Genomic DNA, 101,471 nt, shown 5'->3' with positions numbered 1-101,471 from the left:
ATTTGTGTCACTAATTGACCACAACCACAGATTTATCACAGGCAAACCATTTGTGTCTCCCACTCAACGACAACTCAAACTCAGTATTTTTCAATCCAGATACTTCACACATTCCACCGTGATTCATCAAGTGCTGAATTGTCAAGTGACGCGGGGTCAGACGATGTACATGCAAGTGAGAACCAGGCCAACGATTTTGCTGCAAGCACTTATATGATAAGCATTAACACCAGCTACACCAGCACAATGTTCAGCAAACTGAAACGCAGAGTTAGCATTACAGGGGCATTGAGTTAATGTAAGCAGCGGATCAAGGGGGCCAAGAATTTAGGATCAGGGTGTCTGTTGTAGGCAGTTTAATGGAGCTGTGGAATGGGCAGAGGTTTGTTTTCCTTACTTGCTTATCTTAAATGTGGCATGTCCTTGGCACACGTTTCAAAGGATGTGAATGAAACCGACTTGCTTGTATTCTTAGATGTTGAAAATTGAACTCTGGCACTACTCGAGAGTAGGGTACCTGTTTGTTTAGGCTGGAGTCTGCCCTAATTACATATAAAGTGGCGGAAAGTGGCTTGATTTTTTTATTTATAAAAAAAGCAAAAAGGTTTCAGGAGTGGAGGTGCTAAACCTTTGCTCCCAACAACTATTTCTCCAGTGTCACTTCTTTCCCTTAAATGGGCTCTTAATACCAGTCAAGAAAAAAACACCTTTGGCAAAAGAGGTTAACTATAGGTGCATCCCCAATAATATACCTGTTGGCTTTAAAATTTGGACACGCGCAAGCCACGCTTTATGCATGTTTGGGACAGACCCGAGTTGAAACAATTGGGTCTGCCACTATCACTTCTGTTTTGAGTCTTAGTGACCAAATTTCCAGGAAACAAGTACCTAAACTAGGGAATAACTACAGTGTGTGACTATTCTATGTAAAAGCCAATCTAGTATATATATATATATATATCTCAAGTGACTTGAATGATTTTCCTAACTTGTTTGCAACCAATAGATCATATTGAATGTTTTTATGTAAACTTTGTATCGTTGGGGAAGAACTACCCAATCAGAGATTTATATTTTCATAAATGTTAAATTTAGTTAAATTTTGTTACAGAGTTGTTTAAATTAGAAATCTATTGCTGTCTTCAAACAATATACAGTCTTGTGTATGCATTGTTTGTATGAATAAATATAAACTACATAATGAAACTAGGGCGGGATTTCTAACTTGTTTATTTCGAAAAAGCAAATTTCCTCCTGGTGTCGTTCCAGATGAGTAGCACCGTGCAAGTGGAATTTCAAAGTTCTCTGCCGGTGTCCCACAGCTTTGCTGACCAGTGGCAACGAGCAATAATCATCACTTAGTCTGGATAAAATCCCATTCCCAAAGCTTTGTAACTTGCTAAAATCATGGTAAGGCGTGAAATCAAATGGAAGGATTTTCAGACGGCTGAGGAGCACAGTTCCCAATGATACTCATTGAGTTCTGTAAGACAGAGAGCTATAAGACAGAGAGCTACAGCTGGTTAGATTGTAGATGGAGGGGGGACACTTGCTCCCCTTAAAAACCTGGAACACTGGTTCAAGGTTAAGGTGAAGCTAAGCCCCTGCCTCAATGAACTATAAAACTTCTATTCTTCCTGATCTAGCTACATTACTTTTCCGAGATAAATTAATGGCCGCCAGTTCCTCCTATGGAAAGAAAGTACTTCACTTAAGGATTGCAGTGGAAGGGTGAATCTGCCCACTGTGTATTACACTACAGTGGTACCTCTGGATGCGAACGGGATCTGTTCCAGAGCCCCATTTGCATCCAGAAGCGAACGCAACCTGTGCCTGCGCGTGCACAGGTCATGATTCTCCGCGCATGCGCATGACGTCATTTTGATTGTGTGTGCATGCACGAGCGGTAAAACCCAGAAGTAATGCTTGAGAGCAGTACATGTGAAAAGGATCTAGGAGTCTTGGTTGACCACAAACTTGACATGAGCCAACAGTGTGACGCGGCAGCTAAAAAAGCCAATGCAATTCTGGGCTGCATCAATAGGAGTATAGCATCTAGATCAAGGGAAGTAATAGTGCCACTGTATTCTGCTCTGGTCAGACCTCACCTGGAGTACTGTGTCCAGTTCTGGGCACCACAGTTCAAGAAGGACACTGACAAACTGGAACGTGTCCAGAGGAGGGCAGCCAAAATGGTCAAAGGCCTGGAAACGATGCCTTATGAGGAACGGCTAAGGGAGCTGGGCATGTTTAGCCTGGAGAAGAGGAGGTTAAGGGGTGATATGATAGCCATGTTCAAATATATAAAAGGATGTCATATAGAGGAGGGAGAAAGGTTGTTTTCTGCTGCTCCAGAGAAGCGGACACGGAGCAATGGATCCAAACTACAAGAAAGAAGATTCCACCTAAACATTAGGAAGAACTTCCTGACAGTAAGAGCTGTTCGACAGTGGAATTTGCTGCCAAGGAGTGTGGTGGAGTCTCCGTCTTTGGAGGTCTTTAAGCAGAGGCTTGACAACCATATGTCAGGAGTACTCTGATGGTGTTTCCTGCTTGGCAGGGGGTTGGACTCAATGGCCCTTGTGGTCTCTTCCAACTCTATGATTCTATGAATGCGCTCTGTTACTTCGGGGTCGCCGCAGCACACAACCCAAAAATACTTATCCCGAAGCTACTTCAACCCAAGGTATGATTGTAAAATGATCAGCTGTTCCCTGATAAAGATCTCTCTGGAAATCATATATACCTGGCTGGACATGTTGCAAATATAATAGCAATACATGGTTTTTGTACAGCGAGCCTTTTCCTTAACTTTTCAAACCATTTCACATTTGCGGTCACGAAAATACCCTGTAAGAAAGCCTTGTTCTGTTGTGCCCATATTAGCAAGAGCTAGTTGTGACTTGGGGGTGTTAGGGGAGAGTTAGTACTTCCGGTGGGGGACACATCGTGGTTCTTCTGGGGTAGTTAGTCCACCTTTGGTCTGCACCTTGCAGTCAGACCTCACCTGTGGCTCCTAGAAACTGTTGGTGTACAACAGTGGCCACACCACAGAAACAGTTTCAACTGGTTGGCTAAACCAGGTGAGGGTAGCTGATGGGTCTCAAACCCTCAATGAGTTATAGGCTTCCTCTGCATGCAAAGACAGGCTCCGACAGATTGAACAGACATGGCCGATAGTGGGTCCAACAGTCAAGAAGGTGGTTTCTGCACAAGGTGTAGAGGGAAATGAGGGGCAGATGGGGCTCATCAACTTGGGAAGGTAGCCCGTCTTGGAAAACGCTGGTCCTAAACTTCTGCTACCTTGTGGTATAACTTCAGGAGAAGGAAAGACTTCTTGTTGTTTAGTCGTGTCCAACTCTTCATGACCCCATGGACCAGAGCACGCCAAGCATGCCTGTCTTCCATTGCCTCCTGTAATTTGGTCAAACTCATGCTGGTAGCTTCGAGAACATTGTCCAACCATCTTGTCCTCTGTCGTCCCCTTCTCCTTGTGCCCTCCATCTTTCCCAACATCAGGGTCTTTTCCAGGGAGTCTTCTCTACTCATGAGGTGGCCAAAGTATTGGAGCCTCAGCTTCACGATCTGTCCTTCCAGTGAGCACTCAGGGCTGATTTCCTTCAGAATGGATCGGTTTGATCTTCTTGCAGTCCATGGGACTCTCAAAAGTCTCCTCCAGCACCATAATTCAAAAGCATCCATTCTTCGGCGATCAGCCTTCTTTATGGTCCAGCTCTCACTTCCATACATCACTACTGGGAAAACCATAGCTTTAACTATACGGACCTTTGTTGGCAAGGTGATGTCTCTGCTTTTTAAGATGCTGTCTAGGTTTGTCATTGCTGAAGGAAAGACTACACAGATCCAGAGTGGAGTCCCTAAGATGGTTGGATAGTGTCTTGTTTGTATGCCTCCTTGTAGGCCAAGAGGTCTTGTCATCTGGGCAGCCCAGGACCTCCATAGACACTGCCCAGGCTTGCACCCTGGAGAGATCACTTCAGTGCTGCTAATGCAGAGGTTTGACTTCACCCCTGGAGGCGCACTCCATTGTCTTTTGAGACAGATGGATGCCAACAACACGTGGTAGCTTGGCTAAGGCCACCAGAGAATTGATGTGAACTTCCCACTTCGCAACTCACAAATGAAACCACTGCAAACGTTCCTGGACTACAGATTGCAAAACGGTGGGTTGTGGTAGAGAAATGGGTCTTGGTAGACTTAAGACCAGGCTGATAGCAATGCTTAGCAGGAGGGAAAGCAGAAGAAATTGTGGGGAAGTCACATGTCAAGAGTTCTACTGCCATGAGATATAGTGAAGATGTGGGTCACACCAAGCAGAGGCAAGAAGCTTGCCCTCCACCTTTGGAATGCATTTGCTATTGTGGCCACAATTATAATTTCGTTCTCCAATTCGTATGGAGGGTTTAATAATTTTGGAGGAAAGGGAAACAGCTGTATATTGCAGCTAGATGGCGCAGTTGACTTGTTTTCCCCTCTCTGAACACCTGTCAGGTCATATTCACTGAAGACACAAGTAAAAGGGCACTGCTTACCTGCCATTCAAGTCAGTGTCCAAACTCACAATCACTGTAGCAAGTTGGGTCTGCGCTTGAAATATTCTATGCAGCCATACCTTGGTTTTCAAACAGCTTAGTTCTCAAACATTTTGGCTCCCGAACACCACAAACCTGGAAGTGATTGTTCCAGTTTTTGAACGGTTTTCGGAAGCCAAACATCTGACGCGGCTTCCGATTGGTTGCAGGAGCTTCCTGCAGCCAATCAGAACTGCGCTTTGGTTTCCGAACGTTTTGGAAGTCAAACGGACTTACAGAACAGATTCCAAGGTACGACTGTATATCCATATGGAGATGGGGAGAACCAGTTGTCAAATCCTACTCAACCTTTATCACTGCCAACAAAAACAGCCAAGTGCAAGAGTAAATTTTAATAGCTTTTTTATTTTCCACAGTTTGGCATGATAGCCATTCCCTTAATTCATCAAGGATGTAGTCAGTGGAGTTTGGACAACTAGAAACATTAATTCTCATAGCCAGGGCCAGCCAACCCATGAAATAACTGCCTCAGGTGGCAGGATCCACAGAGGCAGCAGATCCCAATGTAGATCCCCTTGTTTCTGATGTTAGTCTTCACTCACTCCTTTGGCGGAGAGAGGGGCACCATTTTGTGGTACTCCTCAAGTGCCAAAATGTCTTGGGTCAGCCCTGCCCATAGCTAAATTACTTACAGTGTATTCCCTATTATCCTAAAGGCTGTATGCAGATAACACTCCTTTATTCATCCTCATTGGTTGCTGCTATTCCTACTTTACAGCAAGAAGCTCAGTGAATGAGCCAGCTTTCCAATAGCAACTTCTGGTGCCATTTACCAGAACCATACCTTGTAATGCCAGAGATTTCCAAACTTCCTTACTATGAATATTATTTCCATTTTTTCCTACAAAGGAACATTTATGGAGGATTCTGGAGTATATTCTAGGGCACGGGTCAGCAAACTTTTTCAGCAGGGGGCCAGTCCACTGTCCCTCAGACCTTGTGGGGGGCCGGACTATATTTTGAGGGGGGAGGAGAAAAAAGAACGAATTCCTATGCCCCACAAATAATCCTGAGATGCATTTTAAATAAAAGCACACATTCTACTCATGTAAAAACACCAGGCAGGCACCACAAATAACCCAGAGATGTGTTTTAAATAAAAGGACACATTCTACTCATGTAAAAACACCAGGCAGACCCCACAAATAACCCAGAGATGCATTTTAAATAAAAGGACACATTCTACTCATGTAAAAACACCAGGCAGGCACCACAAATAACCCAGAGATGTGTTTTAAATAAAAGGACACATTCTACTCATGTAAAAACACCAGGCAGGCACCACAAATAACCCAGAGATGTGTTTTAAATAAAAGGACACATTCTACTCATGTAAAAACACCAGGCAGACCCCACAAATAACCCAGAGATGCATTTTAAATAAAAGGACACATTCTACTCATGTAAAAACACGCTGATTCCCAGACCGTCTATGGGCTGGATTTAGAAGGCGATTGGGCCGCATCCGGCCCTCGGACCTTAGGTTGCCTGCCCCTGTTCTAGGGCATCCTATCAGTTTGGTTTCTGACCACAAATTTTGGGTGTGCCCTAGATGCTCCTCTGCACCTTTGCCCTACAAGACAAAACAGGTAATGGCAATCTCTTGGGTAGCACTTTTTTGTGCCATTTGCAGCCTTCTCGGGGCCAAATTAAATGTTTGGATTCTGTAAATTTCCTCCGCATCCTTCCGTCTATAGTACAATGCTTTTTTAGTGTCTTTAGAAACCCAGTGGTTCCACTGAGAAGAATTTCTCAGTGATGGCCAAACTATGTTAAAATTTCTCAAGCATTTCTTTAAAAGTATACTTAACATGTCACTTTTATTTTGAATGCGACCCTGTGTCGCCTTAACCCACAATGTGTTCTCAGATTGGGACTCCATGCCAGCTGTTTTCTTCTTAAAATAATCTCATCCGTCTGATATTTATTCCTAAAGGTGTTTGCAGTAACAGTAACTTCAAGGGCAAATACTATCCTGTGGGGATTTTATTTTATTTTATTTTATTTATTTCGTTCGTTTCTGTACCGCTTTACATTTTTAAGAGAAATCTCAAAGCAGTTTACAGAATATTAAAACATCAATAAAACAATCTGAAGGAAGTCAAATACAGAGTTTACAGTCAAAGCAAAGGTTTATTTGCAGCAGGAAATTTGCACGGGGGCCCAGGGTGAATTTAGAGGCCATGACGTCTTCAAAATAAAAGTGGCCAATTTAAAGCACACTTTTTAGAGCATGGGAAATGTAATGTGCAGTTTGACCCTCACAAGCTAAGGAATCATTTAATTTCTCCATATACTGTTTGAAAAACACTATAAAAATACTATATTGCCATAGAAAAAAACTATATTAAAACACCATAACATAACAATATAACATAAAAACACTATAGTCTGCATTGCAGGGGTTGGACTAGATGGTTCACTTCCAAATCTACTATTCTATGATTCTATGAGAGAAAAGAACCTGGGGGAAATATATAAAACCAATGCTAATTGCACCAACATCTGCTTTCATGGAAGAAAAACCAGAGACAGGGCGTTGGTTATGGCAGGGGTCAGCAAACTTTTTCAGCAGGGGGCCGGCCCACTGTCCCTCAGACCTTGTGGGGGGCCAGACTATATTTTGAGGAGAAAAAATGAATGAATTCCTATGCCACACAAATAACCCAGAGATGCATTTTAAATAAAAGCACACATTCTACTCAAGTAAAAAGAAGCTGATTCCCGGACCGTCCGCAGGCCGGATTTAGAAGGCGATTGGGCCAGATCTGCCCCCCCCCTGGGGCCTTAGTTTGCCTACCCATGGCTTATGCAAAGGAGCATTCTGCTCAATGTAGGCTTAACATTTGCATTATTACCTAAATTAAAACAACAGCTGCTTTTTTTAAACCCATGAGGGTAGAAGTTCCTTAGCCTACAGCAATGGAAAGAAAGAATGTCTCTGTGATTTGCAATTCTGTATCCCAGCAGCCCTTTCTTACTCCACACTCGCAGTCTTCATTTTCCTTTCTCTCTCTCTCTAAATAATATTTTTATTGGTTTTTATTATAACAAACATAATAAACATTAAGAAATAAACAAATTGAACAACTGTATCATTTTGCATGATGTTTGTACATTCAATACAGTACCGAAATACGGGATTTATTCAATCCCCCGACTTCCCTCTACCCCCTCCATTATTTCATTGTTAAATCGTGCATGTCTAAATCATATTTCCATCCATTCATATCTATTTTTATCTATTATGATAGTATTGCAAGTGTTTTTTAGAATCCTGCTGATGTATTTACTTATATACTATGCTTTGTCATATATGCAATAAAAGTTCATCATTCATTTTTAAATTTGTTACCGATCCTGATTTCTAAGTCTTCCAGTTAGTTTGGCCATCTCTCTGCATATTCCATTATCTAAATTCACCAAAAAAAATGTGGGAATTTTTTCCTCTTTCCAGCATTGGGCTTTCAATATTTTTGCAGCTGTAGTCACATACATGACGCAGGTGGCGCTGTGGGTTAAACCACAGAGACTAGGACTTGCCGATCAGAAGGTCGGCAGTTCGAATCCCCGCGACTGGGTGAGCTCCTGTTGCTCGGTCCCTGCTCCTGCCAACCTAGCAGTTCGAAAGGACATCAAAGTGCAAGTAGATAAATAGGTACCGCTCTGGCGGGAAGGTAAACGGCGTTTCCGTGCACTGCTCTGGTTCGCTAGAAGCAGCTTAGTCATGCTGGCCACATGACTCGGAAGCTGTATGCCGGCTCCTTCGGCCAGTAAAGCGAAATGAGCGCCGCAACCCCAGAGTCAGGCACGACTGGACCTAATGTTCAGGGGTCCCTTTACCTTTACCTAGTCACATAACATGAAAAGATTTTTATTTATTTATTTGTATTTCTCTTCCTATAATTCCTAATAGGAAGGCTTCTGGGTTTTTTAAGGAGGGTTATTTTAAACATTTTCTTCAGTTCATTATATATCATTTCCCACAAAATTTTTATACCTTAACACTGCCACCACATATGATAGAATGTACCTTCTACTTCTTTACATTTCCAACATTTCTTATCTTCTGATTTATACATTTGTGATAGCTTGACTGGTGTTAAGTACCACCTATACATCATTTTCCGTCTTCATTTTCTTCCCTCCGTACAGTGAAGGAGCTCTCATGCCTTTCCGCCAAAACCGGCACCCAAATTTTGGCAACTAGTCGTGCAGAACTCTTGCGTGCCAAAAGGGTGCACAGGAACACCTCAGTCAGCCTAGTTCCTTGTGTGGCGTGTGCACCTTGCTTCCTTCAAGTGTATCTCTTGGAAGCTACAGTCCTTACCTGGAAGGAGGTATGTGACTGAAACCAATGGCACATCATTAGCAGTTCAATCATTGCTAGGCTCAAGGCTGTGAAAGCCAGCCTTTGCTTCTCATAGGCTTGCCAGCTCTTCAATCACCTCTGTAGCTATGTCTTTAATAGCAATTTGATGTGCAGATCATAGAGTTGGAAGGGACCCCAAGGGCCATCCAGTCCAACCCTGTGCAATGGAGGAATCTCAACTGAAGCATCCATGACAGGTGGCCATCCAACCTCTGTTTAAAAACCTCCAAGGAAGGAGAGCCCACCACCTCCCGAGAGAGACCCTTGCACCGTCAAACAACCCTTATTGTCAGAAAGTTTTTCCTGACGTTGAGTCGGAATCTCCTTTCTGGTAACTTGAAGCCATTGGTTCGAGTCCTACCCTGCAGAGCAGAAGAAAACAAACTGGCTCTGTCTTCCATGTGACAACCCTTGAGTTATTCGCATGTGGTTACGTGTATACAGTGGTACCTCGGGTTACATACGCTTCAGGTTACATACACTTCAGGTTACATACGCTTCAGGTTACAGACTCCACTAACCCAGAAATAGTACCTCGGATTAAGAACTTTGCTTCAGGATGAGAATAGAAATCGTGCTCTGGCAGTGCGGCGGCAGCAGGAGGCCCCACTAGCTAAAGTGGTGCTTCAGGTTAAGAACAGTTGCAGGTTAAGAACGGACCTCCGGAACGAATTAAGTACAGTGGTACCTCGCAAGACGAATGCCTCGCAAGACGGAAAACCCGCAAGACGAAAGGGTTTTTGGTTTTTTGAGTTGCTTGGCAAGACGATTTTCCCTATGGGCTTGCTTCGCAAGATGGAAACGTCTTGCAAGTTTGTTTCCTTTTTCTTAAAACCGTTAATACAGTTGCGACTTGACTTCGAGGAGCAACTCATAGCACGCGGTGTGGTAGCCTTTTTTGAGGTTTTTGAAGTCTTTGGTGATTTTTGAAGCTTTTCCAAAACTTTTCCGAAACCGTGCTTCGCAAGACGAAAAAATCGCAAGACGGAAAAACTCGCAGAACGAATTAATTTCGTCTTGCGAGGCACCACTGTACTTAACCCGAGGTACCACTGTACAGTGGTACCTCGGGTTACAGACACTTCAGGTTAGAGACTAGCCCAGAAATAGTACCTCGGGTTAAGAACTTTGCTTCAGAATGAGAACAGAAATCGCGCGGCGGTGGCACAGCAGCAGCGGGAGGCCCCGTTAGCTAAAGTGGTGCTTCAGGTTAAGAACACTTGCAGGTTAAGAACGGATCTCTGGAACGAATTAAGTTCTTAACCCGAGGTACCACTGTATTATGATTTTCTGCCCCTCCAGTTGCTGATAACAGTCACAAGTCCAGACTCGTGTTTTGTTTTGGTCACCTCACGACCCTACTTACTGCTGGTAGAAATAACACACTCCAGAGGCACTTCTTGTCTCAGGGTCTCCTCATGTAAACAATGAGATTTCTGACAGTGCTCTCCAATGCTACACCTGTCTGCTCAGGTGTCCCCTTGGGTGGAAAGGAGATCATGGGGAGCTTTTATTTCCATAGAGCACTGCCAAGAATAGTGGTGTTTCCAGTTCCTGAGCTCAATCCGCCCAGCAGGAAGAGAGCTGTCGATTTTGTGACTTCCAGAAGGGGGAAAGTACCGAAAACACACAAAAGCACGGTCACAAGAACCTTGCTCGGATTGCTACAGAAATAGCCATTGTGTAGTAAAGCCATCACGTGGGCTGCTGGAGGTTTGTTTGCCCTCCCCCACCCCCCACCCCGTCCTGCAGGAGCAATGAAGTTTGGCAGGTTTCCTAGCTTGCAGGTAAAGGGTTACAGAGTCTAGGAAGTATTAAATGCAAACTTTAAAGGCTTTTATTTTCATCTTCCGTCACATGACTCCTGGGTGCCCAATGACACTCGCGACAGTGTCTCTCATTAGGAGGTCATGCAAACTCCCGCCTGCTAAAGGAGGCATTTGTTACATACTTAGCATTCAAATGCAGAAGCCGGGCTTAAGCTATGGGAGATCCTAATCAGCGGCCAGCTTCGTTTCCCCAACAGCGCAGAAGCTGCAGGTAAGAGAAGCTCTTCTTCTCCCTTTCAAAACTTTTGCCACTTTCCCTGCGAGGCTTTTGAAACCGAGACACCTGGCATAATGTCCTGTGTCGTAGCAGAAGGACTGTGATGCTACCTTCGGATAGAAACCTATTAAGAGTTTCACCTGTTGCTGCAAGAAGCACTGTTGGGTTCTACTTTAAAACGAGCAAGTACATTCCTCTAGCCATCAGTGGCTCCAGACTTCCGAAAACTTCTCATTTGCGCATTTCTTCAACAGATGGGTTGAGGTTGAATGGTGCTGCTGACAGGTGTTTATCGTGGGAACAGGGCTACTCGTGCATGAAAGGCTTTTTGAAGCACCCACACAATGTTGAAAGCATCAGGTGCCAGCCTATATTTCCTCTCCCCAATTCCCTGGCCATTTAATCCAGATTTACCCTTGGGGTGGGATCTCGTAAAGTGGGGAGACCGTCTGTTGTCAGAGACCTCTTTGTGATACTACCGGTTTGCAAATTAAGCCCCAGATCTGGAGCTGAATATCAGGTTAATAGACTCCTGACTTTAAATTGTAACATGCATGGGGGATGGGTAGCAATTGGTGGAAATTCCTTGGGGGGGGAATAATATATATTTGGCACATGTCTCTCAAAAGTGAATGCATTAAATGCACATTTGCAAACTTGTGTGTGATAACAGATACACACTCTCTGATGAGTGAATGTTTGGCAGGGAACATGGGCGAAAACATCTCGCATAAGAAGCTGGTGGCTGGGGTGTAAATGGGACTGGAAGGAAGAAAAGTGAATAATGATAGAGTCTGAAAAAATAGCATGCTTCTGATTCTAAATCAGGTGGATGTACAAATGTGAACTTAGGCAATGATTGTCTTGAGTTGCTACTGTCAAGTTCTACATGTCCGATGAAAGAAGGACAATGGTGGGAGAAAGGGAGATTCTCCCACCTCCTCCACGGGAGCTTTCCATTTGATGTAACTTGATGTCTTTTAGGAGATTGTGTTTGTTACGACCACTTTGGGAATGGAAAAAATGACACCTAACAACATACAACCCATAGCCAAGATCTGCTGGGATGATAAACCCTGGAACAGACAGAGATTGTGGGCTGTGCCAGCAGAGCTCAGCTGGGGCCACATTGGCAGAACTCGCTCAACCCAGCTGAACCAGGTCTATACTGGCTCAGCCAGCTTAAGCCAGTGAAACTTACGCTGGAGTAAGTCCCCCAAAAGTGTGGTTTGGGGTATAGCAGGGGCAGGATGGGCAAGGAGAGACTTACAACTACAATCATACCTTGGTTTTTGAACAGCTTAGTTCTCGAACGTTTTGGCTCCCAAACGCCGCAAACCCAGAAGTGACTGTTCTGGTTTGCAAACTATTTTTGGAAGCCGAACGTCCAATGGGGCTTACGCAGCTTCTGATTGGGTGCAGGAGCTTCCTGCAGCCAATCAGAAGCCGTGCTTCGGTTTCTGAACGTTTTGGAAGTCAGGCGGATTTCTGGAACAGATTCCGTTCGACTTCCAAGGTACGACTATATTTCAAACCTCTTTTAGCTCAGTCATGTGACATGGCAACCAAGAGTAGACTTTGGTAATATTTCATGATATGGTGCCCTATGTGAGGCAAAAATTTGGTGCCCCCAAATGGATCTTCTTAATTATGGATCTTCTCAATTTGGCACCCTCTTGGCTCTGTGCAATTTAGGGGCGAATCACCCACAGCGCCTGCCCTAAATCAGACACGACTGGTAAATTAGCCGAACTTACACTGGCAAACAGAGTGCTGTAAGTCAAGTTCTGTTGTAACGGCTTGTTTTCTTTCTGCCAGACTTGGGCCACCTCAGCCATCAGTTGTCTCAATCCTGAATAGAGTTTGGAATAGGATGAATTTATGTTAGCATAAATTTCACTGGCTTCCTATACAGTGGTACCTCGGGTTACAGATGCTTCAGGTTACAGACACTACAGGTTACAGACTCCGCTAACCCAGAAATAGTACCTCGGGTTAAGAACTTTGCTTCAGGATGAGAACAGAAATCGTGCTCCAGTGGCCCGGCGGCAGCGGGAGGCCCCATTAGCTAAAGTGGTACCTCAGGTTAAGAACAGTTTCAGCTTAAGAACGGACCTCCAGAACGAATTAAGTTCTTAACCTGAGGTACCACTGTACTTAGGATTGCTCTGAAGCACACTTATTATGGCATAAGCTTTCACGAACTAGCATTGTCCTTTAGACATAAGCCAATGAAAACATGTGGTATATAATAAAAGTATTAGTATTTAAGATGTTGCCAGACTCTTAGTTCTGTTGCAGGAAAAACAACAGTTGCCTCTCCCCTTTGGGACAGTTCTGCTTTGGGAGTGAGCGGCCTATAAATCTAATGCTATGATTGTTCTAGAACACAATGGTGTTTTGCTGTTCCACTCACTGATCTTGTTAGTTGCTGCGTCTGACAATCCTGGTACAGTGGTATCTCGGGTTACATACACTTCAGGTTACATACGCTTCAGGTTACAGACTCCGCTAACCCAGAAATAGTGCTTCAGGTTAAGAACTTTGCTTCAGGATGAGAACAGAAATCGTGCTCTGGCGGCGCGGCAACAGCAGGAGGCCCCATTAGCTAAAGTGGTGCTTCAGGTCAAGAACAGTTTCAGGTTAAGAACGGACCTCCGGAACAAATTAAGTACTTAAATCGAGGTGCCACTGTATCTATTTTTCTATCAGTTATTTCCATTGTGGATTTAAAGACACTTTGTGCACATACTGTACAGCCTTGTAGATGTTTGCATAAAACATTTGAGGTGTCCCCTCGAAAAATTAGCTACAGTGTGTTACATACTGTAGCTGATGCATTTGTAGTGGCTCTGGTGTGCAACTTAGAGAACTTCGCAAAACTCTAAAAAGAAAGTGTTGCTGTCTGAGCATGCTGACTGCAGACCAATCAGTTAATGTCCTGGATCATTGATCTGAATCAGAAACCCTAGTCTTACTGATTATTTTTATTTTTAAAGGGAGGGGTATCCAGTCATGAGGGACGTGGGTGGCGCTGTGGGTTAAACCACAGAGCCTAGGGCTTGCCGATCAGAAGGTCAGCAGTTCGATTCCCCGCGACGGGGTGAGCTCCCATTGCTCGGTCCCTGCTCCTGCCAACCTAGCAGTTTGAAAGCACGTCAAAGTACAAGTAGATAAATAGGTACCACCCCGGCGGGAAGGTAAACGGTGTTTCCATGCGCTGCTCTGGTTGGCCAGAAGCGGCTTAGTCATGCTGGCCACATGACCTGGAAGCTGTACGCCGGCTCCCTCGGCCAATAAAGCGAGATGAGCGCCGCAACCCCAGAGTCGGCCACAACTGGACCTAATGGTCAGGGGTCCCTTTACCTTTACCTTATGCAGTCATGAACCTCCTGCCATTTTTTCTAGTTATGCCCAAGATTATGGTGATCGGTGGCTTCTGATTGAGGAGTAGAGAGCTTGACCATTCTAGATGAAGTCATTCTTCTTCCAAAGGTGAGGTAACTGCATCCTGAAATGAGTTTCAGGATCCATCTTGGTGTTCAATGGTCCCCTTGTGGAGGCCAAGTGAAAGGAGTGTTTTATATCTTGTTAACTACATTAGAAGGGACGTGGGTGGCACTGTGGGTTAAATCACAGAGCCTAGGACTCAGAAGGTTGGCGGTTTGAAACCCCGTGACTGGGTGAGCTCCCGTTGCTCAGTCCCTGCTCCTGCCAACCTAGCAGTTCAAAAGCACATCAAAATGCAAGTAGATAAATAGGTACCGCTCCGGTGGGAAGGTAAAAGGCGTTTCCGTGCGCTGCTGTGGTTCGCCAGAAGCGGCTTAGTCATGCTGGCCACATGACCCGGAAGCTGTACGCCAGCTCCCTCGGCCAATAAAGCGAGACAAGTGCCGCAACCCCAGAATCGGCCACGACTCGATCTAATGGTCACTTTACCTAACTACATTAGAAATTTGTTTGGAACTTGCAGCTGTTTCAGAGTCATTAATTAATGCCAATATTAGTGATCTTATTTCACCAATGCTGAAGGAACTGAGTTTCAAAGTGCTAGTCTTGTCCGTCAAAGCCCTATATTGCTTGGGCTCTGCATATCTTGTGAGATGTCTACTCCAACCTTCTGAGGTCTACAGGGGAAGGCCCTGATGTAGGGCAGAGCCTTCACGATGGTGGCACCACTTTTTGGTACTAAGGAAAGAAAACAGGAGAGGAAGCTGGCAATCTACTCAAATCTAGGGCATGCCATGGATGAAGCCTTGACTTTGGAGTGATCTTGACTCTGCAGTTGTTGCCAGAACTGATGGTGTATTTGTGGAATCATTTTCAGCTTCGACTGGAACTATTAACCAGTATCAAATACAGTCATACCTCAAGTTACAGGTTGCGTTTTTCGGGTTACGGACGCACCGAAACCCGGAAGTACCGGAACGGGTAACCTCCGGGTTTCGGCAGTCGTGAATGCGCAGAAGCGCTCAATCGCAACCTGCACATGCACAGACGCGGCGCTGCGGGTTGCAAACTCTGCGGGTTGCCAACGTGCCTCCCGCATGGATCACGTTCGCAACCCAAGCGTCCACTGAACTCACTTTGAGGGAAGGTGGTGGTGCGGGTTGTGACAGAAGAATAGATCTATCAAAATCTGTTTTGCATGATACTGAAGTGGTATCTCTGTTTTCCTAGTCTCTGAACACCAGATACAGGGAATAAATATCAGAAATGGGTTGTTGTCTTTTCTATGGCCTATTTGTAAGGTATTTGGAACCATGTGGCTAGCCAGTGAATGCCAGGCTAAATGAACTCTCAGTCAGTTCTTATGTTCTTGAAACTTATAAATGTTTCCCACTGAAAAGTAAGGGACAAGAAGTGCTTAGCTGAATGGCCCCTATACGTATATATATCTATTTAAGGAAATACAGACGATTGCTGCTACTGTTTGCTCGCTACGTCGCCAGTATGGGGAGGGAGTGGCCACGAAGCTCTTTTATTGTGCCTTCACTTTTATTTTAAATAACGACTGTACATAGTGGCTGGGTGGGTCCTGGACATCCAGCATTGTAAGATACTCAAAGGTAAATGTGAGAGAGATGTTTAGTGACGTCATATGTTCCTGGAACACTTTAAAAGAGAATAGCAAATATTTGATCAGGGAGGTAAATACAACTGTTCAATGTCTTTGGCAAAACACCGATAAACCATTTCTAAATGAATCTTGTCTTAGTCTGGATTTCATACCCACATTATACAGAAGTGGCAAACAGGGCTTAGTATAAACTGGCTTTTTATAAACTGTCTCCAACATATATTGGAATACAGTGGTACCTCGGGTTATAGACGCTTCAGGTTACAGACTCTGCTAACCCAGAAATAGTACCTCAGGTTAAGAACTTTGCTTCAAGATGAGAACAGATATCGTGCTCTGGCGGCTAAAGTAGTACCTCAGGTTAAGAACAGTTTCAGGTTAAGAACGGGCCTCCAGAACGAATTAAGTTCTTAACCCGAGGTACCACTGTAGTCCTTTTGGGCACTATCTCTAAAGCGTTATGAAAATATTAAATGCATATTATCCAGCAGTGCTCTTCCTGTAGTTGTAACTCTCCTTTTCTCCCTGCCTGAGGGCTTCCTTGCACATTGCAGAAATCGCTTTTCTACTTCTTATGCATTTACAGTCAGGGACGCGGACTTATAAAAAATATTGGGGGGGGCCCGGGAAAGCTCATGAATAATAAATAAGCTCATGAATATGCAAATAAAGTGGCGCCGCCTCCTCGTGAGCGAATAGGGGAGAGCGTGCTGCGCCTATTAATCAGCTCCAAAGGAAATTGGGTGGAGCTTTTGCTCGGGAGGGAGGGCAGGAGGCATGCAGCCCGCCCCTCCCTGTGCATTTTGGGCTGGGGGAGGGGCGGCGATGGCGCTTGCCGGAGATTATTGGGGGGGCGGAGCCCCCCCAAACGAATTTTTGAGGGGGCTCGGGCCCCCTCAAGCCCCATGGAGTCGGCGCCTATGTTTACAGTCATTTTCTCTGCACCAGCGAAACTTTTTTGAGTCCCTGCTGAAGGCATTCTTCTTTGAACATGCCTACCCAGATGTTTAGAAAGTTTGTAGGAGTTTTAATTTGTTTTAGTCTATTTTATTGCCACATTAACCTTCTGTATGTTATCAATTATGGTTGTCAATTTTTTAGCGGTTATTTTTATTTTGTAAACTGCTCTGAGGTTTTTCTAAAAGCAAGCGGTACATAAATTTTGTGAAATAAATGAATAGCATCTCCTGCTCTGGCTTTCGGAGCAAAGTGTGTTGGTAAACTGACCATAATGGTGTGTGGGTGCTGCTTTTAACTTACCAACATTTAATAAAATGCCTAATCCCACAATGAAATTGCTTGTGCTTATTATAGCACAGGGGTGGCCAACTCCCAAGAGACTATGAGTTAAGAGCCAGTGATCTACCTGTGATCTACCACAGACGTCCAGTGATCTACCAGTAGATCACGATCTACTTGTTGTACGTGCCTGTTATGGCACAATTGCAATTCAAACATGTTTTACTGTCTGTTGTAGAAAGTAGCCAGAGTGCTGTCTTTCTGTGGCCATTGAATGTTGTTCATTGCATTATTTATTGTGGTTCACCTGCCCTTAGGATTTTATCCTTAGAAATAAAAGGTGTGTACCCCTCCAAACCTCAGAGTGACCCTGAGTCTGCTAATACCTTCGTCCTAGACAAAGGTGATACTGGTGACTTGGTTACACTTGCATGAGTGAAGGAATGCTTAGAACTGGAACTACAGCGAATTACAGTGATAAATTTGGCACTTTGGCGCCAGCAAATGCTGGTCCAAAATCTCTTCCCTGAGGCAGCCACTTCACACTGCCTATTTACACAGGAATTTCCTTGATCTCTCAACCTGAGCCTCCTGGACCACTCGCTGTGTTGTTCCAAGTGGCTTGCCTTTTGATCTGTTTCACTGATGGATGTTTTTATTTTGATGTTCGCATAACTGGTTTATACTACATAGACTACTTAACAAGGCTATTTTGGCATTCAAGTGGTAAAGGGTTAAAGTAAAGGGGACCCCTGACCATTAGGTCCAGTCGTGACCGACTCTGGGGTTGCGGCACTCATCTCGCTTTATTGGCCGAGGGAGCCGGCGTACAGCTTCCGGGTCATGTGGCCAGCATGACTAAGCCGCTTCTGGCGAACCAGAGCAGTGCACGGAAACGCCGTTTACCTTCCCACCGGAGCGGTACCTGTTTATCTACTTGCACTTTGACGTGCTTTCGAACTGCTAGGTTGGCAGGAGCAAGGACCGAGCAACGGAAGCTCACCCCATCGTGGAGATTCGAACTGCCAACCTTCTGATCGGCAAGCCCTAGGCTCTGTGGCTTAACCCACAGCGATACCTGCATCCCTATTCAAGTGGTACATATGTACAAAAAGGGTTCCTTGGAGTTGGCTGTGCTATGAATATTTTGCAGATTGTCTAATTCAGGGGTCAGCAAACTTTTTCAGCAGGGGGCCGGTCCACTGTCCCTCAGACCTTGTGGGGGGCCGAACTACCGGTATATTTTGAAGAAGAAAGAACGAATTCCTATGCCCTACAAATAACCCAGAGATGCATTTTAAATAAAAGGACACATTCTACTCATGTAAAAACACACTGATTCCCAGACCGTCCGCAGGCCAGATTTAGAAGGCGATTGGGCTGGATCCAGCCCCCGGGCCTTAGTTTGCCTACCCATGGTCTAATTTCCCACTTTCATCACAACTGTGATTTTCACATTAGTCTGAGTATCTTTGATTGTTATTCTCCTACAGACTGTGGTGAGCCAAGAAGCAGCCTTTTCACAGAATCATAGAGTTGGAAGGTACCATGAGGGTGATCTAGTCCAACCCCCTGCAATGCGGGTATCTTTTGGCGAGTGTCAGCCTCGAACCCACTACCCTGAGATTAAAAGGCTCATGCTCTACCGACTGAGCTCTCTCTTCTAACGAGTTAATTTTCCCACTACCATAATATATGGCAGGAGGGAAATCTAAATGATCTCTTGCTGTCGTCGCTAACAATTGTTTCCATTGTGACTCACGCATCACCCGTTCCATTTCACACGGTCATAAATTCCAGAAGCGTTCATCTGTGTGCAAAATCAAAGAAGGGTTTAAAAAGTTCTATATAGGCCAAGTAGGTGCTACAGAAAAATTAGCGTTCGATCTTAAATACAGGCAAGGGGCAATTCTCTCTTGCCCCAGAGCGCGGGACTGGATCTAATGGGCTTAAGTTACAGGAGGGTCTGTTCAGGTTGAATATGCAGAGAAAAATGCTGTTAGCAATAAAAAATTGTGTGATAGGAACCTGCTACCCAGAGGTCACACAGGTACGTGTACACAAGCAATCTTCCTTTCCCGGCTTTCTACTTTATATACAAAAGGTAGAGCTCAATGATGTCACCTGTATGAGGAAAGGAGGAACTTGTCACATGCTATCTTCAGTTAATTATTTCTATAAATATGAATCTACTGCCCAAATTCATTGGACTCTGGTTGACTTTTAAACAAGTTTTAATCGATTAGCCTAGCCCTTTAAACATTGCAATCTTAATGTTTCTAAGTTTGAATCATCCGACGGTGCCTTTCGTCTGCCACTGTTTTTTTTCTGGGCGAAGGCTCCGTACATTTAGCACTCCTGGCAGATGTACAACAGGGGCAGCATTTTCCTATTGCTGTGTGCTGAGGGAACCCTACACCCACTGATGGTGGAAGTTATTGTTAAAGGCACGAGGCTTGGAGGAAGAATTGCATGGCCATACCCTCCAGCATTTCTCTGATGAAAATTTTGTTGTCGTTTAGTCATGTCCGACTCTTCGTGACCCCATGGACCAGAGCACACCAGGCACTCCTGTCTTCCACTGCCTCCCGCAGTTTGGTCAAACTCATGCTGGTAGCTTCGAGAACACTGTCCAACCATCTCGTCCTCTATCGTCCCCTTCTCCTTGTGCCCTCCATCTTTCCCAACATCAGGGTCTTTTCATGGAGTCTTCTCTTCTCATGAGGTGGCCAAAGTATTGGAGCCTCAGCTTCAGGATCTGTCCTTCCAGTGAGCACTCAGGGCTGATTTCCTTCAGAATGGATAGGGTTGATCTTCTTGCAGTCCATGGGACTCTCAAGAGTCTCCTCCAGCACCATAATTCAAAATCATCAATTCTTTGGCGATCGGCCTTCTTTATGGTCCAGCTCTCACTTCCATACATCACTACTGGGAAAACCATAGCTTTAACTATTCGGACCTTTGTGGGCAAGATGATGTCTCTGCTTTTTAAGATGCTGTCTAGGTTTGTCATTGCTTTTCTCCCAAGAAGCAGGCGTCTTTTAATTTCATGGCTGCTGTCACCATCTGCAGTGATCATGGAGCCCAAGAAAGTAAAATCTCTCACTGCCTCCATTTCTTCCCCTTCAATTTGCCAGGAGGTGATGGGCCCAGTGGCCATGATCTTAGTTTTTTTGATGTTGAGCTTCAGACCATATTTTGCACTCTCCTACAACAACAACAACTTTATTATTTATACCCCATCCATCTGACTGGGTTATCTCAGCCACTCTGGGCAGCTTCCAACATAATAAAAACATAATAAAACATTAAACTTTTTTAAAATTAAAAACCTTCCCTATACAGAGCTGCCTTCAGATGTCTTCTAAAGGTGGTATAGTTACTTATCTCCTTGGCTCAGGGGGTCACATAACTCTATTCCCTCCAACATTTTTTTGATGAAAATAGGAACGCCCTAAGGAAAAACGAGACATTCTGGAATCAAATCAGAAACTGGGATGGCTTCTGTAAGTCCGGGGCTGTCCTGGGAAAATAGGGACACTAAGAGAGTCTCCATGACAGGCTGGCTAATGGTTTAACTGGTGTTAAATGGTTGAAGCAAGTTAATAAAGGGAATAAATAAAATAAAAGGAATTAATTAAAATGAGGCAGACTCTACACACTGAGTGACTGCAGTCGTAAGCAATTAAATGGATTAGGAATGTCTGCCAAAGCCCGAAATCCCTTTGCTTAAAGAGATGTTTGTGGTACCTGTGGTTGGTAAGAAGGATTTTGTGTTCTTTTCTTGACCTGCTATATGCCCTTAGCGGTTCTCATTTCCTCCCTGCTCAGTGACATCAGCTTAATGCCCACCTAGCAATGGTTTTCTCCCGTTACACCACACACCTGTCAAATTTTAAAAGCCAAACAACAAATGTAACACCGTACACCCCTGCAAGTGAACTGCATGGTCGCAGACAATGTGATAATTAACAAAGAATAGCTTCTTACTGCCGGAATACCAAAGCAGAAAACAAAAGCTGAGCAGATTACCCAGCCGTACTTTTTCCTGGTTGCAAGTTGATGATTAAGAGCAAAGCAAGCACTTTGTTTTCGTTCTGGCAGAGTTCCTTTAACAGTTGCCTGACAGGTAGAAATTCAGTAAGGCGATTCTTTACCTGTCATTGTATTCCCACGCCAGGTAAGACTGCACCTGTAGTGTGTGTCTTTTGTGTTTTGCTTGCCATTCAGCTATTAAAGGCACAGGAGTCCGGCAGGAGAAAAAGCTGGCAACCATTCAGAGCTAGCAGCGGTCGAAACTCCAATTATTCAACACAGGTTTTGTGACAGGGAATTTGATGAATGCAAGCAGTTTCTGAGCTCTGGGAGCAGTACTGCGCACCTAAGATTTCAGATTAAAACTGCCACTGCTGGAACGAAAGGAAGACCTTTTTCTGCCTCCCCACTTCCAGCCTCTGTGAGGACTGGAGAAGAGACCCTCATAAGAATATTAGGGGGACGGGCAGGGGAACTATAGCTTTGTTTTTTGCAGTCTTCAGATGAGGACTAGACCATGCGAAAAATGAATATAAGCCTTTAGCTGCAGTTCATTCATTTTCAGCTTTGTATTCTTGTTACTAAAAAGCGCGCCTAGACATTCTGTTGTTGCGCCCATAACCTAGGTTTAAGGTGCCATTTAGCTCCTAGCTTTCATATCTCAGTTTCTAACACTGAGGGCTCGTATATTTAGAGTGGTTTTACTTCCTTTTTTCCTCACCGGCTTTCGGCATTACATCTCCTATTTTAATATTAATATTTAATATTAAATTAAGGAAGTATTTCCATACTACTATTTTAGCACTGTTATATGACTGTGAATCACGTTCCTGCGAATTACAGCTCAGTTTTAGTTCCATAGGGACGCGGGTGGCGCTGTGGGTAAAAGCCTCAGCGCCTAGGGCTTGCTGATCGAAAGGTTGGCGGTTCGAATCCCCGCGGCGGGGTGCGCTCCTGTTGTTCGGTCCCAGCGCCTGCCAACCTAGCAGTTCGAAAGCACCCTCGGGTGCAAGTAGATAAATAGGGACCGCTTACCAGCGGGAAGGTAAACGGCGTTCCGTGTGCTGCGCTGGTGCTGGCTCGCCAGATGCAGCTTGTCACGCTGGCCACGTGACCCGGAAGTGTCTTCGGACAGTGCTGGCCCCCGGCCTATAGAGTGAGATGGGTGCACAAACCCAGAGTCTGTCAAGACTGGCCCGTACGGGCAGGGGTACCTTTACCTTTTACCTTTTTAATCTCCATATCCAAAAGGTCAGCCACTGCACTGACAGGATGCTGAACCAGATGGGATGTTCCAACAGGCTCCTCTTACGTAATTCTACAAAAGAGTACAGTGGTACCTCTAGTTACGAACTTAATTCGAGAAGGCTACCATATTTAATCGCCCAGAAAGCCATTTCCAGTTGTTGTTGTTGTTTAGTCATTTAGTTGTGTCCGACTCTTCGTGACCTCATGGACCAGAGCACGCCAGGCACTCCTGTATTCCACTGCCTCCCGCAGTTTGGTCAGACTCATGTTTGTAGCTTCGAGAACACTGTCCAACCATCTTGTCCTCTGCCGTCCCCTTCTCCTTGTGCCCTCCATCTTTCCCAACATCAGGGTCTTTTCCAGGGAGTCTTCTCTTCTCATGAGGTGGCCAAAGTATTGGAGCCTCAGCTTCACGATCTGTCCTTCCAGTGAGCATTCAGGGCTGTTTTCCTTAAGAATGGATAGGTTTGATCTTCTTGCAGTCCATGGGACTCTCAAGAGTCTCCTCCAGCACCATAATTCAAAAGCATCAATTCTTCGGCAATCAGCCTTCTTGATGGTCCAGCTCTCACTTCCATACATCACTACATTTCCAGTTAAGGTAAAGGTACCCCTGACCATTAGGTCCAGTCGTGACCGACTCTGGGGTTGCGGTGCTCATCTCACTCTATGGGCCGAGGGAGCTGGCATTTGTCCGCAGACAGCTTCCAAGTCATGTGGCCAGCATGACTAAGCCACTTCTGGAAAACCAGAGCAGCGTACAGAAACGCCATTTACCTTCCTGCTGCAGCGGTACCTATTTATCTACTTGCACTTTGACGTGCTTTTGAACTGCTAGGTTGGCAGGAGCTGGGACCGAGCAACGGGAGCTCACCCCGTCGCAGGGATTCAAACTGCCAACCTTCCTAGGCTCTGTGGTTTAACCCACAGCGCCACCTGTGTCCCCTACATTTCCAGTTACCACCTGCCTAATGTCAGGTGGTGGGAGAACCTCAGTGAGAGCATCCTTCATCCTTCTCTGGGTTTGGGCAGACGGTCACGTTTTTCTACAAGGCCCCTGTGCCTTTTTAGCAAGTGCGTAACAAGCTGAAATTGAACAGGCAAAGCTGTTGCATCCTGGGGAAGCCCTTTCCTACATGAGACGTAGGTCATCATGCCATCTTTTTGCCCCTTGGTCTGCTGTACTTTTTAGTTCCTAAGAAAAACCAAAGAAGCTGTGAAGTCAATGCTGTTTCCATTTGTAGAGCTCCACTCAGCAGAGTTCTTTTCTGGAAAACTGGATTTGGGCCTAATCGTCCTTCATGATTATAGCACTGATTATAGAATTCAGTGCTACAATACATCTATAAAGGAGAAGCCAAATAAGGTGCCCTGGATTTCAAAGTTTTGCTGGATAAATAAACTTCACTTCTACTGTCTGAAAGAGGTTATTGTCTCTTCAAAACTTAAAAAAAGGTCCGTGTTATCAGCATGTATTTTTGGTTTGCCTCCTCTGGGTGGGGAATGGAAAAGACAATGTTTGTCTGCCTTGTGGTTCTATTCTTTTCACGCTTGTATGTTGTATTCTCTTGCCCCACACCCCCAAATTGACCAGATGGATTTATGTTTGTTTCAGTTGTCAGAATACAGTGGTACCTCGGGTTACATACGCTTCAGGTTACAGACTCCGCTAACCCAGAAATAGTACCTTGGGTTAAGAACTTTGCTTCAGGATGAGAACAGAAATCGTGCAGCAGCAGCGCAAGGCCCCATTAGCTAAAATTGTGCTTCAGGTTAAGAACAGTTTTAGGTTAAGAATGGACCTCCGGAACGAATTAATTACTTAACCCGAAGTAACACTGTACATGGAACTCTCTCTCTCTCTCTCTCTCTCTCTCTCTCTATATATATATATATGCATTGTAAAGTTTTGTAATTATTAATAAATTTACGTCTATCCAAATAAATTAGCATATGCAAATTTTATGCAAAACTGGGTTCCCTCCCCCCCCCCCTTTTATGTTGCATTTCCTCTCTTTTTCAGTAACGCAGAATTGGGTACCACTTATTTTTTTCAGGCTTATCCACACAGGAGTTTGGTGTGGGTTTGAAACTGCAGGTGCCTTGTTAAGGTGGAACATTCTCCACCTGGGCATTCATCCCCGTCCACAGTGGGAAATTTAAAAATATGTGCCCTTTTTCTTTTTCTCTCTCTGGGTTGCAACCCTGTTTCAACACAGGAATTATCTGAGTGAATGACCATTCAACAAAATAATCATTTTTAAAAACAGAATCTATCGCCTCTTTGCGCTTGTGTCACACATTTCGGAGCAAGAAATGGCAGGCTTGGAAACCTGTAATGCATCGTGTTGTGACAAGGAAGAAACATCACAGTGAAGACTGGGTTTATTACCTCCCAATTTCCTATAAAATGAGCTTCCAACAAAGAAACATAAAACAATATAATCCTGAGACTAAAGTTACTGTCACTTTGCTTCAAAAATGAAACCTCTTCCCAACCTTTGGCCTAGCACAGCATACCATAGATCATTTGTTTGCATGTCCTGGAAAATGTCATTAAGGCACATAATTATCATATGCACCCTAAAGTGAAATACTGCAGTATCTATATAAGTAAGTGAAGCTATTACAGGCAGTGATGGAAGTGCAGAGGAGCTTCCATACCTTGGAAGTCGAATGGAATCCGTTCCGGAAGTCCATTCGACTTCCAAAACGTTCGGAAACCAAAGCATGGCTTCTGATTGGCCGCAGGAAGCTCCTGCAGCCAATCAGAAGCTGCGGAAGCCGCATCAGACTTCCAAAAATAGTTCACAAGCTGGAACAGTCACTTCCAGGTTTGCGGGGTTCGGAAACCAAAACGTTTGAGAACCAAACTGTTCGCAAACCAAGGTATGACTGTATAGCTGAATGTCTTGAAAGGGTAGCGAATTCTTTGTTGCTTACTAACTGTGGTTGCCTTCTTAACAGCAGGTAGTGGGGAGAAGTATTTGAGTTATTTTTCTGCCTCAGAAGCCAGAATAACCCTGTTGACCTTGGGTAATATGTGCCTTGACTTGGCACCATTTTGTCCTTTGCCTCAGGCAGCAAAATGTCTTGAGCCAACCCTCCTCATTGTTTTGAGGCAACCTGCTGTTAAAGACTCAGCTGGGAGAAAAACAAGAGGAGTGGAATAAAGAATAAGGGAGAGTATTTCCCTGTGTATACAAGCCACTCCTGTTCATTGGCACCGTGAAGTTAAAAAACAAGACCTCATTGGAAAAGTTTACATACTACTTCTGAGCATGTGGCATCACAAGCTGCCCTCGCTAGGCTGGAGCCTCATTTTTTGTTGGTAACTTTAGGTGAACAGAGAACCTATTCTTCTTGAGAGGGAAAAATGGATTAAATGGCTAGTTGGCCGGACTCCAGACAATGCTAAATCTCTTAAAGGAACAAATGTTTTCTTCAGCTTTTAAGCATTGTTCCACTGCAGGACTGCAAAAGACTGTAAATAACATTAAGATAAAGAAATCAAACACCTTTCCATTCAATAGCAGGATGGAAATAGAAACTGTGCTTCACATTATAGTCTTTCCCCTGTATATATGGATTGCAACCGACCCCTTGGGTCAATTAATTGGCTTTGCAATTCACTAAGACACAATTGCTTGGATTTGAACATTTTACTCCAAATGGTTGTGGCTTTATAAGAATGCAAGTCCTCCTGTCACATCTCTCAGAAATGTGTCAAGGAAATTCTTTTTGAGAGAGAAATCAATTGGGGGAAAGTATCTTAGGTCTGAGATACAGATTAAATTATATGTTCTACACAGTTGTTGAACCCTGTCTTTTTTATATAAAAAAGAGACAAAATTGAACGTGATGTTGGACTGGGAATAGACCGATTCGAAACAATTTTCATGAAAAGTATTGAGAGACCATAATCTCATACCTTCCAACATTTATCCAATGAAAATTACCTCACAGGATTGTTGTAAATAAAAAATGTACATGGAAAGGGATTGTGTGCAACACCTTCCACAGATAAATGGAATGAAATAAAGTTTTTACCTGTAAGCTGACTTGAGTCCCTGTCATGGAAAATGGCAGGAAATAATAATAATAATAATAATAATAATAATAATAATAATAATAATAATAATAATAATAATGGAAACTGTGAGAATGATCAGGAATATACCAGAAAGTAAATCCTATTGAACTCAGTGGGACTTAGTTCTGAGGGGGGAAATGCTTAGGATTGCAATGTAAGACTGCACAGTCTTTACCCAGTTACCTGGGAGTAAGCTCCATTGAATACAGTGGGACTTACTTCTCAGTAGACAGTGTAAGCCTCCATTTACAATAAAGGAATAACACTCCACATGTTTCCTTAAAAATGGCTGGCAGCTGAAGCATTGCAGTGACATTTTCCTTCAAAATTATAGGAAGGGCTTCGTACGCCTTCATTTGGTGCAAGAATTTTATTTTCAGTATAAACAGAACTCAGTTTCTTGCACCTACACACACACACACCACTTTTAATTGTTCTCCAAGATTTGGAGGGGTGGAAAAAGGGTAGCTGGGAAGTTCCAGGATCAGATCAGAAACTGGGGTGGCTTCTGTAATTCCGGGACTGTCCCTGGAAAATAGGGACATATGGAGGGTATGCAATCTTTCTTTGCATGCTGAACAGTTGCTGGTGTGTAGCCGGACTGGATGCATAGAGATTGTGCCAAATGGAGAAGGAAATGGAAAGTTTTGTGTGTATCCCAAAGCACCAGTCTGTAACGTCCCCTAGGCCAGAGTGATCCTTTGTGAGCTCTTCTTGGCCTTTGTGTTAGATGGTAAGGTAAAAAGGTAAAGGACCCTGGACGGTTAAGTCCAGTCAAAGGTGACTATGGGGTTGCGGCGCTCCTCTGGCTTTCAGTCCAAGGGAGTTAGCGTTTGTCCACAGACAGCTTTCCAGGTCATATAGCCAGCAGGACTAAACCGCTTATGGCACAATGGGGCACCATGACGGAAACCAGAGCACATAGAAATGTTGTTTACCTTCCCGCCGCAGCAGTACCTATTTATCTACTCGTACAGGTGTGCTTTTGAACTGCTAGGTTGGCAGGAGCTGGGACAGAGCAATGGGAGCTCACTTCGTTGCAGGGATTCGAACCACCAACCTTCCTATTGGCAAGCCCAAGAGGCTCAGTTTAGATCACAGCACCACCCGCATCCCTAGATGGTAGGCTCAATGGATCATGGACTCATCTTGGATATTCACATTGCAAAGTGAATGTAAAAAGAATTTAATTGCAGAGTGTGAGCAAGAACCAGGCTTTGTTAACAATGCAACACTTGGACATGTCTTCAGTGCTTGTCTTTATCTTACCTGATAGCCAATAGCTCTGTCACTATTTTCCTGCTCTGCAGAGGAATGGCCTAAAGCAGCAATTTGCCTAAGGCCCTCCAACAGGAAAATAGCTAAGTCATGGATCTGAACCCAAGTTGAGGGTGAATGTTGTGTCCTCGGGGCCATTATTGGTTCCATGCCTTGTGCCCTTTAGTGGAAAGATACAGCTGAAGTTATCCTGCTGTTGTTGCCATTGTTTTAAACTATCCTGCCCATTTTTTCCTTAGCATAAGAAGCGATAAGTTTAGTGCAGGTGGAACAAAGTGTTTGCAGTGCGTTCCAATGAACCCCAGAAATATTTTCATTTCTGTTTACCTTCCAGCTTTGAGAGTTGATAGTAAATGACAGTACTCTCTAAGGTTTTGCAATCTGTCACACTGAAAATGCAATCTCAGCTGTTATCTCTGTCTCCTTAGGAAACAACAACAAAAAGTACTGTTTTCTTCTCTAACACTCACTGCCTCCATCTATATATCCTATTTAGTTTTTAGGGAGTTGGGATTATTTTTCCCCTTTCAAAATCCTGTTTAAGTCTCTTAAAGCATGTCTCATGATGTTTGGGTCTGCAAATCATTAGTTCTGCAAACTTCATGGCAAATCCCTTCCCCCCAATTTTGTTCCAGTCAGATGTGGAGAAGATGCTGAAAAATTGAAAATACTCATTTCATGTTCCTAACACAAGTTAAAACAGAATTATTCCAAACCTTCAATTTGTGATAGGTGCAGATAATCTCCTAGCAGTTCAGAGCTAAACCAAGGACAGTGGTACCTCTGGTTACGAACTTAATTCGTTCCGGAGGTGCATTCTTAACCTGAAACCGTTCTTAACCTTAGGTACCACTTTGGCTAATGGGGCCTCCTGGCCGTGTGATTTCTGTTCTCATCCTGAGGTAAAGTTCTTAACCCGAGGTACTACTTCCGAGTTAGTGGAGTCTGTAACCCGAAGTGTTTGTAACCCGAGGTACCACTGTAAAGAGCTAGTATGGTTGCATTCTGTTCTATAAAGACCCTAGACGCATGAATCTTTGCTCTCAAAGTACAATGACGTTCATCACAGAGATTTCTTTGACTAAAGCAGTTTTATTTAGTCTCTCTTTCTGTTAAGTTAAGCTTTCATGGCATACCGCTTTGCTATAAGAGCAAAAGAGGGAATAAATAAAATTAAATGTCAATTTAACAAATTATCTCACTGAATTGAGTTGTTATGTATTCAGTGGTCTGTGTTTGCCTGAGCTTGAGTCTGGAGCCTCTGGACTAAGGAATCTGAGCCCCTGTGTTCAGATTTATGATATCCAATCACAGAACATTTCAGGATTTGGGCCTCTGCCATTGGCCCTTAAACTCTGACTTATGATTCGCAGCTTGGAAGTTTGGACAGCCAATCACGTTGGGAGTGGGAGTGGCCCAGGCCTTCAGAAATCTATATAAGCAGTTGCTTTGCCCCTGTTTTCCAGTTCTGTTTGTTCAATAAAGATTCTTGCTGTTATCACTGTGACTTGCCTTGTGGGAACACTTCATAAATAATCAACAAAACCAGGCCTTATTTACTCCGCTGCTGAGGGTATAAAAAAGGCCCAGTTCACTATCCTGCTGAGCAAGGAACTCTGTTGAACACTGGCCCATTTTTATTCTAACAACCTGATGAGATAGGATAGACTGAGATGGATTTGATGATGTACAGCTGAATGTGTGGAACCAGCTCCACTGAAAAGCATTACTTCGGAGATGATGTGAGATGCAGGCTCTGTTCCGTGACCTTTCACCATTCGCACATGCAATCCATCGCATTAAGTCGCAGTGATCAAATAATGTATACGCACATGCGAATAAGACCTTGGTCTTATGAAGAGGTCTTTTGGTTGACTGACCCATTGAGGATCATGAGTAGTTTTGTAATATCGGAAGAATCAGGAAACATACAATATCTGTTAACTAAATGCACCCTCTGATAGGCCTGAGGCACAGTGTGTGTTAATCAGTGTTTTACTCAAGAGCCACAGCCAAAGCAGTAATAATTATGCAGTGAAATGTGTGATTACTGTCACAAATGCTTTCATTCCTAATTATTGCTATTATATTCATGAGTCGGAAACTGAGGCAACTTTTAGGGAAGCAGCACACACACGGTTACATGGGAATCTATGCAGAGAATTAAGCTACACACTGCCACCTCTCCCACAATGCACTATGTGTGCTATACTTTTCCAACTACAGTGGAACCTTAGTTCCCAAACAGCTTAGATGCCGAACAAATCGGCTCCCGAACGCCGCAAACCTGGAAGCAATTGTTCCGGTTTGTGAACGTTTTTCGTAAGCCGAACGTTCGGCACAGCTTCCGTGGCTTCTGATTGGCTGCAGGAGTTTCCTGCAGCCAATCAGAAGCTGCGCCTTGGTTCTCGAACCGTTTTGGGAGTCAAACGGACTCCCGGAACAGATAAAGTTCGGGAACCAATGTTCATCTGTAGTGGTAAATGAAGCTTGCGTTCTGCAGGCATAGATATGTTTCTTGCTGTCTTTAGAAGGTTCTGTTCTCCCAAAGCCAAGTCTGAAGAGGCAGCTGTATTCCCAAAGTCCAACATTCTCTTCCACTTGCAACAGATTGACTTGCTCTATATTCAAAAGACCACTTGCTGTTAGCATCAGTCTGTCTCAGAACGTGTCTTCAGAGGTAAAGTCAAACCATTGTGGGGTTGCAGCGCCTGCTGTGGCTGTAGAGACTGATAACAGGAGAGACATGTTTTGTTGCAGCTGGGGCAGATGAACGTGTTTCTTCTCTCTGTGAGAGCCAGTGTGGTGTAGTGGTTAAGAGCAGTAGTCTCATAATCTGGTGAACCGGGTTCGCATCTCCGCTCCTTCACATGCAGCTGCTGGGTGACCTTGGGCCAGTCACACTTCTTTGAAGTCTCTCAGCCCCACTCACCTCACAGAGTGTTTGTTGTGGGGGAGGAAGGGAAAGGAGAATGTTAGCCGCTTTGAGACTCCTTAAAGGGAGTGAAAGGCGGGATATCAAATCCAAACTCCACCTCCTCCTCCTCCTCCTCCTCCTCCTACTCCGCCTCTTCTTCTTCTTCTTCTTCTTCTGTGCTCCTTCCAGTTCTTCCTTCCTTCCATTCCTCCTCTGATCATTGCTGCAGATGCACAACCTGACTGTCTGTCTCTAGGTGATCAACTGCAATGGCTACACGGTCGATGTTGCCAGCCTTCGTGTAACTTTTGCAGACATCTTTGTAACACAGAGTTGGTCTGCCAGGGGGACTAGTGCCCATAGAGCATGTCCTTGGGGAACCTGCCATCTCCCATTCTGCAGACAGGACCAAGATAGCATAGATATCTCTGACACAGGAGTGCGAAGCTGCTGCAAATGCAGTGGTTGTTTAAACGTTTAGTCGTGTCCGACTCTTCGTGACCCCATGGACCAGAGCACGCCAGGCACTTCTGTCTTCCACCGCCTCCCGCAGTTTGGTCAAACTCATGCTGGTAGCTTCGAGAACACTGTCCAACCATCTCGTCCTCTGTCGTCCCCTTCTCCTTGTGCCCTCCATCTTTCCCAACATCAGGGTCTTTTCCAGGGAGTCTTCTCTTCTCATGAGGTGGCCAAAGTATTGGAGCCTCAGCTTCAGGATCTGTCCTTCCAGTGAGCACTCAGGGCTGATTTCCTTGAGAATGGATAGGTTTGATCTTCTTGCGGTCCATGGGACTCTCAAGAGTCTCCTCCAGCACCATAATTCAAAAGCATCAATTCTTCGGCGATCAGCCTTCTTGATGGTCCAGCTCTCACTTCCATACATCACTACTGGGAAAACCATAGCTTTAACTATACGGACCTTTGTTGGCAAGGTGATATCTCTACTTTTAAGATGCTGTCTAGGTTTGTCGTTGCTTTTCTCCCATGAAAAAGGCGTCTTTTAATTTCGGGGCTGTTGTCACCATCTGCAGTGATCATGGAGCCCAAGAAAGTAAAATCTCTCACTGCCTCCATTTCTTCCCCTTCTATTTGCCAGGAGGTGATGTTGAGCTTCAGACCATATTAATGCAAATGCATTACAGAGTCTCAAATCTTTGTTTGAGACTCTTCCCTTCAATGTATGTTCACCACACTACCTGTCCTTGTTAAAAGGCGGGTTGTGGCATTAACAAATCCTTATAGTAATATCCTTTTGGTTACTGTAATGTCCTCTGAAGACGTAAACAGTAGCTTTCTAAAACTGAAATCGATTGTCCCAACAATGTGTGATAATTACAGAGCACGAGAAAAGTTTCTAGTGTAGGTGGCTGCCACATGTCACAGCGCTGACATTTCCTCCTGGTGTAGTTTCACAAACCTATTTATCACTTGCAACATCAAATGATGGCTTGCACTTCTGAATGGGATACATCAGGTGCAGCTCACAAGATGGTGTGTCTGTGTTGCTTCACATCAACTGAAATCCAAAACTTTTGAGCAGGAACATTCCACACATACATTATTTTGGAAAACTGAGTTTACAGCTTTCAATCTACACTCTATGTAGAGCAACCGAGTGGTGTACCTAGATGAGTGGACCTATATGGCTTGATTCAACTTCTTCTTTCTTCTTTGGCGATCACTCATAACCGAGTAAGATTGTCTTCCATAAACACGGTTTTAACAGTGAGTCTGTAAGTGACTGTGGAGACCAATTCTGGATCCACACGTCCTTCTACAGTGGGGACATAGGTTTCCGGGCAGGAGGTGAGGGTTTACCAAGTGTGTCTTCCTCTTAGCACGTTTCTCCCTTTCCTCCTGAGTTTGAGCATCTTCAAAGCCCATGACACCTTTGGTAAAGGCTGTTCTCCAATTGGAGCGCTCGCAGGCCAGTGTTTCCCAGTTGTCGGTACTACATTTTTAAAGATTTGCCTTGAGAGAGAGTCTTTCAACTACAGTGGTACCTCGGGTTAAGTACTTAATTCGTTCCGGAAACTGTTCTTAACCTGAAGCACCACTTTAGCTAATGGGGCCTCCTGCTGCTGCCGTGCCGCTGGAGCATGATTTCTCTTCTCATCCTGAAGCAAAGTTCTTAACCTGAAGCACTATTTCTGGGTTCGCAGCGTCTGTAACCTGAAGCGTATGTAACCTGAAGCGTATGTAACCCAAGGTACCACTGTACCTTGTTCCAAGCAATAGAGCTTCCATCACACACACCCTTTAACTCCTCCAGATGTGCTCTGGTGGGGTCAGGAGAAGCCCCAAAGCAGCCTGCAGGGGCAAGAGAGGGGAATTTGTTCCAACTGAGCAAGCAGAAATGCTTCTCCTGAAAGCACAATCTCCTCAGAGCTACTTTGAATTGCACCCTTAATCTCCAGAATATTCACGGAAGGTGGAGACAGGAAGTTCTTCCAGCAGAGGAACTTCAAAGAGACGATACGAAACCAAATACCAAATACCTCGCCCCTGCTGAAGTATTAATTATGATTGATATGACTTTATTTAATTGTGAGCTCTTAATAATACAGGAGCAGCGACAAAACGAGAATCCGATCCAAGCACAAGTTGCCCACGCCCCAAATAACTCTCCACTTTAGGATAATGACAAGGTACAAAGAGCGACTTGAGACAAACAGGTGAGAATCACATGGAAGGAGGTTAAAGGAACGATAATTTATTCTCTGCTGTTTACACAATGAGGACACCACCTTCGTCAGTTGAGCCTGCAGCTGTTTCCTTCAGATTGCATCTCCAGGAGAGTGGAGAGAGAGAGAGAGAGAGAGAGAGAGAGAGATTTCACCCTTGGAATGCAGCCGGACTTGCTAAGCAATTGAGGGAAAACACTTGCCTGTCATGAACAGCAGCTCTGACTCCAGTAACCACGAAACTTCAGACTAAGGTACACAGCTTTTCCCAAGCCCCTATTAGCTAGCATACCATGCCCTCCAACATTTCTCCAGTGAAAAGAGGGAGAGCCTATTTCATAATCCTAATCCTAATAATTTCATTATTTGTACTCCATCCGTCTGAATGGGTTGCCTCAGCCACTCTGGGTGGCTTCCAACATATATAAAAACATAATAAAACATAAAACTTTTTTTTAAAAAAACAACACCCTTCCCTATACAGTGGTACCTCGGGTTACATACGCTTCAGGTTACAGACTCTGCTAACCCAGAAATAGTACCTCAGGTTAAGAACTTTGCTTCAGGATGAGAACAGAAATTGTGCTCCAGCAGCGCGGCGGCAGCAGGAGGCCCCATTAGCTAAAGTGGTGCTTCAGGTTAAGAACAGTTTCAGGTTAAGAACGGACTTCCGGAACGAATTAAGTACTTAACCTGAGGTACCACTGTACAGGGCTGCCTTCAGATGTCTTCTAAAGGTTGCATACTTACTTATCTCCTTGGCTCAGGGGTTGCATAACTCCATGTCCTGCAATATTCCTCCAGTGAAAATAGGGATGTCATAAGGAAAAGAGGGACATTCCGGGATCAAATCAGAAACCAAGGCAGCTTCTGTAAATCCGGGACTGTCCCTGGAAAATAGGGACGCTTGGAGGGTCTGGCATACTTTTCAGAGTTAAAACTTTGAAGCACACTTGTTTTGAAAGACTTGTTTTGGGGAGTATAAACACACTCAGAAAAGCTGCCCCCATGTTTCTGCAGAAATCCCTGTTCTGGGTGTGCCTGCTGAGGCCTAAAACTTTAGGGAAAAGATGGGCAGTCATTCTGCTTTGACGTTGGGTCATCTCTACACTGGAAGCGATCGAATGATTCACTGTCACGTTCAGAGATGCAGCAGGGATTCAGAGCCAGATTGGAAGGAGAGGAAGGGATGTAGATCAGCCGCAGAGTTCAGTGTATGCCATCTCCACCAGTATATGGTCCAATAAGCAGTATAAGGCTGTTTCCTATTTTCCAAGGAAGCAAGGCCAGAGAATTCATTTGTGTAAAGGTGTAGCAGACAAGTGTCTCTGTAGGTCAGTAACTTGGGCTAAGAGAAGCCCTGACATTATTTACCATATTTTTTGTTCTATAAGACTCACTTTTTCCCTCCTAAAAAATAAGGGGAAGTGTGTGTGCGTCTTATGGAGCGAATGCAGGCTGCGCAGCTATCCCAGAAGCCAGAACAGCAAGAGGGATTGCTGCTTTCACTGCGCAGCGATCCCTCTTGCTGTTCTGGCTTCTGAGATTCAGAATATTTTTTTTTTCTTGTTTTCCTCCTCCAAAAACTAGGTGCATCTTGTGGTCTGGTGTGTCTTATAGAGTGAAAAATACAGTATTTATTTCCCTGACAGAGCCGGCTCAGCCATTAGGGAGACTGAGGAGGCTGTTCAGGCCCCATCGCCAATGCAGAAGTGGTGCCAATATTGGCCAAAATCACGTGAGATTTTGCAAAGTGGGCAAGACCTTGTGAGATGTTATAATAATAATAATAATAATAATAATAATAATAATAATAATAATAATAATAATAATATATTTATTTATACCCCGCCCATCTGGTTGGTCTCCCCAGCAACTCTGGGCAGCTCCTCACAGAATATTAAAAATACAATAAAACATCAAACATTAAAAACTTCCCTAAACAGGGCTGCCTTCAGATGTCTTCTAAAAGTCAGGTCGTTGGTTATTTCCTTGACATCTGATGGGAGAACGCTTCACAGGGCAGGCACCACTACCGAGAAGGCCCTCTGCCTGGTTCTCTGTAGCCTCACTTGTCACACTGAGGGAATCGCCAGAAGGCCCTCGGAGCTGGACCTCAGTGAACGATGGGGGTGGAGACGCTCCTTCAGGTATACTGCGCTGAGGCCGTTTAGGGCTTTAAAGGTCAGCACCAGCACTTTGAATTGTGCTCGGAAACGTACAGGGAGCCAATGTAGGTCTTTCACGACTGGTGTTATATGGTCTCAAGCAAGATCTCGGCTAAAATTAGCGTGCTTCTCCACCAATGGTGGAGGTGGCATGGCAGGCAGGGAAGTGGGGACAAGCAGCAGCAGGTGAGCCAGAACAGGACAAGGGACACTTACCATTTCACCTGGTGGCAAAACAGGATGCTCTGACCCTGATTCCTGATTTGACCCTGCCCCGACTTAGCATGTATAATTGAGAGTTACTATCAATGGAAAGCTGGACCATAAAGAAGGCTGAAGAATTGATGCTTTTGAATTATGGTGCTGGAGGAGACTCTTGAGAGTCCCATGGACTGCAAGAAGATCAAACCTCTCCATTCTGAAGGAAATCAGCCCTGAGTGCTCACTGGAAGGACAGATCGTGAAGCTGAGGCTCCAGTACTTTGGCCACCTCATGAGAAGAGAAGACTCCCTGGAGAAGACACTGATGTTGGGAAAGATGGAGGGCACAAGGAGAAGGGGGCGACAGAGGACGAGATGGTTGGATAGTGTTTTCGAGGTTACCAGCATGAGTTTGACCAAACTGCGGGAGGCAGTGGAGGACAGAGGTGCCTGACGTGCTCTGGTCCATGGGGTCACGAAGAGTCGGACACGACTAAACAACTAAACAACAACATCAATGGAAAGAACCCTTTTGGTAGTTCTTTCCATCAGAACCTTGGGGTGGGGTGCCCTGTAAGAGGGCATTTGCTGTGCAGACTCTTAAGTTGTGGGACTCCCCATGGAATGGCACCTGGAAATTTCACAATATGATTTTCAGTGAACGTTGATGACACACCTCTTCCTTTCCTTTCCTTTCCTTTCCTTTCCTTTCCTTTCCTTTCCTTTCCTTTCCTTTCTTTCCCTTTCCCTTTTCCCTTTCCTTTTCCTTATCCTTTCCTTTCTTTTTCTCTATATATATTTTTATTAAATTTTCTAAATTACATTTCAAAATATTCACTTAAACAACCTTTAAATCAATGACTTCCCTTCTTTTCTTTCCATGGTTCGTTTTGCATACCATACATCCCTGCATATTTTACATGAACTAAACCATTCATTAATCCATTGTTGTTACATCCATCAAAACTTATTTACACTGCTGAATTTATCTTAATGCTACCAGAGTTTTTAAATGAACGCAATATTCACCCATATGTTCAGTAAACATTTTCCAGTCTTCTTTAAGCATTCATTCTGTTCGCTTATTCTATAAGTTAGGTCTGCAAGCTGCGCGTATTCCATCAGTTTAAGTTGCCACTCTTCTTTGGTTGGCACCTCACTGGTTTTCCATTTTTGAGCTAACAAAACATGGGCCACAGTAGTAGCGTACATAAATGGTCTTTTTTGACACCTGGTAATTTCCCTCTGGCACGGGACACAGGTGGCGCTGTGGGTAAAAACCTCAGCGCCTAGGGCTTGCCGATCGAAAGGTCGGCGGTTCGAATCCCTGCGGCGGGGTGCGCTCCCGTCGTTCGGTCCCAGCGCCTGCCAACCTAGCAGTTCGAAAGCACCCCCGGGTGCAAGTAGATAAATAGGGACCGCTTACAAGCGGGAAGGTAAACGGCGTTTCCGTGTGCGGCTCTGGCTCGCCAGAGCAGCGATGTCACGCTGGCCACGTGACCCGGAAGTGTCTCCGGACAGCGCTGGCCCCCGGCCTCTTGAGTGAGATGGGCGCACAACCCTAGAGTCTGGCAAGACTGGCCCGTACGGGCAGGGGTACCCTTAATTTCCCTCTGAATTATCCCCAGCGAAAAGGACTCTGGTTTCTTTGGAAAGGTACTTTTAAACATTTTTTTCCAATTCATTATATATCATTTCCCGATACTCTTTTACCCTTTTACAAGTCCACCACATATGATAAAATGTACCCTCAATCTTGTTGCATCTCCAGCACAACACACCTCTTTCCCCTGAATTTTGATGTCTGCAGTGTATAGTTTTAAGATCCACTCTGTTTTTGTGATTGTAAGTTAGAATCATAGAATTGTAGATCAAACTAGTCCAACCCTTTGGAATGCAGGAAATGTTGTGTTTTGATTGTTGTAAGCTGCCCTATGACTTTAGTGTGAAGGCTGGGTAATAAATTAAAACAGCAGCCACAACAACAACTTGTAGATCCATAGCCCAGCACTTAATGCAAAGCAACTGTGCATAATTTTTTTAATAAAAATGTGAAAATGTTTATTTTAAGCTCTACTTGATAAGCCAGCGTGGGAAAAACCACATTGCCTTGGTGCCCTTTTAAGCCCTCTAAGCTAGAAGTTTTCCGGATTTTTTGACAACACTAATGAGGAGAACTTTGAACAAACACTCTTAAACGAAGCAATATAGAGAAGCTTATTTAATGGCAATATTTTGTGCGGTGGGCTTTTAAAAAAAAAACAACCCCTGAAGTTTACATACAGCCATGCTTGATTCAGAGTGAAAGCAAACATTTAAACTTCAATGGCTTTGGTCTAGGATACCTTAGGGATTAAGGGATGTGGGTGGCGCTGTGGGTTAAACCACAGAGCCTAGGACTTGCCGATCAGAAGGTTGGTGGTTCAACTCCCCGCGACGGGGTGAGCTCCCGTTGCTCAGTCCCTGCTCCTCCCAACCTAGCAGTTCGAAAGCACGTCAAAGTGCAGGTAGTTAATAGGTACCACTCCGGCGGGAAGGTAAACAGCCTTTCCGTGCGCTGCTCTGGTTCACCAGAAGCGGCTTAGTCATGCTGGCCACCTGTCCGGGAGCTGTACGCTGGCTCCCTTGGCCAATAAAGCAAGATGAGCACCGCAACCCCAGAGTTGGCCACGACTGGACTTAACTGTCAGGGGTTAATGGTCAGGGGGCCCTTTACCTTTACCTTCACCTTAGGGATTCCCCCACGGCCCCAATACTATCCTGTTTCCTAAGATCAGAAGGAGAAATCTGCCTCCATGTTCTTCCTAGAGTGAAAATGACTGGGTGCGCAAGAGTCTGAGACTTTTCTCTGTGACTTTACCCATGTTATAGGACATCTTGTCACATGAAATGTGGTTGGCCCCCCCAGCTCACACTGTTTTACACGTCACTGAAGACCTTTCCATTCCAGCAGGCTTTTACTTTATGAGGCAGATAGGATTTTATGAGCTTTATTTTAACTGTTGACCTTTATCTTTTCTGTGCAATTGTTTCATATATTTTTAAAAAGGAATGTTAATGTTTGATGTTGCAAGCTGCCCCGAGTGGTCCTTTTACACCAGCAGGGCAGGAAAGAAATGGTTCAAAATCTGTTGCTTTAGCCACAGTGCAGAAAAAACGACCTACGTGCATATATTAATTTATTCATCCACAAAGGGGGGGGGAAGGTTATTTTAAATGTATGTTGACTAATACTGAAATGGAAACATTTTTTTTGAAAGCACCTCAAATAGTAAAACAAAGAGCAACATTTGTCCACACTATGGTGGTGGTTTGTTTGTTTGTTTGTTTGTTTGTTTGTTTGTTTAACAAAATCAGTTATTATTATTATTATTATTATTATTATTATTATTATTTAAAGTTTCTGCAAAGAATGATGAAAAAGCATGGAATTCCCATGCAGAAACAAGGAACTTGTTTTTTATTATAATAAAAAGCCAGTGTGATATCTTTGCAAAGGAATGCTAAAGCTCCAAGTCTCCACTCAGTCACCCCGGCAATGATATTTTTTAAGAGAACAGAAATTTGACTTTTTGTCCTTCCCTATATGTTGCTCTATTCAAACCCATGGTGCTTCCTCCTTTTATAACTGGGCCAATTCATTTTTTCACACACAGGAAAAAACTTCACTATAGGGGGGACGATTATATATTTAGAGGGCTGCTGCGAGAATTACTAAATCAATTGACGTAAAGCACTTCAGGATTTGAAGATTGCTACATAAAATCTGAGCATTTTATGATCAGTGTTAAAGCATACCTAGCAAGTATTCAAGACCATGAGACAACACAGTGTATTAACAGTCATTTGTCTTTTTTAGTTAGAGTCTGTTATGGGAGTGGGAGATAGCGGCTTCTTCAGCAGAGCAATTCAAAACTATTATATTTTTTCTGCATTGCACTTCCAAAAGAAATAACTATCCCCACAGCTGCGAGATGTATTGTGGATTGTTTAATAAAATCTCCATGGAACACATGTGCAAGCTCCGATCTTGCAACATCTTAGTGCCCAAAATAAATTTCCTTACCATGGCAAGCAAACTTTCAACACTTATGTATGCTGGTGTTTTGTTTTGTTTTTCCTTTTGAAATGCAGCTGCAATAGAAACTACCAAACGAGACATTATGCCTTTCTACTAGTCAGCATAGTGCACCCTCATTGCAAAATTCTGACCTTACATTCTGAAAGGTGAACTGTTCCCATGCTGAACCAAAATAGAGTACCGTATTTTTCGCTCTATAAGACACACCAGACCACAAGACGCGCTTAGTTTTTGGAGGAGGAGAACAAGAAAAAATATATTCTGAATCTCAGAAGCCAGAACAGCAAGAGGGATCGCTACGCAGTGAAAGCAGCAATCCCTCTTGCTGTTCTGGCTTCTGGGATAGCTGCGCAGCCTGCATTCGCTCCATAAGACATTTCCGCGCACACATTTCCCCTTACTTTTTAGGAGGGAAAAGGTGAGTCTCATAGAGCAAAAAATACGGTACATCTTAGGGTCCTTCATTAATACAGTTTCCTCACCCACAGAAGCAAACCAATTTGATTATGCTTTCTTGTAATTTCTGGGGAATTACATAAATATCAGCAGAACCTCATTTACAACTCGCCCTGCTTTTGTCAGAAACTAATATGACCTTATCTCAAAAAGGAGACACATAAAAGGTAGACAGATGGTACTATAATGGTAAAGACTTTGAGCCCCACTTTGGGTGAAAGATTCCTGCGTTTTAGGGGGTTGGACTAGATGACTCATGTGGTCCCTTCCAACTCTACAATTCTGTGATCCTGTACATGGAGGAGCTAATCCAGAGCATGTAGCAATTATTGCATTCTATTGTCTTATACAGTCAAACCTTGGTTGTTGAACGTAATCCATTCCAGAAGCCCGTTCGGCTTCCGAAATGTTCAGCAACCGAGGCATGGCTTCTGATTGGCTGCAGGAACTTCCTGCACTCAAGCGGAAGTCGCGTTGGACGTTCGGCTTCCAAAAAATGTTTAAAAACCGGAACACCTACTTCCGGGTTTTTGGTGTTCGGGAGCCGAAACATTCCAAAATGGAGGCGTTTGGGAACTGAGGTTTGACTGTACCTGGTTCATGACAAAGTAGACTTTTGAACCAAAGACACTAATATGTAGCTTAGCCACAGCTGGTGGCACTTGTCACCTCAAGTGATATCTCATTGTTTCAGTGCTTAGGAAATTCAGGAATGGCAATCGTAGATGGGAGATCCATCACTTTCTAGATCCAAACTGGAATCTATTGAACTGATTCAACAGGGAGTATTCTACACTGCTATCAACCACAAGTCACTCAGTTGGAGGTGCTCTACACATGTTATCAGGAGTGGAGTGGTCCTCCCTCCTGTACTTTGCTCATGTAAACCTGCATGCATGCAACCTGTCCACATCTTTAGAGAATGCCTTTGCCGAAGTCATATGCCTTTTCACAACTTATGCAGAACACACATACGGAGCAGGAATAAGAACAGATATATCTGAACAATTCAAAGCGTTGGTGCTGACCTTTAAAGCCCTAAATGGCCTCAGCCCAGTATACCTGAAGGAGCGTCTCCACCCCCATCATTCTACCCAGACACTGAGGTCCAGCACTGAGGGCCTTCTGGTGGTTCCCTCCCTGTGAGAAGCGAGGTTACAGGGAACCAGGCAGAGGGCCTTCTCGGTAGTGGCGCCCACCCTGTGGAACACCCTCCCACCAGATGTCAAGGAAATAAACAAATAGCCGACTTTTAGAAGACATCTGAAGGCAGCCCTGTTTAGGGAAGTTTTTAATGTTTGACGTTTTATTCTGTTTTCAGTCCTCTGTTGGGAGCCACCCAGAGTGGCTGGAGAAACCCAGCCAGGTGGGTGGGGTATAAATAATAAAGTAGTAGTAGGAGGAGGAGGAGTAGTAGTATAATTCCATTCCTATGAATATGTGTGAAGTTGCCTCTGGCTGCATTGCCGGAAAGGGAAATTTCATCTGCTGTAATGAGGCATTTCCTGCCAACCTAGCAGTTTGAAAGCACATCAAAGTGCAAGTAGATAAATAGGTACCGCTCCGGCGGGAAGGTAAACGGCGTTTCCGTGCACTGCTCTGGTTCACCAGAAGCGGCTTAGTCATGCTGGCCACATGACCCAGAAGCTGTACGCCGGCTCCCTCGGCCAATAAAGCAAGATGAGCGCCGCAACCCCAGAGTCGGCCACGACTGGACCTAATGGTCAGGGGTCCCTTTACCTTTACCTAATGAGGCATTAGTCTCCTGTTATTTCCAACATTGAAACATAAATTATTAACACTGCAATGTGATTTAGATACCCAAGATTGTCCTCTGGTCACATTAAGCCCCTGGAAGACAAATATTCTTTCCTCGATTCTCCAAATGCTGCTCTTATTTCTGTGTCACTGTTACACAGATTGTTTCCACAACTAGCCGTGGGGTTCTTTTCCTCACCAACAGCAGTAGAAACTGATCACTGAGGAGAAAAGTGGAGCAAAGACCAAGTGTGACATCCTCTTCCTTGCAATCCACAGGCCCAAAGGCTAGGACTACAGCCTAGTCTCCGTGACCTGGTCACTGCCTGCATCTTCAGCAACTATCAGGAGGCTCCCTGTCTGTGTACACAGCTATTATAGCTGCTTTGGGATAGACAAGTATTCATCCAGTTCTGAAAGGGGATGGAACTGGGCCAGGCAGCAACTATCCCTGTCAGGCTAGAGGAGCCAAATGGTGAAAGCAGTCTGACCAGCTTGACGTGTTTTTTATGCTTTTAGCTCCGGGGGATAAGTTCCAACTGCGCCTGTTCCTGCCTCCATCTGGATGTCACATGTGGGAACATGATGCTTCGATTCATAAAATAGTACCCAAAAGGGTCAGAATACAGAGGTACCTCGGGTTAAGAACTTAATTCATTCTGGAGGTCCGTTCTTAACCTGAAACTGTTCTTAACCTGAGGTTCCACTTTAGCTAATGGGGCCTCCCGCTGCCGCCGCGCGATTTCTGTTCTCATCCTGAAGCAAAGTTCTTAACCCGAGGTACTATTTCTGGGTTAGCAGAGTCTGTAACCTGAAGCGTCTGTAACCCGAGGTACCACTGTACAGCAGGCTTGGGTTAATAGTCCTTGGCTGTAAATTGGTCTGGCATATCCTTCTCACAGTCTTGTCGTTAATCTTCAGGAAATACTCTGTATGTTTTATGACAAAGCAATTCCTGTCCTGCTGCCCCCCTCATCTCCTGTTCTTCAGCTCCAGCTTCTGGTTTGATGAGAGCTATCTGAGAGAGCTTTTTAAAAATGTTAACAAACTAAAGAGAGGTCTCTGTTTCTGAAATATACTCGGAGTCGAGAGTGGATTTCATGCTCTTTATTCAGCTCATAGTGGTGAAGAGGAATGGAAGTTCCCCCAGAATGTCTGCTTTATATACATTATTTACACAATGGACCCCACGTGTTTGGCTAATTCTGGGATTCTCCTGTAGGCCAATCAGGTTGCGGATTCACTTCCACCTGGAGCTGGATTGGGTGGCTCCTGTGGACCAATCAGACTGCTGCATTCTGAATCCTATTGTTCTAGGACAAATCAGACTGCTGCATTTTGGATCCTATTCAACTCAGTACATAACAGTTTCTCATTTATCTACCTCAGGAGACACCAGCAGCATGGTTCACATGCTTCTCCATAAACCACAAACTCTCCTTTCCCTGATGAAATTAGGCAACAAATGCTTGTTGTAGCCATTTAACTATGATATTTTAAGATAATATGCAATAATGACAGCGTTACAAATACGTATTATACGCAGATATGCTGATCAGAGGGCTAGTTTGGCTCCGGCTGTCTGTCAGGTGTTTACCTAGTGGCATACCTGGGATGCAGGTGGCGCTGTGGTCTAAACCACTTAGCTTATTGGGCTTGCCGATCAGAAGGTTGGCGGTTTGAATCTCCGATATGGGGTGAGCTCCCATTGCTCTGTCCCAGCTCCTGCCAACCTAGCAGTTCAAAAGCAAACCAGTGCAAGTAGATAAATGGGTACCTCTGCGGCGGGAAGGTAAACAGCGTTCCGTGTGCTCTGGTTTCTGTCACGGTGTCCTGTTGTGTCAGAAGTGGTTTAGTCATGCTGGCCACATGACCCAGAAAGATGTCTACAGACAAACACTGGCTCCTTCTGCCTGAAATCGAGATGAGCGCCACAACCCCATAGTCGCCTTTGGACTTAACCGTCCAGGGGTCCTTTGCCTTTACTTTTTACCTGTGCCTGGGGTTCCTACCATGTTATGTGTGAAACGTGTTTGGAGGAATCAGAGAATTGTAGACCATGAGAGCATCTAGTGCAACCCCCAGCAATGCAGTAATCTTTTACCCTTTGAACCCATGACCATGACATTGAGTTCCTTGCTCTCAGGACTGAGCTATAAAAGCTGATGTATAACTAACCCTTCCACAATGTGAGCAATTAAAATGCAATACTGCAAGCAAAGTGTAAATAGAAAATGGATCGTTGCCACAATTGGTTAAAGTACAGCCTCTCTGCTTTTATGCAGAATTGTTTTATTCATACTTTTGGTTTCAATGTATGATGCTGATATTAGATAGGGATGCGGGTGGCGCTGTGGCCTAAACCACTGAGCCTCTTGGGCTTGCTGATCAGAAGGTTGGCAGTTCGAATCCCCGTAACAGAGTGAGCTCCCGTTGCTCTGTCTCAGCTTCTGCCAACCTAGCAGTTCGAAAGCACACCAGTACAAGTAGATAAATAGGTACCGCTATGGCGGGAAGGTAAATGGTGTTTCCGTGCGCTCTGGTTTCTGTCACGGTGCCCCATTGCGCCAGAAACGGTTTAGTCATGCTGGTCACATGACCCGGAAAGCTGTCTGCGGACAAACGGCGGCTCCCTCGGCCTGAAAGCGAGATGAGCACCACAACCCCATAGTCGCCTTTGACTGGACTTAACCGTCCAGGGGTCCTTGACCTTTACCTTTCCTTTACCTTTTTACCTTATGATGCTGATTTTAGTAATTTGAATGGTACTTGCTATATTTTATTTCTTTTTGTAAGCTGCTTTGAGTTTTATTTTAAAAGTGGGGTATAAATTTTTGAAGCGCGTGCGCACAAACACACATAACATCAGGGATGAAAAGGTTAAGCTCTGTATTATTCCTCCTTGATCCTTACCTCAAAGGGATTCTGGTATGCTACTTGGTTGTGGAAAAGCACAAGCTGGTTTCATGTAACTGTGCATAACAAAGGAGCCCCAGTCTGGGGTCAGACTTCCTTAAGAAAAGCATTCCTTTAGGAAAGCAGGGAAATCGTTCTATAGCCTGCAAGAGAAGAGAGACCAACTTGAGCAATCCAAAACACTGGGATTTGATCCCAGATGAAAACTGAACACATCAGTGTACATCCAAGTCTTCCCTGCCCCAGAGACTGCAAAAGGTCAAACGCCAAGTCAATTGCGGCTTTGATGACAGCAATTTTGTTCATTCCTATGCTTTGAGGGGAAGCTGGGACATGAGCTTTAGTGCAGCGCAGCTCAGGAAAGTGCCAAAGCTGGCTTAGCATTTTTCATTGAGATTTTAACCATGTGACATAGAGAGAACATATTATTCAGGAACAAAATGGAAGATTATAGCAAGTGCTAGGAACTGCCATCAACTAGAATTCCGGTTTTTTTATATGTATAATCCTCATAGAAAGGTGCAGGAAAATCTCGGCAGTTTACAACACACAGGCCATACATCTTCTCAAAGCATTGACAGTTCCCACCAAAGATCTAGAGCAGGGTTTCTTCAGCTGTTTGGGGACTACAGTTCTCATCATCCCTGACCACTGGTCCTGCTAGCTGGGGATAATGGGAATTGTAGTCCAAAAGCAGCTGGAGTCCCAAATTTAGGAAACACTGATCTAGAGCATGAGCTCATAATACATAGTATAATCTACCTGCCCATCACACACCACATGCTCCCTAGGCCCTTCTCCACACGGCTTTGCATGCACTAATTTTCTTCTCCCAGGAACTCTGTAAACCTTAGGTTTTCTGCCTGTCACTTTCAGAGCATGTGTCTGGCGTGCTGTTTGCTGGGTCAACACATTGCACAGGCCTGCCTTGCAGCATTCTAGCAAGGTAGATCAGGATCATCATTGCTTCAACGCAGATATGTGGCTGAGGCTGAGATAATAGTGGCTGGTGCAAGGCTACCTGGTCCAATATGGCTGAAGTGAGATCTGAACAGGGGTGTATTGGGGTAATCTTTTGTGATATGGTGCCCTGTGTGAGGCCAAAATCTGGTGTCCCCAAATGGATCTTCTCAGTGCTATTTTTCTAGAAAAAGAGATGCTAAAGCTCACTATGAATGCCTCCCTTGTTCTCTTATACAGTGGTACCTCGGGTTACATACGCTTCAGGTTACATACGCTTCAGGTTACAGACTCTGCTAACCCAGAAATATTACCTCAGGTTAAGAACTTTGCTTCAGGATAAGAACAAAAATCATGCTTCAGCGGCGCGGTGGCAGCGAGAGGCCCCATTAGCTAAAGTGGCGCTTCAGGTTAAGAACAGCTTCAGGTTAAGAACGGACCTCCGGAACGAATTGAGTACTTAACCCGAGGTACCACTGTAATGGAAATGGTGCCCACCTGAGAGGTGAGTTCCAGTGCATTCCAGCTGGAGGAAAAACCTGGATCTTCTCAATTATTGATCTTCTCAATTTTGCGTCCCCTTGGCTTGGCACACTGTGCAGGGGAACGGCCCACACTGCCTGAAATCCAACGCTGATCTGAACTTTAAATTTCCCTGGTCATGTGTTCTCAACATCAAGTCAGCAGCAGCACTACTGATTTCGGCCAAGACAATGGACATCAAACATCTGTCAAAGGTCTTGGGCCTCTGCATGTCACGCCATGGTCAAGACGCCATGCCAGAATTCTTCAGTGGTTTCTGCTGCCCCACCAGTAGGCAATGACTCACAACCAGCGAAGACTGCTCAAAATGCATTGTGAGTGTCTCTGGGACTTTTGTCATTCGCAGTGGTTGAAGGAAAAATAATCCCGCCCATGCAGTGATCAAATGATGGAAAAGGCTTTCGACATGGTAACATAGGCAGATCCATGGTCCATGTGGTCTTAACACATGTACTGCAGCAGCAGCCAACATGGTGCTCGTCTAGGGCTTGTTGAACACCCATAATTCCTGGTTGCTGGCTATGCAGACTGGGGCTGATGGGAGATGTAGTCCACAAACAACTGGAGGAGCCCATGTTGGCTACTCCAGAGTCTTCAGACTCTTCAGAGTTGTAAAAAGTGAAGATAAAGGGTCTGATCCGCATAAAGTCAGCCGGCCTCTATTCTGAAAGTCATTCCATTTTAAACCTAGGCGTGTGGGGGTCTAGTGACTATTAAACGATGATGCTTGAAAGGCTCACCTGCATTACTCAGATAAAAAATGTTCTGTTATTACTTTATATATTGCAGATATAGATCTTTACATTCATGCCAGGAGTAAGCTATGGTTCAAATTAAGCTGCAGTGAAACCTGTCAACATATAATCTAAAGAACAAGCAGTGAGAGAGAAGGGGCAGAACTTTCCTCAAATGTGAACTTGAGGCCAATGTGACCCCCCCAAAAAGGATGCATAATTTCTGAGCATGTTTATTCTACTCAAATGTTTGTTGTCCCAACTCTGCCCTGTTGTCTAGCACCAGCGCTTTTGCCAGTCAGCAAATGATCTGGTGAGCTTCCTGTTTTTCAGACGTGTAACTTCCACATAGTGCAATATTTAGGCCAAGCGATCGTGACTCAACAATTTTGGGTGGCTGGTGTATAGTATTTGCTGTGACTCTATGTCATTTGCCAACAAGGGATGAATGCAAGATCTTCTGTTGTGGGTTTTTGTAGCACCAGCTACGAAATAATATTTCTGCCAATGAAAATGATTCACCTTAAGGCGGAGATAAAGGGCAAACCTGTTAGCTTCCACATGTTGCAGGACTCCAAATCCCATCATCCAGCTCCCAGTCTATAGGCCATACTGACTAAGAGTAATGGGAGTTGGAGTTGAACAACACCTACATTTTCCCATTCTTTCTATAAGGGAAAGTCTTCTACGAGGCTGTTATGTACTGAGTTGAATAGGATTCAGAATGCAGCAGCCTGATTGGTCCTAGAACAATACGCTCCAGAATGCAGCAGTCTGATTGGTTCACAGGAGCCACCCAATCCAGCTCCAGGTGGAAGTGAATCCGCGACCTGATTGGCCTACAGGAGAATCCCGGAATTAGCCAATCACATGGGGCCCATTGTGTAAATAATGTATATAAAGCAGGCATTCTGGGGGAACTTCCTTTCCTCCTCACCACTATGAGCTGAATAAAGAGCATGAAATCCACTCTCGACTCCGAGTATATTTCAGAGGCATTCAGACTTATAAATATTTTTCTCTTTCATTGAAAATGTGGGGCGAGTTTTATGTATTATAATGTGTTGTGCCTCACCTTTCTGGCTCATACAGGGCCTCCAGGGCTCATAAGCATGTCAGAATAAAATAATGAGGATCAGATGGTGGAAACAAATTTCCAACACAGTATCACAACAAGGCAACACACCTACACATTCTCAGGACTCCTGTTTAATGGAGAGATTGATCAACCCTGTTTCCCCTGTTACCTGAAGATTATTCCTTACACCCTGAGTAATCCTAAATGTTCTTATATCTGTAGGGGGCAGAGAACTCTTGTGTTAGGCCTTCAGGGGACTCTCCAAGCTCCCCTATTTTCCAGGGACAGTCCCAGATTTACAGAAGCCATCCTGGTTTCTGATGTGATCCTGGAATATCCCGCTTTTCATTAGGATGTTCCTATTTTCATTGGAGAAATGTTGGAGGATATGAAGTTAATCTGTCCCCTGAGCCACCTGAAGGCAGCCTTGTATAGGAAAGGTTTTTTAATGTTTAATGTTTTGTTATGTTTTTTTATATGTTGGAAGCTGCCCAGAGTGGCTGGGGCAACCCAGTCAGATGGATGGGGTGTAAATAATAATAATACAGTGGTACCTCAGGTTACATATGCTTCAGGTTACATACGCTTCAAGTTACAGACTCCGCTAACCCAGAAATAGTACCTCAGGTTAAGAACTTTGCTTCAGGATGAGAACAGAAATCGTGCTCCGGCGGCACAGCGGCAGCAGGAGGCCCCATTAGCTAAAGTGGTGCTTCAGGTTAAGAACAGTTTCAGGTTAAGAACGGACCTCCGGAACAAATTAAGTACTTAACCCGAGGTACCACTGTAGTAGTAGTAATAATATGTCCTTTTTCATCAGAGAAAAGTTGGAGGGGATGCTTCAGTTCTCTGACATGAACAATTGAGTTCCCGGTCAGTCACTTGTCTGTGGAATATTTGCTTGAAGGAAGGAAGAGCACTGGGATGTAATGAAACTGAAAGAACATATTTCATATTTTATCTTTTATTTTATCAGCAGGGGAAGTTTGTGTCTATAACTTGCAGGAAGCAATATTCAACATAATGGGTATGCCTTAAGACAACAATAGCTTTTCTAGATAACTCTGAACTTGTCAAAATGCCCCAAGGCTGTTCTTATCAGCTTCCTGGAAGAACTTCAAGAAGTACTGGCAAGATTAGGACTTTGGGAGATATTGTAGATAGTCGCCTTTTAATCAAAACCGGTTGTGCAGTTGCATATTACAGACCTAGCTTAGTTATAATCTTTTAAAGCTCTTAGAACCATCTCCTCCATATGATCCTACCAGGCCCCATCGTGCATAATTGATCACAAGATGTGGTGCACACAAACCATTTGAATGGCAATGCCCATCAACTTTGGGGGGACCTGGCACCCTCAAATATTTGTGGGCTGAAGGGTCCTCAGCCCCCTAGGCGCTTGCTTCAATCCACACTGCCCAGGCTTGAGCATGAGACGGCAGTTATGAGTTAATCGGGTCCTCCCTTAAAGAGGGCACGTGTTGCGGTGAGACCTGGCAACCTAACCCTGTGTTGTGGGTGGGTACGTTTGGATAGCCACAACAACCGATTGGTAGGTCCCTTGATGCAGGGTTCAATCAGGCCAATGGGACGCAGGCTAAGCATATCAAGGAACCTACATATACCTATGCAAGTGACCCAGAGCTTCCTCCTTCGGTGTGTGCATCAGAACACCCGCCCACCTCTCCCTATATTTAGGGCTTGTCCGCTTGACCTTGCTATGCCGTCGTTGGGACAGGGGCACGGCAGGAATTTTCCCCACTTGGCTGATTGGCTGGTGCCATTTGGGTTTTGCCTGCTGCATAGGAAATCATCACAACTTGTAAGGTTGCGGAGAGGCTCTGGTTCAGGTGATAGTGATGGGAGGATGCTCTCGCCATCCTTATTTGAAGGATATTCTGTTAAAGGAATCCAGGGACTCGATGGTTTGGTCAACCCCTGTGAGGGGGTTGTGCCCGTGCCTGAGTCCAGGGGGGCATTTGGGTGACAGAGATAGCCTGTTCCCGGCTTTCCGCTTATCCAGGTGTTCACCCTAGGCTGACCTATGCTGGTGCCCTGGGTCAGCGCCACCTGCAACGGTGCAGGGAGCTAGTCGAACCAGAGCCTATGCAACTGTTCACTTGCTGTAATCAATAAAGTTGTGGCCTAAATTCTGCCAAAAACCAAACCAAAATTTGAGTCTTGCCTGAATTTATTTAAGGAGGAAGTTTAAAGGTCTCAGGGACGCAGGTGGCACTGTGAGTTAAACCACAGAGCCTAGGACTTGCTGATCAGAAGATCAGTGGTTCGAATCCCCTGCCAGCCTAGCAGTTTGAAAGCACGTCAAAGTGCAATTAGATAAATAGGTACCGCTCCGGCGGGAAGGTAAACGGCGTTTCCGTGCGCTGCTCTGGTTCGCCAGAAGCAGCTGAGTCATGCTGGCCACACGACCCGGAAGCTGTACACCGGCTCCCTCAGCCAATAAAGCGAGATGAGCGCCGCAACCCCAGAGTCGGTCACGACTGAACCTAATGGTCAGGGGTCCCTTTACCTTTACCTTAAAGGTCTCAACACGCAAAAGGTCTCTGCAGCTACAGCAGGTGCTGTGATTTTCCAGAGGTTTGACTTCACCCCCAGAGGCACACTCCATTGTCCCTGGAGACAGACCCATGCCAACAATAACAACAACCAATCCTTTGTCACACAAGGATCTTCTTGTGTAGGCATCACTGAGATTCCTTACGTCTGAAATTATATTGTCAGAGGGCGACAAGCGTAATAATCATCTGATTATTTTGCTACCTTTATCCCGAATTGTTTTTTTAAAAGGACGATATGAAGTAGTAAGGCTGACCCAACAGGTTCAGAACAAGGCTTCCTGTGTGTTTGTGTGTGGTGAGAGTTGTTGCTTGGAAATCCTGACAGTGATTGGCCTCTGGTACAAAGCTGTGGTGCTTTCAGATGGCAGCCAAATGGGAGCTCCAGTACTGGAAATGTGGCAGAAAACCCATCAAAGAACAAGTGTCCCAGCACAGGAGTTTGGTGTAAGTCATGGCGGAAATGAAGATGTTCTGAACTGCCTTCTGCCATCACATGTCGGCTTGGTCTTATGGGATTTGTAGTATAATCAACTGGAGGACACCAGGAGGGCTTTAAAGGCTCTGTCATCTGGTGGTGGTTTTGATTTAAAAAGAAAAACAACCCATGCTACACCTTGGAAGCTAATACCAGTTTGCCAATATTGTAAATATTTTGGTTTGCTGGTTTTTTAAAATAAATCTTGTGTGTGTGTGTGTGTGTATACACGTTCAGATCCAGAAACTTCCCCCCTAAATAAATTCACACAAGACTCAAATTTTGGTTTGGGTTTTTGGCAGAATTTAGGCCACAACTTTATTGATTACAGAAAGTGACTGGCTGCATAGGCTCAGGTTTGACTAGCTCCCTGCCATGCAGGTAGCGGTGACCCAGGGTTCCAGCATAGGTCAGCCAAAGGTGAACACCTGGATAAGCGGAAAGCCGGGAACAGGCTATCTCCGCCACCCAAATGTCCCCCAGACTCAGGCATGGGCACAACCCCCTCTCAGGTGTTGACCAAACCATTGAGTCCCTGGATTCCTTTAACGGAATACCCTTCACATAGGGATGGCCAGAGTGTTCTCCCATCCCTATCACCTGAACCAGAGCCTATTAGCAACCTTACAAGTTGTGACGATTTGCTACGCGGCAGGCAAAACCCAAATGGCAACAGCCAAGTGGGGAAAATTCCTGCCATGCCCCTGTCCCTTCCCTTTACAAGAATAATAATTATTATTTCAGAACCTACAGTGAAATCCTAACCATGTCTACTCAGATGTAAATCCTACTGAATTCAGTGGGGCTTACTCCCAGGTTAAGTGGGGTTAGGAGTGCCGCTCTAGCCGTTTAAAGGAAAACACCAACAGTAGTAAGCAACACTAGTTCCCAAAGTGGGGTGGGGAGACAGGCATAGGCAAACTCGGCCCTCCAGGTGTTTTGGGACTACAATTCCCATCATCCCTGACCACTGGTCCTGTTAGCTAGGGATGATGGGAGTTGTAGTCCCAAAACATCTGGAGGGGCAAGTTTGCCTATACCTGATATAGGGATATAAAAGGAGTAGCAGAAGTAGCTTATTTTGGTTTCCTCTGTCACTTAAAGTTGTGGGGTGCGGTGGGTGTGTTGATGTTCCCATGTTCTTATTTTTTTAGCTACCCTGGGCAACCTTTCTCAAGTGCTGTGTGTGTGTGTGTTAAATTTTCTGTTTTACAATTTAAAATACTCATTTTACATCCTTAAGATATCAGTGACTTCCCTTCTTCTCTTTCCATGGTTCATTTTACATATCATAAATCCCTGCACATTTTACAAAAACAATACCATACAGTATTCCATTATTGCATCCATCAAAACTTGTTTACACTGTTGAATTTATCTTAATGCTGCCAGTGTTTTCCACTGTACACAATTATTTCCCATATATTCAATAAATGTTTTCCAATCTTCTTTAAAGGTATGTTCTTCTTGTTCTCTTATTCTACTCATTTTATATCCATAAGATATCAATTGCTTCTTCTCTTTCCATGGTTCATTTTACATATCATAAACCCTTGCATATTTTACAAAAACTATACCATTCTTGTATGTTATTATTGCATCCATCAAAACTGAATTTATCTTAATGCTGCCAGCATTTTCAGCTATACACTTATTTCCCATAAACGTTTTCCAGTCTTCTCTAAATGTATGTACTTCTTGTTCTCTTATTCTATATATTAAGTCTGCAAGTTGTGCATATTCGGTCAACTTTAAGTTGCCATTCTTCTTTGGTTGGGACCTCGCTTGTTTTCCATTTGGGGGCTGACAAAACGTGGGCCGCAGTAGTAGCATACATAAATAACCTTTTCTGACCCTGGGAATTTCAGTCTGAAGTGTTTAAAGCTGGGGTTGCAGCTTTAAAATGATAAGACTTCCTCCAGCTGAATGTTGAACTGCCCTGTATGGGAATCCTGTGCAAATCAAGCAGATCACGAAATCTATGTTCTTTCCTGCGCCTTCGAGAGATTCCTTCTGCTGCATATTTCTGCAATAGATGGAGCGTTCACTACCCGGAGGCGGGAAAGTCACCAATCAGCTGCTAACACTCAGGTTGCAACATGGCAGCCCAATGCTCTGTTGCCCTGCCACTGGCTTCAGATGGCATCAAGCTGAGCTAGGAGAGGAAGAAGTTATTCATATAGACAGGTTGTCCTGAACCCTTAACCAAGCTGTCATTCTCATGGAACCAAGTCATCTGACAGCCTGTTCTAGGACCTCCTGAATATTGCAAAGGCTTTTGAACGAGGAGAGGAAATGCAGAAAAGGCTTTAAGACTGTACTCCAGTTACCTGGGAGTAAGCCCAACTGGACTGCTTAGTCGAACTACACAAGATTGCACCGCAAGCGTTCTGGGCAGTATTGACCGTGTTAACCGTATTAACAGCATGAGGTGCGTGCAGAAAATACCATTTTTTATTTTGGGATCTGTGATGATTTGAGGCCAAGTAGTTCTTGAAGCCATCGTCAGGCTTCTTGTGTAGGATAGCTGTTTGTGAGAAGCATCGTTACATGTGTTGCCCCTATGTGCTTTGCTGGGGGGGGGGCACCTGTAAGTGGGCTGTCCACGTTGTAATGGGAAATGCAGTGTTGATAATAGTGCATGAGTGGAGTTGCTGGTTCTCACAGCCGCCCTTTGGACATATATACTGCAATGTGGATATTTTTGCACTTTTACCCAAGCCACACAATTGCCCCAAACACCATGGTTAAAAACACACATATTAAAAACACTGTGAAAAGGGCTTGCCGATCAGAAGGTCAGCCATTCGAATCCCTGTGACGGGGTGAGCTCCCGTTGCTCAGTCCCTGCTCCTGCCAACCTAGCAGTTCAAAAGCACATCAAAGTGCAAGTAGATAAATAGGTACCACTTTGGCGGGAAGGTAAACGGCGTTTCCATGCGCTGCTCTGGTTCGCCAGAAGTGGCTTAGTCATGCTGGCCACATGACCCGGAAGCTGTACGCCGGCTCCCTTGGCCAATAAAGCGAGATGAGCGCCGCAACCCCAGAGTCGGGCACGACTGGACCTAATGGTCAGGGGTCCTTTTACCTTTTACAGTCATACCTCAGAAGTTAAACAGAATCCATTCCGGAAGTCCGTTCAACTTCTGAAATGTTTGAAAACCAAAGTGCTGTTTCCGACTGACTGCAGGATACTCCTGCAGCCAATCGGAAGCCATGGAAGCCCCATCAGACGTTTGGCTTCCGAAAGAATGTACGAAAACCAGAACACTCACTTCTGGGTTTCCATTGTTCGGGAGCTGGAACGTTTGACTCCCAAGGCGTTCAGGAGCCCGAGGTATTTATTTAGAAAAACACCACCCTTACTCTGATAAATGCTCATAAGGCCTGCAAGTGCTCCCATTTTTATTTCGCAGTTCCTGAGATGAGGCTCTCCAATGAACAAAACAGCAATGAAAAACAGGTTAGCTGAACAAAAAAGCAGCGCATGAGTCCATTAGCACTTGCAGTTCTGAGGTGAAACGATACGACAGCAGTATATTGGTGCTGTCAGCCCCTAGGAATGCTAGTCAAACAGGCTGTGCTGCTGGCACAGCTATGGTTCACCTCCAAACTGCCTCTGTGTTGCATGGTCCGGTCATGTATTTTTGGAGCTTTGATGCAATGTTGATGACCACCCTTGGTCTACATAGACCACATGCCTGAGCTTCCAGCAGTCACAGTGACTTTTGAGTGACTGCTGTTGTTTTTTTCAAACTACGTTTGAGGTGACCCTGAGGCCCATAGGAGCTCATCGCTGAGAAGATTGGTCATGGCAGAAAAAGCTTCCTCTCCAAAGACCAGTAGAAAAAAGACAGTCATGGAACCGAGAAATTCCACAAAACAAATGAAATCCCTGAAACGAGAAGTAATCGACTAGAAATATTATCTTATGAAAATAAACTAAATAATAAAAATCAAAGAGTTTAAGGGGAAAATAAGATGGAACAAAGCCTTAATGGGATGCCGGCTACAAACCTCGTATTCTGTTTCCTCAGAAGGAAATAGAAAAATCATAAACCTTAAATGACCAAAATTCACAAGAAGGGGGTAGAACTCCCAAAAATTCTGAAGTATTTATAATCCTTGGTCAACCTAGGTCAAGCAAAGCACAGCAATAAAGGATTGAGGACTCAAAGGTACAATTTCAAATACTGAATTTACAACCATCTCATCCTCTGCTGTCCCCTTCTCCTTGTGCCCTCAATCTTTCCCAACATCAGGGTCTTTTCCAGGGAGTCTTCCCTTCTCATGAGGTGGCCAGAGTATTGGAGCCTCAGCTTCACGATCTGTCCTTCCAGTGAGCACTCAGGGCTGATTTCCTCCAGAATGGAGAGGTCTCTCAAGAGTCTCCTCCAGCACCATAATTCAAAAGCATCAATTCTTTGGCGATCAGCCTTCTTTATGGTCCAGCTCTCACTTCCATACATCACTACTGGGAAAACCATGGCTTTAACTATACAGACCTTTGTTGGCAAGGTGATGTCTCTGCTTTTTAAGATGCTATCTAGGTTTGTCATTGCTTTTCTCCTAAGAAGCAGGCGTCTTTAAATTTCGTGACTGCTGTCACCATCTGCAGTGATCATGGAGCCCAAGAAAGTAAAATCTCTCACTGCCTCCATTTCTTCCCCTTCTATTTGCCAGGAGGTGATGGGACCAGTGGCCACGATCTTCGTTTTTTTTGATGTTGAGCTTCAGGCCATATTTTGCGCTCTCCTCTATCACCCTCATTAAAAGGTTCTTTAATTTCTCCTCACTTTCTGCCATCAAGGTTGTGTCATCTGCATATCAGAGGTTGTTGATATTTGTTCCGGCAATCTTAATTCCGGCTTGGGATTCATCCAGCCCAGCCTTTCACGTGATGAATTCTGCATTTCGCATGATGAATTGGTTTTTGCCTACCATGTAGCAAATCGTCACAACTTTGTAAGGTTGGCGGTTAGGCATTGGTTCATTCTTTGGTGGGGGGGGATTATGGATTGGCTGTGCCTGCCCCTCATTTTTGTTGTTGCTGCTGCTAGGGAATTCCATTAAAGGAATCCAGGGGCTCGATTTGCTCTGTCCGATCCCCTCTCAGGGGTAGGGCCAGGCCAGAGTTCCTGGGAGCAGCTGGGGTGAACTAAGAGGTGGAAATCTGCCTCTGTGCTCCCCCAGTATGTTTTCCCTTACTGACCTCTGGAGGTTCCAGTTGTCAGTCCTGTTCCTGCTGGTGCAGGTTTAGGTAGTTCAAATTAATGGCTAAGCAACCACTCACATGCTGTAAACAATAAAGTTGTGGCCAAATTAATGCCAAAAATCTTCCACAAATATTCTGTTTCCTGTGTGATTTATTTTGGAGGGGATTTGGGGGACTTCACACGCAACTTCTTGTCTAGCGCAGCAGGGCTCAGGAACTGGGCAAAGCTGAAAATCTGACCTGCACTTGCCAGGTGTAACACAGGGGAATCTAAAAATCTCGGAATATGCAGGCAGACTTTAATAGGCATAGAATAACTTCGTTTTTGTGACTTGCTACTGTGCCCTGGCACGTAGTTTGGGATCTTGCATGAGGGTGACCGTATGCCTACAGCAGATGGGTATCTACTAATCAAATCACATCACTGTCATTTCAGATGCCTCTGCTCAGCCAGAAGTTAAAATCATGGTCCTTCAACTCTCACTGCTTTATTGGTAAGTAGGATATTAAATTACATCTGCCGATGGCCCTGCACAGAGTGTGTGTTTTGTGTACAATTCCAGCTGTCCCTCTTGTTTGATGCCTTGCTGAAATAATATTTGTCCCCTCCTCTGAGGCACTAGTCTTGAGCTCTTCCCAAATTCCTGCTATTTTGGAGGCGGAGGGAGAGAATTAAATCACATACCAGGAAATTGAAGTGGTGCAGCTACAGCTGTTTCTGGTGCTGTTGTGCAGCAAACCCACTTCCCCTACAAATCAGGGCAATGTGACAGGAAAATGCAGAGGAAAGTGATGAATAGCAATTGTCCGATGTAACGGTGTCTAACCTCTATGCAAACTCGATCAGATGAACGCTCAAAAAAGAGCTGGCTTCGTCTAACCTGCCTACAACGTTTTTTGCAAACAAATTGGGATGAATGCTCAATAAAGGGGTTTTAATAAATGTGAACTATGTCTTGTTGAAGGAGATCCCTTACAAGAAAACAGTAAAGGAACTGGCCTCTAAGACCCTCAGATTAGAGCAGTTGTTGTTGAGCGTTTTTTAGGGCAGCCGCCGATTTCAGGGAGAAAAATTTGAGAAGTAACAGGAAAAGTCAAAACCATGCACCTCTTCAAAGACCAAAGCCAGCTAACTAAAGAGAAAATGTATGAAGATTTCCCCAGAAAGCAGTTCTGTGGATCAAAAACCACTTCTCAACCTACCTAGGTGCAGAGAAAAGTAGACTCCAGGGCTGTGAAAACTCTCTACCTTTCACATTCTTTCTCTCAAACAAAACCCGGGTGCCATGGTTTACCTCTCACCGAGTTAAAATTCTCAGTCACAGTGCCCAGAATTCTTTGAGGGCAAGAATGTGCCTCCGAGGCATAGTGTGTATATAGCTGAAGTGTAAAATAATAGCGATAGCTTCTTCCCTGAGCAGAGGAAATGGCTATTAAGTCTGTGGTGTAAATATGACCATAGATTTTCAGGCTCCATGGTAGACCCTGTAGCCCCAGTGGCTAGAGACAGGTCGCCTCTCCAGATGAGTGGAATGAGGAATAAAGCAAATGTATGTTTGTGAACAACACTGAGCTTATCTGGGATTTTTTTGGTCAGCCAAAGGGTTCAGGTAGTGGGCCAAAGGTGGCCCAGGGACGGCCATGTCACCTAGACACATCTTTGATGCAAAGACGATCCGGCCTTTGTTAGCTTTACGGTGGGAATAAAAGTGGGTCAACCAGCCGCTCTGTGAAAGATTAACTTATATGCAAACATGGTGTTGGTTACTCAGAAGTCCGAGTATTCAAGGAAAAGGCTTACAAAAATATAAAAAAGAAAAATCCAGCTCCTTTAAAAAATAAACCCTTAGTTTTGAACACCTGACAGAATTACATGTTTTCAAAATGTTCTCAGGGAGATTTGAAGTGCTTTCCAAGTTTGGAGGCCTACAACACCAGATTTATTTCATTTCCAATAAAAAGCCACGAAGTGCTAAGAAGCGGTTCATGCCGGTATTTCAGATTTGAATTCTGCTCTTTCGTACCAACCTGGGTTAAAATTTGAACCAGTCCCCATACCTGCATTTGCCAGGCTCCCTCTCTGATTTCTATCCTAAAACCACAGGTTGTGTTGTGCAGATAAACAGGCCTTCGCCACATAAAGCGAAGAGCAGCTTTTTAATGAGAGTGGGCGAACGTTCCCAATGGTTGCTGCAGTGATGTAATTAGCATGCATGTAATTACAGAAGTCTGAATGTGCATCTCCCTACTCCCACCTCGCTTTTCAGGAAGGACTTCTATTTAATTTGAACTCCTGCTTCAGGGCTTGTTTGCAAGGTGGCGCTGGTTAATATTTAACAAAGGAAATACTCTCAATTTTCAGTTTTCTCCCACTGCACAACAAGGAAACACCTTTGCTTTTCATCTCCTACTTGACCCTTGCAATATTCCGGGAATCAGTGTGTTTTTACATGGGTAGAATGTGTCCTTTTATTTAAAATGCATCTCTGAGTTATTTGTGGGGCATAGGAATTCGTTCTTTCTTTCTTTTTTTCAAAATATAGTCCGGCCCCCTACAAGGTCTGGGGGACAGTGGACCGCCCCCCCCCCCCACTGAAAACGTTTGCTGACCCCTGGACCAGCCGGTCAAGGGATTTCCTGATTGTGTTCACATATTGTTGCTTCCCTAGATTTTTATCTCAGAAATCTTTGAAACCCACTGTGGGACTATGTTATTGTATTGTAATATCTGTTGGAAGCTGCCCAGAGTGACTGGAGAAACCCAGCCAGATGGGTGGGGTATAAACAATAAATTATTATTATTAAAGTTTCCAGAAGGTCTCCCATCCAAACACTGAGCAGACCCTTGCAATGCTTAGCTTCAGCAAGGTGGTGGCCTCGTGCCTTCTGACCAACTATAAGCGCAACGTACACATGCAAACTACATTTTCAACAGTTTCGAGCCTTTGTAAAAGCTGTGGCCCTAGCTGTCTTGCCAAAGGCAAGGTGGTTCTTTTAAAATACACAAGCGAGTGAGAAGATTAAAGATTTTATTCTAAAACAGCAAGCGATGTATACATACAGTCCTCAAGAAGCGGCGTAGTGACTCCCCCAGGTAGCCTCAGTTTGCATGGCCCTGCGGCCGATCAGTCTGTGCACGAGCTTCCAAGAAATTCTGCCCAAACCGTCTGGTTTTATAGATATGCCTCACTTTCTCAAAACAACGTCCAACATCAAAGAAGGTGCCCAGCATTATCCTCCGAACTGATTAGGGCAGCTGTGTGTGGGACTTCTCTTCCTCCCAGCTGTTCTTGGGACATTAAAGACTGTTTTCACACCATCAAAAAACTTAACAAGAGGGAGGGAGAGGGAAGGAACAGAGGGAGGAAGGGCTCCCTGTCAGATCACTAGCTCCTCAGTACATTTTCTCTTCCGGATGTATTTCCCACAACCTAGCCAATTTAACCATCGTGCCTTGTCATTGGGACAAGTTGAAATCAGTGGGACTTCGCTTGAATGCTGTTGATGGACTTGGGACTCTCCCATTGATTTCAGCTGGACTTAAATTCAGCTCACTGGTCCAGTGCAACTGCCAGCATGGAAATCATTCCCCAAATATGTCCATATTCAACTGCCACTGCAAGGAGTGGGGCAGATACATTACGTAAAAAGAGCAGTAGCTCCCTGTTTGTGGAATGGTCTCCCCAGGGAGGTTTGCCTGGCACATTTATTGTGCACTTTTAGGCGCCAGGCAAAAATGTTCCTCTTCAACCAGGCCTTTGGTTGATTAACATCTGGTACGCGGGTGGCGCTGTGGTCTAAACCACAGAGCCTAGGGCTTGCTGATCAGAAGGTCGGCGGTTCAAATCCCCACGACGGGGCGAGCTCCCGTTGCTCGGTCCCTGCTCCTGCCAACCTAGCAGTTCGAAAACACGTCAGAGTGCAAGTAGATAAATAGGTACCACTCCGGCGGGAAGGTAAACGGCGTTTCGGTGCGCTGCTCTGGTTCGCCAGAAGCGGCTTAGTCATGCTGGCCACATGACCCGGAAGTTGTACGCCGGCTCCCTCGGCCAATAAAGCGAGATGAGTGCCGCAACCCCAGAGTTTGTCACGACTGGACCTCATGGTCAGGGGGTCCCTTTACCCTTTTAAATGTGCTGTGGGAGTAGGTGGGGAGAGGAGGATATTGGCTTGTTTTCGTTCTTGTTTTTAGTACGCATTTTGTTTTCTTTTTAACTTGTATTTTTATGTTGTGAGCCGCCCTGAGATCTGTGGATACAGGGCGGTATACAGACTTAATAAATAACAATAAATTATTATTACTATTTTATAATCCATAATCCATCAATCCCATTCAAAAATAAGGAGTCAGCTATTGCTGCTTCTTTTTGCAACATTTCACATCATGCATGCAATACCTGATTTCTCATGTCCACTCTGCCTGTTTTCTGTCTTTTCAGATAATTAACAAAGAAGAATCCAGATGGGGTGCAGGTGCTGTAAAATGATACAAAGGTACAGGCAGACTGAGGCTGGATCTATACAGATGTAAAAAATGCTATGGGGAGAAAAGATTGTGGGAGGGGGGAGCTCCCAAGGCAATACTGTATGCCAGGCATCCCCAAACTTGGCCCTCCAGCTGTTTTGGGACTACAACTCCCATCATCCCTAGCTAACAGGACCAGTGGTCAGGGATGATGGGAATTGTAGTCCCAAAATATCTGGAGGGCTGAGTTTGGGGATGCTTGCTGTATTTAATTGACTTTGGATTCCTCTCTTCAGTGCCATCTAGTGTCACATTTTTATAATGCATTTTTAATGTTATAAATTGACCTTTGTAGCTGAGTCCTGAGTGTCATTTGGGGTAGGGCGAAAATGATAATAGTTATATATCTCTGAAGCCTATTCCCCACCCCCCGATGTTGCTGCACTCCGGATCCCATCAGCCCCAGCCAGCATGACCAATGGTGAGACGTGAATAGGCTAAAAATTGGTGGCATTTCTGAAACTTGCAACAAAGCCTGCATGTTTGAAGCACGAAACCGACCCTTTTTTTTATCTATCACGAAAAGAAAATGCTAACTGTTGCTCTTAACCTTTTTCTAGTTACATCTTTGAACCCCAAGACGTGCCAACATCCGGGTACATCAATGAAATAAACAACTTCAAGTCCGACGAGCAAGACGGAGGCAAATTCAAATGCAAGCAGAACAACGACATCCAAGTACACAAAAACGAGCTGCAGACCGGGGAATTACAAACAGCAGCAAACAGGCACAAATTGAACAACAATAAAGAGGCCGTTCTGAACCACAGAAGCGGCGCTCTTCGTGATGAAGGACTTGGGAATCTTGCCGAAAAGTGCCGTTTCAATGTAAACGGGATCCATTCCCACTCTGGTGCGAACCTTCATCCCAATCCCAGCACAAACCGAAACAGAGAGATCAGCACGCACGCCTGCTCTGCTCAGCGAGCCAGTTTTTCAGTCCAAGGGTTGCCGCAGCCAAGCGCATGCAATAACCATGAGGTTCTGGAAACGGAAGTTCTCACAAAAGCATCTTCAGAAAAAAGAAGTGCCCTATATGAGGAATCTCAGAGCGCTCCAAGCAATGACACGCACCTGCCTGGACCCACTGATCCCCCCAATGGCGGCCATGCTGGAAAACAGAGAGCTGCGGGAAAGGAAAGTCCATCAAATAACCACACACATACAGGCCAAAGCACAGAACACACCACGTTAAGCAGTCAGCAGGACCTGCCATTAGGTGAGTCTAAAAGCTGGGATTCAACAGACAAAGCCTGTAGAACAGGCCCGCCAAAGGTGTGTTTCAAGGACAATGTATCCGACGGCATCCCATCTCCTAGGACCAAGGCGGATGCGGTGCGAGAAGCTAGATTTGATTGCCATAATGACATTAATGGAGAACTGGAGGAGGAGGTTGATGCCGAAGTAGCAGAGGCTCTCGCAGCCCTGGAGGCTGCTACGGCAGGAGAAGATTTTGAGGAGGAAGAGGACTATTAGGTGACAACCAAGACGCCAGGAATAAACCTCGCTTCTGGGGCTGCGTGAAATGCGTTTCCGAGGCCTTCAACTGCGGGTGTAAGCCTTTGCCCAGGACTCCCATAAATAGCAGAGGAGATATATCACTAGGCCAGGTGAGCTAACAAGAGCAGCCAGTGCATTGCACCTTTTTCAGGAATAAGCTGATATATCACAATTAACATCAGCCGGTCTAATGCTTACGTACCAGCCCACCATGAGGTACCTGCTACTGCCAGCCAAAGCAGTCTCTCTTGTTTGCCAACATGACCACTCTGGCTGCTATGAATGCTGCCAAGATTAGTTACTAAATATGTCCCACTCTAGGGAGAATATTGCCCTCTGGGTCAAGTTTGCTTCCAACTGGAGAAAAAGGAGGAAATATTTGGTTAAGAAAAGCCCCAAGCTTCCCTTTAGTCCAGTCACCGGGGAGTAATATTGATCTCTCAAAGAAGCCAGTATGTTGAAGGTTTGTCCTTTTCTTGATCTACCAGGGCTTACGCGCTAGGCTGTGCAAAATGTCTCAAAGTAAACCTGGAAAGTGGCAGTTTTAAACAGAGCTCACCCCAAACTGCTGCTCTTTGTGAGATTTTTCAGCAGTGCCAAACGTGCCTCGCCTTTTTGACATTCTTCTCGCGCTCCAGGTGAAAATGTTTGTTTGCTTGTTTACGAGGACACGGGTGACATCACCAGACAGACAAACCTAATTGAATGCACCGGTTTATGGTGTCATCACACTCGCTGCTCAGTCACTAATGATTAACTCACGAAAGCTGGAAGCAGCCGCAACCAGGGTGCTCAAAAGCATCAGGTATATAAATGGATATCTGCACGGTCTAAGGCTGCCTTCACATGATAATTTATTCCACTGCCCTGACCTTTCCCTGACTGTTAATTTACACATTATATTTGAGCTTTCGCATGATGTAAAAGCCACTTCTGGAGAACCAACAGAATATGGATCATGTTAATGCCCATTTCTGTGTTACTTGATTCCAGAAAAAAATATGTTTGAGGCCCCTTAACCTGGAAAATTGCAAGAGTAAAGTGACAAAACTTGGGCTGGTATACAGCTGTTTCCAGTTGTTGTCAAAGAGGCATCATGGGGGAACAGAAGCACACATGTGGAAAGGCTGAGGGGAGTAGTGACAGTGTCCAAAAATATTCGTTGTTGTGCCACAGTATGTACACTGGTGTGAATGAAATTTAGCGTGACAGTCAAAGAGCCACAGTTCCATAACATAACAGGTACTGCAGTGTGAAAGGAACATTCGAAAATAGGACACAAGTGCTGGCATTATAATCAGGAAAACTAATACAATATTCCCCACATCCGAATGCACGCAGAGCCTGCTTTGGGGAAACTTCTGCCACAGTGAAATAGTAGAGGCTTGGCTGATTGCCGCACAAAAATCAGATCTGGAGACATTTAGCTCCGTTCTAGTGCCATGTATTTCCCCCTTATAAAAGTATTTTTTTAAAAGAAAATCTTGATTAAACATTTATCTTGAACCACTGCCTACACATTCCCAGTTGGTATCAAAGTATCAATCCAGGCTAATTATACACTACAAAAGTTCCACCCAATTGCATCCGCCTTTCTGCTGATTTCTAATGGCGCTTCCCATGCTGTTGGGAATGTGTCTTCGTGCGGCAGCAAGTGCCACTGAGCCACTGAGGTTCCTTAGAGCTAACGATGACGAGTGTTAATTCTCGGCAGTGCCGGAGCATTCCAGCAAGCTCACGAGATCCGCCCTGTGGAATGAAACAGCACGAGGCAGAGGTATTTTCATGTGGCGGCCGGAAGTGCGATTAAGTGCAAATTAACACGAAACTCAGAATGTCAGATGGTTGCGAGCTCAGGGCAGGTTTGTGCATGCATTTTGATTTCCAGTGTCCTTATCGCTCAGTGCGCTCATGGTGGATTGCCTCAAAGGACTCCGTCCGAGAGCATCATTTGGGACAATTTGAAAGCTCGGCCTCCGGTGTGTGTTTGATCATTCACACATGCAACTGTACCGCTACCAGCAAGGTGCAGAATCACGGTGCCTGTCGACCACAGGTGCTGCTAAGTACTTAAAAGACTTGGGATGTAGCTGTATGACACAGCTCCTCAAGGAAGTTGTATATGCTAATTTATATGTATAGATGACTGGGGGATTAAATGGCAGGTGACTGGAATCTCACCTAGCCACCCTATAAGCAAATGTTTTAAATTGAGTTTTAAAGAGGGTGGGTGGAAGGGATAGATGATCTGGGGCCCACCACAAAAGACCTGTTCCTCAGACAACCCTGGGCCACCCCCTATCAGAGCCCCTGTTGTCAACTGCAGAAACATTCCCAGAAAAGCATTTTTAGACACTTGCTTTTATTGAAATTTAAATATAACACGGCAAACAGAAACAAACATTTCAGTAAAGCAAGAATCAATGGAGGACAAGAATTTGGCACTTGTACACATTTTATTGTAATTGACACATCTCAGGATATTTTCCGCTGGGCAATCCTTAGAATGCTTTCCTGTGCCTCCCGAATCTGAAATAGTCCTGTTTAGGGCCAACTAAAATACATTATTTTTAACAACAACAATAAGAATTTATTATTTATACCCCGCCCATCTGGCCAGGTTTCCCCAGTCACTCTGAGCGGCTCCCAACAGAATAGTAAAAGCACGATAAAAGATCAAACATTAAAAGCTTCCCTAAACAGGGCTGCCTTCAGATGTCTTCTAAAGGTCAAGTGGTTGTTTATTTCCTTGACATCTGATGGGAGGGTGTTCCACAAGGCAGGCACCACTACTGAGAAGGCCCTCTGCCTGGTTCCCTACAACCTCACTTCTTGCAGTGAGGGAACCACCAGAAGGCCCTCAGTGTCTGGGTTCAACGATGGGGGTGGCCGAGGCCATTTAGAGCTCTAAAAGTCAGCACCAACCAATTGTTCTCGGAAACGTACTGGGAGCCAATGTAGATCTTTTAGGACCGGTGTTATATGGTCCTGGCAGCTGCTCCCAGTCACCAATTTGGCAGCCACATTCTGGATTAGTTGTAGTTTCCAAGTCACCTTCAAAGGTAGCCCCACATAGAGCGTATTGCAGTAGTCCAAGCAGAAGATAACTAGAGCATGCAGCTACGCACCTTGTCCTTTAGATCTACATTTTTCCTGTTCAGAACCAGGAAATATCCCTATCCCCAGGAAACATTGCTTCTGTTTTGTCAGGGTTCAATCTCAACCTGTTGACCACCACCTAGTTTTTAAAACTGCCAGAAGTTTAGGCATGTTAGTCTCTGTGTAGCAACAATCCTATAGAAAGGCTCTGGGGGCCATTTTGAAGATGAACCAATTTATTGTGGCACCAGCTTGAGTCTGGGCTAAGGGAAGAATGGTAAGCAATAAGGTTAGAAGCCGAGAGACAAAAATAAAGCCGATTTGTCTGAACTCTCCTGCTCCCTGATTTGCCCAGTTTCTCTCCCTCCATGATTTCTTCATCAAAATGGGGGCTGCTGACCAGCAAATTAAGTGAGTAGGCAAGGACAAGCGGGGTGTCCCAATGAAAGCCGCCTCCAAAACAGTACAATGAGGATTCATGTGGACATGAACCAGTTTTCCTATGACAGTTTGAGTAGAGCCATAGAAATCTGGTCCCAAATTTAATTTACTGATGATATTTGAGAAACACTTGGCATACCGGAAAATATTTCTTCTCTAACTACTGGCCAGATATTCCCTGGAATTTCAAACTGCTGTATTTAACCTCATTTCGTTAGCTCTGATTTTGTATTTGTCAAGAAAATCTACTGTAAACTGTTAATAAATTGTTTTAAATATAAATAAGAGATATCTTAAAGCCTCTCTTTTTTCCCTAAAATGTCCTTGTATGTGTGTGTGTGTTTTACCCCCATACTCCCCCAATCCATTTTATTGAGTGAGAATGTGCAGCAGCCCAGTCACTTTCATGACTAAACAAGGATTTGAACACAGATCTCTCATGTACTTTGATGATGCTGTATCACACAATGTAGTTGTTTTACCAGCAGCAACGATTTCACAAACGACTGCCTTTTCTCTGTTTTAATTTCTCCTTGCACCCCATCTTCCCCATACATGAAGAAGGGGAACAGACAATAAATACAGGGGGGCGGTATAAGAAAGGACAGGGGGAAGGCCGAGATTACTACTGTTTCCTAAAATAGCCCAGTCATCCAGCATTCCTTCAAAGCGCTCTCCTGTTGTTGTTTAGTCGTGACCCCATGGACCCCATGGACCAGCAAGATCCACCAGGCTTTGTTGTTGTTGTTGTTTAGTTGTTTAGTCATGTCCGACTCTTCGTGACCCCATGGACCAGAGCACGTCAGGCATTCCTGTCTTCCACTGCCTCCTGCAGTTTGGTCAAACTCATGCTGGTAGCTTCGAGAACACTGTCCAACCATCTCGTCCTCTGTCGTTCCCTTCTCCTTGTGCCCTCCATCTTTCCCAACATCAGGGTCTTTTCCAGGGAGTCTTCTCTTCTCATGAGGTGGCCAAATTATTGGAGCCTCAGCTTCAGGATCTGTCCTTCCAGTGAGCACTCAGGGCTGATTTCCTTCAGAATGGAGAGGTTTGATCTCCTACACGCTAGGAAAAAGCAATGAAGGAAAATGTTTTGGCGGTTCAATGCTACGAAAAAGGAAAATGGAAAAAAACACCTGGTATTTTTGCATGCTCCACACAAGTTAACACAGTTGCCCAAACTCCAGATCATTTTTCTCCCTGCAGGTGTACAGGAGAGCCATCTGCAGGACTGAATAATTACTGCAGCTATTATCACATCTGGAATAATTCTAATGTGGTAGCAGTGAATCATTTATTAAAGCAAGAGTCAGGGCTACCAGCTGGGATTAATTACTTTTAAAAGGTTCGTTAAAAAGCAAACGGTAGCTGTGCTGGTTCACAGAGGGGCAAAAAAACCCCTCCGAAATAATGAGGCATTATTGTGAAAATAGGACTTTTAACCTTCTGAAGGCGGAAGCAGCAACTGGAACAGGTTTTTTTTAATGATTACCAAAGTTTATTGATTGCTATTAAATATATACAGTCATACCTCGGGTTGAAGTAGCTTCAGGATAAGTGTTTTCAGGTTCCGTGCTGCTTCCAGATTCCGCCGCTCACGCATGCGCAGTCAAAATGATGTCACTCGCATGCGCAGAAGCGGCAAATCGTGACCCGCGCACGCACAGATGGGGTTGCGTTCACTTCTGGATGCGAATGGGGCTCCGTAACGGATCCTGTTCGCATCCAGAGGTACCACTGTACAGTCATACCTTGGAAGTCGAACAGAATCCATTCCAGAAGTCCGTTCGACTTCCAAACCGTTCGGAAACCAAAGCGCAGCTTCTGATAGGCTGCAGGAGGTTCCTGCAGCCAATCAGAAGCCACGGAAGCACGGACGTTTGGCTTCCAAAAAGAGTTCAGAAACCAGAACACTCACTTCCAGGTTTCGATCGTTCGTGAGCCGAAACATGTGAGTACCAAGGCATTTGACAACCAAGGTACGACTGTAAATTTAAAGCACATATGAAGCACTTTCTTCCCTTCAAAAGAATCCTTGGGGTGGGGGGGGCAGAAGAATGTGCTTTGGAAGTTCTTTGTAGTGTGTACACAGCCTCAGGCTTCCAATTTAATGAGATCCAGGAACCAAATGTAAAAAACTTTGCAAATAATAAGGAATAGTGTTTATTCAGGACCAGGTATGTGTCAGTTGTGGTATTATTTCTTTGAATGTCAATTTCAGGGTTTTTTTTAAAAAAAATTACTGATCTTTTTGCTGAAGCAGACTGTATCTGTGGCATGGGCCAATTTCGAAGAGGAAAGTTTAAACAGGTCAGCATAGGGTCTCTCTATGTAATAGATGGAGACAGAAGAAACGTTAAAAATGGATCACAAAGAAAGTAGCAGAAGAACATTTCAATCCTGCGAGACTTTCCAACGTTAAGATCACTGTATTTAAAATAGAAAGTGACCTTAAGGTCAGAGAGAGAGAGAGAGAAATTCAGTCCCACAGGACTGAAGTGTTCCTTTGCTATTTCTCTTATTTTTAATGTCAGGTCTAAATCTATCTATTACACAGCATAGGGACTCCAGCTTGGCCCATGCAACATTTTGTCTTCCAAATTGCGTCATGACAAAATATGCAGCCTGCTTCAGCCAAAAGTCTGCATTCGGGAAGAGAAGCTGGTGGTAATCATCATTTCCCAGAATTAGCCTTCTTCATGAGCACTCTAGGATAGGAAGTTGTATGGTTGGAGTTCATCAGCAGTTTAAATTGAACTTGCATGGTTTCCTGCGAATGCATCCCATTTGAAAGGCGACTCTAATCTGGTGTGGACGTAACATTTGTTCTCCTTCGCTCCCAAGCAGGCCATGGCAGCGACGGTTGTCACTTCTTTTACATATATAATTTTTATTAAATTTTCTGTTTTAGAATTTAAAATACTCATTTCACATCCTTAAGATATCAATGACTTCCCTTCTTCTCTTTCCATGGTTCATTTTACATATCATAAACCCCTGCATATTTTACAAAAACTATACCATTATTGCATCCATCAACACTTATTTACGCTGAATTTATCTTAATGCTGCCAGCATTTTCAGCTATACACAATTATTTCCCATATATTCAATAAAGGTTTTCCTTCTCTAAACGTATGTTCTTCTTGTTCTCTTATTCTATATGTTAAGTCTGCGAGTTGTGCATATTCTGTCAACTTAAGTTGCCATTCTTCTTTGGTTGGGACCTCGCTCGTTTTCCATTTTGAGGCTAACGAAACACGGGCCATAGTAGTAGCATACATAAATAACCTTTTTTGACAGCTGGGAACTTCAGTCTGAATTATCCCCAACAGAAAGGACCCTGTTTTTTCGGGGAAAGTACTCGATGGTTGTCACTTCTTACTGGTCCCCAATAGATGTTGGTATGGGGATATATCATTTCTGACCATGGAGGTGCCATTTAGCTGCCCTTGCTACCCTACAGATTCTAATTCTGATTAAATTATCTGAGTGTCAAATATGTAGTCAGTGTAGCATCATGCGCACAAGAGAGAGGTGTATTAGCAGGCCTGGGAGAACTTCGAGCTTTGCAAAGTACAAAAAAATATTTAGGGGAGTGAGGAAGCTCAGGAGAAGAAACTCAGCAATGGATCAGTGAATATTGATTATGGGCATTGGGTACATAATGCTGAATGACAGTAAGGGTGACGAAACTGAAAACTGGAGGACAGAGGGGTAATGAAATACAGTCGTACTTCAGCTCCCGAACGATTGAAAACCCGGGAGTGTCTTGGGGTTTTGAACGTGTGTTTTTTTGGAAGCTGAACGTCCGGCGCGGTTTCTGCTATTGTTTCCGGCATGCCTGCGCAATCAGAAACCAATTGGAAGCCGCACCTTGGTTTCCAAATGTTTCGGAAGTCAAATGGACTTCTGGAACGGATTCTGTTCGACTTCCGAGGTACAACGGTATAATAATAATTTTATTATTTGTACCCTGAAAAACCATCAGATATGTAAAGGAGAACTGTGATAAGGAAATGGAGTTTAAGAAAGATTTTGAACTCGATAAAAATTCCAAATAGGAAACAGAAGTCACAGAAGAATAGTAAAAATAAGGAAAAGTGATAAGCATCTCTGAGAAAAGAGTTTCCATGTGCTTTCATAACTACGAAGTGTGGAAGGCCGTCTGAAAGACAACGAAGTTTGTACCACCAAAGAAGAGAGACCAACCTCAATGAAACGTTTTCGTTCAAATTCCAAACGTAAAGGTCCAACTACATTGGATCTGAATGAAGAAGCTGATTGTGCGACAACAGGTTGTGTTGAAGAGGTAGAGGCCACAGAGGAGTCGCTGCCAGACAGGTCAGGAGGGAAAAAACCAAAGCGTCTGAGACCAAAAGATGTTACTAGTAGGTCTTCTTCCCTTTTTTCCCTCACCTTCTTCAAGATGCGGGGAGAAGAGGGAAAGAAGGGAGAGCATAAAGATTTCCTAGAGGCCACAGTGCTGTGAGAGAGTCGACTGCTTCTGCTACTGGAACAGTGCGATTACTGTATTTTTCACTCCATAACACGCACTCCCCCCCCCAAAGGTAAAAGGAAACGTGTGTGCACGTTATGGAGCGAATGCGGGCGGGAGGAGCCGCTCTTGCTGGCTTTTTGGCGAGGTGGGAGAAGGGAAGCAACCTCCCTTCCTCCGGCTGGCTGGAAAGCCGGCAAGAACTGCGCGCAGTGTGTCTGCCTGCTCTATGGCTTTTTGGCAAGGTGACTTTATAGTCTGATGGGCTGACTGTAATTCAAGGAAAGGGAGAGCCGCTTACATGCATGTAAGCGGCTCTTACTCTGCTTTCTTTACAATGAGCCGGAAGGAGGGACAAAGAGGGCATCCCCTTCCATCCCTCCCCCAGCACCTCACCGGTAAATTCAAGCAAAGCGGCTTACAAGGCTCCTGCCCCTGCGTCTCCTCCTCCACTTTTTGCTCTGGTTCCAGCGAGGCAAGGCAGCTGCACAAATGTGAGCTCCCCCTCTCTCTTCCTTCCCTCCCTCTTCCAACTTCAAAAAATATTGGGGGGCGGCCAGGTAAGCCCCACCTCACATACCACAATGGGGGGTGGGGGATGACTCCCTCAAATATTTAATGGGGGGGTGAAGGCCCCTAGGCCCCTAGGAGTTGGTTGCTTTGCCTAGGACTAATGTGAGCTCTTCCTTCCCTTCCTCCCTCTTCCAACTTCAATAAAATATTGGGGGGGGGGCAGCTACAGGTAAGCCCCATCTCACAGGCTGCAGCTAAATTCTCTCTTCATTTGTTAATGACAGTGATGATGGTTCTTAATGCCACTGTTGACTGCTGTTCACTTTACATGGTTGTAATATGATTCTGATATACCGGTTGTTTATTAAATAGTTGAGTACAACATTTGATTCAGAATTATTATTTTTTCTTGTTTTCCTCCTCTAAAAACTATGTGCATGTTATGGTCAGGTGCGTGTTATAGAGCAAAAAATACGGTAGATACTAAGCGATTCATGAAACACATGAAGACACCCGCTTAATTTTCTAGGCTCAGTCCATTTTTGCTAGCATTTACCCACTGCTGCTAAGCTTTGGGAGCAAATGAGAGCACAAAAATGAGGCTTGCTTCTCAGCTTTGCAGGACGTGGGGCGGGAGGCAGTGGGAAGACAAAGAAGTGAAGCCAAATTTCTTCCAGCCTGGGTTGGAAAGAAGAGAGGAAAATGTGAGGAATCTTTGTGCTTTTTTTTTTTTTTTTTTTTTTGTATTTTACATAAAGCAAACAAGTGGGAAGGCAAAAGCTGATAAGAAAACAAAATGGTGGGAATGAGCAAAGGACTAAAGGAGAAAAAGGAACAAAAAGGCAGAAAAAAGTATCCTCTCTTGGCCTTTGGGTGTCTTGGGGACATTTTCAAACCACCACAAAAAACAAAACCACAGTACAGTGGTGCCTCGCAAGACGAAATTAATTCGTTCCGCGAGTTTTGTCGTCTTGCGATATTTTTCGTCTTGCGAAGCACGGTTTCAGAAAAGTTTTGGAAAAGCTTCAAAAATCACCAAAGTCTTCAAAAACCTCAAAAAAGGCTACCACACCACGTGCTATGAGTTGCTCCTCGAAGTCGTCGCAACTGTATTAACGGTTTTAAGAAAAAGGAAACAAACTTGCAAGACGTTTCCATCTTGCGAAGCAAGCCCATAGGGAAAATCGTCTTGCGAAGCAACTCAAAAAACCAAAAACCCTTTCGTCTTGCGAGTTTTCCGTCTTGCGAGGTACCACTGTAAAAAGGGCAACTTTGAAGCAACACACTAGCAGGGAATGGAAGCCGCCACCAATTATGCTAAAAGCAGAAACAAGGCCTCAGAAGTCTCATCAAACAGCAATTTCTGCCTCAGACCTTAGGAGGAGCTCAGCTCCCATCTGATCTCATATTTCGGGTGCATTTGTTCAGTGTGCAGTTTCTATTCATTTGTCACATTAACAAGTTCCATCATGCTTAATCCCGCCACACGTTCATTCATTTAGAAAGGAAATGAACATTATCCGAAATATGCGTTTTTATGTCCTGCTGCGCTGATCAATTCCCAACCCCCGTCTTTTCTGTTTAAATGAAAAGTTGCATTAGGGGTTTTCTTTGACTCAGTTAAAAAACACTCAGGCCAGCCTTGATTTTCCAGGAATTTAAAAAGTCAACATCTTATTGGAAAGCGAATGACGTCTGACTTGAAAAAAAGCAACAGGAGAACATTTTTTTAAAGAGTTTTGTATTTTTATTGTTCAAGTAGTACAAAATCTATATACTAACCGTATTGTTAAAATACATTTAACACAATGTGAAAAGCGAGATTCAGCCTTACTATATCAGTCTGTATATCATACAATCATAATGATAGAGTTTCATGTGTTATAAGACAGTTCTGCAACACTCTTGTTCAAGCATAGCAGACACCACAGCCGCAATCCAAATATTTTTGTCAACTTCAGCAAATAGACACACACACACAAGAGTATGCACAGACATTTCCCCACTAAACAGATCCTCAATGCAGTCTGCTCTAGGCCCAACCAATCACAAATCTGAATTAGACATGGCAAAACTATTTGATTCACTTCGCATTTAAAGGCAAATAAAGATAATTCACATTTCCTGAAGCGCTATGTGAACTGCCATCTTTCAAAATTCACACATTTCCAAAATTGGCAAAGCAGTTCTCCAGCCAAGTAATGTGTACAAAAATGCATGTTGCGGGGATACAATTGTGAAAATGAGCAAAAATGTGTTGTGTTAGAGAATATTTAAATATAAGGAAAATGTGGCTCACAAAAATATGTATATGAGGCAAAATCGCATACATGCATGTAGGAGAAATTTCACACTAAAATGCTGGTGAATTTTCAGAATTCTAAAAAAAATAAAGAAAATATTGCAAACTGATGTAGAGAACTGAATTTAAGACTGGTAAAATGAGAAAGTGAAGCAGATTCACCAATCCCTTATCTGGAATCAGACCCTTCTGAAGAGGCACTGGATGAGTCAGGTGTTAGATGCAAAGGTTCCCCTTCACGGGTAGGATCGCATCCTGTTTCCACATGTAGATTAGGCTCCAGAATTGGGGTTCACATTTTTTTTGCATACCGAACACATTTGTTAAGCACAATCGCGTTTTAAAATACCTTCTGTTAAAATTGCAGGACTGTTATGGATGTAGTGCTTTCAGAAGGTGAAATGTTTTCCTCAGCAACCCTTATTCACCTCTACTGGCCATTTTTTTAAAAAAATAGCAATTTCTGATACAGTGGTACCTCGGCTGTCGAACGTAATCCGTTCTGGAAGACCATTCGACAACTGAGGCACAATGGGCTATCAAGCAAGTTCAATGGGGAAAATTGAGAAACACGCCGTGGAAGCCGTTCAACTTCCGAACGGCGCGATACTTCCGGGTTCTCGGTGTTTGGGTTCTGAATTGTTCGGCTTCTGAGATGCTCAAAAACCGAGATTCCACTGTATTGAGACAAAGTGATCCTACCCAACCAGGAATCGCATAAGCTAAAATCCTAGGCCACCCTTACAATGGTGTAGCGTCAGTTGCTAACACCCAGAGTGGCGCCAGCCCCTGCCACCAACACTGCTGGAGCAATCCCACCCCCAGCGGAACGAAGTAGGGCCGCACTGAGCCGCCTGGGCAAAGAGGAGCCTGACCAGGCCGCAGGTGGGGTCACCTGGTCATGCCTGCTCAAAAACTGTGCACCTGGGCCCCCCCTGGCACCCCCACACTACACCCTGATCCTTAACTCTTATGGGTAAAAGGTAAAGGGACCCCTGACCGTCAAGTCCAGTCGCGGACGACTCTGGGGGTGCGGCGCTTATCTCGCTTTACTGGCCAAGGGAGCCAGTGTTTGTCCGCAGACAGCTTCCGGGTCATGTGGTCAGCATGACTAAGCCGCTTCTGGTGAACCAGAGCAGCGCACGGAAACGCTGTTTACCTTCCTGCCATAGTGGTACCTATTTATCTACTTGGACTTGATGTGCTTTCGAACTGCTAGGTTGGCAGGAGTTGGGACCGAGCAACGGGAGCTCACCCCGTCGCGTGGATTCGAACTGCCAACCTTACGATTGGCAAGCCCTAGGCTCAGTGGTTTAGACCACAGCGCCACCCGCGTCAACTCCTATGGGTAGGTGTGACTAATTCATCATACCCTCAATTTTTAAAGAGATGGGTTTGGTTCCTCGTGTAGCCCAAAGGACACCGTCTACACATGAGCAGGAACTATGGAGCAAGTTTCACAGAACTATGATAAACAATCGCTTTCTTGGGATTTGCACCATAATTATTATGACACTGCAAGGTCACTATGCCACGCTGTCAATCTTAGGTATGCGACAACATCAAAAAGCCAATTTGGGGTAAGGGGTATTCTTCATTCCCTCATTCATGGGCAAACGTTTTCTGCAAAAAGTGCTTTCCTCCTCCTGTTCGGCTCAGTCCTAGACAAATGTACTGGATATCTGGCAAGGGGTCTGTTTATTTAACCAAGTCATACCTAATTTTAAAGGGAGCTATCACAATACAGTGCAACCTACATTTTCGTCTACTTCGAAGCCATTACTGTTAAGTGTTGTTGTTATGATAAAATTTCAGGTTTATGAAGCCCACAGAACTTGTATTATGCTTATGTGAATAAGGCTTTGGGGTTTGTTTGTTTTTTGTTTTTGCCATTTTATTTTAAACCTTAAATGGAGGGAGTAAAAGTACATGCAGCATTTTCAAAACAGGCTTTGGTTTCTTTTATTTTGCCTTATTTATTAAATTTATATACCACCCTTCACCCATAGAGCTGGTGGTGGCTCACAACACAAAAATACAAGATAAAAAACACAAAACGCGTAATAAAAACAAGAACGAAAATGAAACAATAACCCCCTCCCTGAAACACATTTATAGGGTTTAGCCCTGGTTAAAGTTGAAGTATTACTTCTCACACTTTTTATATTAGCCCATTTCCATTGTGCTACAAATATATTTCTTGATGTGCATGAATTTCCGCTAGCAGATCCTAATTTAAAATACATAGGGGTAGGGAAAGTGCTCCCAAAAAACCAGAAATCTCTGAATTGCAACCTCCTACTTTTGCTTGGTTCAAGCTGACAAGATTTTATTTACTGTTAGAGTGGACAGCTTCCTAATCTGGGCATCTTTATAAAATTAATTATGTATATACAGCGAATCTGTTGCAAAGAAAAGAGTGAGGTTGTTTTTTTAAACTCTGATAGTCTAATCGGTTATCTTCCCAGATAATGCCCTACCACTATCATGAAAAATATTCCTCACAGTTTAGAGGCCATTGGGCAATGAACGGTAGCAGCTTCTCTGAAACATGCCACTAGTGGAGAATTTCAGAAGGTTCATTGCCTTCAAAGTTTGCCTTGAAAAGCACCATCAACCAAAAGTAAAAATATTTCTCTCTATATATATTTGTTTATTTGTTTCATAAAATTAATACGCCGCTTGATTATACAAAAACCTCATAGCGGTTTACCAAAAAAAAAAGATAAAATTATCAATAAAAAAATTGACAATAATTTAAGGCCAATGCATGCAGAAAGTCATCAACTGCCTCCGCAGTAATTCAATCACAAATCTGCAGGAGCAGAATATGGTGTTTTGGGGTTCTTTCAAGATTTAATACAACATCTATCAAGTTTCATGACCAAAACAGGTTTGTTAGAGATCGTAGAGCAGGCTTCCTCCACCTCGGCCCTCCAGCTGTTTTGGGACTACAACGCCCATCATCCCCGACCACTGGTCCTGCTAGCTAGGGATCATGGGACTTGTAGGCCAAAAACATCTGGAGGGCCGAGGTTGAGGAAGCCTGTCGTAGAGGTTGCTTTGAGCACAAAAACGCTAATTGTGTAAGTATACTGAGAAAATACAATTAAGCAATGCTTAATTTAGCAATCATTGGCATTTAGCAATAAATGCAAAATATAGCTCGACTTTGGTCACCTCCCTTACAGAAACAGCCAATGTATCAGACTTTGCTCCTTGGTACATCAAACACACGACAACACACTTTAACATTGCACTATGGCAGCAGAGGCATCTTGGCAAACTGATTACTGTTTGTCACTTCTAAGAAGGATTTCATTCAGTTCAACTTTATTCGAAGTGGAAAAACATAATGTTTTATAAATATAAAAATTGCTGACTGTGTGCACCAGTAACTTGTCAAATAACTGAACTGTCCTTAAAATTTTAGTTACTAGAGCACTTAAAATACCTGGGACCAAAACCTGCGTGGATTCAGTCACAAAAATTATGCGCAGCGCTAGTGCATTTATATACTTCTCTTCGGAGACGTCAGTGTCCCAGTTTTGAATTTCCCCCAAAGCTATTGTGTGTGCTTTTCCTCAAAAGCCTCCATCTGCAAGAGAAGAGAAACAGAAACTTGCCTCACTTTAAGGGACAAACGGCCATTTTCCAACGTGCATCTCTTTGGCAGAGGGCCTTCTCGGTGGTGGTGCCTGCCCTGTGGAACACCCTCCCATCAGATGTCAAGGAAATAAGCAACTATCTGACTTTTAGAAGACATCTGAAGGCAGCCCTGTTTAGGGAAGTTTTTAATGTTTGATGTTTTATTCTGTTTAATATTCTGTTGTGAGCCGCCCAGAGTGGAGAGAAACCCAGCCAGATGGGCGCAGAATAAATAATTTGTTATTGTTGTTGTTCCTTTAATATTAAACTTGGCCCAATAACTTTGATCATCGTACAAAGCATCAATATTCTGCAGTTCAGTGCTCACATTTTCAAGGGACACTTACTCAGAGTAGACCCACTGAAATTAATGAACATGACTACGCTAGGTCCATTCATTCCAACAGGTCTGCTCTGAATCAAAGTGATAATGCCACCCATTATCTCCATGCATCTCCACAGACAGAACGTTAATAAAGGTAAAGGGACCCCTGACCATTAGGTCTAGTCGTGGCTGACTCTGGGGTTGCGGCGCTCATCTCGCTTTATTGGCCGAGGGAGCCGGCGTACAACTTCCGGGTCATGTGGCCAGCATGACTAAGCCGCTTCTGGCGAACCAGAGCAGTGCATGGAAACACAGTTTACCTTCCCGCCGGAGCGGTACCTATTTATCTACTTGCATTTTGACGTGCTTTCGAACTGCTAGGTTGGCAGGAGCAGGCACCGAGCAACAGGAGCGATGAGGAGATTTCACCCCTCCCATATCCAAGAATCTGCTGGTGTTCTCTGCTGATTCTCCAGAGAGGAGGGGGCGGTTTCTACTCTCTACTTATTCTGCTCCAGCCTCTCATCAAAGAGAGAGAGAGAGAGACTGAGTGTTAGAGAGAGATCGTGTGTATAGATAAGGTTGCTACTAAGAGCAGCTGCAGACACTCAGTGCAGTTCAGCATTTTCGTTTAGACCTCATTTAGCTCTGTACATAGTTGTGTATTATAGTTGTAGATAGAATAAAGAAGGTATTCTACAGAGCTGCTCTCCGAGTCGATTATGCTCTGCTATGCTCTGCTGTACTCTGCTATGCGACGACTGTCTTCTTGTTGGAGTGAATCCGGTGCTCACAACTCTAAGCTGTGAGTCCACAGCACTTTGACCTGTTCCTGTGCAGAAGGTGGTCTCTGGAAGTGCTACTCAGCTCGCCTGGCCCAGTGTATGAGTCCAGTTGGTGGCACTGGCTCAAGGGCGATGCTGACAAGCTCACCTCGTCATGAGGATTCGAACCACCAACCTTCTGATCGGCAAGTCCTAGGCTTAACCCTAGGTTTACCCCACAGCGCCACAGCGCCACCCGCGTCCCAGCACGTTAATAAAAGGTAAAGGTACCCCTGCCCGTACAGGCCAGTCTTGACAGACTCTAGCGCCCATCTCACTCTAGAGGCCGGGGGCCAGCGCTGTCCGGAGACACTTCCGGGTCACGTGGCCAGCGTGACATCGCTGCTCTGGCAAGCCAGAGCCGCACACGGAACGCCTTTTACCTTCCCGCTAGTAAGCGGTCCCTATTTATCTACTTGCACCCGGGGGTGCTTTCGAACTGCTAGGTTGGCAGGCGGTGGGACCGAACAACGGGAGCGCACCCCGCTGCGGGGATTCGAACCACCAACCTTTCGATCGGCAAGCACTAGGCACTGAGGCTTTTACCCACAGCGCCACCCTCAGCACGTTAATACCTAGAGACAAACGACGTTTTTGGAGTTTATGTAATGATATTATCCCTCACAGACCTGAATTTTGTCAGAAACATGGCAATCTTCCATTTTATAAACCTACCTATAAATTATTTCAAGTCCTACGTTCAGAACTGACAACATACTGACCTCTGCTTGGACTCCCATCACTTTCTGGGTCCAACTGTCATGCTGAGCCAGATCTCGATCTATCCTCTTGCTTGGCAGGAGTGCGCCGCTGATCACCTGGTACCTGTTTGGCAGCAGGTGTGACTGGCGCCTCTTTCGAGGCTTCTTTGACAGGGGTAGCCGGCATTTCACCATTGACACTTTCGACGCCACTGACAGACATCAAGTTCTTACGTTCCTTGGAAGCAGATTTGTGTTCCACCTTTGTGACTCTAAATCTGTTGGGACAAAGCTGAGCTATTAAAGCAATCCAGCATTTCACTACCGCGCCTGCAAAATTAGGAAAGGTTTCTCTAAATTTACAATTGTATTAGTTTTGAAGTGACTGAGGGGCTTATCACTTTGAAAGACGTAAGACAGATGATCTTGCTGGGAGACTGTTTTTGGGGGACAGGAGGAGGGCGGGTGTGGGGAACTCACTAGTCCTGAATGGGGTAACTGTGCCCCTGAAGGACCAGGTGCACAGCCTGGGAGTCATTTTGGACTCACAGCTGTCCATGGAGGCGCAGGTTAATTCTGTGTCCAGGGCAGCTGTCTACCAGCTCCATCTGGTACGCAGGCTGAGACCCTACCTGCCTGCAGACTGTCTTGCCAGAGTGGTTCATGCTCTGGTTATCTCCCGCTTGGACTACTGCAACACTCTCTACGTGGGGCTACCTTTGAAGGTGACCCAGAAACTACAACTAATCCAGAATGCGGTAGCTTGACTGGTGACTGGGAGCGGCCGCCGAGACCACATAACACCAGTCTTGAAAGACCTACATTGGCTCCCAGTACGTTTCCGAGCACAATTCAAAGTGTTGGTGCTGACCTTCAAAGCACTAAACGGCCTCGGCCCAGTATACCTGAAGGAGTGTATCCACCCCTATTGTTCAGCCTGAGGTCCAGCTCCAAGGGCCTTCTGGCGGTTCCCTCACTGCGAGAAGCGAAGGTAAAGGGAATCAGGCAGAGCACGAGATTACGAGGGACTAGGCCTGCACAGGAAAGAAGCTGGCCAATTTCTGCTGAAGAGATAGAATGGCCTGTTTCACATTGTAGCTGAACTAAACTAGATGTAGGGTTGCCTTATCTTGAAGAGCAAAAAAGAGGACAGCTTGAGGCCTTTTCCCCCAGCTTGGGCTGGCAGAAGCCATACCTGAGCCAACACCCAACAAACAAACAACACCCCAAATGTTCAAGTTAGTAGGAGAAAGTGTGATGGACAGTGACCTTTAATACCAAAAACCAAGGCATTTCCTTTAAAATGTAAAAATCCCCCCCCCAGATGGGCATGTCCAAAAAAGAGGACATATCCAAGATTTCCTGGACATATGGCAACCCTAAACTAGAGTTTTAATGTGAAGGTGCAGTACGATCATGCACGCCACCGAAACTGCGAATCCACCACAGTACTGAGAATCAAGTCATAGTTTCACCTAAAATGAAATTATAAATGGGCACACCTTCCAACAGACAACACTGTAACTTCCCCATGCCGGGCTCTTCTTGGTTCTTTGGATTTTTTAGCTGGACTGAACAGGTGCCACCTCTTCTGATTGCAGCGGCTACAGTCACCTGTTCCGGCTACTCCACCAACCGTATGCAAATGGCGGCCTCGGCAAGTGTGTTTCAGCTGAGGGCCTCCGGACGATGAGGGAGACACTGGACTTGTCGGACTGCCTGGCGTAGTCGGACTAGTAGGGCTATATTTAAAGAGCAAAAAAACACGAACGTTACAGGACAGAAACGTAGTGTGGTATGGTGGTGGACATGTGGTGGACAGAGGACGAGATGGTTGGACAGTGTTCTCGAAGCTACCAGCATGAGTTTGACCAAACTGCGGGAGGCAGTGGAAGACAGGAGTGCCTGACGTGCTCTGGTCCATGGGGTCACGAAGAGTCGGACACGACTAAACGACTAAACAACAACAATCTACAGTGCTGCTTGTACACATTCATCACCTTTTAGAAAAATATAACAACAATAAAAAAATCTCTATTTAAAGAGGGGGGAAACAATGCCAGCCGTGGAGGGCAGGTGCTGTCACAAGCACAAGGCAATCCACAGCTGGCTTCTCAACAAACTTGCAATGCCAGTTTCTCCTGAGTGAGACCCTGGAGGGAAAATGGTTTGAACAGTGAGTCTGCTTCCAGAACAACTCTCCCCCATCCTTCAAATGTTTGCGTCTGTACACAGCCTAAGTTCAAGTATGTGTAACCAGACATATTCTTTCACCTAACTATGTTTCCTTGCCTCCTCATGCTCTCTCCTGCTCTAGTAAAGGTAAAGGTACCCCTGCCCATACGGGCCAGTCTTGACAGACTCTAGGGTTGTGCGCTCATCTCACTCAAGAGGCCGGGGGCCAGCGCTGTCCGGAGACACTTCTGGGTCACGTGGCCAGCGTGACATCGCTGCTCTGGCGAGCCAGAGCCGCACACGGAAACGCCGTTTACCTTCCCACTAGTAAGTGGTCCCTATTTATCTACTTGCACCCGGGGGTGCTTTCGAACTGCTAGGTTGGCAGGCGCTGGGACCGAGCAACGGGAGCGCACCCCGCCACGGGGATTCGAACCACCGGCCTTCTGATCGGCAAGTCCTAGGCTCTGTGGTTTAACCCACAGCGCCACCTGTGTCCCCTACATTTCCAGTTACCACCTGCCTAATGTCAGGTGGTGGGAGAACCTCAGTGACAGCATCCTTCATCCTTCTCTGGGTTTGGGCAGACAGTCACGTTTTTCTACAAGGCCCCTGTGCTGCTGTAGAATATAAAATTAAGATGTAGGTGCTAATATATATATATAAAGGTAAAGGTACCCCTGCCCGTACGGGCCAGTCTTGCCAGACTCTAGGGTTGTGCGCCCATCTCACTCTATAGGCCGGGAGCCAGCGCTGTCCGCAGACACTTCTGGGTCACGTGGCCAGCGTGACAAGCTGCATCTGGCGAGCCAGAGCCGCACATGGAAACGCCGTTTACCTTCCCGCTGGTAAGCGGTCCCTATTTATCTACTTGCACCCGGGGGTGCTTTCGAACTGCTAGGTTGGCAGGCGCTGGGACCGAACAACGGGAGCGCACCCCGCTGCGGGGATTCGAACCGCCGACCTTTCGATCGGCAAGCCCTAGGCGCTGAGGCTTTTACCCACAGCGCCACCCGCGTCCCCCTCTCTCCTGCTCTACTGGATGTTTAAATTGTTAAAGTTCGCCAGAACACTTACCTTGATGATGCAATTATAGGTCCATGCATATGTGCGAGCATATTTCTTAACTCACAGGGACAGGAATTTTGTAAAAAGATGCCCCTATCTCTAGCTTAATGTAACATGCACCCAACTTTTAAAGACACGTACATGAAACTTTAAGAACTTCACTATTACAGTACAATCTGTCTGAGAAAGCCTGCGTTTGCAAACTTCAAACAAACTGCCTTCTGCCACAACCTCAAAAACCATTAACATCTTGTCTCCCCTGAATGTGGAGCATAAAATGAAAAAAAGCTTTTACCTTTCAGGATCATATACAGAGTTATCTGCCACCATGGCCTTCAGAACATCAGCGTTAGCTGCAAGAATTACATAAATAAGAAATACTTAACATTTGGGGGTTGATCTCTTTGAACGTGGCTGGCCTAACTTGGACATTACGCACACTTATAAGATAACATGCCACAAATAACTTTCGTTCTACTCCTGACCCCAAAGCAGTTTGAATCCTTGGGGAAATCTCTCTTTGGCATGTATGAATGAGAAAGTGTATACGATGCGTGCTGTGAATTAGAAGTCCTAAATTAAATGCCTTCATTACTTCCAAAGGCTGCATATTGGTGGTGAAAAGAGGCAATTCAAAAAGTGGGAGGGGTCTCTTCCCCCCCCTTGCCCCCTCCATTCCTGCTCTCTCTCATTTACACATGTATCTTGAAGCCATTTTGATTGAGAAAAGCATTGGAGAGAAAAAAATGATTGCCAGGGGGTGATCTTTGTGGATCTAGCAGCATATGGTTCATAAATATTCCTCCCCCTCCCCTCTGGCTGCTGATACATGCCTAACTGATGCCTCCAATTGGAGCCAAAGGAAGCCTAATAAAAACAAGCCTAAATTCTGCAGATGGGAGGCATAGTGAGGAGGGGAGGCTGTGGGACAGAGGTTCCTCATGACCTGCACATTCAATTTTTTTAAATAGCCGTATTGCATACCTTCATTTTTCATAATGTAGTCAACTATTTTCCCCACGGTGTCACCATTATCATTCGTACTTTCGTTCAGCTCTGGAAAGAGAAAGAAAGATTTGGCTTGTGGGCTGGATAAATAACCAACCAGGAATGGAGATGTAAAGAATCTGGTAAAGTTAAAGCTATGGTGGCTGGGGTGGGGAGCAATGTCTCCCTGAGCAAGGAGGAATAGAAAAATTGCAATAATGCCATGTTTTCCTCCTTATCAAACCTTAGTAAAGGTAAAGGTACCCCTGCCCGTACGGGCCAGTCGTGTCCGACTCTAGGGTTGCGTGCTCATCTCGCTCTAGAGGCCGTGAGCCGGCACCTTCCAAAGACACTTCCGGGTCACGTGGCCAGCGTGACAAAGCTGCAGCTGGTGAGCCAGCACCAGCACAGCACATGGAAATGCCGTTACCTTCCCGCTATAAAGCGGTACCTATTTATCTACTTGCACTTAAGAGTGCTTTCGAACTGCTAGGTGGGCAGGAGCTGGGACTGAGCAACGGGAGCTCACCCCGTCGCAGGGATTCGAACCGCCGACCATGCGATCAGCAAGTCCTAGGCACTGAGGTTTTACCCACAGCGCCACCCGTGTCCCCTTATCAAACCTTACTTTGCTGCTTTATCATAAGTTGCACTGTTTGTTACCATTTGGCATATTGATGAAATTTACTCAGAGTGAAAGGTAAGACTACTTTTATTGCCATAAAAATAAAACGTATGCACATAACTTATTTTAATAACCGAAGTCTCGCTTTCCCAGTGTGATGGAGATGGCCTGTTTTTGTGGACAATTCTGTGAAGTTCAGGTGTAATGCTTATCAGTTCTGGCCTTGGATTATGTTCAGCAATACAGTAGTACCTCGGAAGTCGAACGGAATCCGTTCTGGAAGTCCGTTCAACTTCCGAAACGTTTGGAAACCAAGGCAAGGCTTCCGATTGGTTTCCAATTACGCAGGTGTGCCAGAAACAATAGCACAAGCTGTGGCAGACATTTGGTTTCCAAAACAAGTTTGAAAACCAGAACACTCACTTCCGGTTTTCAATCTTTCGGGAGCTGGAACGTTCGACTCCCAAGGAGTTTGGGAGCAGAGGTACGACTGTAAGCCGGGAAATAGTTACGGGAAATTAGTAAACTACACAGGTATCATATTATGAAAATCACAGGCCCTGGGCCAAAACCTTGCTAACCTGCTGAATGATCTGGCTCTGGTCATCAGGGAAATAAATACCGTATTTTTTGCACCATAACACTCACTTTTTTCCTCCTAGAAAGTAAGGGGAAATGTCTGTGCGTGTTAGGGAGCGAATGCCTACGGATGGCGGGGGGATCTGCTGCAGTCCTGAGCAGAGAATCCATGGTTCCCCTTCTTTCCCTCCTCCGTGGCTCGCTTTGAAACAGCAAAGCGGGAGAAGAGCCGCTGAGTGGGGAGGAGAGAGGGACAGAGAGCCTGCTTGCTTTAAAGGAGCAAAGCAGGAGAGGAGAGGAGCCGCTTACACAAGTCCAGAGCTGTTTTTTTCAGCGAGCCGGGGAGGAGGGAGAGAAGCAGAGCCTTTAAAGGAGCAAAGCGGGAGAGGAGAGGAGCCTTCTCCTCTTATACCCCTCTTCTGCATTATTAACAGCATCCTTCTCCACACACCCCACGTGTGTTCCTTGTCCCTTGAGTGCTTTTCCTTCCCTCCCCACTTAAAATGTGGTTACAAAGCATGGATCCACATGGATCCTCAGGATTTTTGCATTGGGCTACCCCAAAGTCACCGTCAGATCACATGTCTGAACCACAAAAATCATACATCCACTGTTTTGTTTAGAATTTTTGTTCTTGTTTTCCTCCTCTAAAAACTATGTGCGTGTTATGGTCGGGTGCGTGTTATAGAGCGAAAAATACGGTAAAACAACTGCAAGGTTAAGCACAGTTTTGCAAGTTTCCAAGGTCCACCTGAACAGAGCTTGCAGACCATCAGTGGTATATAGACCATAGTTTGAGGGCCTCTGATCCAAGCACTATAAAAATGGGGTTACTGCTTGCTGTTCCTTATTTCCACATCAGCACAGGCACCAGTCTTTTAAATCATTCTCGCCTACCTATCTTTTCCCCCAGCTGCTCCTCCTCTTGCTCAGATTCTGTTGTACAGCGATATCCTTTTTTCTTCAGCATATGGCAGATGAAAACCCCCAGGAGTCCCATGAGGAAAAAGACAGGAATCAGGAAATATGCAATATATTCGGGGTGCTGCCCATTTCCTGGCGATCCACTTTCAGGCTTATTGGCAACATCATCTGCACTATGGCTTGCCAAGGTACGAGGGACCCCTATGAAAACAAGGGGGGAGAAAGACTACAAAATTAGTGAGATTTGTACAGCAATGCTGATATTTTATGCTTTCTACAGCGCTTCCCAGTCCAGAAACTAAATGTTCTCCAAAAGCAAGGCACCAGATGAGCAAATCCAGGATACTGTAGCCAAGTATGTATTTCATTTTGATGGGAAGTAAAATTGAATTCTATTATGCAATTATTTAAATTACTTTAATTTAATGAATGTTAGAATGATGTTGGATTGAAATTAAGTGGTTTCTAGCTGTAATGGTATAAAAGAATATGAAAAATGGTTTTTTATAAGTAAAAATTTAATGTTATAATAATTTAAGATTAAAGATCAGGATAAAATAAAGAGGGAAAGAAACTGCTGAACTAATAAATTGAACTGGAATACAAAAAAGGGAGGTATGAGGAGGTCCAGGAAACAAGTAAATGAAAGATAAGTGATGAAAAGATTGATTTGTTTTTAACTATTTTTATTTTGTATTTTTCCTTTTTTCTTTTTCATTTTGTAATATTGTAAAAACCCTAATAAAAATTTATATATATATAAAAAATTACTTTAATTTAGCTGTTCTGCTTAATTATAGAGCTAACAACGTAATTATAAATTTGATTTATCCACGGCATTGCATTATTATGTGTTACAATGTTTCGTTATTTTTATGCATTAAAAGAACGCATTCATCAACAAGAAGTGGGCCTTGCTTGTGGAAATATATAGAAGAAGAGTTTGGATTTGATATCCCGCTTTATCACTACCCGAAGGAGTCTCAAAGCGGCTAACATTCTCCTTTCCCTTCCTGCCCCACAACAAACACTCTGTGAGGTGAGCGGGGCTGAGAGACTTCAAAGAAGGGTGACTGGCCCAAGGTCACCCAGCAGCTGCATGTGGAGGAGCAGAGACGCGAACCCGGTTCCCCAGATTACGAGACTACCGCTCTTAACCACTACACCACACTGGCTCTCTGAAATATATAATCAAACTTATTGACTCAATTCATACAATCACACCATACTACTTTGTTCAAAAGTGGCCAGCAATGGTTCGCAACTCTGTATGACAACCAGCGCCAGAAAACCTTGGAAAAACCATTGTCACAGCCATGCCTCCGTCTCCAAAGGAACCATGGAAACAGGAGTGAAATTGAGAAAGCCAAGTGCTGAGAAGAGTTGAAATGAAAGCAGACAAGCAGCTGTACATTAGCTTGCTTATTCCAAATGCTAAAAAAGAAAGAAAATGGAGCCTGTATAAAGCCTCTGAGTGCTTCAGAAATGCCCACAATGTAATATGCAATATTTCAAGTTATACCAGACTATCTTTGTACACAAAGAGAAAATGTGACATTTTAAGTAAAACTGGAATAGTTCACACTTTCTTTGAATTCTTCACTTATTCTAGAAGGAAGCTAAGCTGTAGCCCTTTCTACTTTACACCTCCACTTAATTTCTAACACCCTAATATTTAATCATGCCTTCTTCACAAAACTACAGTACCAGCAGAGACACTTATTTACACAGAGCTTCTAATGGTAAAGCCCAAGCAATATTTATATATTCCCGGTTTTTGAAAAAATTGCAAATTTGAATTCCTGCTGAACAGCCAGCATTGCTTCTGATGTTTGGGCTAGATCAAACGGTCTGTCCGCAGGTGGACAGAAATTCAGAGCTATGGTTTCCCTTCATCTGCAATGTGCTAATTATGAAGGCTGCCAGAGTTCACACCAATTCCTAGACAAAACTGTGGTTTTGATGTGTAGCTTCCATTTCCCCCCCTCCTTGGGTTCCTCTCTCTTTTTGACAAACAGAATCACATAAGGAATCCAACAGCGTAGTCAATCGCATCATAGACAGTTCAGCAGTTGTTGTTGTTGTTTAGTTGTTTAGTCATGTCCGGCTCTTTGTGACCCCATGGACCAGAGCATGCCAGGCACTCCTGTCTTCCACTGCCTCCCACAGTTTGGTCAAACTCCTGCTGGTAGCTTCGAGAACACTGTCCAACCATCTTGTCCTCTGTCGTCCCCTTCTCCTTGTGCCCTCAATCTTTCCCAACATCAGGGTCTTTTCCAGGGAATCTTCTCTTCTCATGAGGTGGCCAAAGTACTGGAGCCTCAGCTTCATGATCTGTCCTTCCAGTGAGCAGTCAGGGCTGATTTCCTTCAGAATGGATAGGTTTGATCTGCTACACGCTAGGAAAAAGCAATGTAGGAAAATGTTTCTGCGGTTCAGTGCTACGATAAAGGAACTCTCTATGGGACTCTCAAGAGTCTCCTCCAGCACCATAATTCAAAAGCATCAATTCTTCGGCGATCAGCCTTCTTTATGGTCCAGCTCTCACTTCCTTACATAGTTCAGCAGTACTTGACTATTGTTAGCATCCTTCTGCCTCGAGAGAGCACAAACCTGGGCAGTGTGCATGGAGGTCCTGGGCTGCCCAGGCGGCAAAACCCCCCTCCCGGCATCTCTGATGTGGTCCAAAGGAAAACAAAGCAATACATTTGGCACCAGCTTGGCTGCAAGAGTTGCCAAAAGGAGGAATACAAAGAGCCATCCAACCGTCTTAGGGATTCCAATCTGGATTTGTGCAGGATTTACTCCTTGGCCTTTTCTCCTCCTTAAGATGTCCCGCAAGGCAGTGGAGGTTTAGAATCAGAATTTTCCTTCTCAAAGATGGGCTACCCTCCCAGGTTGATGAGCCCCATCTGCCCCTCACTTCCCTCTGCAGCACATGCAGAAACTGCCTTATGAACCATTGAACCGGCTATTGGTCCCATCCGTTCAATCTGCCAGAGGTTGACTTTGAATACATAGGAATTCCCTAACTCACCAAGCGTTTGAGACCCATTGCCTACCTTCATCCGGTTTAGTCAAAGTCATTTCCCAGGGTGTGGCTGCTGTCACATGCTGACAGCTTTTAGGAGCTACAGGTAAGAGTTGAGTGGGGACAAAGGTGGACAAACAGAAGGAGAATGACGTGTCCCCCAACAGAGGTACAGTGGTACCTCGGGTTACAGACGCTTCAGGTGACAGACGCTTCGGGTTACAGACTCTGCTAACCCAGAAATAGTACCTCGGGTTAAGAACTTTGATTCAGGAGAACAGAAATCGTGTGGCAGCAGCGGGAGGCCCCATTAGCTAAAGTGGTGCCTCAGGTTAAGAACAGTTTCAGGTTAAGAACGGACATCCAGAACGAATTACGTTCTTAACCCGAGGTACCACTGTACTAAGTAAGGTAAAGGTAAAGGACCCCTGGATGGTTAAGTCCAGCCAAAGGCGACTATGGGGTTGTGGCACTCATCTCGCTTTCAGGCCAAGGGAGCCTGCGTTTGTCCGCAGACCAATTTCCAGGTCATGTTGGCCAGCATGACTTACCGTATTTTTCACCCTATAGGACGCACTTTTTCCCCTCCAAAAATGAAGGGGAAATGTATGTGCGTCCTATGGGGCGAATGCAGGCTTTCGCTGAAGCCTGGAGAGCGAGAGGGGTCGGCGCGCACCGACCCCTCTGCTCTCCAGGCTTCACGGACCTCTCTGCAAGCAGTGGGAGCGCTCCAGCTGCTTGCGGAGAGTTGCCTGCATGCTGAAGCCTGCACGCGCCGAGCTCAGCGCGTCCAGGCTTCGCGGACCTCTCTGCAAGCAGCGGGAGCCAGCGCTGGGCTCCCACGGCTTGCAGAGAGCTGCCTGTTTGGGGGCTGGGGTCGGGGGAAGCTCAGGCTTCCCCCGCCCCAGCCCCGCGCCTGGGGGGGAAATAATTTTTTCCCCTTTATTTCCCCCCAAAAAAACTAGGTGCACCTTATGGGACGGTGCGTCCTATAGGGCGAAAAATACGGTAACTGCTTCTGGCGCAGCGGAACACCATGATGGAAACCAGAGCTCACGGAAATGCAGTTTACCTTCCCGCCACAATGGTACCTATTTATCTACTTAGATTGGCAGGAGCTGGTACGGAGCAACGGGAGCTCGCCCCGTCGCGGGGATTTGAACTGCCAACCTTCTGATCAGCGAGCCCAAGAGGTTCAGTGGTTCAGACCACAGCGTCACCTGCGTCCCTGTAATACCACTTCCTCTTCCCTAATACCCCATACATCCTGGAGGTTCATATACCCCATCAGATATATGCCTAGGGTGGAGCAGAGGTGTAACAAAACAGATGTTTATAATGAAGTACAGTGGTACCTCAGGTTACATATGCTTCAGGTTACAGACACTTCAGATTACAGACTCCGCTAACCCAGAAATAGTACCTCGGGTTAAGAACTTTGCTTCAGGATGAGAACAGAAATCGTGCTCCGGTGGCGCGGCAGCAGCAGGAGGCCCCGTTAGCTAAAGTGGTGCTTCAGGTTAAGAACAGTTTCAGGTTAAGAACGGACCTCCGGAACGAATTAAGTACTTAACCCGAGGTACCACTGTATAGCCAAGAGGAGACAGTTCTCTTGGCTGACTGACTATAATTGCAAAAATGAGACTTTCTGCAGCACCACTGACTATAATTGCAAAAATGAGACTTTCTGCAGCACCACTGACTATAATTGCAAAAATGAGACTTTCTGCAGCACCAAGTATCTTTATTTTTCTACTAAAATATGAAGAAACTGCTCTCAGAGACCTAAGCTGACGAGGAGCAAACTAAATTAGACAGGTGATGAAAGTCAGTCAGATTTTCATGCTGCTAACCCACAAGTCTGTCTGTGCAAGCTGGCTAAAGCTAGCGCCTTCTATCAGGAGGAAGTTCTACTCAAAGTAAAGGCACAAGGCTTTCCGCTCTTTAATAGTAGTAATGATGTCATTTCATCTTCCTAATCTAGCCCTTGAGGAAGCTTGCAAGCAGAAAACAAAAAGCTGGCAGACAAACGGCAAGAAATGTTTTCCGCAGGGTGAGAAAAATGATCCTGATAAGTTCCTAAGTTCTGTCACAAAACAAGAGTGAATAGCCGCTAGATATATGTTTGTGTTTTACTTTAAGGCGGTCAGTGGATTAAACAGTTTTTAGCTGATGATGATAGTAATAATAATAATAATTTATTATTTGTACCCCGCCCATCTGGCTGGGTTTCCCCAGCCACTCTGGGCGGCTTCCAGCAAAGATTAAAAATACATCAAAATGTCACACATTAAAAACTTCCCTGCCTTCAGATGTCTTCTAAATGTCAGGTAGTTCTTTATCTCTTTGACATCTGATGGGAGGGCGTTCCACAGGGTGGGCAGCACTACCTTCGTGGTTTGATCCTGCTGGGTACTGTTTCTCCAGCATGTCACCCAGGCAGTGGCAAAGCAGAACCCTCCAGCTAGCAGGATTGAACCCTCTGCTCATCAGCTGTTGAGCAGAGGGCTCAATCCTGCTAGCCCTGCTCCTTCTGTACATCCCTGTGGGGAACAAACAACCACCACCTTCAGATGACAGACAGGAGAGTGGTCTTAACTACCTGAAGAAGTTGGCCCAAAGGGGTGGGTGGAGATAATAATCTGACCCACTGGACGATAGCAGTTCATCACTCCTGCCTTATGGACTAGATCTGAATACCAGATAATCTCCCAGTTTCCTGGAACAATTGTCCTTCTGTAATTCACAGCCGACTTCATTTTATTTTTGACTGATCAAGTGCCCAACCTTGCATGCGCTCTATGGCAGCTGGTGCTTACAAAAACTGAAGCAGTTTGCTGAGTGGCTTCTATGCTCCTATCAATTTACAAGTTTTAACTTTGATGCTTACGGGCATTTTTATTTATATATTTTCTTTTGTGCTCCCAATTTAACCAAATCGGCTGAAATCATGCAGAAGCAGTATTGAGAAATCTGAGAGGGATAAAAAACAATAAAATCAAAGTAGCCATGTTGGTCCAATAGTGTGTGGTTAATATCTTTAGGAGGACCAATTTTTTTTATTAAAAAAAGAATATGGTTAGCGAGTTTTGAATTCACCAAAGCTCATCAGGGTGGATGATAAATATTGGAACATGAAAGAACTCTCACTTCTTTGTGAATTTTCAAGTCGACCCTGATAAATACAGCTTTTGGACTTTACAAAGATAGTTGATGAAACTGATCTTGTCTGTACTAACAGAACAGCAAAATGTAAGGCGTATCACGCTGCTTCTGTTCCTGCTGAATTCGCTATTCAACGCTCAGCAAAGCTGATCTTTCTCTTCCAAAAAGAGAACAAGATTCACTAAACACCAGACAGAAACAGAAGCTGCATTGTGGCTCCTTTTTAAAGAATATAGCTGAGCACCTTAGAGGGGGTGTTATGTGAGTTTAAAAATGTAAGTAGTGGCCTATTTTACGAGGTGCTAATAAGTATTACCGAGTTAACATAAGGTATTAAGTACAGTGGTACCTTGGGTACCTTGGCTGGGAAGCGGGTGGCGCCGTGGGTTAAACCACAGAGCATAGGGCTTGCTGATCAGAAGGTCGGCGGTTTGAATCCACGTGACGGGGTGAGCTCCGGTTGCTCGGTCCCAGCTCCTGCCAACCTAGCAGTTCTAAAGCAGATCAAAGTGCAAGTAGATAAATAGGTACCGCTCCGGCAGGAAGGTAAACGGTGTTTCCGTGCGCTGCTCTGGTTCGCCAGAAGCGGCTCAGTCATGCTGGCCACATGACCTGGAAGCTGTACACCGGCTCCCTCGGCCAATAAAGCAAGATGCGTGCCACAACCCTATAGTCGGCCACGACTGGACCTAATAGTCAGGGGTTACCTTGGGTTAAGAACTTAATTCGTTCTGGAGGTCCGTTCTTAACCTGAAACTGTTCTTAACCTGAAGCACCACTTTAGCTAATGGGGCCTCCTGCGGCCGCACCGCCACTGCACGATTTCTGTTCCCATCCTGAAGCAAAGTTCTTAACCCGAGGTACTATTTCTGGGTTAGTGGAGTCTGTAACCTGAAGCGTCTGTAACCCAAGGTACCACTGTAAATGCCAAGAAAACTATGACTACATCTGATGTAACACTAGTAATATATGATGGGAGAAGAGGCCGGGGGGGGGTGAAAAGAGGGGGCTGTTTTTTCTAAACCTTCACATCTCTAGACAGGAGAGGGAAGTGAATGAACATGGCACTAAACTGATCAACTTGTAGAAAACAGTAAACATTAGCCTCCCACCTGCCAGCCAAGAACATGCATATAGACAGAGACAGCCCTCTTACACCAGCCCCTGCCTATGTGGTACCCCTCCAGAGCCAGTGTGGTGTAGTGGTTAAGAGGGGTGGACTCGTAATCTGGTGAACCGGGTTCGCTTCCCCGCTCTCCACATGCAGCTACTGGGTGACCTTGGACCAGTCACACTTCTCTGAAGTCTCTCGGCCCCACTCACCTCACAGAGTGTTTGTTGTGGAAAAGGAAGGGAAAGGAGATTGTTAGCCGCTTTGAGACTCCTGAAGGGGAGTGAAAGGCAGGATATCAAGTCCAAACTCTCCTCTCTTTCTCTCTCTCAGAGTACAAACTAACTTTGGTTTTGGAACAGACTTCCAGAACGGATTAAGTTTGAGAACCAAGGTACCACTGTAATCCACAACCACCAGAGGGCACCAGGTTGACACAGGCAAGAGAATTTTTGAGAGCAATTTCCCTATAAGCCAAAGTGTTCAATCTAGTAGAATCAAAACAGTCACGCTTGGATTGTAGCACTTTAAATTGCAAGTGATGGATTTTTTTATATATAAAAAAAAACTTTGCAATTTTAAAAAACCATCTCAGCACCAGGTAAAGCTACATTCCAGTAAATGATACATTCATCTACCCTAGTGCCAAGATTTGCAGAAATCAGTCTGATGTTTAGAGAAAGCAAACCTTTGAACTTATTTAGATTTCCCTTCTCACACAAACATAAGCCAACCATAAAATCACAAATCTCTTTGAAGTTCATCTTGCATCCTTTAGCTAGCCCAATAGGGATTAAGTAATACATCTTGCCAACAAAGGTCCGTATAGTTAAAGCTATGATTTTCCCAGTAGTGATGTACGGAAGTGAGAGCTGGACCATCAAGAAGGCTCATAGCCGAAGAATTGATGCTTTTGAATTCTGTTGCTGGAGGAGACTCTTGAGAGTCCCATGGACTGCAAGAAGATCAAATGTATCCATTCTTAGGGAAATCAGCCCTGAGTGCTCACTGGAAGGGCAGATCCTGAAGCTGAGGCTCCAATACTTTGGCCACCTCATGAGAAGAGAAGACTGCCTGATGTTGGGAAAGATTGAGGGCACAAGGAGAAGGGGACGACAGAGGACAAGATGGTTGGACAGTGTTCCCGAAGCTACCAGCATGAGTTTTACCAAACTGCAGGAGGCAGTGGAAGGCAGGAGTGCTTGGCGTGCTCTGGTCCATGGGGTCATGAAGAGTCAGACACGACTAAACGACTAAACAACAACAACAAATACATCTGTATGGTTAGTTAAGGATCAGGAAGTGAGGGCCAAGAAAAGAAAAGCTGTAACGTGAGTCTCAAAAGGTAATTGTAATCAAGTTATCCATACTTGGGGGACGCGGGTGGCGCTGTGGGTTAAAGCCTCAGCGCCTAGGACTTGCCGATCGAAAGGTCGGCGGTTCGAATCCCCGCAGCGGGGTGCACTCCCGTCGCTCGGTCCCAGCGCCTGCCAACCTAGCAGTTCGAAAGCACCCTTGGGTGCAAGTAGATAAATAGGGACCGCTTACTAGCGGGAAGGTAAACGGCGTTCCGTGTGCTGCGCTGGCTCGCCAGATGCAGCTTGTCACGCTGGCCACGTGACCCGGAAGTGTCTCCGGACAGCGCTGGCCCCCGGCCTATAGAGTGAGTTGGGCGCACAACCCTAGAGTCTGTCAAGACTGGCCCGTATGGGCAGGGGTACCTTTACCTTTACCTATCCATACTTGACTTCACTGTTAAAATGGACCCATCCTCCCTTATGTAGCTACCCATTCAAATTCTCTTCTGTCCTTTGCCGCCACAGAAATGTGCTGCTTGCTCCTGCTGTCTCAACTTTTTCTCTCCGTTAGCTGTTCTCTCCCTGCGATGTCGCTTCTACCATTCACAGAAACCACTAACCATTTCCTCACTGGTAAATCCAAGGGTTTCTGCAGCCTATGGCCGCCTCCTGCTGCTTCCTGACCTCTCTGCTGCCTTTGATAATCCATCAAAGTTATCACTTGCCTAACTCCCTTTGTTCCCTAGGTCTTCATGATAATATCCTTCATTAATTTTATTTCTGTGCAATCAGTTCTTTTAATGCTGCCGCAAGTGAAAAGGCCAAGCCTGGTTTTTTTCCTCCCCTCGTTCCAGCCGCCAGGTCTATTCAAAATTCAGCTACCATAATGACTCGCCTCAGCCGCTACTCCAACCACAATTGTTCTACATAAGCACCTGCACTAATACCCTGTTCACTCCCAGATCCAGCAAAAGCACCTCATTTATAGTTTCACGGTTCTTCATAGTTTCCCATTAACCTGATTATCTCTTTGCTTTTATATCCAGATACATCCCTGTCCAGAAAGTCTCCCGGCGACTGAATTAAATGTGCACTCATCCTGTTTATCCCACCTACCATTTCCATCACCTTCCTTGGTTCTTTTCCCGGGGTAAAATTTTAAACTGTAAGCTCCTCAGGGCAGGGACCTGTCATCATATACAGTGGTACCTCGGGTTACATACGCTTCAGGTTACAGACTCCGCTAACCCAGAAATAGTGCTTCAGGTTAAGAACTTTGCTTCAGGATGAGAACAGAAATTGGGCTCTGGCTGCGCAGCAGCAGCAGCAGGAGGCCCCATTAGCTAAAGTGGTGCTTCAGGTTAAGAACAGTTTCAGGTTAAGAACGGACCTCCGGAACGAATGAAGTACTTGACCCGAGGTACCACTGTAGTTTGTAAAGCACCATGCCCAACGGGTGATCAAAAGGATCCCTTCCTCTGACATAAGACGACTTCCACTGGAAGGAGGGAATTTTTGGATCCAACCCATTGCTCCCCCCCCAAAAAAAACCTGTAATTATTTAAAAGTTTTTAAACAATAACACAATTCAAACCCAACACATTTACAATGTGATTTAAAAGGTGATGTACATACAAATGTGTAAGGTATTTTCCTGTTACGAGGATCACCACGCAACACAACCCACAGGTAAATTTGCATTCACACCCGCCCACATTCTCCCATGATGTGGTACAGAGATGTGAGGATCCACACAATCCCTATTGTTTATAAAAGGGGACCAGACCTTATCAAGCCTGTCCTAATAAACCCATTGATGGCAATATATTAGAACCATCAACTTAGAAACATGCATGAAATTTCAGGTGAACAAAGCAAGCCAGTGGGCATAATGTATGACTAGACTTGTCCACTAAAAAACCCTCAAATCAGCTTTTTGTAGAATTACAATGTAGAGCACTTAATCATCAACTGACACAAATTTTCTGGCATGTGCCCCATTAATAACCTTGCAAATCAAGCTGTTCCTAATTTTCCATGTCCTCTTATTATTGAAAGAAAGCCTCCAATTTTTTAAAAAAATTATTGTTTGCCAATAGATTTTTTTAAAAAAAAATCACATAATGGATAGTTTCCCATCTTAAAACATCCTGTTCCAGCACAGTACATAAATCTGTCATGCACATGCAATAATTTTATGGGACCAAAAAATAAATTCTCCATGACAAAAGTTTCAAAGCAATGACGGAGCTTTTAAGAAATGCAAAAAGAATGCGCCACATATTCCCCTCCCCCACAGCTGCTGAGATGCACTCCTTTGTGACAAAGTACCTAATGAAAAAATAAATTAATGAGCATACTGTAGATTGATGCAAAATGTGTACATAGAAGAACAACAAGTTCCGATTTAAACATGTGTCAGTTTCAGCAGCCATATGCATAACATACTAAGTGTGGGCCAATCGTTTATTGCTTTGTTTAAATCCTGCTCTTCTTTCAAACGTAACAAAATTCTGGTTACAGCAACGAAAAGAGGACGTTATGAAATACATCAACCTTGCAGAATATCATTAGATCAAACTATGCCAAGAAAACTTAAGAGCAAAGCTGGAGGCTACAAAAGACAGGCGAATTTTTCAGCACCTCATTCTTGAATATAAAGGAGTAGAAAATTGAAATGAACCTGAGAATCACACATTGGCTTGTTAGAAATTACTGGTGTTCGCTTTCAAAGGGCAAAACTCTATTTTGACACCAAGCAAGCAGTCAGTATGTAGCTCCATGTTTATCTAAGGAAAACAAGGCCTGGTTTCTCTTCACCACCAGTTACTGCTTCTCATTCAACCCCACCAGTTCCAGAAATATTTCTAATTCATGGTTAGGAGAACCAGAGAGCGTAGGCCCAGTTAGAAATGCTATCCTTCTTGCTATAAGCGCCACACTTTTTATTCCAATCAACTTTCATTAGGATGGAGAATGGAAACAGAATCATTTTCCTGATCGTTGTTCCAAGAACCCTAAACACCTTCCTGGAATAAAAAAAAAAAAGGTAAAGGAATATGCACATTCCTGGAATATACAGATTCGTTCCAAGGGCTTGTCCAGTCACTTTCCACTTTCCCAGGAAAACCTGCTGTTTCCACCAAATCAGAACAAACGGCAATAGCTTTTTCTGCAGTGTTCAAAATTAGCCAGGCGCAGGCATGTTTTGTGACTGGCATGGGTCCAATTGCAACCACGTGGAGATTTCTGGATGCTAGGATGGTGACTTGCATCGCTGGCTGGCTGGCCGGCCCCTCCGGCTTTCTTAAGCAGGTAAGCAGAAGCTTATTTATTGATTTATATCCCATATATACAGTCCTTTTTCCCCCAGGGAGTACTCTAAGGGTATGCAGTACCGGCACATCTCCTTTTTTGTCAAAAAGTGTGGCACTGAAACAACTTCATGGTGAGTACTGGCACCTATTTTACTAGGGGGGAAAGCACTGCATGGTTCACACCCTCCTCAGTTACTCCCTACTACAACAACCCTGTGAGGTAGGATAAGAGACTGTGACAGACCCAAGGTCACCCAGTGAACTTTTTGGCCAGGGGTCAGCAAACTTTTTCAGCAGGGGGCCAGTCCACTATCCCTCAGACCTTGTGGGGGGCCGGACTATATTTTGAAGAAAAAAATGAAGGAATTCCTATGCCCCACAAATAACCCAGAGATGCATTTTAAATAAAAGGACACATTCCACACATGTAAAAACCAGCCAATTCCCGGACCATCCGTGGGCCGAATTGAGAAGGCGATTGGGCCAGATCTGGCCCCCGGGCCTTAGTTTGCCTACCCATGTTCTTGACTGAATGGGGATTTGAACCCTGATCTCCCAGGTCTGAGTCCAGCCCTCTAACCACTACACCACACTGGCTTCCTAGAGTACTTCTGCTACAGGGCAACTCTATAAATTAATTAGGTAAATAAATATGGGGAAAGCCAAATGTCACTTAGAGAAGGATCTAAAATATTTTCATTGAAATAACTTTCATTGTAAATTTGTTTTATTCTGGATTGTTTTGTTTGATGTTTTGATGTGTTGCAAACTGCTTTGAGATTTGTTTTCTTTAAAATATAAAGTGGTATAGAAAATCATAATAATATGATTATATAGCCGAAATAAGGCAAGGAGCTTTTAGCATGACTGAGAGAGCCCAAGTCATTTGCAGAAATAGAAATCGTTTCAGGGGGAAAAACCTAAATTGGGAGAAAACCAAACAACGACTGAGCATGCTCAGAATGTCAAGTGTCTGTTGTGAGGACTAAAAATAGAAAAACTGGGTTTGGGGGAGAAATATAATACAATGCCCTGAAAAAAGGCCAGGCCGGCAGGCAAACTTCAAACTGCAACATTTTGTGGCAAATCAGATCCCTCATACGGAATCATCTAATCAATGAATTGTAGAATTGGAAGGGACCAACGAAGGTCATCTACTCAAAACCCCCAGCAATGCAGGAATCTTCTGCCCAATTTGGGGCTTGAACCCACAACCCGACTGAGCTATTTAGTCTAAAAATGTATGTGCCAGCTACATGCATACATAAAACATATGTACAGGAAATGTCTTCATGGCAATACAGCCATACAAGACACCCACAAGAAAAGCATGAGCTCCAGTTTAATCACTTTTTAACAATTTGTGCTATCCCTGACCACATCAGTCCACAGAAAAAGTTTTGCAGATTTCCAATAACAACTCCCAATGTAACTCAGCCAATGAACAGTTTCATTTTCACCTTCCAAAACCCAACACAGTTTCAGCCCGTAAGTAGGCTCTCATTGCACGGTCTGCGTACTACAAGTAAACAGCTCAGGGAAGCTCAAAATACTGAGGGTGGGGAAAAGTAAGGGAGATGGTAGAGAAGGAGCAGCTGTACATGAGACAATTTAATAGTGTTTGGGTTTTAATGCAAGTACTCCAAGGCCAGATTTCCTTATTCCAACAACCAGTGTTGTGTCTAAGATCCAGAACAGGGAATTAGCAGATTGCGAGAGAGAGAGAGAGAGAGAGAGTACCCTTGATTTTCAGCAACATAGTACACTATCAGCAAATCACAAAAAGTATTCGCTAAATTAACCCATCCCAAAAAACACTAATTAACCAACGAATGTAACCGTTTTAATCCTCCATAACACAACACCAATGAGTCACAGTTCTATGATCTATTGCTGTTATAGGAAAGAATGACAGTTATGAAAGCAGACAGACTCCAACCATCGTGACTTAGTATCCTGTAAAATAGAGAACTTGAAAAGGTGATAGAGGGCAGAAATGAATTAAAAATACTAAAGGAGGGACACACTAATGGCTACTTTTTACTTTATATTAACATAGATTATCTGCCACCATTTACCAACCCAATTCTGCAGCTGCTTCACTGAACTATATCTTTCCATCACAGCTCCACATACAAATATATTGATAAACATAATGAAATTTACAACTATTAACTACCCTTCAAAGTACATTCACAAAGGTGGTTAACACATAAAATAAAGCAGATATGTAATTTCTTTTTAGTTATCTTGAACATGCACTAGCTAAGTGGGGCACAATTAAGTGGACTGAACTTTTGACTGAGGAGAAGTAAACGGAGGCATTGCAAAAAAAAATCCTGTATGTTAAGGAATCAGCATGCAATCTGAGTGACAGTCTTCCCAAATGCAGCAATCTGTTTCATTGCACTCAGTTGGAACTTCCTTGCATGCAGAAAAATGAATACATGTGATATTGTTGCAGAGAATTGATTTACACATAATTTACACTCTAGTATTCCTACAAATAAGTGCCTCCCATGGAGGAATCTTGTAACGTGGGCATCTGGCACTATTTCACTGTAAACCTGGTAATAAGATGAGGATAACTGAAATTATTCAGAAGTAATTACACAGCAAGAAACAGCAGAAGGATTGCAATAGGGGGCTGGGGAATGAAGACACCAAAGTGCTATTTCTGGATGAATAATTTCTTTGGAACCAAGATTTAGGTGAAGCCAGTGATTGGTTGCAAAAAGAATGAAAAATGCAACGACTTGTGAGGCACATTTTGCTGATTGTTCTGTATATATCGCCTCGACTCCCTTTATGAAGTGAGGCAGAGTCGACCAGTCTCAAAGTCTTAATCCTAGAGAGTGCAAGAACAGCTGTGGTTATCTGGAAAAAGCCTAGTGGCTCTTTGCACATGCCCTAAAGCACAGTGTCACAGCTGAGCTGGCTGGGAGTCAAAATAGCCTCTGGAAATGAACTTGAACTCAGCGGCCGAAGCAGGATGTTGTCCTTTTGCACAACGGAGGTTGTAACAAGCCCAACCCTTGGAGATCATGTATTTACTTTCTGGCTGCGGAAGAACGATTATGGATGTATTTACTTTCTGGCTGCGGAAGAACGATTATGGGGAAAGAAAGAAAAAAACCCTATAAAGAAAAAGACTGAACTAGAATCGGACGTGCAATTTAAAACACACACACACACCAACAACTGCCCCATTGCTGTGGGTTTGACAGCAGCCTGACATACAGCAGCTAAGATCCACCTAAGGGATAAGCTCCTGCTTGCTAATCTGCCAGGAAAAGCTTAGTTTCTGCATAACAGGATGGCCCAGTTGGGAAAATTAAAAACAAAAAAGGTGGCGCCAACCTTAAGCAAGGACTGTGAGAGAGAAGCAAGGGAGCGGGGCTGGAGGGAGGGCTTCAAAAGTCAGGCGGGAGTGAAAATAAAAAATTAATCGACAGCAAGTTGGGAAGTGCTGGGGAAAAGCAGATGAATAACGGAAATTCATGGGGAAGAGAAAGAGATAAGCCCCCACGATGGAGGGCAAAAGACAACTGCACCCCAGTGTTTCCCCTCCCCATCCCAAAATGCAAAATATAAAGTCTGCGCCCAGAAGGAGGAAGCCTTTTCCGCACCCACCGGGAGCCGAGCGGTTGCCCGCCTGGGCGGACGCGGCTTGGAAGAAAGCAGCCGGGTAGGCGGGCGTCGCGGCCGGTCCTTGAGGAGCCATCCCTGGGCGAAGAGACCACCCGCGTCCCGGGACACTGGGGCGCCTGGGCTGCTGGGGCGTCTGCGGCGCGCGCAGGAAATCTCCCCCAGTCCGCCCGGGCGCGGCTCTGGCGTCGAGGCTCCGCCCACCTCTTCTCCATTCCTCCCCCGGGGTGCAGGGGGGGGGAGAGCGACTGAGCATGCGCAGTGACGGCGCCGCTCTTCGGCGAGGCTGAGGGGAAGGCGGAGTTTCACTATGGAAAAGGCAGCTGGAGGCGAGCAGCCTGCTTTTGCCTCAGTCGGGCGCTGTCCAGTCAGGCGCTCTCGCGCCACGAGGCTGCAGC

The 101,471-nt window shown here is 44.8% G+C and overlaps 2 protein-coding genes across 2 annotated transcripts; one reads left to right on the top strand and one right to left on the bottom strand.

Annotated features, from left to right (window-relative positions):
• Positions 1-10,779: 10,779 nt before the first annotated feature.
• On the top strand, positions 10,780-66,619 carry PGCKA1 (PDCD10 and GCKIII kinases associated 1). Its single transcript, XM_028744111.2, has 4 exons — positions 10,780-11,025; positions 57,206-57,263; positions 61,209-61,263; positions 61,855-66,619. Exons 3-4 carry the CDS (start codon positions 61,232-61,234, stop codon positions 62,768-62,770), a joined length of 948 nt encoding a protein of 315 aa, XP_028599944.2. The 5' UTR covers positions 10,780-11,025; positions 57,206-57,263; positions 61,209-61,231; the 3' UTR covers positions 62,771-66,619.
• A 9,658-nt stretch (positions 66,620-76,277) lies between these two features.
• On the bottom strand, positions 76,278-101,257 carry RELL1 (RELT like 1). Its single transcript, XM_028744065.2, has 7 exons — positions 101,059-101,257; positions 85,477-85,704; positions 83,373-83,444; positions 82,684-82,741; positions 80,648-80,887; positions 79,167-79,423; positions 76,278-77,245 (listed from the first exon to the last, which is right to left on the bottom strand). Exons 1-6 carry the CDS (start codon positions 101,147-101,149, stop codon positions 79,204-79,206), a joined length of 909 nt encoding a protein of 302 aa, XP_028599898.2. The 5' UTR covers positions 101,150-101,257; the 3' UTR covers positions 76,278-77,245; positions 79,167-79,203.
• Positions 101,258-101,471: the final 214 nt, after the last annotated feature.

Source organism: Podarcis muralis, chromosome 9 (assembly GCF_964188315.1).
Source record: "Podarcis muralis chromosome 9, rPodMur119.hap1.1, whole genome shotgun sequence".
In the NCBI taxonomy this organism is placed as follows: Eukaryota; Metazoa; Chordata; class Lepidosauria; order Squamata; family Lacertidae; genus Podarcis; species Podarcis muralis.
The sequence above is the reverse complement of the archived record's forward strand: the minus strand, read 5'-3'. Positions and strand labels throughout refer to the sequence as shown.

What these genes read in the sequence shown, in the direction of transcription:
- PGCKA1 (XM_028744111.2), top strand. Translation starts at nt 61,232, where the DNA reads ATGGGGTGCAGGTGCTGTAAAATGATACAAAG. An exon ending in TGCTGTAAAATGATACAAAG is followed by an intron (nt 61,264 to 61,854) that starts GTACAGGCAGAC and finishes ACCTTTTTCTAG; the next exon opens with TTACATCTTTGAACCCCAAG.
- RELL1 (XM_028744065.2), bottom strand. Translation starts at nt 101,149, where the DNA reads ATGGCTCCTCAAGGACCGGCCGCGACGCCCGCCTACCCGGCTGCTTTC. An exon ending in GCAGCTGGGGGAAAAGATAG is followed by an intron (nt 83,445 to 85,476) that starts GTAGGCGAGAAT and finishes TTCTCTTTCCAG; the next exon opens with AGCTGAACGAAAGTACGAAT. An exon ending in CTACATTATGAAAAATGAAG is followed by an intron (nt 82,742 to 83,372) that starts GTATGCAATACG and finishes TAATTCTTGCAG; the next exon opens with CTAACGCTGATGTTCTGAAG.